The sequence below is a fragment of the Passer domesticus genome, chromosome 5 (assembly GCF_036417665.1).
Source record: "Passer domesticus isolate bPasDom1 chromosome 5, bPasDom1.hap1, whole genome shotgun sequence".
NCBI lineage: Eukaryota > Metazoa > Chordata > Aves > Passeriformes > Passeridae > Passer > Passer domesticus.
The window spans coordinates 38,528,368-38,672,546 of NC_087478.1; the positions used below are offsets into that span (position 1 = coordinate 38,528,368).

At 38.2% G+C, this 144,179-nt stretch overlaps 3 protein-coding genes and 1 long non-coding RNA gene across 9 annotated transcripts in view; 2 read left to right on the forward strand and 2 right to left on the reverse strand.

Moving 5' to 3' along the window:
• Positions 1–24,796: 24,796 nt before the first annotated feature.
• Positions 24,797–30,254, reverse strand: CCDC59 (coiled-coil domain containing 59). The gene is made up of 4 exons (XM_064419637.1): positions 30,097–30,254; positions 28,675–28,897; positions 27,807–27,906; positions 24,797–25,168 (listed from the first exon to the last, which is right to left on the reverse strand). Exons 1-4 carry the CDS (start codon positions 30,206–30,208, stop codon positions 25,007–25,009), a joined length of 597 nt encoding a protein of 198 aa, XP_064275707.1. The 5' UTR covers positions 30,209–30,254; the 3' UTR covers positions 24,797–25,006.
• A 13-nt stretch (positions 30,255–30,267) lies between these two features.
• Positions 30,268–99,504, forward strand: METTL25 (methyltransferase like 25). Of its 3 annotated transcripts, XM_064419634.1 has the most exons (12): positions 30,268–30,535; positions 34,480–34,644; positions 39,181–39,281; positions 44,937–45,569; positions 47,830–47,974; positions 57,572–57,666; positions 60,116–60,145; positions 61,239–61,312; positions 63,446–63,539; positions 74,139–74,213; positions 74,836–74,907; positions 76,450–76,714. In XM_064419634.1, the coding sequence occupies exons 1-12, from the start codon at positions 30,283–30,285 to the stop codon at positions 76,537–76,539; spliced, it is 1,827 nt and encodes a 608-aa protein (XP_064275704.1). In that variant the 5' UTR covers positions 30,268–30,282; the 3' UTR covers positions 76,540–76,714. The 3 variants fall into 3 exon arrangements, with proteins under 3 accessions (XP_064275704.1, XP_064275705.1, XP_064275706.1); XM_064419635.1 differs by lacking the exons at positions 74,139–74,213; positions 74,836–74,907; positions 76,450–76,714 and adding an exon at positions 99,451–99,504; XM_064419636.1 differs by lacking the exons at positions 74,139–74,213; positions 74,836–74,907; positions 76,450–76,714 and adding an exon at positions 63,835–63,957.
• Positions 83,415–92,555, reverse strand: LOC135300302 (uncharacterized). 2 transcript variants are annotated; one of them, XR_010362156.1, is made up of 4 exons: positions 92,467–92,555; positions 87,130–90,091; positions 86,894–87,015; positions 83,415–85,771 (listed from the first exon to the last, which is right to left on the reverse strand). It is a non-coding gene; the product is annotated as an uncharacterized LOC135300302 (long non-coding RNA). The 2 variants fall into 2 exon arrangements; XR_010362155.1 differs by lacking the exon at positions 92,467–92,555 and having other exon boundaries at positions 87,130–90,860.
• A 38,603-nt stretch (positions 99,505–138,107) lies between the features above and the next one.
• Positions 138,108–144,179, forward strand: part of TMTC2 (transmembrane O-mannosyltransferase targeting cadherins 2) — a 234,089-nt gene continuing 228,017 nt past the window's right edge. Inside the window, exon 1 of one of the 3 annotated variants that reach the window (XM_064419624.1) lies at positions 138,108–138,587. In XM_064419624.1, coding sequence (XP_064275694.1) covers positions 138,505–138,587 — 83 coding nt within the window. In that variant the 5' untranslated portion in view covers positions 138,108–138,504. The remainder of the gene's footprint in view (positions 138,588–144,179) is intronic. The other 2 variants (XM_064419632.1, XM_064419623.1) reach the window with 2 other exon arrangements.

A 144,179-nucleotide genomic window follows, 5' to 3' on the forward strand; every position in this document is an offset into this window, starting at 1 on the left:
ATCCAAGCAGAATGAAAATAACACATTGAAGCTGTTGTTCATCAGATGTAAATTTTTTTTTTGAGTCCTGGGCGTATAAATTTGTGGGACTGTGTTCCAATGTAATGGTCTTAGTGGCTTGCATTAGGAAGAAGAAAGCAGTATGATCTCTCTTCAGAGGTGAAACTGGCTAGAATGAGTGATCTCAGGTGGATTAAAATCAGGTTCCAAGGGCTAAATTCTATGTCAAAACATAAGGCAGAGACCTGTGCTCTGTACTCAAAAGCAGAATGAGCCATGTCTATTAGCTGTACATAATGTTCATAGCAAAAGACCTCCTACAGCAATAATAAAGAGAAAAAATTAAAAATTATATTAAGTCCTGTAGAAAAACAACCCCTTCAATGGAATATAAATTATTATTGAGGAGCCAATTTTCATTTCAGTTCTTGCTCTAGAGATAAAGAATTATAACAAGACATTAGCCTTCAGCCTTAAAATTATGATTTTGAATATTTAATTTAGACAAATGTATCTTTGCAATCTCTTCAGCTTACACATACCTAAGTGCACAATGAATTTTGTGTCTTCTGAGTTTAGAAAAATGAAAAACCAAGGTTCTCAAGACAATTAGGTCTCTCCTTCTTTCAAGATACCTCCACATGAAATTCTATACTAAATGTAGCTATTGTCTACAAGAGAGTGCTAAGCACAAAGTCCCAGGAATTTCTGGTTCTTTCACTGTTAAACTAAAGAAATATTACCTCAAAAAATTGATTGTGATTGCAGTGGCAAATTATGGATACCAAAAGACCAGTGGTAAAAAAAAATCACAATGCACAAATATTAAAAGTTGTTTAATGCACTTGCTTTGTGAATTTTCAATGACGGCATTACTTTCAAAATTAATTGTGTATTCTGAGACATTGCAGCTTGGACGAACACACAAAAATTGCCTATTTGAAAACAGCTAAAATAATCTAGCCTTTTCTTTCCCTTTTACAAGTTACACTAAAATATTTTAGTATATCTACTTCAAGTTCTCCAGTTAGGATGTTTTAGCAAATATTATCAGAGCTGAGTACTTCAAGGGGTTGATCAGCTTCTATCTTTGTCAGTATAACTTTTAAGAGCCAGTGCGTGTACTTTAAGAACCAGATAATTCAAAAAGCATGAAAGGCTTTAAACCAAATGCCAGATGCAATCATTAGAACAGCTCCTTCCAGATAACTTGTGCTTAGTAGCAATGTAACCAGGGCTTTGTGTCTTAGAGAGCATGTTGATTTTTGATTTCTGAAGCAATATGTTCTCAAGATAAGTCATCAGTACAACCTTTTATTTCTTGTTAATTATGTATTTATCTGTGAGAGCCAGGTTTCCACATAGACAATATAATTTGGATTGTCTCTATTGTTCAACAGGAACATTTCTGTCTCTTATAAAGCAGTGTTTAGGTGCACAAATTTCTGGGGCTTTCCCTGTGGACCAATGTCTATCACAGAGCAACATCTGCTAAGGAATATGTTGCAAAGCTGGTTTTATATTTTTCCTCTCTTCCTCAAGATATATTTGTCCACTTCTGGGAAATGAGTCCAACAGTTACACATTCAGTGTTACACACAAAATAAACAGTTGAAAATATTATGTTGCAAACAGGCAACTGGCAGGCATTTTGTACAATGCTCTTACTCAAATAATAGAAATGGAGGCAGTACTGAGTAATTTAATATTAATAATTTAATATAATTTATACTTATTTTTTATTTGTAAGTACATATTTTAGCAGATTTTTGCAAGTACAGATAAGGAAGGCTCTTAAAAGTTCTAGTACTACCAAATACAACATTGAATGTTCAAGTATTAACAACTTGGTGAAAAGTCTTTAGTACCTAGAAAATGTCATTAATTTGTAAAATATGGAAAATCAGATTTAAAACCAAACAACAAAAAGAAATATCCTTCAACAGTGTAATTAATTTAATCTAGTTTATTGACTTGTTTTGTTTTTTCATATTGAGCAGCCCTCAACACAGTTACAATAGTGGATGTTACCCTTTTATCTTCCTTAAATATGGCTGGTATCTCATATCTTGAATGTTCAGCATAGATTTACTCCTCAGAACTCAGTCTCTTTCTCCTGTGCACCAGTTGCTTAATTCCAGTTTCCTCAAGGGAATTTTTTGTGATATACATACATTTATTGGAGCAAAAAGAGTTCTGATTTCAGAGTGCTTGCTATTAAAAGACAGATTTGTTTCTAATTGTTTCTGAAATCCAAAGAAACACTCCTCTCCACATGCTGAAAACTCATTGTAGACCAGAAAATCATTAGTTTGGGTTTGGCATTTAAAATAAACACTTCAGAATTTTGAACCTTTCAGTCATCCACAAGTATAAAAGTGATTACATGAGTTGCATGTGACACAGGGAGCTAATTGTTTTACTGTGATATCTGCTGCTTGAATTGATACAGTTACAAATGTATACATGGGCTTTTGACTATCAAAACAGAATTAAGTTGACAGTGCGGTCTTTCTACCTCAAATGAGTCGATTTTGTCTGTGGCCACATTCAAGATTCAGCTTAGTGCACAAGAATAGGACTTTGTATTCTTGCATAAAGAAACAACCCACTATTAAACCGGTTTACATCCCCTTAAGGCAGCTCCGGAAAGAATTCTACCTCCGGCAGTTATCTGCTCAAAAATGACTGTCATCTACCCCTTCCTGTATGGCATGTACATTCCAGGCACAGCATGTCTCATCATCCTGTTTAAGGAAGTTATAGAACTAACACATGATAAAATGTGTAGTAAAAATGTACAGAGCTGTGAGCAAGCTTAAAGCAAGAAAAATACAACATCCCCCCCACCCTATCCCCCACCCTGTAATATAGATTGATCCACTTCATCAGTAACTTATTCATTATTTTCCTGGAATTTCATTCATTTTTAAAAAATATGTTTGTGTAAAAGCTAATAATCAAGAATCAGTAACTAAAATTCTAAAAAATCTTCACTGGAGAATATTAAACACTGAAATACTTTAGTAAACTCTTAACTGTTTTATTGTGAAAGACCAATATTAAAATTTCTAATGACTATAAAGCAGTCACCAGCAGCAACAGCCAAGAAAGAAAATCAAAGCAGAATAATTCTTTTGAGAGCTAAATATTTTCAAGGAACCACTCAAAATATAAATGGAAAGAAAACAGTGTCAGTATGCAATACATGTTTGCTACCAAGGTAAATGGAATAAAAATCATATGAGACGATCATCCAGAAAGTGACAGGACTAATTCCATCGAAAAGACTGCAGTGTGATCCTTCAGCTGTTAAGGAATGCTTTGATTACAGCTTTATGTAGAAGCTGTTACATTTCATTGCACCATATGGCACTAAGGTGGATACAACATATGGAAATCCAGTCAGGCAAAGAGAAACGTTAAAGAAGGAATAATAAGTGTACAGTGGCACTATGAGTACTTCTTTGTAAGGAATCATTTTGAGTCTCTTGCTGTCCATGCCAATGAGTATACTGATATTTTAGCACTGCTTTTATATTTAATGGATTTTTTTGTACATCTGTCAAGTCCCAGGTTCTTGTGGTACTCTCCTCAGGCCATTCAATATCACTGCTCTGAGGACACTGATGGAAAGTTGCTTGATGGGGATATTTTGTCTTCCTTTCCTTCTACCCTATTTTTTCTCTTTCTTCTCTTTCCTTCCACTGGTAGCAGCTGCCTTTCCTGCAATATCCTTTATCTAGTCCCTACCCCCACACTCACATGTGCACTAAAGATTTGAAGCATTTTGAGCAAACAGGTTTTAATGAGCATATTGTACATGTGATAATGCTCAATACATGTAATGTTATACTTAAAAAAAAATTATCTTTCAAAGTGAACTGGTTAGATATTCTGCAGGTCTTCACTATGCAATCGCTGTACAACTAAAATTGGGGTTTATTTTAAAATTACATCTGCAGATATTGAAATCCTCACAAAGATTGGTTTGTTGTTTTAATACCATGAATACCTGTTGTTTTAATACATGTTGTTTTAATACCATGAATATGAATTTTATTGATGAAAATTGCAGCATTTAAACTGACAGTATTAAGAATGGCTAATACTGTCAGATTGGAGATATTGGGTAGAATATGTGATGTATATTTGTGTACAGTCCTTGCAGCTATCTTATTGCAATGAAACATCATACAGCTGGAAAAATCCCAGTTAGTAGGATAGGGAACCTGTGGAAGGTAAAAGTTCTTTTCCTGTGGAGCAGGAAAAGAAAACTGCCTTCTGTTGAAGGCAGTGTAATGAATAAACACATTCTTTATATTACAATAGCATCCAAAAGCCAAAAGTCCATCCACAATCAACAAAGCTTCAGCTCCTGCTGAAGAATTTAATCATGCTCACTCAGATGAAGGATGAAATAAGGAAAAATGACATAACATACAAGCAAAGTGTCAGTAGTGTCAAATAGGATGTATTTGCTCAATTCTCATAATTGTCAAATTCTTTTAAATGCAGTTTGAAAAAGAAAACAAAGAAAAATAGGAAGAATTAGGAAATAAGGAAAAAATATGTTGAAAAAGAACAAGTTTGATAAAACTCAGAAAATTGTAGCATAAAATAATTAGATCATATTTATCCTAATAAATCAAGAAAGTATGTTACTGGGCTTATTTTGGCACTAGAATTATGCCCCTGATTCTTTTGAACATGTAAACATTTAAGCAGCAGAAATGGGTGATAAAATAGAGAAATGAGAGGAGAGGAGAGGAGAGGAGAGGAGAGGAGAGGAGAGGAGAGGAGAGGAGAGGAGAGGAGAGGAGAGGAGAGGAGAGGAGAGGAGAGGAGAGGAGAGGAGAGGAGAGGAGAGGAGAGGAGAGGAGAGGAGAGGAGAGGAGAGGAGAGGAGAGGAGAGGAGAGGAGAGGAGAGGAGAGGAGAGGAGAGGAGAGGAGAGGAGAGGAGAGGAGAGGAGAGGAGAGGAGAGGAGAGGAGAGGAGAGGAGAGGAGAGGAGAGGAGAGGATGGCAAGAACTGACAACAGGGAGGGAGGGAAACAGCCAATTATGGATCATTGGTGCTGATAAATATTGCTTTTTGTTTTGTCTTCTTTAAAAGCAAAACATTTACATGGGGCAATTCGTGCCCAGATTTTTAATCATAAAACTATCCATAGGTGGCAGAGTTCATATTTTTCCTGTGCAAGATTTACAGGAACAAGATTTCAAAGCCTATTTCAGCAGCCCAACCTAGTAGTTTTTACAGTTTGGAGATTAGCCAGTTTCTAAAACTGAGGACTATATGCAGGGATTACCTCACCCATGTTGACATGCAGCCAGCACTGTTGGTAAGAAGCCACTTCATGACTGCAAAATATTTTCAAGATGGGGAAGTAGAATAAATCTTTTTGCCAGCTCCATATTAAAACAATGAGAGGGGAAAATATCTAGGATTTATCAATAATTTTAACACCTACAGTTTCCACAAGCATTCAGAGAGCTTTTTCAGGACCAGGGGAAAATGTGTACATACAGTATAACTGCCACACAAGTATATAGGAAAACTTCTTTTGAATAGAGGAAGCAAGAGCACTGATAGTGAGGACTTTACCATATCTCAAATTGCAAAACAAGAACTTGAGTTCCATGATGGCTTTTTATTGTTCTATCTTCAGATTCCTCATCTTTCTTTTCTTTTAGTGTACAAATTAATTAGATCAAAAGCAGTCCAGTTATATCAAACTCAGGTTACAATTATAATTCCCATGTCTATGAAAAGATTTGAGCTTCTCACTGACAATTATTTAAAAAAAAGCAGTTAGTTCATGGAGTGTTAGTAACTGGGGAATGGAAAGAAGTGACACAGCTACAGCCCAAGAGAATGTTTATTTGCTCTCAGATCTCTGATGAGTTGCATTAGTCTGGAGGTAACCCCCAAAGAGTGATTGCTCCTGGCTTTCCAAAGCTGGTGTGTTAGCTTCGCCTGGCTGCGTTCTGGCCAACCATCTGTCAACAGAGCATGCCTTGTTTAGCCTAGCAAAACAAAAGCTGAGAGAGATATAGCCACTCTCTATAAACACTTTGGGGATAAACAAGGGAGAGTAATAAGAGCTATTTAATCTAAGAGATGATGTTGTGCTGTTGGCATAAAAACAAGTAGGAACAAACTGACCATGAATAAATTTGGGTTGGAATTTAGATAGCCTTTCAGCAGAAGTACAGTTGTGAATAGCCTTTCTACAGCTGTAATTTGAGTTATACAGCTTCAGGATTTTCAAACTTGGAGTCTTTTCTGTTTACAAAGAGAATTTTATTATATTGTCTCCAAAACCTAAGTAAAATTATGTCTGCTCTGTAGCAAAATATTCTCCACTGATCATTACTCCCATTTATACTGCCACAAAACAGTTGGCTTTGCAAATATCTAAATATTTCTTTCATAAGACCATTAAATGGATGCCCTTCTGAACATACAGCTTAGAATATCTCATAATCTATTTTTTAGCACAAATTCTGGGGAGCAGCTTAGGCAAACTAAAATGACTTTTGTTACAAGTATGGACTGTGTCAGGTAAGTGGCACTGCAGCTCTACCTGCATAATTGGTGATGTCCTCACAAGTTAAATACCACATTTTATACAAATCCTATAGTGATTTAAAGGACCTTCCTGCAACCAGGAGATATATGGAATTAAATAAAAAATAATGACCATGAGGGACTGGAGAGAAGATATACATCCCATTAATTTTTAGGGAAATCCAAATTCAACTAAATAAAACCTTGATCTAACACAACAGGTAAATTCATGATTGAATACATCTGCAAATAAGATAAAAAGCCAGAGCTTAATTTCCTAAACTGTTTTATAACATACTTGGAATCTCTACATTCAATTATCAGCCTCATTGAGAAGATATTCTGGTTGTGCTTTCTTCATCTCAGAGAAAATTATAAAAGATGCAGACCTAAATCTTGCCTGTTCTTGGCTCTGGACTAGAAGAGGGGGAAGGAAGTTTTATAATAAGCATGAAAGTCTGAAACAGTTCAAATATTTGGGGTGATCTGATATATCCAAATAAAACATGTTTGTGTCAAGAGAGGCTGAGAAATTCAGATGTACAATAATGAATAATTATTTGTTATAAGTTTCTGTGACTTTTTATATAGAAATAATTTCCATGCATGAACTGTATACGAAAATTCATATCTTTTTTTATTTACTCAGTATGGAGGCAGTATGGAAGAACAGAAGACTTGTAGGTTTCCTGAAATTGAAAAATAAGGGTTCTTCATTTGTTTAAACATGGATTTTCACATATTCTTTGCAATTTTTTGCTATGATCCTGAAAAGGCATTTTCATAGAAAACTTCGCAGCTCACTAAACTTCTCTTACTTAACTTATTGTGACAATCCTCCTGTAACATTCCCTCTCCTGTACACATTATGCTGTTTTTGAAAGAGACAGCAAACACCAGTTTGGCACTGATGTAGACAGCCCTGAATGCAGAGAGGAAATGATGGCCAGCATTTCCTGGGATGACCTTTACAGTGGAAATCTGTAATTGCTCTTCAGAACTTCAGATTCAGGCAATGTTTCCTTCTAGTTATCAAATCAGATGTCTTCTAGAAAATTCTCCACCTGCTCTACTACTACTGGTTACTTTTTCAGTTTGGCAGGCAAAACTTACCTTGCTGACAGGAGTTAAAATTCCAGTTAGAACTGCTAGAGAAAACGTAAGAGTTAGAGTAGGACCAAAGCACCTTCAGATATGAGTAACTCAATCCCGTGTTACTGTTGCTTACCTCACTTAACATTTACTGTTGGTCTTTATCAGTGGGTCCAAAAAAGGTTCTAATTAAGTACTGTTGACCTCATAGGAACATAGGAAACATAGGAGAATATTTGGAAACTGAGTTCAGTGATGACTTCATACTTGAAAATAAATGAACTTGAACTTACCTATACATTTTCTATTTGGAAATGCAATGGAAATCACTTATATTTGTGTTAATTAACATGCAGCTATTTGAACTCATTATTAAAATTTAAAATATCAGATAGAAAACAGGTTCTTAATGGAGCTAAAGGTGTTCTGTGGAGTCAGTTGAAAATATCTGACATTTCAAAGTGACTGATGAAAAGGTCGAAGTAATCTTTAGCACTGTTATGTGAATCCCACTTTTGCCTATCTTTGGATCTCACAAAGATGCTCCCATTTTCCATGATGGTGAGATGCTGCTGACAGTCCAAGCTTTGGAGAACATGCTCTTTGCTAATGAATACTTTTTACTTTTTTGTTTGCACAGTTATAATGGAATGGAAAAAAAAAATGCAGTCATGTCATAAAATGTAGTAAAAGGTCTTTACTTTTTTTTTTCCCAGAAATTATGTACTATAAAATAACCCAGACACAGCAGTGGGAACGTGTCAGTTCCCACAAGAAATGTTAGCCAACACTACTGTCAGGTCCTGGGGGGCTGAGCTTGGCTCAAAGCCCTGCTTGTCCAGCACTGGATCCCCTGGGATTCCCACTCCCTGCACCTGCTCTGGCTGCTCCTGGCAGCTGTGTCCTCCCTCCTACCCAAACTGCATAGGAAAACCAGGAAAATTTACTGCTTGGCAGGTCTTTTTAAATGGAGGAGATATTTTATAAGGTTGCTAAATAGTTAAGGTAGTTTTTGTTCCACATCCCATTTAATCCATATGTACAAGCTATAGACAGGCAGGAAACTGGAAGGGACGAATGCTGTTGCTCAGCAACAAGAAACTGGCAGAAGCTCAAATACTCCACGTTTCCAGCAGACAATGGCTCTCTGAGCTCACAATCAATAGCATTTGATGCAAAGGAAATGCCCAGTTTATCACATTTGCTATCTAATAACACCTCAAGTGTATTTGTGGCTGGCATACATAAAAACATATCTGAACTCCAGCTGTTTGAATAATGTATTGAAAATTCACCATTTTTTTGCTTGAAAGCCAGTTACAACAAATGAGTTTGTTATTTGTAGGTATTCAGTAAATAATTTATGGAAACAAATGTCACACTATAGGTTATTCAAGAGACTCAGTTTAACTATTCATGAGCCAGGCTGTTCAAAGACAACTCAAGTCCATCATAAAATCTGAATTATGCTTCTTCATTTGTTCAACAGCCCCTTCCTTTGTGGTTCCTTATATATCACCTTGGTTTTATGCATACGCAAATAAGTCTCACATTTTGTTTCTTCTGCTACACCTATCCTTTTCCTGTTTCTTTACTTCCCTTTAGTCTTTTTTGTCCCTCAAGTTTTCTCTTGACCTTTCCATAATTTCTCCTCCCCTCTTTGGAGCTACTACTATCTGCTTAGAAGATTAATTTTTTTAGCCCACCCCTCTGTGCAGCAAGTTGCTCCTTTGAGGCAGTGAGTTTCTGTCTTGGCACCAGGCAGAGGCAGGTGTGGCCCCACAAGCCACCACAAAGGTGGAGCTGGCAGCAGCACCAGCAGACAGGAGCTGTGGAGCTCAGTAAAGCTCTGATGCTAGTGCTGCGGTAAGAACACAAAGAGACTGTCAAGAATCTTCATTTCCTGGTGTTGAAAAACTGTGCTGATGAGCACTTCATCACAAAATGAGTTTTACTGTCCTTCATTTTATTAATAGAAATTTAGGCATCATGTTCTTAATTCTTCTCATTGAGCTATGACCACATTGTCTCTCCTGCCTTAGGCATCTGTCTAAAAGCAGGATGACTCCATCTCTAGTACTATTGCTTTTCTTTATGGGATATAGATGATTCCTAAACAATTAACTTAAACAAGGTACCTAAACTTAAGAAGTTCAAAGGTTCATGAGATTAATCCTCTCCAATTTTCAGAATGGCACCAGCAGTGCACCGGAATTAATTTATTCCTTCATGTCTCATACTAGTACTGGGGTGAGAGCATACATTTTAGAAAAGAAAAACAACCTTGAATTCAAAATATTAATTAGTGATTACTCAGAATCACAGGTATTGAAAAATATATTAGATATATATAAGATAGATATATGAATTCTGTAAAATTCTCCTGGAAACTTACAGTGGTGGAGAATGAGCTTTTGTAAAACCTTCCAGTGGTTAAATTTTGCTTCCTTATCATATCTGAGATATGCTGAGATTGACAAAATATATTTATGTATATATGTTTAATTTCATTTCATTCCAGAATAGTGGAAACATTAATGTCAATGAAAGAAGAAACACAGGAGAGTAGAAGCAGCCTAGCCTTGTGGGAATTATATTTTAAAGCTGTGCATGAAATTGCAAATGTGTTAATGTTTAAAAACCCCTTTGGTCCTTTTATCTCTAAAAAATACAAGATTTCCATGCCATTCAACTTTTGGTTATTAAATTATCAATATTGGCATTATTACTATCCTGTAAAAAAATATCTATATCTGGTCATACATCAAACACATTTTAGTTTGTGGATACAAAGATTGCCTAAGGTAAAAGAATATCTTTTACAATTTGCTACCTTCATAAACAGTCTGAAAAATGCAAATTATATAAAGGATGTAAAACTAAGATAGCACTTCTCAGTCTTCGTTCATCGTAAGGTAAAACAAAACCTTGTTTCCTTGCTTTTATAATGAAAAAAACCACATTCATATGCAAGACTAGAGGATATACTTGTTTCCTTTCACTGAAACAAAAATATATGTCTTGAAAAATGACATTGTTTGCTACAAGTGCCTTGGAATTTTGATCCTGTATCACTGAAGATATAACCTCAAAGACACTAGGTTACAAAAACAGCTATAAAAAGAATCCTGTAATTTTTTATTTGTTTTCTGGAATGTGTGCCCTTACAGGCTTTTGAAGTCCTATTTTCTGGTTGTTATCCATTTCTATAAAGACAAAATGCTTAATAGACAAGACAAACAGAAAACTTGCATCTGAAGCTCTTACTTACCTACAAACATCCAAGATAATGTTGTGGAAAAGCAATGTGATTGAATGAGAAGAATTTAAAAGGCATTATTTAGGGGAAGCAGGTTGGGAACGTTCAGTATTTGTTTGCACTGACACCAATAAAACACAATAATTACTTGCAAAATCAATAAGAAAAGATAAACCAGAGTTAGGATTTGAGTTGATGCCCAGCATTTCAGGTGCAAACTGGCTCTGATTTGGCTGCTTCCCTGATGATATAAAATATTAGCTTCTTAATAGAGGTTGATCTAGTTGATTAGTGAAGTAATGTGCCCATGTTAATGAACCTTGAGGGCTCAGGATTTTTCTCAGAAGCCAATAATAAATATAATGGAGACCATAAATATAAACTGGTTTTATATTGACCCAGAGGCTTTTACAGGACTTATGCCACAAGATAGTTCTTTTCAACAAAATACTTGCTTGATTTTGTTCAGGTAATTAATGTTGTAGGAGACTGTATTTTTTGTTTTGGTTTTGGGAATTTTTTTGTGTTTGTGGTTTTGTTTTAAAGATTCTTGTGCACTACTAACCTTGTGGAAATAACAGTTGAAAAATATTCTGGTCCTGGAATACCTGTCATTAACCTTTAGAAAGCATTCATTCCCAAAGGTGGAAATTCCCAAGAATATAGAACAATAATTCCTGGTCATTTGGATCAAATTCTGTTCCTACTGCTTTTACAGTAAAGTTGGTCTAACTTTACTGGGATTCTGACATTTTAATATTCATCCGCAGTCTATTAACAAGCATTAGCATGCTGCAGCTATGCCCATAAATATTCAGATACTCTTCACTAAAACTCCACATTGTCCATGATTTGTTTCAAAGTATTTACAAATAATTACCTGTGTTAAGGAACATTAGCAACTCCAGGAGTTACAGAAAAATTACAGGAGGCATCGTCAGCTTCTTTCATTCAATTTTTCATAACTTTGGTTTCCATGACAACAAAGGAGGCAATTCCACAAATCCAGTAGCTCATTATCTGAGACCGTTTGCTGTTTTCTCTGGAGAGGAGAGACACTTTTTTTTTTTGTAAACTCTCTTGTATGAAATTCATAATTCGGTGGATGAAATCTGAAGGAAAAAGTAATTGAAGCGAAGCCTCTCTTTGGGTACCTGGTATATCTTGTGAAGAGCACTTACTGAGACTTATATTGCTTCTACCTCCACTCCCAACTCACTTATTTGAGTTATGACTTATGTTACCAATATAACAATATAACTCTCTTGGTTTTCTGAGACAAAATTTGACATAATTTGAACTCTCACTAAGGAAAAAACACTTGTTAGGTGAGGAAGAGGTTGTTTTCCTTTTTTTTTCACGCTAAAGTACAGCATCCAGAACTCTGCAGTCCCCCAGTAAGTAGAAGAAAGTATTGTTGATCTTAGCCATGTATGAACCCTCATTGTGCTAGGAAATACTTACTGAAAATGCAAGTAGGCAAGATCCCAGGTTCTGCTACTAATTTTTTAAGACTTGTTTATTTTTATATGTTACATTTGGGAAATCCACATATGGAAAAGCAATTTGCTGAAGAAGGCACAAATCAGGCTTCTTACAAATGTACAGGCAGCATAAAAAGGTTTCTTTACCAATGACCTAGCTCTATCACTAGAAAAATATCCTTTTAGAAAGGGTACTGCTGTAGGGAAGAATATGGTAGGCATATTTTTCACTAGTTCTCTAAATGTTCCACATGCAGGCAAGGCAAGAGGAAATACAAACCAACATGAACATTTGAATCATGAAATGTAAGCAGAAAATCCTTTAAGAAGAAGTATTTCTTGCTATTATCCCCATTTAAAATACAATACCATAATATATGAATATCCAGTTTCAGGATTTGGTTCCAAATTCTTCCATGGATTTTAAAAGGTCACACTAGCAGTGGTCCTGATGGAACCAGATATTGTAGGAAATTGTAATTTTCTTCACAGTCTCAGCATATCATTACTGAGCACTGTTTTATGGCATGAAGTCAGGTTTATTCTGACAACTTTAGAAATACTGAAAGCCAGACACTGTTGTAAAACAGTAAACATGTTGTTTGCAAAGTTGTCTGCATTTTCTAGCTTAGCATCAAACCAGATTAGCTGCATAGAATTTCAGGTCTGTATTCCAACCTGTATTCATTCACATCCATCTTGTGTTTCCTGATACTACACAGGGTTCTTAGAACCCAGAAGTTTTAACTAGACAGCAGAATAAAAGAATTCAAAAGCTTCACCACAGAGAAAGTATCTCAAGTATCTTATAGTGGTACAGCAAAGTCTTTCAACAACAACCAAACCACCAGAACCAAACCAACAAACCAAACAAAAAACCTCCAAAAATTTATTGAAGTGAAATGGTGCCTGCAAATGGCAGAAGGGTCATAAGTAAAGCAGTGGCAAAGGAATGCATGAGGGAATTATCTTACCCTTCACCAAAAAACAAAGTCCCAAAACTGTAATATTTGCATGTAAGCAATCCCTAACTACCCAGCTTATTTATTTTATATAGTAAAGGACTCCAGTTCTGCTTCTATGGAATCACTACATTAAGCAAAGGCCGATTTAAAAGGGATCCGTCAGGAAGAAAGACTTCTGTTCTGTTTGCCTCTTTTGGGATTCTTTTCCAAACTGTTCAATGCCATCATTGGAAAATTTCTTGCAGTCCACAACTGGACACAGTGGCACAGGCCTCACACTCCAGCATAATGCAACTGTAGGCTGTAGCAGGATTGTGGGCAGTAAAAACAGATTACATTACAGGGTATAAATAACCTAGACATATCATTTTTGACTGTACTTACACTTCATTTTACACTAGCATGAAATCCACTGCTGAATTTAAATACATGAATTAGTAAAATCAGTAACTACAGAAGGACTGAGCGTCCTTTGTGGAAGTGTGCAGTTTGTTTTTAGAACTGAGTTTTGTAAATGTTTTATTGACCTAGTGGTTGAATGGAGAAACACATGTTTATTTAGACTGCACATTTGTTAACACTGCTTTGAAATGACAGTTTGGCTTTCTCTCAAGAAAATGTTGTTTGGGATACACAAAGGAAATCTTGAATGATATGATTTCTGTTAAGATTGTTCCTTTTCTCTTGTAAAGGATACAGAAAGTTTAATTCATGTGCCTTTAAAGTGAACTGTGGGCATCAAAACTAGGAGTTTCTGAAATGCCCTGAAATGGCCTTTCTGTGCTTCATGAAAGTTGCAGGTGCTACAGAATGTTTTCCTGAGCCATTTTCAAATCACAAAACAGCTTTGCCTTTCAAAGACATGACTCTAGGTGCACATCTGAGGTGATGTATTTGTTTCTTGACACCAGAGGGAAGGTGACTTATGCTTGTTACAGGATGAAATACTCACTGCGATTTGTTACATGGTATTTTCAATCAGAAGTCTCTAGCTGTAGCTATTTTAAAAGCAGGGGTGTAGTGTGAAATCAGTGGTTCACCGTTAATTAACTGCATTTTTCTTTGAGTTCATAAAAATCTGTGTGTCCCCTATTACAGAGACAGCCAGGTCTTGAGGCACTGTGTTTGTGTTACCATCTTCATACGCTAGCAGAAAGAAATAAAACATGTTCATCTGAAGGTCTAGCAAGCTTGCTTTTACAGCTTAAAAGTTACTGACACATCAAATAAATGGCTATGGTCCCCAAGATCTATCAAGTGTTGCAATCAGATCTTTGAACTCCATCATTTCAAGAAATGAAAGACTAGAATGGGAGCAAAAAAGGTTAACAAAAGAAACAGAGGTTGAAAACACAAGGTGAAAATCTGACTGCCTTCAAAAGATCAAAATTGTACTTCAAGAATCAATTAAATAACGAAGATAATACAATCTGCTTCATTTATGACTAATCATCACACTTAAATGCATGTCTCCTTTTTAAATATTAAAGTACCTGGATAATTTTACTAGTACTGTTACAGCTATTACTTCTATGGCTTTATGACAGAAATTTTATTCTTTTAATGAATCAAATTTTTAAAATATCTGATGTTTTCTTATTAAAATAGATTTAATGAGTTTAAAAACAATGGAATTATTGGTTGCTACTTTACTTTCTGGGAGATGTAGTTGCTATGGTGTGTTAACATACAGTGTGATAAACAAGAAGCTGAGTCCACAGGGCATTGCTACCCAGTGTGAGTTTTACTTTCTTTGTGATCTACCTATTTTGAGTAATGGCCTCATCCAACTGAGATTTGCCTTACACACTCTTCTTTTGATTCATGCAACTGCAAGGAGGAGCTCTGGCAGAAGATCCAGCAGTGGAGATTGGATCCAGGGAGCTGGGGATTTTCTGTGTTTTGGTTTTTTATTTGTTTTTGGTTGGTTTGTTGGTTTTGGGTTATTTTAGGGCTTAGGCTGCGCACCAGTAAATTGCAAAGCTAAAACTGTAATAGAGATCAGCTTCAAATGTGTTTGCTTTATTCATTTTTTCCACATTGAAGAAAGACAGAGGCCAAGAAAGCAAGCTTTGCTGACTTGAGGAACCAAAAAGACAGCTGTCCAATCCAGAAGAGGTGCTTTGTTTTAAGGCTCTCTGGAGAAAATATTGTTGTGAAGCTCTATGGCAAAGGGCTATTAATAAGAAAAGTGGTGGGAAAATGCTCATGTTCATTCTTTTTTACTTGGGAAGACAGTAAAACCCTAAAACAAGAAGCATAATCAAGAAAGTGGCTTGGAATGTATACTCTATTCACTCCAGAGAGGTACCAGAAACATCCCACAAAATTATTCATCTTGTGTTCCCCAGGAGCTAGACTTCATTTGACAGTTACTTTTGCTCTGAGACAGGGTAAGGAAAGCTCTTCATATGATGAGTGTAAAAAAGTAGCATCTTCAGACTTGAACATCAGTTTTCCTGACTTCCAGCAGAAGGAAGGTCTGACAAATCCAAATGAAGAAATTTTACTTCAATTTTCAGATACTGAAATAATATAACCAGAGTAGATGAAAAGTATCTAGATCTTACTAGCATCAAGTACTGCAAGAAAAATAACAACTGCCTTCAAAATAGATGGGCAAAAAAGGATATAATGTACTTTTGAAGTGTGGCTCCAACTGTACCATGGTTTCTTGATATCTGTTTAAAAACTGTATTTTATGCCTTTGTGTAAAGAATGTGATTACTTCCCAGGAACTGATCACTTTTAAAACAAACTGGTTTATGGACCCAGTGTAAAAACCAGACAGTGGAAAGTATGCAGCAATGCTGAGTCTGTAAAATCTTGACATTTTAAGCACGTACACACATGTGTATGTATATACACATATATAAGTGTGGGCATGGACACACAAAACCAGTGTTTCTATTAGTCTCACTCTGCAGGCCAAAACTGCAGAGGTGTTGAAGACTGTGGAAGAGATAATGTTACAGATAATACTAAAATATTCATATTCTTTTTATGAAGGTACAGAATGAAGAATAAAAAAATCATTACTACCTACTACTTATCAATCATCCTGCTATTTAAAACTTTCATAGAAGAATCAGAATGTAAATACATTGTATCAGATTCTATTGCACCATAAGTGGAAGAAAATGGGCATAATGTGCAGGCTGAATTGTATTTCCATAAAGTATTTCCATAAAGTACTGGAGAAACAGTGATGCATAAATGATATAAAGCAGCCCAGTCACTTATCTGCCCCACTCGCTCCTGATGCCCACTCGTGCACTGGCTCTGCTGGATATTGTTCAAAGAGAAAAGGATTCTCTGTGCCACACAGGAGAGTGGTTCCCAGCCAGCATCATTGCTGTTACATTCACACCTTAATATTCACAGATGTTTAGCAGGGAGTGATTTACAGAAAGGAGCTGAGATGTCAGCCACCTGTCCCCTGTTCTGACTGACATGACCCTTGAAACTGTCACTTCACGTGACAGACGCTACCCTGGCTGGCTGGATGTGCCCTTCTCACCCTGCTTCACTCCAGCTCTGCATGAATTGATGCTTTACTGCCTCAGGTATGGCTTTCGCCTACAGATTCCAGCCATAATTATTAGCCAGCACACTTCTCCTGGGCAGGCATCAAATAAATCTCAATCTGCAGAATTCAAACTCAATGTCTATCAGGACTGTGTTTCCAAAAGCCATCTGGAACAAAACCTAACATTTAACAAACACTTGTCATTACATAAAACATCCCCTGTTGTACATACACTGTTTTGTTAGAATACTTCTAGAGCTCCAGCAAACAAAGTAATCCCTTCAGTTATGCTTTTCCCCAGGAATATTTTCACAGTATGTGAGTAATTGTACTGAGGTGGTTGTCAATCATATTATGTAAACAAGCTCTCAGTGATTATTTCACTTGGAAAACATCCATTTACCCATAAAACTCACAAGAAAAATCAAATTTGTAAGTTGCCACAACTTGTATATATTACACATTTAGTCTCAGGAGAATGTCAGGATAAAATCTGCATAAATGCACAAGGGTACTTTCTGCTGTAAATTTTTTGATTGGTTTAGTTCCTCATAAATCTACAAGATAAAAGTATCCAAAGTCATAAAGAAGCTGTCTAGGTATTTTACAACCTTATAGTGTAATAACATTGTATTATTTGCTAGAATAAAAAGATGCCTGAATTGAAGTGTACACCAGGGTCAGTAGTTTTTTTCAAGTATTATTCCCCATTATATAATTTGTAAGTAACAACTATAACTGAAATATAATTGAGACATGGTCACTGGAACTGAGCTACAAAAATTTATAATTCTGTGAGATAATTCATAATCTGTCAGGGTGAAGGATATGACCAAATATTACTGATCTGAATGAAGTTATTTTCAAAACAATTATATAAGACTTTTAGAATAATCTTGGTGCAGCTGATAACTTTGGGTTTAAAATCTTCAGTGGAAAGGCTTCTTTTTTTCCCCTTAGAAGCTATACACACAAGATGATATAGATTATTTTAGAAAACAGGATAAAATACTTGTGAAAATATTCTTGTACTTCAGGAATGTTAGGCATTACAAATATAACAGCTATTGCTATTTTTGTATGGAGTATCTCTGCCTCTTTATGATGCTCATTTTTTGAATAATACTAAATGAGCTGAATTCATGCACATAAATTAATACTTCTACATTTTCATTTTTATTACATACATCACAGGGTTGCACAGATTAATAAAAAATCCTTTTTATGTTCAACAGAGCAGAAAAAAAAGAAGGATAGTGAAATGAATATGAACAAGAAGTTGTAGAAAATCAATAGAGGAAATTAAAGGATAACAAGGGAAGTCTATAGCTGACAGTAAGGAAAATAAAACTAATTTAAGCTCTATTTAGGACAGAAGGAATCCTATCAATTCTATTTCGGCAAAAACTGATTAAAAATCATAAATGGCCTAAATTTTCAAGACATATTTCTACTTGCTACTTGGGGATAAAGGAAAATGTAATACAAATTTTGTATTTACCATTTAAAAAACATATTATTTAACAGGTTACAGGATGGCTAAGAGCTTACTGGGTGACTGTACTCAGAGGGTCATGGGCTGCTACTTGGAGCCAGTGACAAGTGGAGTAATACAAGGGTCTGTCCTGTCTTGTCTGATATATTTATGAGTGACCTGGGCACAAAACTGGGGGTACCAATTGCCATGTTCAAATGAAGAGGCAGGACTTGGATTCATACCTAGGCAGGCCAGAGGACAGGCAAATAGAGGCAAGGACAAATGGGAGTCCTGGACCTGGGTTAGAAGGACGTGGCACCACGTCACACGATCCACTCCTGAACTTGGGGGCATCCTGACCTGGATGAAAACATTGCTTCCATGATCAAGTGATTTTGTACTTTACACTGTGTTGTGAAAAGCAACAGAACCAGTAATGCTGGAATTCAATTCTCCAGAGGAAGGAACTCCTGCCCATCTGTCCTTGGGTCAGTGCATGGCCTAAACCTTCATTCTATAACCCCACCTGAAGGCTGCCTTCACTCTACTCCCATGGACTGGTCATCCAAGGCTCAGGTGTCATGTGACACAGTAGAATAACCTGGGCTCAGACTGCCACTAAAGTGCTGTGAGAAGGTCTGTAAAGTGACAGAAGAAACAAAAGTCTCAGGAAGGGGTAATACTATTGATAGAGTATCAAAAGTAGCTCAAAGATATGAGAGAAAATACCAGGATGAAAATATTATGGGGATGATACAGGAAAATAGAAGGCCTGATAGGAAAACAGGGAGATTAGTTGGAAGGTCTCTTTAGTTTGGAACGAGTTGTGAAGCATTGGGTCCAATTGGCAGTGCTGTCAGTGTTGATGCTGCTGGTGGCAGACAGCACACTGAAGCGGTGAGGATATATGGTGGTGTCCAACCCTTCCTCCCTTTGAATGATCCCAGACATTTCACACCAGAGGTGGTGGGCACACTTTTGTTTAGACTAACAGCTCATTCCTAGCTATCTCTTTTATGTTAAACAATAAATTTTTGCTGTTTTACTTTAAAGGTGCATCTATCCTGACTTCAGGCTGTCATCATGCCTAGCTGAAGATGACCAAGTGAACCAGCCCAAAAGGGAGTATAGCAGCATTGCTGCAGCACAGCAGTCACATGGGTTGACCTTGGGGCACTGACTTGTCTCACAGAGGGGTCAATATGTGCCAAGACTCCACTTAGTAATTGCAATTCCTCTGGAGACTCTCGACAAGCATTTCCCAGGCACAAGGAGCACAGAATAGGCATCTATAGACAAAATGACAAAGCCTGACCTTGTGGTACTTGTGCCTCCACTAACTAGAACAGACTATGTGGATATTTGTCAAAACTCTAACTAGATCTCATTTCACTTTGTTTATTCTTCCCACATAGCTCTGCAGACAAGACCTTATACAAAGTTGCTTTGAGAGACATCAGCAGAAGAATGGTCAATGACAGATGTCACCACCATTACAGCTGACAGATAGAGGTCCTGGGCTGAAACTGTGTCCAAGGCCCAGAAAAGCAGATTAGGCAGAGATTATTAAATCCCAGCACCTCACAGTGCTCCATTAACAATCCCTGTGTACATATATAATGTATGTCAATGAACAGCTTTTGGCCCTTTACTCCTGCAAGGTCACTGACCCTGCTGAAGCAACTCCTCCAGCAGAATCACTGTAGGGGGATGCAGGCACATCCCCTGTGGCATTTTGGATTGGTCCCCTAAAGCAGGGGCTCATGTGGCTAAAAGTATTTGAGCTGCCTGTGACATTGGGGCCACTGCAATGCTCAGCCACAACTGTTAGCAGCTGCAGGAGGAGGCTGAGCCCAGGGAAGCTGTGGAATTGTGATTAGTTTCTGCTGCAAGGAGGGTTTTTTGCTGATACTATTACCGGGGCAGCAAGTGGGAAGTGAGGGATTGTGGCAAGGACCCTTTCATAGCACTGGATAGGAATACAATGTGGTAGAAAACAAGGTGTTGTGCAATGCACAATGGCTTGTAGAACAGTTAGCCTTGCTCAGCTTTCGTGCCCCTATTAAGAGAAAAATGTTGATAAACTGGAAATTAGCTCTCAGAAGAGTCAAAAAATTACTGAAGCAGATTCTATACTGCAAGACTTCCAGGTTCCTTTTAAGTAGTTCAGGAAGGATAGATACAGATGGAACTGTTACAATATTGTTTGTGTAACTGGCAGGATATGGCCAAAATTTTAAGAGAACAGCAAAAAATTAAAAGGGATACATCTGAGCAATTCAAGAAAGTTTTCCATTGATTCTATAATGCAGACATAATTCTAAATTATAATCAGGAAGTTTTAAGGAAGATGTGCACAACTTCAAATAGCTAGCAAGTCTTAAAGACTTCATTAAACAGGGCTGCTGCATTTTGTTCTTAATGTCCCTTCCTTTTTTTACATTTTTTAATCTACAAATTAACATCTGTCTCCTGATGAAATTTAGCTCTATGCCTCCACCCAGTGGGCTTTTCTTAACCAACAAGAAGAGACCCTAAAAAGTGCATGCACACACACAGTACCAGTAGCAATTGGTGGTGTGAATTATTTCTTTCCATCTTTTCTGTAGAGTAGCTCAGCTGAAATGTAGACAGGTATTTGATATTACCTTCTGCAGCTAAATAACCACAAATATGAGATTTTAAAAATGTTTTAATATTGCTTCCATCATATGTTTGCCATTGCTATAGAAACAGTAATTGGGAAGCATCCAAATCCAGCTGTCACCAGATGAAAAATTAAATTTCAGAGTGGAGGTTTTTTAATCTAAAAATCTGAAATTAGTTTTAATTTTAAAAATAAATGAGAAGCAGATTACAACACCGGCTTGTAATTATAAATAACCCTTTACTTCATAGTACTTCTTTTCCATATGTAAACTAAGGAAAAGTATTTTTTACATTTTTTTTCTTTCCAATTGAGATTATTTATTGACTTGCAATGGCACCCCTGCTTTAAACTCGAAGAACTATCCTGGATATATGTCCTAAAGAGCTTATAACAAAATGAGTTCTGTAGATGTCAATTGTCTATTAAATTACATGGGGTATTTTAGATATATGCACTGGTTTTGTAAAACTGTGCTTCATATAAACTGAATATTGTTTACACTAAGAAATACATGGTTGTTACCAGTTCTCCAATTGTCTTTTCTTTCCATTCCTTTCTTTTCTGTCAGGCCTCCAACTAAACTGTGGTGTGTCACTATACATTAAAAAACATAAACTTACAAGGAAGTGAACATTTAATATATCAAAGAAGAAAACACTGTTTAGGGAAATGCTTTTATGCCAAGTCAGGAAGAACAAAATCCCTTCCTTCATTCCAGACTGAGAAAAAACCAATACACTTTTATGATCCCTCACCACTTTAATGACGTCTTCCTTATTTCTAATAGCAAAACCACTCCAGAATAAACCTCTTTCCCATACAATAGCTCTGCTACTTTCTTCAAAGATCTGTTTACAATTTACTAATACTACCATAGAACTGAAACTAAAAGACAATGATATTAAAGGATAATGAAAAGCTTTTCAGCCTATAATTAATCTGCAGCTGTTAACAGATAAGAAAATCTGCAGTCTTCAGTACAAATTAGATTTTGTTGGAGTAGGAATAATAGCCCAAACACATTAGATAATAATTCAAACTGCAAAGAAGTCATACACTAATCTTCTGTTCTTACATTTCTTATACCACAGGTCAAAGAATCATTTCTATATCAAGTACAAAATTTTCTAGGAGACTGCACTGATTTGAGAGATACCTAATACAAACTGACAGACAAAGATGCTTCAAGCTATTCCTGCTTTTTGGAGGGGGGAAGTGTATTGGGGGTTTTTTGTTTGTTTGTTTCATAATGTTGTGGATTTTTTGCAGCTGGTAGAGGTCTGAGAAAGTTTCATTTCAAATTTGCCAAATGACATTCTAGGAAAACGGAAAGAGCCTTACCTACACATTACAGTTACAGGTTAAGCTCACTTCTGATCTGTGTTTTTCTCTATCCTTGGTTTTCAGTTACAAGCTATTCCTTAAATAGTAAATATCCAAATTTCACCTTACCAATGTTTTTGGTTTGTGAATCCAAATCCAAGGAATTTACCTATTTTAAAAGAGTTTACAATACAACCCAAGAATCTTCAGAAAGTTTAAAATATTTAAAAATTGTCTTAGTGTCAAAGTTATGACTATATATTACTTTTGTAGAATACCTGTACCTTTCAGAATCAAGGAATTTGGCAAGCACTATTCATTTGCATTTTATACTGAGAATTAAATGTAGCTCCATCTTCTAATCAAAATACTTAGGCTTACTTCAGTTGTGAATGCTGAAGGTATGAACAATATTCAGGATTTTCTTGGAGTTTAAAACTTTTGTGAAAAATTTATTTTGGTGCAGAAATGTCTCCTACTATCCAGTCTAAACCTGTGTGGTGCAACTCGAGATATGATTTCCTCTTGTGCTGTCACTTGTTACCCAGGAGAAGAGGCTGATCTCCATCTGGCTACAGCCTCCTTTCAGGCAGTCTTAGAGCACAAGGCCCCACCTGAAAGTGTGAAAGGTCTTGCTAAAGTTGAGGTACTTAACATCCACACTTTTTCCCTTATCCACTAAGCACATCACCTTAACAGAGTGAGATTAGGCTGGTCAAGCAGCACCTGCTTCTCATACTCCCATGCTGGCTGGGCCTTATCTCTTGGTTGTTCTGCACCTGATGTGTGACAGCAGTCAGGGTGATCTGCTCCATGACCTTCCCTGGCATCGAGGCCAAACTGTGAAACCTGTAGTTCCTCAGATCCTCTTCTGGTTCTTCTTGTAAAAAAAGAAAAAGAAAAGGAAGGAAAAAAAAGAAAAAAAGAAAACTGCTCTGCCAGAAATTAAGCCTTAGGTTACATCAGAAGAACAATGAGGTAGCTTTTTATTTTTCCTTTTTGTTTCTCTTTATGTGATTAACATCAAAAATGTGCTTAAGTTCCATTGACTCAAGGTGCAGCCCATTCCTAGGAGTGCTTCTTCTGAACAGATACAGCAAGTGGGGGTGTGGGCTGGAAGAGCTGCCTGCCCCCACTCATGCAGTGAAAATTGGACAACTTGCTCTAATACAAAGTATGATGCAGAAGTGGAAGGTTTTCCTGTGTATGTTGTAACTGCTTTTTGTACCCTTTTTGCACTCCCAAAGAAAATATTTGTTAAATACAAAACGTTTGTAAGTTTTGGCATGATTTATTGCTCCTAGTGCAAAGGCAATTTATCAGCCTACCTCCAGTGCCTTCAGAGCAGATTACTGTATGGATCGAGGAGCAGCAGCTCATACACTTGAACATTCAGCAGGTGAAATTACCACAATATTTTATCTATATATATAAGATTGGTTTTAAAATAACATTGACAACAGTAATCATTACCACCTGGACAAGAAGAAACAATTTTAAAATAAAAAGTGATAATCCTAAGATATTATCTGAAAATCAGACCAGTGTTTACAGAATCACAGAATTTCTAGGTTGGAAGGGACCTTTAAGATCATCGAGTCCAACCCATGTTCTAACACCACAACTAGGTCAAGGCACCAAGTGCCACATCCAGTCTTTTTTTAAACACATTCAGAGATGGTGACTCTACCACCTCCCTGGGCAGATGATTCCAGTATTTGACCACTCTTTCTGTGAAAAACTTCCTCCTTAAGTCTAGCCTGTATCTCCCTTGGCGCAGCTTGACTGTGTCCTCTTGTTCTCTCTGTTGTCTGTCTGTTACAGGTAAGTATGTGAAGATATGGGTGTGCAAATTATATCTACAAAGTAGGATCCTCAACTATAGTTTCTCAACTGACAAATGTTGTGTTTGCTCAACTGGGTTGATGGCAAGATATTAAAAAAGACACAAATGTAGGGACCTCTCTTTTCGGGAAAATACATAAATCCAGACTTGAAAATATTGATCCAAATTGCTATTAATTAAAAGCTACATAGAAGAAAACAAATTTCATGACAAAGCTATACACAAAAGGTAGAGCAAGTCACATGTTACAAGTTACAAAAGCAGCTTTACGGATGGGACAACACTTATTTTACCAAGGTCTTTACATCTGAACCACTTCTGGACCTTGTCAAGTCTTATTCTTTGTGGAGAATGAGAAATAATAGCCATCCAAGTATAGTGTATGTACTTTGTTTTCATATGCCCAACCTATCCGAGAGCACAAAGCATGCTCCTAGAACTGGCAGTTCTTGAGATATCAAACACGTCGCATACATAATTTTAATCCTCCCAAGTGAGTGCAATTTTAGTAGTCACAGCTGCAGGAAGTATTACATTCGTGGTCAGATGGTGCTACAGCCAATAATTTTGAATTCAAGATGTCACACAGGTAATAGAATTTAAGTTTAGAAATACAGACCATTTATTTTCAAGGTACCAAATCCCTTTCACTCTCAGCATAGCGTACATATTTTCAGGATGAATTTGTCATTACTGGACTGACAAGATAAATAAAGGCAATAACAAAAGTAATATGGAAGCGAAAAGACATTATTTATTAAACATAATTTAATAAAATATCCACAGCTAACTTAAATATATGCAGGGGTTATGTATTTTGCTGTATTTTCTGAAGAAGAAATTCTACTTGTAAATTTAGATTTGGCTGTCCTTTCTTTGTCTTCTTACTCAGTATTTTAAAAGCTTCCATTTTCTTTTTCTTGTACAAACGTTGAGCTTCTTCTCTTTGTTGTTTTCTTTTTTCTGCTTCCTGAAATTAAATACAAATGTAAGATTATGAAACAATTACAAACCCTCTGTGACTGTGAAGCTATTTATAAGCAATAAAGTTCATTTTTGTATAGGTACTGGCAATTAGGTATTGTACTGCCAATAGAAACACCATTTCTCTAAAGCTGAATCAGGATGTTCTTTCAGCACATACTGCAATCAGAACAAATTATACAGCCTCAAGCTTCAAGAGAGGAACCAAGCTTTCTTCAGCAGAGCATCCTACAATAAGGCTTGCTGCTGCAATGTATACTACTTCCTCTCTGTGAAATGTGCTCCTTGACTACTCTGCTTAAATGACAAACTGGCAAAAAATTCCCCACTTTCTCCTCTTGAGTGCAAGAAAGAAAAAGGTGATGCAGCAGTTCCCACGTGAATATCTTGCCAATCCAGATGTGCTATGATACTGGACACCTCTGCATGGGACAGGCTGTCAGGATATGGGATGTATCTGGACCATGTATTGGGCAGGTTTGTGACACTAGAACAGCATTACCTAGGGGGAATTAATCCAGACCAAACTACTAGTGACCTGTTCTCTTTAAAGCAACACAGACTCCGTCTTTACTTCTAAGAGAGATGGGATGAAACCACAAACCCTAATCGAATATTTACCTGTAAAACTAACCACAAAACACACATGCAACCAGACTACTAATGGAGCATGAACTATATATGGATGGACTATAAACACTTTATAGATAATCACCACAATGTTACATTCAGATTTTATCCAACATCTCATACCCCCTTCTCCAGTGTTGTAATTTTACTCAGTAATTTGGGCAAACATCCACAAGCCAGATAACCACGCTTACTTCAATTATATCACAAAATATGCAAGACATCATAAATCAGACTGAAAGACTGCTTCAGTTCATTTCTTCTCTTAGTTTATTCTTTGAAATGCAGTGCCATGCTGATCACATAGGCAAGCATTTCTGCAGAATGCCTGATGAGATGATAATATATGGATCATATTTTTATTTTTTACAGCATAGATGGCTTCAGTGATGTACAAAAACTAGTAAGAATTGCTCTCAGATATAAAATTTACAGGATATAATTCAAGGAAAGATTTCTAAACAGAAATCTAAGAGGCCTCAGGAAAAAAAAACCTCAAACAATCAAATAAACATGCATATGCAAAAATAGGCAGAGATAACCTCTCTCCATTCAGAATCCTTGACTTCTTTTACCATAATGACTCAAACAATTTATTCCTCCTTTTTTAAAAAACAGACCAGCATCAGCTTTAACTTACCTGTAATTCACTTTGTATCTAATAATTTTTCTGTTGTTCAGCATATTCTTGTACACAAAATCTAGTTAAGCTACCAACCAAACACTTACTTCAAAGCAAGAACATTCATCTTACTTAGACAGTTGCTACTTACATTCATATTTTTTCTTATCTTTACTAAATACTAGCTTTTTTTAGGCCAAAAAAGGCCATTGAGGAGGCCAAAATTGTGTCTTTAGGCTAATCTCTCTTCCCAAGACAAATAATAGCAAATCCAGTGTTTGCTAAAACACATGACAATGAAGTACATACTTTTTCATCATGCTCCACCTAAGTGATTACCGTTATTGGGGCACTTAGCTCCTGTTTTGCCTAATTGTCTTTAAGAAAACTAAAAATGCCAACATCTGCACTCAGGCAACTCCTATGTGCTACTCAAAGAGAAGTCCCTGCAGTCTTGCTGGGGTTCTGCTTGTTCCCATCTTCTCTACATAAGCTGGTTATAACATTAATTTCTTTTGATACAATCTGTAGCTGATACGTGAACAAAACAGCCATCAGCTGAATAACCATGTAACTCACCAAAATCACAGATCAGCTTGTGTAAAACTAAATATAGCTGAACAGAAAAAATAGTATGTTTTATACAGCTATATGTTTAATATTTATACAGTAGCTACTGAAATTTAGTATGCCACCAGGAAGTTACACATCATCTACAAGGCTACACTGCGTGCCATTCTATAGTACAAGGAACAATGTCCTGGGAGAGAAAAAAACTACTTAAATAAGGACCTCTCAAATTAATAATTCAAGTGAGCTGATCGACAACGATGATATTACAATATGTCCTGTAATAATTCCAATAAAATAATTAAAATTAAACTCAAATGAAGGGAATGACAAAAAATTTTGACTGTGGATACTATTAAATTTAATTGTTTCATTGTTGGTCAAAGTACATAAGAAAGTAAAATGAAGACTGCATTATGATAATGCCATAAGAAACAGGATGGGTATTTAATTTTTCATCACAAGATGATTATATTGCTATTACTTCCCCTTCTACAAAATTTAAGAGGTCTAATATAATCCACTGGGGTATGCAGATCAAGCTCTAAGCTTTTCTTCATGTACCAACTGACATAATGAAATCCTGCTATGGGCAACAGCAAGATAAAAATATTAAGAACAAAGAGAATGATCTTCTGAATGCCTGGGTGCCTGAATACCACTGTCGAGTTAAAAAGACTGAAAGAGGGAGTTCCAATACGTCCTATGGTCTTCCCCGGGTTCAGATGGAGGACTGAGAGGTGGAAATTGTATTAATCTAGATTTTGTTTAAAATCAAGAGAGAACTGTGTTTAAGATTTACCTCTTTCTTTCTAGCATGCTCAGCCTTTATTTTCTCATACTCTTCTTTTGCCTTCTGATTGGATGTTTTATTTTTAAACTTCTCTCGAGTCCCAGCTGACCTGGAGGAAAAGTACACGTTTTTGAGGCACTGAGTATCATCAAGCAGACACGAACATAGACACCACAGCCACTGCAGAATCACAGCAGTCTTCCACTGCTTCTGTCAGTGAAGTCAACTACAAACACAGGTTTCAGAACACTCATCCTTCTACACTGAATGGATTGTGTGAACCACTCTTACCTGATACCAACACCATGCCAGGCCATACAGGAGCAGTCAGCAAGAAAACATTAACAAACTAAACTTCTTCAATGCCAAATGTACCAAAGACCAGAATGCACACAACTGTAAGTAATGCATAGACCTTATCTGCTGTATCTTCACATGGATGATGTTTCCCTACGCTTAAAGACTGCCTAAAAGAGTTTTCCCCATAATTCAAGCTGCTCAGAGTTAGAAAGCCTGAACATGCTAGTTTAGAGCTGCATTTTCTTTTTCTAGTTCCAACACATGGAAGTAACTGCAGAGAGATGAGAATGTTCATTTAGAAATACCACTCTCTTATGGAAAAAAAACCAGAAAATTTTTCCTTTATTCTCATCTCCATCTGGTGGCAATACTGTGCAGTGACACCTCACTGTCTCAAGTACAAAACCATTATACTGCCATTTATTTTTCTAGCAAGCAAGAAAAAATATTTAAGACATAGGAGCATTTTTAGTAAAGGAAATCACCACACTAAAGTTCATGCAAGCTGTTAAGACATAAAATATTTCTTTAGTGATGGAAAGAACTACTTTTTTTAAAGACATGCTGTAAAACTTACTCTGCTGCTTGAGGAAGTTTTTCTTCTGCTGACACCGAATCATCTGGAGTCCTGCGCCTCTTCTTGAGCTTCTCTTCCTCTGCAAGGTAAAGATGTTTCAAGTGCTCTGGGTAGGTATCTGTAAACTGATCCTCCTGTTGGGAATGCACTTGGCTTCTCCTTTTCAGTAATTTCCTGTACTGCCGTTCAATCTTTTGTTTCCTCCGAAAGGCAAATCCTCGTCCTGAAAGCACAAGAAGAAGGCAGCTCAGCACACCTGCACTACAACAGCACCAAACCACTCAACTCTTGTCAGGACCCCTTCATCTGTTTTCTTCCCAAACTGAAAAAAGCCACTACGTGTGGCAATTTCAACAGGGACAGCCATAAGTTCAAGGAAAGAACCACTATGATTAGGTTGTTCCCTACTGCAGCTTGCACAGATTGACTGGAAATTGCTGCCCAAACCCCCAGGAGAGCACTGCAAACACTTAATGCCCACTCACCACTGCCAGTGTTTTTTGAATCCCGTGAAAAGATGTGTTACCATTTCACTTCACTCCTACTTTTGACAGCTTCTACAGCAACATGAAAATAGATTCTAAAATCAGCTCCTAAAGGCAGTCTCAAGAAACACTGCTAATAACTCTGGCAGCAGAAGTGTGCAGCAGCTGGGACAGGGAAAAGTCACTAAAACATCCTATCAGTCTCCATTAATGATCCACTATGTCTTTTCACCTAAACAGTATTTATTGCTACTACTTTTTCCTTACACATGTCCAGGAAGAGCTTTTCCACAGCTACATCATAGAATCATTTCTGCTTAAAGGAAAGCTCAGACATTGGATGTTTCAGCCTCGACCATTAAAGAAAACTTATCAAAGTCGAAGATGCTTTTTTCCAAAAGCCTTATTTTTTTAGCTGCATTAGTCTTAAGATCTACTGACTTTAATAATATTCACTAACAAAACAGTTTCAAAACAGAAGTCAAATTAGTTCAAACTTTTCCTTTTATTCTTCCTCCAAAGCTGCCACTTCAGCTGAAGCCCATGCTTTTTTCCCTATTCATTTTTACATCTGTATAACTGCCTATCAATAATCTAAACCTCTCCTCAAACATGCTGCTTTTTAAATGGACGCTTTTCTACGGATGAAACTCAAAGCGAGTCCTAAACCCGAAAACCATCGCCACGCGGCCCAGGGGCTGCAATCCCGAGTCCCGGGGAGCTCCAGGTCACACAGGCCACCCCCGCAGCCCCCAGCCCCGAGTCCACGGCCACGAGCAGCGGGGGCGAGGCGGGGCTCGCTGCGGGCTCCGCCAGCCCAAACCCCGCGCCGGGCCCGGCCCCAGCCAGGACGCTCGGGTCGGGCCGGCTCGCAGCTGGGCCGGGGAGTCGGGCCTCCTTCGGCGCCCCGTCAGGCCCAGCGGCGGCCCCGACTCACCCTCCTGGACGCTGCCGACAACGCTGCGCAGCAGGACGGGCCTCCACCGCCGCTTTCGGCCGGGCCCGCGGGCCGCCGCCGGCCCGGGCCCATCGCGCCTCGCAGCCGCCATCGCGCTTCCGACGCCGCGCACAGAGATGACGTAACCGAGGTGCGCCGCGGCGCCGACGGGCCGCGCGCGGGGCCATGTCGCGGCCGCCGCGCGCGCTCCCGGCGCAGACGCCCCCGGCGGCGGCGGCGCGGGCGCTGGGGCGCGCGGCGCGGTTCGTGCGGCGCGCGCTGCCGCTGTGCCGCGCGCACACGGTGGAGTTCTTCACGCGCGGGCTCTGGCAGCGGCTCGTGGCGCCGCGCCCCGACGCCGTGCTCGAGGCGCTGCGCGCGGCCGGGCCGCTGGCGCGCCCCCTGGCGGCGGGCTCGGGCGCGGCGGCGGCGCCGTGCGGTGAGTGGGGCCGGGGGGCGCGGGGCCGGGCCGGGACGGGACAGCGGGACAGGACAGGACAGGACAGCGGGACAGGACAGGACGGGACAGCGGGACAGGATAGGACGGGACAGCGGGACGCGTTCGGACCCGCCCCGCTTCGCAGGGAGCGCGGCCGGGTGGGAGTGCCTTCCGCCGCCGGGGTCGCGGTAGTGCGGTGCTCTCCCGCCGTCTGTTTCATCCTGTCCGTTTGGAAGCGAAACTCCGAACTGTCAGATTCCTTCACTCTCACTGACCCCTGAAGAACACAATTAAAATGACAAAAAAACCCAAATCAAACAAAACATACAAGAAACCTCCACGAGTGGAAAGATGTCAAAGAGTGTGGAACTGGAGATGCGGAGGGCAGCTGGAAGAGGCTGAAACACCGCTTTCCGCTGTGTCTGTAAGAGTCAGCGTGTCTGGCGCTGCTGGGAAAGCAGCTGCTTTATTTCTGACGAGATCTGTTTAAGAAACACTTCATATTTTTAGTAATTTTCACGTATCTAAGAGGAAGCCAGCGGGGCTGCTGTGTTGCTGAAAGTGCTGCAGTCCAAGTAGGAGGGAAGCGTACCAGTAATGCTCCTTCAGGCAGGGCACAGAAATGAAGATAAAGCATCTGAAAGCTGTGGTGTTTGGGGGGACTGAGCCCAAGTAGAGAGATCATTTTCAAATCCAAGGTGAAATCTCTGACAAAGCACTTAGCTGAGAAAAGGCAGTGTCGTGCCAAAGCATATGGAGTGTAGATAGCTGTCACATTGCATTAGCTCTGAAATCCTACGTTAAATGGCACTCGAGGCAGGAAAGTGTGTGGAGTGTAAGAGAAGGCTCCACAGAAAGTAGCATGTGCTTTTTGGCGTAGAAGACAAGCTAAGATAATGATTTGGACTCAGAAAGAGATTGAAGAGCTGTGAATTGCTACATCACTAGCAACGTGTCTCTCTTGGATCTGAGGACCTCAAAATATTAACTGTAAGACTAATTTTTGAAGGGTTGAGTTGTTTGGGAAAGATCCCTCAGAGTTTATTTGTGCATGGAAAAGACACTGGATTATGAATTACCTTTGAGAGCCAGATGGAAACAAGACAGTGGTCTGGTCAGCCAGCAAAAGTGTTGGGAAGCAGCGAGGACAGGCTTAATGCTCTTGACAGGTAATGTCAGAGTCAGAACTGATTTAGAGCAGCAGGACATAAAATTGAATGTAATTAGAGGCTGGAACAAAACTAATTATCAGATGCAATCAGTAAAGGAAAATTATTCTGATCTAACCTGTTTCTATGGGAAAGTCCATGATTCAAACACCGAAGTGATGGCCTGTGGAGTAGCATGAGAATCAGGAGGGCATAGTATTGTTTTGTAGAATTCAAAATCAGATAATAATTTAATAATCTGCATTCAACATGCATGTTACAGAATCTGATGGAGAAATTACTGTAACAAAAAGACAATTTATGTCTAAAATTAAGCACGTCTTTTGAAGAGTATGAAGCCTTCATGCTGTGGCTAAAATACAATATTTCTTCTTTGGTTTCTGCAGAAATTGTTTCTGCTAATGAAAATTTAAAAAGGAAGAATTGCCCCTTTTTTCTGACTTTCAAATTCTGGTATGCTGTTTAACAGAATGCTCTGTAGTGGAGTGGGCATTGGTTTGTTGGTTCATGGCTTACTCATTTGACTGTATGGTATCAGTCCATCCAGTTATATGATGAAAAATACTTTGTAGTAGAATATGACTTTTTCAGTGAAGATACCTGCAAACATCTGCTTACATTTACAAATTAATGCACTGCTAGCCTGTATTAAAATTAGGAGAGACAGAGAGAGAAATGTAGTATCACAGCTTATCTGAATGCATTAGTGCAACTCAATAACATTAGGGATCAGAAAATGACCATTAAAGATCTTGAAACCCAACATAAACAGAAATTACTCTTCCTTGTTCAAAGTAATTTTCTTATAATGACCATGTGAAGGATGGAACCCTTGCTTTCACTTGTACCCTGCAGAAAAATGTAAGATCCCTTTGTAGGTTCAGAAACTGGTTTGAATACATGAAAAAGCTGACAGTATTGCATTTTGTTTATCACATCATTGCTGTAAATTGGACACAGGTACAGACAAATCTGTGTTTAAGTATTTTCATATTTTACTGTAAATTGCTGTTTGTACTGTGATTCCAACTTTGGGGCATACCTTTCTTTCCTCTCAAGGTTTGTTTGCAAATACATAGATTGACTGGTTTAAAGACAAGCTAGATTTCCTCTTGTGGGCATCCAGAGTAGAAACGTGTCCAAAAATCTAACATTTTTAATATTCATAAATAATGTAAAGTTCACCAACTGTCTTTCTGTAACTTGAAGTTAGGCTTCAGATGCCTTAATGCAGTTAGTTCCTGTTTTTTAATTGTCAAGCTGGGACAACGATTTAAGTTTGGTGGGAGTGTTACTAAGGGTGATCTTGTATGAGGTTCTACTAGTTTTATCATGTTCTTCCACCAAATAACCAAGTTAAGGAATATTATAGAATATGGGCATTGCTGCACTGGATTTCATTAAAGTGAGATTTGTAAGAACAGTAATTATATTTTATATCAGCTGCTGAAAAAGTGAAAGCACATCTGTTTGCTTACCTTTCTGTAATAAATCTTACAGAAGAGGCATTGCAAAGCACAGTTACCCCTTCTTCCTGAAAGCTTCAGTCTTTATTTCTCCTCTCTAATACCCTGTTACAATCTTACCCTTCATGACTATGCTAACTAAAATGTTGTTAAGACAAGGAAGTTGTTTATGGAGCAATGTGGCTTTTTTTAGGTATTGTAGCAGAGAGGAGTAAGAAGTGCTGTGCAGACAATGAAAATATGTTAATGCTAGTCATAGCTTAGACAATATTTATGCTTTCTTAGATGCAAAATTTGTTTGCTGTGCTTGTGCCTTTGTAGTGTCATATCATGAAAATTAACATGGTTTGGGACTGTTTTCAATGGACTGTAATATATGCATGACCTTTAATTGAGGTCTTGCAAGGAAATTAAGAACATTAGAACTGTATCCATTGTCATGCCAGATTCAGGAAAGCCACTGTGCTGGGTATGTACTTCCTCAAAACCTACCTAAGACACAAAAGACAAACCAGGAGACTTTTTCCAAATTTATGTAGCGGTCTGATTGCTGGACTGGTTGCCTATTGTATATTGAAAATAATTACAAATATATAAAAATTATTAGCAAACTATGTAGAATTCACAAATAGTTTTTGGTAAAATAGAGAGGAATTAGACAATTCAAAACAATCTTGGAATTAATAAATTATTCATACTAATATGTTTCACTTAAAAATAGATGTACATTGATGAAACTCAGTACTAAGCAATATCAAAATGAAGTATTTCATCGTGACTCTAACAAAATACACATTGGAATCTAACTTTGGCCTACACCTGATTGGAAATAAAAATGAATTTAATTCTCCCAGTATTCATCAGTCACAAAGCAGCTTGGAAAGTACGTGAATTGAGTGACTGTGAATCCAAACATTTAATATACTGAGCAGCTGCATTCCTTTACAAAAATGTAGCAGCATATATTGGCGGGTTGGGCTGACTGGGACATGTGTAATGAGCAAGGCTGTAAACAGAAGAGAGGTGATAATGTTGACTGAATTAGCTTGTCAATTATACTGAAGTAGGTCTGCTGAAACAACATATTTTGTCACATTTACACTGGTTCAACTAAGAGCAAAATTTGACCTCGGTTCTGGAGGGGGAATACAGCTGAAGAAAAATAATGAGTTTTCCCACTTAGGGAAGCAAGATAAACGGCCAGTTGTATGTGATACTAAGTATTTATTACCTGTAGTTCTCTGTCAGCAGTATTAGAGAGCTGTTAAGCACCGCTTACGATAATATTTTCCTTTTCTTTTGTGTGCAGATGATGACATCTTTTCCAGTGCATTTTGTGAAAACTCTGAGAAGCTTATCAATGTACATTTGTTTGCCCTGGCTGCTAAGTATTATTCTTTGTCCAACCTTGGAGTGTGCACCCCATTAGAAGATGTGCTTGAAGCACTGAAAGGAGACAGTGAAGGAGTGACAGGTATATTTACATTTGTATTTTACTGTTTACTTATTCACTATAGGACTATAAAAGAGTTTTGGTTTTGGAGAGTAGTTTGTTGTTTGAGGATTTTTTCTTATATGATCCTCACTTCCATTTTCATTTATTCTTGGATAGTTTCTTTATTGCCTTTGCTTATGAAATGGATTGTCTTGCTAAAATTTGAGCATTTGTTGTCTATAGACCCATCATGGGATTCAGTTTTAAAGGGGATGGGACACAGAAGGGGGTGCATCACTATGAGATACCTTGTTAATTCTGTTTGTCTGTCTTGTGCCCAAGTGGCAAGAATCATAGTTGCTATTCACGCTTTTCTTAGAAGTATCACCCTAAAATATTGCAAATATATGATGTCTTAGAAAAAAAAGATTTTATTAATTCTGCATTTTTGGGACTAATACCAATTATATGTGATAAAAGAAGAGTAATTTAATTTTCTGTAGTTAAAGAAATTGAATTAAAACAGTCTTAAAGTGGCATCAAGTTGGACACTGGGAATCTTAGCCCGATTATAATTTTTGAATCAGATGATAAACTGACATTTATCCTTACTTGGACTGCTGTCATTTTCACTGCAAATGTACTATTCATGGAGTCCTCAGCCTCGCTATATTTTGAAATTTCTCATTAGTTTTTAAGAGACACTCTGAGCAGCTGTCTGCCTTTGCCTTCTAGTGCCTTTTATCTCTGGGGTGCATCCTGACATTTCTTATCCTAAGTGGTAGCACCATTATACAAATGTTGTGCATCTCTCCCATTTTCTACAGTGATCTCTTTCCAATTTTGCCATTTTTCATGGTTGGCTCCTCAGGTACTAGAATGCCATTGCTGCGATACTCCTAATGATTTGTAGTGCACTCCTCTTGCTTTCTGGCTTCTTTCCTTATGCCCTTAGTGCATCAGAAATCCTTTTTTCTTCCTTGACAACTGTATGCTGCTTTTCTTTCCCACTAGCTTTTTAGCTATTTTCATTTTTACTATATCTCATTCCCCATGTTCCTCTTAATTTTCTATATTTCTCTAGTTCTTCTTATACTTCTTGTACTTGAGTTCATACCTGGATTAACTTTCTTAGCCAAAACTTTGAGGATTCTTTCATCTTCTTGTCATGCAGAATGGAGCATCAGGAATAAGGCAATTGCTGAATATTTTGTTTTCTGTGTGGCAGGAGTGATGCTTGGTTGGGTAACTGCGGCCTGGGTTTGTATTTTTGCAGTATTTCTGAGTTGTACTTCTTGGGAAAAATAAAATGCGTTCCAAATGTGTACAATAGAATTATAATTCAGAACCTTTGTGCTGAATTGGCAGTAAATATCAGTTAAATTAACTTAATTGAAGTTACTGCACATCATTTGGCAGAGGCAAAATACCAATTTATGGATTCATAATGTGCAAGTTGCCAAATGAAAGTTGTGATCTTTGACCTGTTTTAGATATTTTGAACTAATTTTTATATTTCAGAAGATATGTTTGTTCCCTGACATGCTGAAACTTGCAGTTGAAAGAAATGTAAATCTGAGAAAACTGGCAACTTTATGATGGTGTTGCTTATATTCTGAGAAATATGCATCAGGATAATTCCATTTATGTTTCAGATGTTTTTAGTATGTTTTCTTCTTCTAAGACAATCAGACTTTTGAGCCTATTCCCACAGTTTACATACTTACATAGTTCTTCAGCTTCTTTGCAATTTTAATGTAGATATATTGCTGTCCTTCCTGGGAATAACTAGGAAGCACAAACGTTTTAAGCATGTTGTGGACCCAGCTAGTCAGAATGGAGTTCTGAGTCTGAAGTGTGTTCCCTTTGCTTTGTAACCACCCAGAAGTGAGAGTTGCATTGAGAGTACTCCACCTTTGCAGTGTGTTTATGGCCAAGGTAATAATCATGCCATGCAGTGAATACTAATGAATCCGTCTCTAAATTCCATGTGCTAGAATATCACTCTCCTCAGAAGGGTTTTTTTGAGTATATGGTCAGTCCAGTTCCTGACTCTGGATCATGGAGTTAAATCACCCTAGGAAACTTCTGTATAGATGGTGTTGTGTGATGTGGACTATGGATTTGTACTTCTTTATCTGGTGTATCTGAATTTCCACATGTCTCTGGGATATAAAACCCCTGCACCTTGCCGTAGGAGATCTTAAAAACATCTGTGTTAGCTGTATATAAAAACCAGTCTCTCCTCAATTTGCTCAGCTTCACAACTAAAGATGCAGCTGTAAACAGCACTACAGAGTTAAAGCAGCTCTTCAAATGGAATACAGGTACTCATGCTAGGGATTCCCAATGGAAATAAGCAGCATTTCATTACCAACTAAAACTAGTAACATGAAGCTTTCTGTTACTCATATCCAAGCTGCTTCTGTAAAGTATTTGAAACCACACTATCTTTTTTTCATCACAAAGGGAAATGATTCTCTAAATTTCTGATGTTTCTTGAAATTAGTATTTGTTCTGCCTGCATCAGTTGTACATAATAAGGAAATGTACATGTGTAATTATTTGTTTCAAGAAAGTAATTTTGTGATAGCAGAAAGAATTTACACAGTTTGAGTCAAACTACTATTTTTTTTTTAATTCAAATTTTCAGTTGTCCGGGACAGTCACAGATACATTTGTTTGCATTAGTTTGTAATGTCTGCTTGTTTTTCAGAATAATATAAAAACTTATCAGAATTTTGCATAAAAAGCAGGAAAAATAAAATTTATTTTAAAAACCGTAATTTTCTCTAAAAAGTTTTGTTTTCCCTGAGCTGAAATATAAACAGTGTGTAATCCTGCAGAAAGCAGGGAAAGAAGTAAAAAAATGCTTAAGAAGCTTTTGTAGCTATGGTGATAAATAAACCATATCTATAGCTATAAACAAATTATGCCTTTTCTATCTGGAACCTCAGCTCTTGTAAGTTAGGTAATTGTTCTGGATTTCTACCATGTTTGAAATGCTTAATTTGGATTAAGTACTCTGTGACATAGTACTTACCTAGCATTACCCCATTCAGTCTTTTGACTTCATAATAGAGAACAGAATAAAGGTGCAGTATGTGGTCATCGTCCAAAGTGACAGTGTTGCTTTGGAGAAAAAACAACTTTTATTTCTGTTGAAAAGTTAAATGTCTGTTTCTTCTCCTTCCAATTCTGCTGCTTTTTGTGATGAGCCTATCCAGACACAAAAATGTTCAAACATAAACAAAAAGAGAGACTTCTTTTCTTTTTACATTTTTTTTTCCTGTCTGTTTTTCTTTAACCTGATATGCTTACAAATTAAGAGCTTTTTAGGATGCTATATAGACCTTAACAATTTTAAATTAAGGAAATTCTTCAATGAGATGACAAACACTTGTTTCTGCTATTTGTATTAAGTCTTTTAGTCTGTTTTTCCTTTTGTCAGTTCATAGAGTCTATATTAGATTTTAAGTATTGTCATAACAGTTTATTATCAAAACCCCACATGTTTAAGAAGTAGACAGATCCCTTGGGGTTTGGGAAAAATAGAGAAAATGCTGGGTTTCTTATGAGCTCAGTTCAATTCCCCACTCTCTTTTAAAGAAGTAACACACTTGGCTCTGCTCCCAGCATGATCTGATCACGAAATGAACATGGTTTTTGCCTAATGATCAGTTTCTGGACAGATGAATACATACTGTGCATGAAGCAGAAAATGGGAAAGTATATTAATCTGCCTAGTCATGTAGAAAAGTCCTGTTTTGTAGGAGCATGCTCATCAGTAATGATCCAGTTTCTTCTACCATCACTCAGACTTACCATCAATTTAACTAGATCCAAGTGTACTGCAGCATTGGATCCCTAAGAGAAATGTGGGTTTTTCCCAGGGGAGTGATTTCTGAGCTCCTGCTTTGGCTGGGTGGCACAGAGGTTAGCAAGTGAGTGCTTGGTGTTCTCCACAAGCAGTTAACCCATGGTGGAGGTTGACTCCATCTCATTAACACATTCTCCAGCAACACTGAAATGAGTGATTTTCTGCCATAAAGGTGTAACACTTCTGTAACCAATCCATAGGGTAAATAAAGAACAGGAAAGTGAATCTTCCTCTGAATTTTCCCAGGATCGCTCGTAGCTTTTAGCAGAGGTATCTCCCTCTTGATACTCTCAGCAAATCTGCAGCATTAACAAGCTGTACAATGTGATTCTTTATTGTCCCTGCCCTTATATTTCATTCATGGAAATGTAAATGTGATAAATGAGACAAAAATAAATATTTTTCAATAAAAAGGAAGAAATAGTACAGTGTAGCCATTGTCTAATATCTGGTCAGGTATTAAATATGCTACATCTTAAAGAAACTGAGTTTTACAGGGTGTTTAATGTTGCTAACTCATCCATAGTTCAGAAGTTTACTCTTGTAATCATTTAGTGAGTTTTTAATTAAAAATTACTACCCTGAAAATATATAAACAGTGAAGTACATGTTAGCTTTTTTTTTTCCTGATTGATCACAAATCCATATTATTACAGGTTGTGGTAATGTGTATTAATTTTCCTAATCTGATACAGGTATCAAACCAGATGAGTTTATGAATAATAAGAAATCACATGAAGTGCAGGTGATGTCAGAGCTGGTACACAGCATAGCAGATTATTGTGGGATAAAGCAGGTAAGAAAGCATTTCTTACTTTGTGTTACCAGGTACCTTCTGAGTTATTCTCTTTGTTGTGTGCAAATACATCACTTTGATATTCTGTCACTGCTGTTCTTATTTTTCCTGTACATAACTGGAGCTAAAGAAGAGCTGTCGGGACCAAACTGAAGGACAATTTTGTTTACAAATGTATTGTTCCAAAGGAACTGCCTTTCAGTGACTCATAATCACTCATGAGTAATTTTAAAAAGTTACGATCATCCTCTGTGTGTTGAGCAGCTACAAACTGTTCTGCTTTTTCGACCAGTACTGTCTTGTTTGTCAGTATTATATTGCTGGCAGTTTTGCACATGTGTCAGTAGGAGAGCTGCCTTGTGTCATGCGCAAGAGACCAAGGCAGAATATCTTGAGGGACTTTGAAAGCTCTTCTTATTCTGATGCAAGATTTAAATAATTTCCTGTTATTTAATGCTATTCACCTTTGTTTAACATGGACTGAGATCTATACATTGGAAATCTAGTTATGATGTTTTCAGTTTGAAGAGAGACCAAATTAAGCAGAGATTTATGTAAGAGTATATGTGAAATACATTTGGTAGAACATGTATGAGGCCTGGACACCCAACACCATTATCACCAAGCAATTACTGTCTGAGTTGGCTCTTTTATACATCAGATTCTAGGTTTGTCTTTGGGCGGTGAAAAATTGCAGGATTACTTTCTCAAATTTGATTGTAATTTAAAACTTTTTTTTGTATACACGTTATCCTGATTGCGTAGTGCACTAGATCACTGTTTCAGTAAAACCTTGTAGAAGTTTATTTATGTATCTGTGGACAAAAGACAAGCACCCCTTCAATACTTGACATTTTTGAGTAGTACGTTTCACATTTTGTTAGACAAAATGCACCATTACCATTTCCTCAGTTTACATACACATGTTTTTTTGTAAGCTTTTTCAGTGTTAAACCTTACGTTAGGTTCCATACCTTAGGCCTGTGTTGTGGTAAGGCTAAATTTTTCAGGTGAGTTGAGTTTGTTTATTCGTTTAAATCTCTCTTATGCTGGTAACTGGCCAATGTAGCTTCATCCTTGCTTTAAACTGGAGGTAACATGGGGCTCTCAACAGACATTTGATTCCTTTCTACATCTGAGTTGCACTTGCTTTCCATGCAAAGGGCTGTAACTAAATGGAGACATTTCCTTCAGGTTAATATTCATTCCCACAAAGATTTGTGGAGAACAAACTATATTTGTTTAAAACCAAAGGTTAATAAGGTGCTTGCCTAGATTTTATGGTGAGGGTATTTTCTCTGAGTAGTCTTTTTTGTAAGTAAATATGTATAAGTGTAGTTTAAAATTAAGGTACCTGCAGCATCCCAAGTTGCTGTTGCTCCTATCACAGGGAAAACACCAAAACTTGGATTCAGCTCTGAATTGCTGAAGCTGAACTTTGGTTAGAGGTTATTTGGCTCAGACTGAGTTTAATTTAGATAAGTAAATGATGCTGTATTCTTGCTAGATTTGGGTCAGGCCTTTGTGGCATCCTTGGAAACAGAGATCAAAATTCTCAGTCCTGACCATCTGTTTCGTGAGGAACAGCTGATGAAGACAAAGTTTTAGGCAGTGTTCTTACAACTGGGATTGTCAAGTAAACAGAGAGCTTTAATTAAGGCCAAACATTGCTGGGTGAGGCACAATCAGTTTGTGAGCATCTGCGATCCCTTACAGCCGTGGGCAGCGGGCTCCAGCAGCCCTGGGAGAGCCAGCCACAGTGACAAGCGTGGTGCCCTCCACAGCCCCAACGTGGGTGTGCTCTGTAGAGACAGAAATACACCAGCAGCACATTTGTGAATGTCTTGTATTCTCTCATGAGCATGGGTTTTTTGCCTTGTTTACCTTTTGTTTCAGGCAAATATTAGTTGTTAAGTCCTTTCATGTACTGAAAAAGCGGTAGGAGGGTGTAGTTTGCTCACAGTGCAATGGTAAGTGGTCTCTGCATTTGCTGGAAAGTGGTGTTTCATATAGCATTTTCATTTAGATTTAAATAGTCCCTGTGAGATTCAGGAATGAAAGGAAAGCAAAAACCCTGTTCAGAAAGTAAAAAAGTAAAGCCATCTAAATAACTTAACCGAAGTTTTGATGTAGCTGGTTACTAATAAAATCACAATCCACTCCTTACTAAGTATCTATCAATATGCTGCAATTTCATCCAGGGATTAATACTTTTACCAGGTACCTTGGAGTATCTCTATATCTGGGATTATTTTCGGTTTACTTTTTAAAAAAAATTATAACATTAAATGAAAGATATTATTGCGGTGTATCACTAAATATGAAATGCTGACTGCTCTATAATAACTTTTTTCCATTTTAGTCATACACTATAACAGCATTTGTGCAAAGTTACAAATCCCTAATATACGAAAAGAGCTTTCCTGTTACTTTGGAAAATAAAAAAAAGAAAAACTCCTTCTCAGTCTTTAAAAAGGAGCTCCTTTTGTTTTTGTTTTCTTTCAACTTAAAAAAAGTAGCAATTATAACTTTTTAGGAGTTTTTCTTTATTGATTTTTTTTACCATCCTTCTTGCAAACAAAATATATGTAGCATTTAATTAAAAAATCTAGAGCCATGAAAACACAGCACATGTTTTACAACAGCACATGTCCTCAGGGTGTTTCTTTCAGATATTACAGATCACTGACAGCTTGAAAAATGCCCTCCATTTCACCTCTATACCCACATTGTATAATGGGTGGTAGAGGATATTGCTCTCTGTTGGTATTTTATAATGTACAATAGTAAATAGTTAAATAAGAATAAAAGCAAAAATTTTATTAGCACTATAATCACTTCTAGGTTTATGATTTTAATTTAAACATTAAAGCAAAATAACTAAAGGGCTTTTTTTTCCAGTAGTTTGCTGACCATTTTTTAAGCACTGTTGCTTAAGTGGAACTTTTTTTTAAAGAAGTTGTTGATTAAACTCTGAAAAGAAGCCAGTGTTGACTCCTCTTTGCTTAAGTGCACATTTGTTTTATTTAATGTATTGGTCAAAGTTTTCCTTGGAAATTGCAGCATGTGCAGCAAGACTTGGAGTGTATAATGTAAGGATGATATAATTCTGCATTCAGCATCCATTACATTTGTGATTTGGTGCTGGGAAATGTTGGAATGCTTGATTGTGCCAGAAACTGTGTTTAAACATAGGACCCAACTCACTGTGGACAAGACCTTTGGAATATATTATATAATGGAAATTTCATTTTAAAAGTTCATGCTTGACAGATATGCTATGGATTGCATATTACCTTTCCCTATGTAATCAATGGAAGGTAAAGCAGGGAATAATTTAATTCAGTTTATTTGTTTAGCGGAAGATCATTGCTTGCTATTTTTAGTCACCTTTTCCTTTTGTTTCTAAATACCAGTGCTAATTTAACAATGTGTTACTATTTTCTATTTACTTGAGAAACTTTCCCCAGGCTGCAGCTGGTCTCTACAGCCATTAGGGGTCACACTTAGGAACTATTCACTCCCCCTCTTAGGTAACCAAAAGCTGCTTTTTACTGAAAAAATTCAGAACTTGAAGTGGAGGTGTGCATATTCTACATTATGTACATTACATATATGTAATGTCTGTTAAATAAAAGGGTGGGTAAAATTATTCTTTCAATACTTCTCTTTTATTTTAAATTACAGAAACGCAAAATGGGTCAGGTTGCAAGGAACCACAGTGGGTTACCTGGTCCAACCTCTATGTTCAAGCAGGGTCATCCTAGAGCACATGGAACAGGACAGTGTCCAGATTATTCCTTAATATCTTAATATTCGAGTGCTCAGTCACCTGCACAGTAGAGTTCTTCCTAATATTCAGGTGGAACTTCTTGTGCACCTGTTTCCACCCATTGCCTCTTGTCCTATTGCTTGGCACCACTGGGAAGAGCCTGGAAACCTCCTCTTAACACCCTCCCTTGACATACTTATACTGTCAGTTGTCATCTCAAGGCTGCACAGGCCCAGCTCCCTCAGCCTTTCCTCATAAGAGAGGTGCTTCAGTCCCCTCATGACCTTTTGTTGCCCACTGCTTGACATGCTCCAGGATCTCCATGTCTCTCCTGTGCTGAGGTGCCCAGAACCAGGCACAGCACTCCAGGTGTGGCCTCAGTATGGCTCAGTAGATCACAATATTGGTGATAAATGTGACAAATAAATGACTTTTCAAAAAGTGTGCTTAAGTTATATAAATTCCGTTTCACTAAATTAATTCCTGTACAGAATTATTTCAAAAATTGTTTTGGTTGTAGCTTGCCTAGGTTGCAAATATTCATCAATATCACATGATGACTACCCATGAAATGCCATGTGCTACCTGAGTAAACAATTTGTACCTAATAGTATTCTGCACTGTTTTCCATAGTCCTTAGTGACACTGGCTTGACTTTTTCTTTCTAGTTCCATGGCTGTCCAAATCTTTTTTTATCAAGATAATGAATAAATCATTCTTTCTCATTAAGTAAGAATATTGCTGTATTAAATATTTTTATCTGGTAAAAATCTATGCAGTTGAACTTAAGATGCATCAATGTAGTGTATGCTGTAATTTAGGTTTAGCAGTATCAGTTTAAGCTTTCTTATGAACATGTGACAGACCAAGAACAAAACATAGATGTTCTTGAATAAATCACTTCCAGGAACTTCTACAAAGAAGTCATTGTATCTAGTCAATATTATTTTTGGTAGATAACTGGACAGAAGTGAACATTATAATTTTCTTTCCTCTGAGAAGTCTCACTCTGCCAATTCTTGTCAAATACTGTGTTATGTGTTTATTACATATTAAAACATACATTATATAAAGCTGTGATTATGTACTGAAAGGTCTCAGGTTACTCTTGTTTCTGCTAATACTTTGTAAGGATATTTCCTTCCTGAGTTACATCAGTCACTGAACTAGCACATGGTATCAGCTATGACACAAATTAAACTGGTACCTGTCACTCCTTCCTCTAGAATGGGCAGTGGAAAGTACATGTGGCTTATGAGCTCCTGTGTTTATAAGAAAAGCATCCTCATGTTAAATAAAGCTGTATGGATTGTTTTCACAGAATGGGAAAGCAGAATAAACAAGCATCCTGACCTAAAAGAGTATCAATATCACCCATCTTTAGGTCAGATCTGAAGGGATTAAATTAAGCACTGAAACCGAAGATGCTTTTTGCTGTACACCAACTGGTTGTAGGCTCCTCAGTGTGGGAATTAGGTGCCTAAAGCTGAATACTGTGAACTGCTTATTTGCTAACTCTGACCCAGTTTAGCAAGGGCAGGTGGAATTGCTGGTGGTTTATGGGTTTGGGCTTTTTTGGCAGAAGAAAGGTCTGTGTCAAAAAATGTACCGAAAGTCTTTACAAGAAGCAGGGCATGTGAATTGCATAAACATTGCAGTGTCTGTGTTCTGGAGCACATCAGTTAAAACTTAATTCTGTGTTTTAAAGTCAAAAGGTGGACCAACAAAACAAAAGAACTAAGTGCTTTGAGAAGTATGATGCTAATAAGGTACCCACTCAACCTATGCTTAAATTTTTAGGGAATAATTTTGCACTTAAAATGTGCCTTGTTGCTCATTAATATAGCAATTTTATTTTCCTTTATTTTTTCTCCATTATCTAGGTGATTGATATAGGTTCTGGGAAAGGCTACCTGAGTTCGTTTTTGTCCATGCAATATAACTTAAAAGTTTATGGCATTGACTCCTCAAGCTCCAACACAAATGGTGCTCATGAAAGAAATAGAAAATTGAAGAAACACTGGAGAGCATATCAGAGTCGAGGAAAAGAAAGCCTCAAAAGACAGAGTTTGGAAATGGCAAATGATAAGCCAGTGGAAAATGAAACTAATTGTAAAACAATCAATAAAGAGCTCTTAAATAATGCCAGTAGTCTTCCAAATCAGAGCCAAGTGATTATTCAAGATTTAGTTCCTTCTTGTGGTTTCACAGAAACGGCTACACTCAAAACCAACACAGAAACTGAAGCTGATTTAGTGACTGGGACACAATCTCATGAGACCAAACTTTCTGAAGAGGTTCTTGCTATTCTAAATGTTCTTCCTGTTGATGCTGTGGAAGATTTTTCTTCATCTCATTGTAACTGTGGGGAACTCTGTGAAGAGGAAAAAGTACAAAGAAAAACGACATCTCTCAAGACTAAAGCAAGAAAGTCAAGTGAATCGAACCTGTATTTTCCATTGACCTCTTGCATCACTGCAGAAACAGAACTCACTGACATCATAACAGATCTGGAGGTTATTTTACTCTAAATATTTACTATATTTATTTACTATATTGTCTTTTGTCTTTATATTGCCATTTTAATATGTACATGTTTGCTGAGTTTACATAGAGTACTATCTCTGGTGTAAATGAATATTCTGGCCCAATAATGGTTTTCAACCATGTAGCAGAAGTATGTCTATGAGATAAAGATTGTATTTCTATTTTGATATATGTGTTGGGATTTTTTAATCAGTTTTTAGAATTTATGAGGTAGATAATAATCAGCTGTCAGAGTTAACAGCATATTCAGTTATTTTACAACTGTCATTATAGATAAAATCTAATTATTTTGAATTTATTATTTACCAGGTAAATGCATATATTAGGCACTGGAGATTCAATTTTCCTAAAAGTTCTTACTTTTTCAAGTTAGCTATTTTTATACTTTCAGTCATACTGGGGAGGCATAGGAGAATATATTGTATATAGTACTCAATATGAAGATTTTGTAAAGAATTATTTTATTTTGGCTTTGCAGAATTACTTTAAGTTAATTTAGTAATTTACTAGCTGGTAGGGTTTGTGTCTACACAAACAAGCCCAAGTTCAGCTGCCAGTGGCACAAGTCTAGAAACTCTGAGGTAGTATGTTTAGTTTTTATGCCTGATCTAACATACATTGATTGAGTAGATGCATTCAGTCTTGTATGGAATGATAAAAACTTCTCTGTGTTCAGTAGTAACCAAGCTATTTTATTCCAGGGTGTAATAATCTCTGATTTAATACCATAGGTTTGTGCTGATGGCCCTGTAACTTGAGCTATAAATGCAGCTGAGTATCTGAGAACATGTGGGGCAAGCTCATGTCTGTTTGCAAAAGACACCCTGAGCAGCAGGGTTTGTTGATGAAGCATATGCCTATACATTTTCACAGCTGGATTTTGTATCCTCTTAGTGTATAATTTGTAAAATGTTAAAGGTGGAGGAAATCCTATATCACTGCCTTTCTTGAAATAAAAAAAATACTGTCAGGGAGCATGAAAGAGGAAAGCAGAAGTTTTACTGTTTCAGACATGAATGCACTATGTAATACTGGTGGGTGAGATAATCAGATAAAATCAGAACAATTATAGAAAGGTATCTCAATTGAGTGACCCTGGCCTAATTTCTTGTTGGTAACCTGGAAAAGTGAAGGCTCTGGGGATACTTTATAGCACCTTCCAGTACCTAAATGGGACCTTACAAGAAGGCTGGAGAGAGAATTTTTAAGAGGGCATGTAATGATATAACAAGGGGGAATGTACTTAAGTTGAAGGAGGGTAGATTTAGATTAGGTAGATATTAAAAGGAAATGGAAATTTTTTACTGTAGGGGTGATGAGACATCAGAAAAAAATGCCCAAAGAAGTTGTAGATGCCACTAGGTTGGATGAGGCTTTGAGGAACATGGTCTAGTGGGGCAGGAGGTTGGAACTAGGTGATCTCTAAGGTCCTTTCCAACCCTAATGACTTTGATTCTATGAGTAATGAGTAACATATGTCTGGAATTCAAAGCAACACTGTGTTTGCCATGTGGATCCCAACTAGTAATATCAGAAGGGAAATATCTTGTTATGAATGCTGAGAAGAGAGAGAATTTTCATGGAGAAATGGAGGCAAAAGTAAAGTTGCAGAAAAAAGGAAAGTAGGAAATAGAATGGACAGAAGAGCAGAGCATCTGAAGCTGAAGTTCTTCCTTTGTGCTGTGAAGGAGAGTGCCCATTTGTTGTTGAATAGTAGTGGGCATACTGTGAAAGTGTCAGTGCTGCTGTTTGGGAAATAAAAAAGCTGCTCTTCACCTTACACCTGTATTTAGGAAGTTGGTTTGATTTCAACAACTTAAACTAGCAGAAATGCCTTAGATAGGTCCAGTCAGATTTACAGCACGGAATCTTTACTAAGAAAAGTAGCAGTGGTACTAATAACAAGAACAGGAAACCTAGGAAAGACTGGAGAAAATGGTCTGTGCCCAGTAAACATGTAGATATTCCCTTCCATGCAGCTGTGTTACTCATAGTCTTGAACTTCTGCATCATGGCCAGTTTTCACCACATTTTCTTAGCACGGAAGAGCTTTGATTAGTATTGAAAAATTCTAGAATAGAACAGCAGGAGTCCTCATGGAGTTGGGTGTTTCTACCTTAGCTCACTATTTGCACCACAGTTGGGTTTTGGACTTTGTTTTTATTTGTGTTCTATCAGTTGATGAAGGAGTTGATTTATTGTTGTCTTTTTTTTTCTTTTTCTTCTTAGGACTGTATGATGGTGGGTCTGCATACATGTGGAGATCTTGCTGCAAATACACTCCGAATTTTTACTGCCAAGCCTGAAATCAAAGCTGTTTGCAGTGTGGGCTGCTGCTACCATCTGTTGTCAGAACAGTTTGAAAACCAAGAAGGTAATTCTTCTGAGCTTAACTTGTAGCTGCCACTTTGCATGTTAAGAGTATTATACCTTTTAATTAATAACCTCCTTGTGTTTGTTCCTTTCCAGTGGCTTATTTAGTGCTGGTTTTATTTACTTTATGAGGGTCATTCAGTCCCAGATGCATTGTTGCTTTTCCGTTATGCCAACGTTGCTAATATTTTTACTGAGATTAGGGACAGAAGTGCATAGTGTGTTTATATGGTTATAACTACAGCTGGTTTTATTTCATGAACTCACTTATACATGTATAGACTCTTATAGTCCAGTATGACTAAATAGTCCATACTGACTCTTTTAGTCCAGTATGTTTCCATCCTTTTGAAATATTTTGTACCAGATTTTGTCCTTCACTGTCTGCATGCAACATCCACTTAAGTTAAGTTGTACATATACAACAATAAGCAGAATTAAGATTTTGTAATGTAAGGTAATGCTCAAAAAAACATTTATCTAGGCGTTGTGCCAGTCTTTGCCCATCATGAAACAGTACAGGGTTTTTCTTGGGAAGATAACAGGAAAATTATTTGTAGATTCAAAATATAGGCAAATTTTCCTACAAATGGGAAGGAGGGGGCTTCATTTTTGAGAGAAAGTTGGTATTTTTACTTGAAATTGGATATAATGAAAAATATTTAAGGAACTGGCTTTCCTGTGACAAATGGTACATAGCTGATGTCTAAATGACCATCTGCTGACATGCTACACCTGATCATCATATCAGTAAATCTGAAAAAGGTGTGGTTTGGCAGGGTTTACTTCAGCTCTTTCAGGGAACTTCACAGACACGGAGGCACGTGGGACCCAGGTATTGCCCTTTAAGAGTTAGCTGCTTAAGTAGTCACAGCACAGCTCCATGCTGACCATGACACATGCTAGCTCTTGCTTGCTTTAATAATCTTTTCATGTTGTTTTTAACTAACTCTGCAACTATTTTAAGAGTTTTTTCAGTGTATTAGTCTTAGTAATTTCAAAATACTTAACCTCACTCCAAAACAAAGAAAAAGAAAGTACAATTGAAATTTCTGTGCAACAGAAATGCAGTTAGAGAAAAAATATACAATTACTTTTACATCAGAGTTTTAAGAAACTAAAAACTTTTCAGGTACTTCTCATTAAGTCTGAGTATCTGAAACATTTGGTTGTTTCTTATTATTGCAAAGAGGACATGGCTTCCTGTGCTAGCTATATAGGATTACTTTTTGCAGACCATTGCATAAACTCAGACACCACCAAAGGACCAGGCATGATAACCTTTTCAAAGTTCAAACAAACAGATATATGTACATGGGTAGAAGAGATACTGCGATTTCATAACAGTATGAGAATGAAGTCAAATTGCATATTGAATTGATTTTACTCTGCTTGAAGGACAAAATTATTCTCAAAGGAGGGCAATTTTGGACAGAACAAAAGGAAATTACAGTATACTTTTTTGGGGAAAGAATATATATATTGTCCTAGTAATGCTCAAAATAATTTTTAACTATTACTATGAGAGTGCATATTCTAAAATGTATAATGCTGTTGTATTCCCCTACTAAGTCATCTGCCATATGGCTTGTTCTTAAATGTGCAACGAAGGGCTAAGGGAACAAAAAAGGTAAGATTTCTTCAAATGGAAAATGGGAAAGAATTCAGACTGTATCTTGTGTCTGCATTTCCTATGCATGGACTTCAAACTGACAAAGCATTCTGGAGGATGCTAGGGGACTCTGTCACTAATCAGATGGCATTGGTCCAACAATTCAAACAGTAAACAAACTCCTCTGCAGCTGTTGGAAGTTCTTGGATTTTAATACTGCTTCCAGAATGGACCAAATCATAGCATTTAAGTAGCAAGTAACTTCTGAAGGTCAATCTGGACCAGATCATGGCACAAAGCAGGGCCAACTTAGATAATTTCAGTCAGGGTCTTGTCCATTCATGTTTTGAATATCTCCAAGGACAGCGATTCAGTAGCCCGTTTCAATGTTTGTCCTCACCATTTATTTCTTTTCTTCATATCCATTCAGAGTTTGCAGCTTTTGTGCATTATCTGTTGTCTTTTTTATTTTGCACTGCCAAGAATAGTTCAGCTTAATCCTTTTTGTTGTCTTTACTTTAGGAAAACAGCAGTTAGATCCCTTCCTGACCTTCTCTGCAGCCTTTGAGTGCTTTTGCCACCAATAAATTCATTTCAGTCATTATGGTGGGCTGAAGAGACCAAAAAAGCACTCCAGATACTCTCACAAGTGCTAAAAAGGGAGAATAATCACATCCTTTAATCTGCAGGCTTCACTGTCAAGCTTCAGATTACTATCGATTTTCTACCTATTTTAGAATGCACCTGTCTGAGTCATATCTTTCCATTTTGTCTATAAATGTCTATAAACCTTGCTGAAAGACATCATAAAATCAAGATACACTATGACTGCTGTCCCCTAGTTCATGGAGCCAGTCACTGCCTCACAGAAGGCAGTAGTTTGTCAGTGCCTCATGAATTCCTGCCAGCTACTGTCAACCTTCTTCTTACTCTTCGTGGGCCTGGGTATGGTTTCCAGGAAAATGTGCTCCATAAACTTGTTGAGACTATCTGAGCTTATTGAGGTGAAGATGAGTGTGGTTTTCACCTGTTTCCTGTAATCAGGATGGACATCACCTGTCAAAGATGATAGAGTATGGTCATCATGGGGCACCGGTGAGTTATGTGGTCCTGAAATGCATCCCATCTGGCCACATGCAGCTGTGTATTTCTGTTTGGCCTGTGTGGTACTTCAGCAAGTATTATCTCTGCTGTAGATAGTCCTTTGCTTGCCCAGGCACTGACACTGAAATCAGCAAAGCTCTAGACCATCAGTCAGAGATGGCAGAGACATGTAGATGCTTTGTGTGGAGAGACTAGTTTGATTATTAGGAAGCAGGTTTAGAGCTAAATCTCTGCAGTGACAGATCTTCCTAAGATGCAGAGAGAATTGGGCAGAATTTGCTGCAACACAGAAAATGACTTACTCATTTGAAATCAGTCCAGTAAGCAAGGGCTTGCCTGCGAGGACACAGTGGGAAGTTCTGTTATAAAGCATTCTACAGTTATTTTATCTTGACTGAGCAGCCTCAAAGTTTTTCAAAATCTGTTTTTAAAATGTCATTTGTTCTCTTTAAAAACTTTTTTTATTTTCTGGAGGTGTACACCTTTAGAGTCAAGGTTATAGCAAGTCCACCTCAAAGTTCTTGCCCCCAAAGTAGCACATTTTCCATCTTGGTGTTTCTTTAATGTAAACTCAGAAGGTTTTTCTCATAAGCACAGTTGAAGCAGAGGAGCTGCAATGGACTTCTGGTTGCTATAAATTCATGTGGCTGGACACTATGTTCTTTGGCACTTAAGATTTAATACCAAGATCAATCTTGAGGCCAATGAAAAATTCCTTTTTCACTTCATATTAACTGGAATTAACTTGTATTCATAGGAATAAAATTTACCTGCTATAATGCCTAACATAGTGTTTATAAGTCTGAGGTGTTGAGCTGACAAAATATCAACAAAATGTTACTCTGGTGTTTTTGTTGGACTACTGAATTACCTTGGTTATCACAAGTTTGGGATCTTTTTTTGTTTCTGAGATGACTTCAGGGAATAATGCATTATATTTCTCACATACTCTAAAAAAAGTACAGATACTGCAAGATTGGCTGATTTAGTTTACTGTTGGACCTGGTGTGAATACTTTGTGAGCATTTCTGATGAAAGTAGGTGCCAGCAGTCACAGTCTTGAATAATAATGCAATCAGTATACAGTGTCCTTCTGTGTCTCTAAATAAGCTGAATTCATCTGGAAATTTTTGTAACGGGACCACCTTTCCAATTGTGCTGGGAATAATCTTGAATTGTTCAGATAATGAAAGCCTTTGCTTTGATTTATTAGTGGCTAAAACAACCAAGAGATGCTGTGTAACATCAAATTTCAACTCAATTTTAAAAAGTTGAAGCCAATTCTTTTAACACCTGTCTTCAAATTTCACTGCTGTTACAAGCAGTATGAAATTCTAAGTTTCAGTTAATAAGGAATAATATGACAGCTCTTGGAAAATTCTAAGTAGTTTTACTTTGGCTCTCTCTAAGGAGAATTGTCTTGTTTATATAGAGATTCTTGTATGGATAAAATATATGTAGCCATTAGTATAATTGATTCCTTTGGGGGTTTTCTTCTCTGTTACTGCATTGGGTAGTCAATTACATCAGAGTAGAAAGGATTTTACTATTTATCAGAGACATTTTACATAAACCTATTTACATAGTGAGCCATTATGTCAGTTTTTCTGGGAAAAAAAATCAGTTTGCTAATGATTTTTAGGTTAAAATGAACTCTGTGTCTCTGTTCAGGAGTTATTCTTAGGATTTTTGGGAGCTTCTTTTACATTCAGCTAATACATTTTTGGGGCAATGTACCAGCTGGTCTGTGATTTTCCCTAAACAGAGAAGAATTGAAAATTAAACATATTTTGAAAAAGATTTTACTTTCCTTGTAAAGGGGTTTGGGTTTCTGTGTTCTGATTCTCTTCTTTCCATCCTCCATACCACCAAATACATCAGTACCAGTCTAGAAACTGGTGAAGTTATTCAGTATTACATCCTCTGTTTTGAGGAAAAAACACATGAATGTTGCTCTTGCTCTGGAGCTACTGTTAAGACCCACCACAGAGATGGGGTAACTGAGATTCTTTTTAATATATCCCTTGGGGCAAAACAAAAGATATCTATAAGTGTGTGTGTGTGGATGTGGAGGTATATATATATATTAGAACAATTTGGTTGCAACAGAAATGCAGCCATTCCAGTTAGTATCTATAGTAATATGACATTATAAAAGCATGAAAATACCATTGAAGAAAATACATGAGTAAGAGACAGGAATGATTAGAGAAGCTAGCAGAGAGGAAAGATATCACCACCCATTGTTTTTGCACTTTGGGAGCACTTTGCACTTCAGATGTCCATTGGTTGAAGTGATGGTCACAGTCTTGATCCATCAGGGGTGGGGGAAGCCATGAAACAAACACTTCAAGGGTTAATAAAGGCTCAGGTTCAGGTGGAAATGTCCTGTGGGGGGAAGTTTTAACTCTTCAGATCATGTGCAGACCTCAGCACACATGGTCACAGCACCAAACCTGACAGAGTTCAAGAAGTGATTGGGGCACATGCTGTGATCCTTGGGGATGGTGCTGTGCAGGGCTAAGAGGTGATCTTGATGATCCTTTGGGTCCCTTCCAACTCAGTATATTCTTTGATTCTGCAATTTGAAATAGGAGACAGGTGTGGTTGTACAGCTACTTTCAGTTATACCTATCTGATAGAAGCTCTTTTTGAGGTTGCCTTAAGTATGACAAAACATAAATTCCAGATTGTGTAAGGATTTACAAAGTCAGGTCACTGCTGGGTAGAGGAGTTCTAAAGCCCTCCAGGAAGCTGAGGAAAGCAGCTTCTTAATAAGGCACTCTGGAAGAAGTCAGCAAAGCTTTTGCAAAACTTTGACTATTAAAAGCTATTGAACATAATTAAGGGAACCAAAAGAGTTGCAAAGGGTAGTCAAAATTCACATACCAAATTTTATCAGACTTGTGAAACATGGGAAAGCCTTGATTCAGAGGACAAATACTACAAAACTGAATTATCTAAAGGATTACTTACACAAATATATTGGCTTTGTATCAATCTGTTTCACTCAAATATAAAAGATTACTCACCGATTCAGGGTATTAGAGTACAGATGATTTATGTGTAGCCTAGGTATATTTTCAAAGATATTCCACAGCCAATGTCTTAAAATAGCTACCACTGATACCATGGCAACACAGGAAAACACTTCCAAGCAACAGATCAAAAAGCTTAATTTCCTTCCTAAGGCATCTTTACATATTGCTGCATAGGGAACCTTTCCATGTATTTGTGACATGGCTAACTAGTCACTAAACCCCAGATGTTTTCTATAAAAATTAGTTCTGAAAAAAAAATATGAAACTTGAAAAAAATACTAACAAGGTAAACTTTACAGATGTTAAATGGAAGTATTACCTATTGAAGTTATTATGGTATTTTTCATTAATTAATGTAGCAAGAATATATTAAAACCTGAAACAATCTTACATTTGCATTTTTCTCAGTGCAAAGTATGAGGTTAGAATTGAGAATGCCAAATTTTTAATGCTCATAATTAAAACATACTCGAGGTTTGGGTTTTGAAAATTATTTTGGTGACAGCTGATTCTGTTTCCTGGAATTAGAGAGCATTTTTCTTCCCCACTGGCCTCTGCTTCCCCCAGCAAAATCCTCCTTAGTCAGGGGACTGAAATACAAATTCAAGGAACAGTGAATTGTATGGCCAAAGAAGATTTAGTCTTTTCCATGAAGGAAAAAGGCAGTTTAGTAGTTATCTGGGTTTTTTTGTCTATTTTATATAAGTCTATAATATATTATATATATTATATATATATATATATGTGTCTATTTATATATCTATTTTTTAATAATTTTTTTTCTACTTCTATAGAAGTAGACTGAAAATCTGCAATGTTGTGAAAGATAGAGGCTATGGAGGATCTGAAAAAGGTTATTTGTGTTTTAGGACTACTTTGATGAAGTTGACAATATATACAAGGAAACAAAGTAGGGTGTATGTGAAAAAAAATTAGGAGGGTAATAAAGATTAATTTCCACTGAAAAATCTCAGAAGAAAAAATGCCATTTCAATCCATTGAATTGATAATCAACCAAAAGCAGCCATTGGGTTTAGGGTTGCGATTCAGAGATTCTGCCAAAGCCTACAGCTCCAGGGACACCAGGTGTGGAAAAGGCATGCCAAGGGGAACACAATGCTACACCAAAATTGCTGTCCCCACACCTTTCTCATCTGGCTCATCCCATAGAACTTAAGTCAGGCTTTTTTTTCCCAATAGCATTAAAGCTTGTTGGTCCTGTTGTTTTATAATGACCATATTTTACTGTAAAGCTTTGTGAAGTAAAATTTAAATATTAGCCCACTGAAAATTGTAGTATTATTCTTAGAGATGAAAATCTATGGATGGCCTAATATTAAAGGTATTGGAGAAGCTTGTCCCATTCTATTGAACTTCCTTGTCATCATTTATGCACATCCAGAGTTGGCAACCATGAAAAGGATTTTACCTTTATCTTACTTGTATTGCCTTATATTTTTATAGTAAATATAATATCAATAAAAAATATGCTGTTGTTTTGTTGTGGTATTTGCAGCATTTTAATAAATTTGTGATTCAGTCTTCTTTAGAGGTAAAGTCCTTGCTATTTAATTAATATCTTCTAATATTAAACACCAGTATAGCTTCAGTTCAGCTCATCAAATGATTACCTACAATTCTCCATTTTATTAACTGTTCATAAAAGAAATTCTGTCTGATTGGCTACTCTGTACTGAATTATAACGTGGTTGCTTCATGCACTCTTGGACACTTGAGTTGTTTCCTGTGAAATGTTCTATGGAATGCTTAAATATACTTAAAATGTTTCTTGAATATTTTTTGAGATTTATACAGTTTAGAACAGCTATTGTGTTTTTAGATAGAAGCACAATAAGGTATTTAGTTAGCTGTGTAATATTAAGTATATCTGAAATGGTTGTAGACATTAAAAAAATTCTTGTTTTTTAAAATGTAGCTTGTAAATATATGAACTTTATAGCAATCTGTTAATCCTAAAAATTTTAGATGTGCTTGAGGCCATACTTGATGTGAAAAAATAAATAGAACTTAAAGCAATGTTGTAGATGCGTGGTCAACTTTTGATATATACAAAAAATTTCTTTCTAACTTAAAGCATTAGTTTCCCTCTCTTTTTCTCCTACTTTACAGTTTCAATAATTTAAATGAAGATGATGCTTTGACTGGTAATCTTTTCCAAAGATTATTTGAATTATGCATGAATACAGTGCACTGATATTGAGATTGTATCTGACAGGGTAGTAAGTTTAACTTGAATGAATGATTAGTTTGCCTGGAGGCCAGGGTATAAATTGGAAGAGATTTGCTTGAAAATATCAAGGATTTAATCTTTCAAACTCAGTTTGCAAATTTTTATTTTGAAATATTTTAACAATGATATTAGAAAGACATATTAGTGAGAATCATACAATAGGAACCATGTCAGTCATTGTTTTATTGCACTCAATAAATTCTTACTGCCATCCCTGCAGCAGAAATATCCATGTATTCCATGTACTCCATAATTAGACTTGAAGTTAATTAATATTTTAGAGCTTGTCATGAGGCACTTACAAATTCTTAGTGCATTCCTAGTGCTGAAACCACTTGCAATCTGTTTGGCCAAATTTCATCTTTATTTCTAAAAAATCTTTTTTCTCCTTCTGCTAATAATGCTAATAATTAAAATCCTATCTTAAATCATAGTTCTCAAAACAGTATTCAGCCCCTAAGAGCCTCTGGCTTTCCTCAGGGTTGAAAGGAGAGCAAAGTGTGAGGTTGCCTGCTGAGGTTCTTGCCTGCTTGTTGTTACTCTCTAGTGGTCAGCTGAGACTGGGCACTTCTGCCAGAAAGCCAAAGGCTTTCCCTCCCTCCCATGACTTGTGGGGAGGGTTCTTTATTGTTTTTTTTTTTCCTTGCTTAACTTTTATGGAGTGAATTCTACTTATATGTATATATCTCCGATTGTTGGTAAATTTTCTGCTGTCCCCTCTTTTTAACCCCATTACATGATTTTTTCTGAAATATGCCCCAGTCACCTTCCTGTGCTAAAAAGCCAGGATCTCGGCCAATTTGTGGTTGTTTTTTTTTTTTTTTTTTAAGAAAGCAGTAAATCTTATTCACTATTTTAAAAATCAGCTGACAATGTGTTAATGAAAACTCTAAACATTTAGAGTTTGTGTACATTTAGACGTGACTATTAAGAACATCTATAAAGTAATCTCTGTACCAGTTTTGCCACATTTGCATTAGTGCTAAACATGAATAATTGTCTTGTTATTCAAAATACAAATGATACTGAAACTGAGCACACATTGTGATGCAAATGCTTCTTGGTGTTTTGAAGAAACAGCAAGAGCCTTTGCAGCTGCTCTTTTCTGGAAAACAAACATTCTGCCTTAGAGCAGAATGTTGTTTCAGAACTAGAATAAACAAATACATATTGTTCTGTGTGATGTTTGAAAGATGTTTGGGATAGAATAAGAAGACAATGAGAAGTGGTACTGAAGCCCTGCTGCATGGAATTACTGCTTGGCCTGCATCCTGTGATTCATGGCATGGTGTAGGTTGCCATGAGTATCTGCAAACTTTTCTCTTTTCCCTTTGACTGTTTTTTCAGTGGATTTTTGTAAAGGACAGTCACTTAAAATTGTTTTGGAAAATGTGAAATTACCAGAAATTCAGCATAAACCAAAAACATCTGTTACAGGGAAAACATGTTTTTTGTAGCACCACCACAAGTTTTGGTACTGCATGAGAACAGTTAAGTATTTCTACTACATTACCTACTGTTCATCTTGCTCAATCCATTGTGTATTCTGTAAGAGGAAAAGCTGTGCCTTTTTTTCCCTCCATATTGCAGAATGCCACGATCAAGTCTGGGGATTTCCCATGTGTCAGTACTTGAAGGACAAAGGCTGGTGCTGTGGCCGCAATGCTAGGATGTCAGCATGCTTGGTATGATTCCCCTTCCTTTCTTTTTCTACTGAGAGCGTTGTCCAGATGTTACAGGATTCGTTGTTTTTGGCTTCTGATTCTGAAGCCATGACTTTAATCCAAGAATATACAGGATAACATCATTAATGTTGCAAGCATGATGAATTCTATCTAAAAAAAATAGTATTGACCTTCCAACTTTATATATTTTATACTTGCTGAAGGCATGAAAAAATGAGTATTGATAGAAATATATTTTGAGAGTGGATAGAAAGGCCAAAACTTTGCTGAAACCTAAACAAGGTAACCCCTCAGGATAATAGTTCTTGGCCAAGGACTTAGGGAGAAACAAGGTAATTGTAGAAGGATTGCAATCAGTAACTCCCTGAATACCTTCATGATTCATAGTATTGAATGTTCTAGTTGTTTAAAACTTGAATAACCCTGCCTAATCTAAAAACTAGAGGAGCTTTTAAAATCCATGTAGTTTCAGAGTCTGGAAATGTCTTTTTAAGATTGCACCAAGAGATGAAGTACTTTTAAAGACTTAACCTCAGCAAGATATGATGATGAGCTGTTGTCTATTTTGGAAAAAACAGATAGGTACTGAAAATTTTGACCACTGTTTCAGTTAGAAGACCATTATTCCTTCCATCTATTAATTTTTAATTTATGGTATCCAGATAAATCACATTAGGTTCTGGCTAGGCTCTACTGCTAGCTCTGTACCTTCATTACAGAGAAGAGTATAGACTAAAGACTCAGTGTGGACTAATGTATTGAGGTTATGTAAACTTGAACTACCATGATAATTAAATGCTGTCAGGAGAAAATATAGGAGGACAGTTGTTTAGGATCCATAAGGTTTAAATGTGTTACCTTTGGCAAAGTAAAGGAAAAGAATTGTTCATTTCAGAGATGTAGCTGTAAAACTCAGCAGAAGTACTTTCTAAAGGGATTTGCCTTTTCTCTTTTTCTTGTCAGTGTCATACAATACCAGTCCTTCCTCAGCTGACACATTAACTGTTTCCTATTTCATTTCTTTTGGAAAAAAAAAGGTTGGGCTGTTTTTCAGCAGTGGTAGGAAGATAAATTTTAAAAGCAAATGACCCCCAAGAGAGTACTGATCTTGCTACATATATCTATTTTAGATTTCTCACAAATCACAGAAATTTGGCAATTAAAAACTTTTTGTCTAGGTATTCACAAAAGGCAAAGAGTTCTCCTGTGTAACTAGATACTTCTCCTGTTATGTTTGTAATTGTCTATATGCATTTGTCATGACTAGGATTTTCCTTGCCATGTAGGATGTACAAGGGAGCCAGCACAGAGTCACTAAGTACCCACATTTCTTGGGCTGCTGGCTGGTTAGTGGAAAGTCTGCTGAGTAATGACACTCAGAGTTCAAATTGGTTGAATTGCCAAGGGCCAGAGGTGTTGGGCAAGAATTCCAGCTTCAGAGCTTTACAATAAGTCTTGAAACCCATATCCCTCTCCTTGGCAGCAGCAGATAGATGCTGCTGTGAGAGCCTATGCAGCAAAAGGCAAACCCGATAGCTGGCCAAAGCCATGAAGGGAGGAACTGCAGCTATGTGGACTGTGTTTGAAGAACAGTGTGAAATACAAGATCACTTCTACAACAAGGAGAAGGAGGAGGAGGAACAGGCAGTCTCATTTACAGTAGTGAAGTTTGGGGCTAAAGGTGATAATAATCTGTAAATGATGAGGCATTTTTTGTTTGCTGCCTAATTTGGTGTAGTATCAGATAATCAGATACTGAGGTTTTGTCTTCATTTCTGCTATGATCTGTAAAACTCTGTTGAAATTTTTGTGGGCACACTATTTTTTCAACTGTGAAAGAGTATTACATGCTTCTAAATATTTGTTGTTCTTTGTTACTATGCATGATAAAAATCAAGTAGTCTCACATCTACATCAGCATTTATAGTATGAAGACTAGTGAAAAATAATGCACAGTATTTTAAACTGCAGTCTCTCTGAAGTTACTTTATTTGCCTGTGTATCAGCATTTCAATTCATCTGAGTACTAGTGATTAAAACTAATATTGTCCACTGAACTAGTATTTACTTTTAAATAATTAGATATGCAAAGTGAATTATTTGTACTTCAGTAGAAATAGATTCAAGAAAAATGCATTTGCTTTTAGCACTTTCACAGAAAGTAATCCTCTGAAATTCTTGTACGATAGAAAGAAAAGCAAACAAATTTTCCATGTATATATTTCCTCACAGTTGGATGTCATTGCTTCTCCTATAAATAAACGAAAATAACAGGAGTAGCTGCTTATGAGTGCCTAAAGGTATTAACACTTTAAAGTGTGCAAGCTCATGTTGTGTCACACCATTAATCTTTTAAAATGTCATCTCCTCTGACTTTTATACAATGTGTTTATAAAATGTTATGATAAAGAATAAACATATCAGCAATTTAATTCCTTGACTCTTAAAGGCTTTGGAGAGAGTTGCAGTTGGCCAAATGGTAAGTAATACTGTTTATTTTAGCCATTCTAAGATAAAATGTGTTTTTCCCCCTTGAATGTTCTTAATCCATGGCCTTTTATTGAACTTCTGCATATCTGGAGTCTGAAATACTGGCCTATGCTGTGTCTAATCCTGATAGATTGCATGTGTCATCACGAAATCACATTTTTATTGCTCTGCTTGTACTTTGTGAATCTGTTTTCTTTTTACAATTAAGAGTCTGAGAAAAAAAAGCACAGCTTAAAATTTAAGGCATTAAACTACCCTTCCTAACTTCCTTTGCTATCTTTCAGTTAATGCATAAATTCAGGGCAAATGTCCTTCTGATATCCCTGGTTTAGATCACTCTATCCGAGTGTTTTATCAACGAATGTAAAAATAGACGTTGTTATGACAAAAGCTTGAACCTGTTAGAAACATTGTCATTCTCATTTTTAATCCCTGTATATTTTTTCCCTGTGAGTATTTTGGTTTCTTATTGTGCAAGTTATCCTTAAGGGATGGTGGGCACCAACTATGCAAGTATTTGAAAGGCGAGGCTGACTTTTTTCCATATTCAATAAGCCCATTGACCCCAACAGTCTTTTTCTGTGTATTTTTAATTGGCCATCATTAACTGGTTTTATGTAAACATATTTTCCATAGAAAAATGATATATGAAATTCTTAGGTTTTTTTTTTAGCATAGTACTTTCAACATGGTTCAGGCTACAGTCTGACCGCAGATGATTCAGCTAGGTAATTACTCCTTTTGTCTTCAAAACAACTTAGATAATTGTTGTTTATTTTGCATATTAGAATTCAGATCATGAACAGTGCATTTTCCTCTGTTTTCTTTCTTTCCATCCCGAGAGTCTGAGTTCGGTGGTTTTTTTCTTCTTTCTTGCATTTATGGTTATGTTAAAATCTAACTTAAAAACATAATTTTAACTGCATGCAAGAACATTAGCAAATTGTCCTCTTAAATCTGGTATGACTGATTGTAAAGTATATAACTCAATAAATAGTTAGGGAAGCCAGTACTGGTTTTGTTACTCTGATCTTAATTTCAGTGCCAATTTTAAATCCTAGCTGTTGTAAAATTTTTTGCAGCTGCCTACAGAATCGTTGTTTTATCGAGCTGTTCTTCAGGTTATTATAGAAGAAATTTATGGTGTCACCAAAAGGTAGGAAGCTCTGAATTCACAGAATACCAGCCAAAGATGGATCTGATTCTCTTCCACCTCTGTGATGTAGAGAAACTATGTTTTGTAAAGCAGAAGGACGTAGGAATCAGTCTCATCACATTGTATATACACATCAGTATTAAAATGCAAGATAGATTGGTTCATCCTCAATCCACATTACAAATGTATTGCCCTTCCTTTACCTGTAGCTGAAATAGGTCCTCTTTGGTACTGGGTACATGGGTAAAGCACATCTTCACCTGAGAACACTCAGCAAATGCACTGGAAAGTCAGAGCAGCACTGGAATACCCTGTCATGCAGAAGTCCTGGCAGCTTTGATAGTGCAGATGGAAAAAGTATTTCTGTTTGTCCTGAGAAAAGCTGCTGACAGCCTGATGGCCATCATGCTCTCAAGAGCTACTCACTGCCTGTGCCTTCATTGGCAAATTCTGCTTCCTTGTAGGAATGGGATTTGGAGAGCTGCTGATGAGGACCTGACATCTACATTATACTCTTCTGTGGTTGCAGTTGGATTAGATTTTATCTTATTCCGTGGGATGTATGCCTGTTAGCACTTGGAGCACACTCAGAAGCACACCTTCCAGTTTAATTCAGTTTGAAAATAACCCATTTTTTGAGCTCTGATACTATTTCACGGTGTGAGCCAAGGCATGAGAGGAAAAACCAGAAAATTCACTTCAGAAGTATACTCCTGATCTAAAATAAGTGATAATGGAAATATCCTTAAAACTTTTGCTGGATATAGAGTCAGACAGCTTACCCTTCAGAAGGTCAAATTCCTGAAAGAAGAAATGCTTCTTTATTTTAAAATTACATAAAATATCACACAAAAAGTCATGGCTGCTAAATTGCAAAGAAAAGAGACTGTGAGGTATATTTTTAAAGTTTTGAAGGAAGTACAATTTGGAGGAAGTAATTAAGATTATATGTCTATAATGAACACAATGGCTACCTTGGAAAGACCTGTCTCTCCCCCCACCCCTTTTTTTTTTTTTTTTGTGAGCAAGATGTTAAATGCCCGTGCTCCTGCGAATGACGTAACAACACTACTGATTAACTGATTCCCAGTCTACATCAGCCTAAATGTTTAGGTGCATTTGAATATTAAATATGACAGTAGAAATTATTCTCAATGAGTGAGGGTCCTTGAGAGCTAAACAGCATTAGAACTGCCACTGAGTGAAATATTTTGAAATCTTTCTGTTGACTTCAGATGTTCATTCTGGGGTTTAGATAAGGAGATAGGTTTTACTAAGAATAAAGAGGGAGAAAAGCTTTAAACTAAGATACTTCTATTCAGTTTTTCAATGGGAGGATGTGGGGAGAGTGTGTTTCTTGTTAAGTAATTCAGTAGCTAAAAATTCTGTACCTGAATATTTAACTCCTACTTTAGAAGAGAAATAATGTTAGACTCAGTCAAGAAAGTGAATTCAGACTTTAAAAAAAAACTTTCTGTGTTGTTTCTCCAAGATATTTTAAGCACAGAGAAGAGAGCAAATATGAGTGGTCTGCCAGGATTCATTCTTTCTATATGTTTTTTATGTTTTTGTACATTATTTTTTAGCATATTTTTTGAAACAACACACATTTTCATCTGTCTTGAAATGCAAGCTGTTTAGTTGTGAACGGGACAGAATTCTGGCATCATTAAGTGCAATAAAAATTGAAAGGATAAGAACACCAGGTAACCAGCAAAAGTGGCATTTGTTCAGTCCAGTGATTGCTGTTAAGTAAATTACAGCAGCATCATGGTAGATTATGGAAGTAATATAGAAGTGTAGAAGGAAATGTCTGTTATTGGAAATAATAATTTTGTCATTCATATAAGGAAATAAAAATGGTAGTGAAGAAATAAAAAAGAAACTTCAACTATCTCTCAAAATTTCAGGTAAAATAATAACTGAATTATAACCATAATACAATTACACAGTTGCTGTGTCTAGAAGCTACTTCAAGTATTAGCTAGATTGTTTTAAGTGGAAGGGGGAAAAAGGAAAGTTGTTACTAATTTGGCAGTAGTAGCCATCCAACTGATTTATTTCTCCTGTTAAAAATATCTGAATTTTGTTGTCGGATGTATAAAAGCCTACACCTCAATACTGTATTTGCAGTGATCGACATGTTGGGAAAATCTTCTCCAAATCATCCTCCTTCATAGATTATGTCAGACGGTCTCTGAAAAAGCTGGAACTGGATGATTCAAAGGTGAGTCACTAATTAGTGACTATTTGAAATTGTTATATCCATATAATTTCTTAAATCAGCACCACAATGCGATGTTTAAGCCACTGAGTTGATGCATGTCATATATTGCTGTATGAATATTATATTTGAAGACTTAATACCTTTAAATTAGTAAATGTTAAGGAAACAGATGATGATTTTAAATCACCTTGTTAGAGATAAAGAAATAGAAATTTAAAACAATTTTGAGCTTTTATTTATGTTCTTGAGTATCTTGTCTTAGTCTTAATCCTACAACTGCTCAATTGGTCAACAGATGGCAACATAGCATTAGGCATGGAATATGACTGTGTGAAGATCACAACCATGTTGTGAGAGCAAGTTGTGCAAAGGAGACACTAGAGAGTACTAGCCAGATTGTTAACAAATGAAGTGCAATCAAAGGAAAAGTGGGAGTGGCAAGCATGTTAAATATTTAAGGTAAATGTTGTTGCAGTCTTTGGTAATGTTTAAAACCTGTAGTCAAAATGTCAAATCACTTCAAATTTGCCAGACACATCAATGCATGAGCTAGGAGAAACAGGCAAAACCAAATAAGCAAGTAAATTCAAATGACATTGGAATCATCCTGACAGCATTAAGAAAAGGCCTGAAGTGTGCTGTATTTTAAAAGGATTATATTTAATTCTGTAATTAGCAAATCACATCTAGAGAATGAGTTACCTGTTTGCTTTTCTGTATGAATAGGCGCTAACAAGATGCGTTCCCCCAGCTAGAAATAAAATGATGTCTTTCTTCATGTGTGTATAGTCACCCAAAAGCAATAGTGGACTGGTTGTGTAATAATCAGTTCACAGATCATTGAATGAATTCTGCTAGTGCAGATTTTTTCACTGTTTTCTTTAAAACCGGTAAGCATAGAAAGTTTGTGTCAAGAGGTCTGATTTTAGATATGTTGCCTTTTGCTAAGAAGGATCTTTACAAATGCAGGTTGCCCTGAGAAAAAGATGTCTGTCAACACTACTTCAAGCTGCACATTTATGTGGTTGCTAAAGACCTGATTCAAATAAATGCTTACTTTTGCTCATGTTTCTCCTCATTTTATGTGCAGCTGGCTGCATACTGAAGACTGGATTTTATGCTGATGTAAACAATATTATTTTTTATTTCCCAGCTATATTGAAATCTGCAGCAGCACAAAACCAGTGCTATTTTGATACTACTGAGAGGAAAGTTGTTTCTGCTCCCTTAACAGTGGTTCTGACCCTGCAGTTTTCATGGTGGAGTCAGCACTGTATCTACACAACATTGGAGAGTGTGTTAAATGGTTCTCTTCAGAAAAAAAAATACTTACATAGCTAGAAATGTGATGAAGCCTAAACATTTGCTCTGAAAGACAACAAAATCAAAGAGAAATTTATATGGAATTTGGGTTTTTAGCTCTATTTAGAAATGAACAAAAGCACAGCTGTACTGCATAGACCAGATCTCTACTTTGTCTCTGGCAGTGGACAAAAACTGATGCATTGGGAAGAATGGTGGGAGCAAACATATGTGAAGCGCACTTCCAAATTAATCAAAAATGTCCTTGTCATTCACAAAAAAAAAAAAAAAAAAGAAGAGGCAATCATTTTCTTAATGCATAAATATATTTAGATTATATTTTAAAAGCAGCTGAAACTTAGTGACATTGTGTAATACAACCAGAGAACTATGAGAAAAAATTGTTTCCATATGGGTCTCTGTTTCACATGTGCAAAGATATTTTCTAAAATACAGAAGTTGAGAAACTGTGAGTCTCCAGTCTTTCACTAGGCTTATCAGAATATTAAAAAGAATTTCATCTCTGGATGATAATAAAAATACTGGAAAATAGAAGTGTAGAGGCACTGTTACTAGGAGTCCCTGCCAGGGTTTGGTAGCTTGTCATGTATGGTAAAATCTTGAATGGTTTTTATCACTGAAGCTGAATCTGTACTGTGGGATGTAAACACTCTTCCAAGCTTAATGGTTCATGATAAGCCTCACAGCTGCTTCCTTTATACACGCACCAATACCTCTGTTTCTGATCAAAAGGTAGCCCTGGGGCAATCCAATCAATTGTGGAGGCAGGATAAAGAGTACAGGTATATAAAACAGCTAATCTGCCTTGATCCTAATTTTTGTGAGTGTGTGCTTTTTGCTAAATATTACACTGATGAAGACTTATCAGGTATAATTCAAATACTAAGGCTTTTTTTGGCTGTTGATTTTAAGTAAAGATAAGTTCTTAAATCCTGCCAATAATGCATGTGAAGAATGGTGTCTTTCCTTTGTGAAACAGGTATGAAGTTTTTACTTATGTGAAGCAAGAATTAGACTCTTTATGAAAAGAGTCTCAGTCAGAAATGAGTTAGAGTGAGACAATGTACTAAAACAGTTTCTCTAAAAAAAAAAAAAGGGGGGCATTTATCAATAACCTGGCACCACTCATTGTTAAGAATTACTGTTCAAGGACTGAAGTTTCATATTAAGTAAGCCAAAATAATTTCCTCCATTCATGGTGTTTCTTTTTAGTGTGGGAGAGCCTGTCAATTAAACACCTAGATGCAAATGAAATCCTTTTTTCTGCCTTGGTACAGGACCATTCCCTTAACACTTCTCTTCACCTCAGTAGTAAAAATAAGGTATAAATGATGACTACTGAATTTCTGACAAAACTTTCTCATTCTGTGAGGGCAGGGAAAGGTCTTTTAGTGTGAGCATGCTGCTTCACAGGTATGGTTATATTGCTTATAGTTTCAGAATTAATGGAATTGCTCTCTGGGCCATGGATCATAAAATCATAGAAGGGATGTTAATGATCATCCAATTCCAACCCCCCTGCTGTGGGCAGGGACACCTTTCACTAGGCCAGGTTGCTGAAAGCTCCATCCAGCCTTGCTTTGAAGATTGCCAGGGATGAGGCATCCACAGCTTCTCTGCACAGCCTGTACCATGTCTCACCACCCCTATAGTGAAGAATTCCTTCCGTATGTAATCTAAACCTATCATTCATTTTAAAGGCATTTCCCCTTGTCCTGTCACTACATGCCTTTGTGAAAAGTCCCTTTCCACCTCTCTTGTAGGTCCCCTTTAGGTACTGGAAGGTTCTTGAAGGTCTCCTTAGAGCCTTCATTTCTCCAGGCTGCACAGCCCCAACACTCTTAACCTGCTGGCCACAACTCTTTTAGTGTGGTGATTCAGCAAATTCTTTATCCACTAAGTGGTCTCCAGTTTAGAGACGAGGATGTCATGTGGGATAATGTGAAATGTTTTGCACAAGTCCAGGTAATGATGTCAGGTGCTCTTTCCTTATTGACCAGTACTGTAGCCCCTTCATAGAAGGCCACCAGATTTGCAGGCACAGTGTACCTGAATGACCATGTTGGCTGTCACCAGTCACCTCTTTATTTTCTCTGTGTCTTAGCATAGTTTTCAGGAGGATCTGATGCATGATCTTAGGCATCGAGATGAGACTGACTGACCTGTAGTTCCCCAGGCCTTCAGATTTTTTTCCCTTTTGAAAATGAGTTATGGATTATGTTCCCTGTTTTCCATGGGAACTTTACTAGGCTGACATGACTTCTCAAATATGCTGGATAGTGTCTTAGCAACTTCATCTGCCAGTTCCTTCAGGACCTACAGATGTATCTCATCAGATCCTATAGATTTGTGCATCTTCAGGCTCCTAGGATGTTCTTGAGCCTGATCTTCTCCTACAGTGAGTAGTTCTTCATTTAGTCAGTCCCTGCCTTTGTCTTCTGCAGTTCAGGTAGTGCGACTGAAGCACTTGCTGGTGAAGACTCAGTCAAAAAAAGTTGTTGAGTATCTCAGCATTCTTTGTAACCATTCTGTGTAACCAGTCTTCTGTTCTGGAGAGTGGGCACATGCACCTATAGAAGCTTTTCTTGTTGCTCAGTCAGGTTTAATTCTATGAGAGCTTTGTCTTTCCTAACCTGATCCCTGGGCGCTTTGACAATATCTCTGTATTCCTCCCTAGCTACCTGTCCTTGCTTCCACTCTTGCTAGCCTTCCTTTTTGTTGTTTAGTTTGGCCAGAAGGTCATTGCTCCTCCGTGCTGACCTCATGGTATTTTTGCCTGACTTCCTCATTAAGCTTGGAGTATTAACCAGCTGTCATGGGCCTCTTTTCCCTCCAGGGCTTTATGCCATGGTACTCTGTCAAGCTGGTCTCCTGAAGTCCAGGAGAATGAGTGGTCTTCTCGCTGCCCCAAGGACCTTGAATTCCACCATTTCATGGTCACTGCAGACAGGGCTTCCCCTTGAGCTTCACATTCCCCACCAGGCATTCCTTATTGGTGAGATTTGAGAGCTTTGGCTCTCCTATCTCATGGGAAGGAAATACTCATCAGTGCATTCCAGGGTTGCTTATGCCCTGCTGTGTTGTCCCTCCAACAGATACTGGTGTGGTTGAAGTGCCCCATGAGGACAAGGGCTTGTGAACGTGAGGCTGCTCCATTGTGATTGTAGAGGGCCATACCTAGAGATGCCTGCACAGCACTGCAGTAATTGGCCTGGATACATACCAAAGCAGTATTTTGTTCCTGATTGTTTTCTTTGTCATAGTTCACTTTGTTCCTATAGACTCTGTGTTGTACAGACAGAACATTAAGAGTCACATTGATTTTGGAGAAATTCTTTCTATCACAAGATTTCTTTTTCCTTTTTTTCAGCGTTTTACCTGATTAACGTGAATAGGGAACTCTCTTTTGGGAGAATGGAGCATTCATCCCTGTCCTCTCTCACAGAGTAGCTGGCCCCTCTGATACTTGTTAGCCTTTTTGCTTTCAAGCAGCAAGAGCAATTCCTTCCTTTTCGGCTCAGAACATGCTTCAGCTGTTTGTAGCTGCTTTGCAAATGCATTTCAAATGAAGCCTCTTTATTAACAGATCTGATTGCTGCTTAAGGCAATAAGTGCTACAAATAGCATTGCCAAGGCAAAAAGTCCTCGTATAAGTATATATGTATTTCTAGAGTTTTTAAGAAACAAAACTCAAAACTTTTTAGGTTTCCTGGTGTCCTGTTCTACTGGGGTAGATTAACAAAAGATCTTTTGTAGGGGCTGGCTTATGGTGATTAAATGGAGAAAGTGCTTACAAAGCCAGGGCCTGGATATGTGTCTAACAGCATTTGGGATTTGTTGACTTGATGTTTTTGCAAACTCCAGACTATTTAGTTTTAAGTGTTAAAGCTGGTAGACAATACTGAAATCAGAATTTGTGCAAAAATACTTTTTTTTCACTAATTGTTTCGTTTTTATCAGACAAGTTTGGGGTTTTTTTACATTTAATAAGTGGAGATGGGTTACTCTTAGCTTACTGTAGACTGTCCTTGACTTGTAAATTCTCCTCAGCAGTGACTAGTGGAATACCATAAAATGCAGTTTGCAAGTGAAGGGAGATAACATGAAGCTTACTGTGTGGCTTAATTTTCTCATGCTTTAAAAAGTGTTGGAAAGCTACTCACTTAAGACTGGGAAACTGTCAGTAGTGGAATTATGTAATACATTAAGACATTAACTAACCTGAATATATGCAGCTGTACTGGGAACTAACAAGAATTTTTGCAAAAAAATGGGGAAGACAGGGACTTTTAGCCTGAGACTTCTTACGATCTTAATGTCTACCCCACAGCCAATGTCTGTGGATTATCTTGAAAGGACAGTGAATATCTGAAACTGGTTGGTCATTGCTAAGAATATTTGTAATTTGGTATGTTTTATTGTGTTCAGCCATTGGGCAAAGACAGAGCCAAAGCCAAAACAATGCTCTCCACTTTCCCCTGAATCCTGAAACAGCAATTAACTGAGACAGTGAAAGCAGTCAAAAAATGAAGGTATTACATGGATTTACACACTTAATGCATTTTACAATTGCTGAAGAGTTGACTTTCTTCATTGTTTTCTTGGACAGAAGGCATTTCATCTCACAGACTTCCTGTTTCCTCTTTTAGTTAGGGAAGGACTAAATGATGACTCAGGTAACACTTGCATAGCACTCTATAAAGTGTAAGCACATAATGCTGGTTTTAAGCATAACTGTTTTTCACATAGACAAAATACTACCCCAGTTATGGTACTGGGGTAGCATTCTACTCTGACAAGGACTCCTAAGAGATGTGACTTGTATCTCAGTTAGGTATAATTATAAATAATATAGATTCCATTCATTTGAAATGCATGTTAAAAAAAGTTCTAAATAAACTTAAGTCTCTCAGTAATTTCATTATCTGTTTTACGTTATTTTACAGTATATAACATTACATTATTTTTAACTACCTTAGTCATGGAAAAGTTGTAAAATTTCCTGTTAGGTATGTTCTCCCAAATGTTTTGAACTGATCTAAGACACTGCCCTGCTACAAGGATTGCCTTACAGTTTTCTTGTACTCTCATTAGTGTTCCTGATAGTGCTGGTACAAGTAGAGAGAGGAAACATGGAATTGTGCAGTAGGAAGCAGTGTGTGCAGGAAGAAGCAGTCCCTTTGAGGTAGCAAAGAGGAATTGCATCTAACAGACTGTGGAATAGCATCCTTAGGCTGTCTCCTCTCTGGAAGACATGTGCAGCATTGGGCAGTAAAAGAGACTTTGATTCAGTGAAAATACTCTTAGTCTAGGAAAGGATACAGTGCTGAAAAAATTCTCTCTGAAGAAACGTGAAGTGTGGTATCAGTAACTGTCCCACAACTTGTGCCTGAATATTTTCTTTTCAGCCTGTGCTCTATCAGTGTGCCTGTGGGACTGCAGTCCAAGGTGGGTGTGCTCAGGTGTGTGGTATCTCACATGCTCTCAGAGCTCTGTGACAGTCTCACCATGTTCACAACAGATCAGTCAGCCCTATGGCTCATGTTTAGTGCCATCTCTGCCATATGGTATTTATGGTATATATGGTATACCTGTATGGTATTGTTACAGCTAGGTGGCTGGAGACCTTGTCAGGTTGTCTTGCTTGTTCTGGCTGTTTGAGTGACCACATCAATCCACAAAGAAATTAGTTCCAAATAAAGCTTACACCACCATCACAATACAAAGAGATGAGGTCCTTTTGTTGGTTACCTGATAAAGACCAGGAGACATTGTAGCTGTATCAGGGAGGAAATACTGGCCAAAATGAAATTAAGGTCACTTCAGTGTCAGTAACATAAGCTAGATCTTTGAGTGCAGAGCCATTATTAAGAGAAATGTATATATTTGAGTTTTTTCATGTTCATAATATCAATATCAAAATGTAAGAAAAATGTTCAGTGCATATATATATGAAGAATTTTTTTTTGGATACACAGGTGAGTGACAACACAGAGAACAGTTACTTGGACGGCTTCAGTGGCTGAATGGGGCTTGCTTTGCATGTGGAAGTACAATTCTTCAAAAATGCCAGGAGTAAACTACTCCTTCACCTTGGAAGGAGAGCTGAAGTTTGTGTTAGGTACTGAAGGCAGGTGGAAAGCTATTGCAGTTTCAGACAAAGCCAATGTTATCTGGATTGTAGTTGTTTTCCAATAAATTTGCCACATGGCTAACTACCAGTTACCCTTTTCACGCCCTTCTCTACCAGTGCTTTTCAATGGACACTTCCTCTCTTTTCCAGCTGAGCTGTTGCATTGAGTTGGTTTGCTCACCAAACTGTTATCTGAGGCACAGTTTGGAATAGTACCTAGTCTGTCACAACAGGATGTGTTCAGTCAGAATGCATAATAGGCAGGGAAGGAATGGAAAAGCACATAGTTGAGTATGGCAGTGTGCAAGAGACATTTTTGACCCACTTTGTATTTGCCAAACATTTGACAGCTTGTTTTCTTTTAATTTGAATGCTTCGTCTTGAAAAATGGAGAACATAAAGGAAGCAAAAGCAGAAAGGTTTAAGATCACATTTTTCCAAATATAGATCTTTGTATTTTAATTCCAAATAGCCTGTAATTTCAAAAATCCATTATACTAAAACCCTATTAATACTCAGTTGAAATGAAAAGCTTATAGGCCAGAGGTTAAATAAACTATTTTGTTTATTTCACGACAAGTATATTTTAGTTGGTTTGACTGTTTAGAGGAGAAGGGAAAAACAAAAAGAACTCTTAAATATTTGCACAGCTTCACAGGAAATAAAATAGCAATAAGACCAAAAAAATTATTGTTAGTCCACATTAGTACTGCAGGATAAGCTACTCAGCCTTGCCTTTGCAATTGGGAAAATATACTTTCTAAATTAAAAAAAATATAAATGAAATACTACAAAAGTTTTTTCTGATCTCTTGTTTTAAAGCAGGGTTAAAATTATGCATCATTCCTGAAAATAGTATTTGTCAGATCTTCTAAAAGCTTCCTATGCTGGAGACTGACAACCTTGCCAGTCCTTAATTAACCTCTAAGAGAAAATGTTTCTTCAAGTTTTTGGCTGACTGTTTTGGTTTTTGGGGGTTTTTTTTGCTGCAATTCAAGCCCATTAGTTCTTGCCCTATCCACTACAGACACAGTGAACAAACTGTTCTCTACTTCTTGGTGATAGCCTTGTAAAAACTGTCATTATCCCCACTCTCAATTTTGTCTCATTTAGCCTGATCAGTTCCAGTTCTCTGAGTCTTTCTTCATAGGTCATGTTTTCTAGATCTCTGATCTATTTTCCCTCTCAGGCCTTTTTCAGACAGTTAATTTCTTTCTTTGAAATCTGATGCCCAAAAATGGATGCAGTATTCCAGCTAGAGCTTTTCCACTGCCAGAGTTGAAGGATTACTTCCTGCACTTTGCAGGCTGCTCTCCCATACATGTCACAGAATGGTGATTGGTTTTGGGGTTTTTTTTGCAGTAGCACAACTGTGACTCTCGCTCAGCTTATGATCTGTTCTGTCTTCCAGACTGTCATTTGGTGCTCCCCATCCTGAACAGCTGATTATTTCTGCCTGAGCATAGTCCCTTCTGCTTTTCTGCACAGCATTTCAAACTTCTTCTCTAAGCAATGCTCCAGTTTCTGAAAGTTATTTTAAGTTCTGGCAATGCCTTCCTGTTGCACATTTGCAGACTTAGCTAATGTGGTTTCTGTTCTATTGTCTGAATTCTTAATGAAAATACTGCATTCCATAATGGACCTCCAGTTAGCAGGTTATTCCAATTGCTCAGAGACCCATTAGGAACCACTCTGTGGTTATGGTTGTTCAAACAGTTTTCACTGACTTTTTAGTACTTTAATCTGAAATTTGTTTCCTAAATTTGCTTATAAAATTATTATGGGAAATGTTATCAAAAATATTTTTGAAATCAAATTATATGAGAACCAGTTGTTTTTCTCTGTCATAAATCTTTTTACCCTCCTTACAAGTGAAGTAGACTGACTTGTGATTTATCCTTGATGGATTTGTGTTGATTATTACTTATTTGCTCATCTTTCAGTGGTTTTAAATTCTTTATTTGTTCAGTTTTTTCACTGCATTGGATCTGAACTGTCTGTTCTGTAATAAAAGACATATATCTGCTATCTGTCTGACATCTTATCTTTGAGAACTTCTCAGTGACAATGAGTAAAAAGTTCTGAGGTCACTTCAGTCCCTTTTTGGCTGTCCCAGGATAAAGTTTGTAATATTCACCTGATTTGAAAACTTACATATTTTTTGAATGAATCCTGGTTTGTTTCCCTATTTTAGACAAAGATTTTACTTCTTTGCAACTGTATTAGCCACATGCTCTCAGATTATTCTTCTAATAAAATGTGCAAAAATTTAGTAAGCACTTCAGCTTTCCTAGTCTTGAGTCATAGAATCATAGAATCATTTAGGCTGAAAAATACTTTTAAGAGCAGCAATTCCAACTGTTAACTCAGCACTGCAAGTCCTCCACTAAGCCATGTCCCTCAGTGCCACATCTACATGTCTGTCAGAGCTGTTACTTTTCTGCTAAGTTTGGACTCCCTTGTTCCATAGCCATGACAGAACAGCCATACTGCAAAACTCCCAGTACTGCAGAAGTGCATCAGGCTTTTCCAGCTCTGCTCTTCCCAGCAGTCTCCATCAGCAATAATGCTGCAATCCTACTTCCCACTTTTTTGGCCATCTCAAGTGTGTTGTTCAGTGTCCAGGACTGTGGTCAGCAGAGCAGACGCGTCATGACCTTCAAAAGCCAGGAGATGTGGTGGTCTGGCTGCCCTATAGAGAACATGCTTTGTGAAGAGCAGTCATGGCCACAGCTGCAGCATCTGCTCTGCTGCACTGGCCAGCAAGGGCTGAGAAGGATTGGTCAAGTTCCTGGACTGTCTGTGCATGAAATTCAACCCCAAATTGCAGAGTTTGCAGTCACAGAGGCAGTACTGGCCACTCTCCACTTCACTGTGTAATTCTCATTTAAGAATGACTGGAGTTTTCTGAATAATAGATATATCTCAGTATTTCATGTCAGTGGGAAATGCTGTGTGAAGAACAGTTACTCTAAATAAGAACTGAGGAACTGCTATTGGAAAATTATTACAAATATTAGCAAAGTGCTAATTTCAAAAATGAAACACAGATTTCATTTTGTAGTGTGTCAATATTTAATTGTAAAGTTCCCTTGAAAAAGTAACTACAATAACTCTGATATCTCTTTTTTAATCCCTTGCAGCTCCCAGACAGCTGTATAATGGATTACTATGAAAAGTACAAGCACAGAATGAATGAGCTTGAAGCATTTAATATGGTAAAAGTTATGGGATTAATACTACTACCTTGCATATATATGTGCTAGTCTAGAACAAAGCCCTATTAAGTTTTATGTGGAGGTGGACTGTCTTACACTGTGGTATGCAATCTCAAAAAACAAAGCAGTTCCCCCTTCCATACTTTGGAGCGTGTCCTATTCCAGAACTATATTAGGTGTAAGTAAAGTAATAAAGTGAACACATGGTAGATTCTTTTTCAAGAGGGACTATTGCACTGGAAAATGGAATGTCAGTCTCCTTTTAAATCTAGACTGGTCTCCATGCAGTTATTTCATAAAAAACTCTTTTTATTGAAATTCATTATTTCCCTCTTTAAATTGTTCTGCTACATTTAATATTATTTTCTTGTTGGACAGTGTCTGAAAAACAACTAAATAACATAGTTCCCTGACTTTATGGCATTCCATATATTTTTGATATTTAATATAATCTGTTTTGAAGATGTCCATCCCATAGGGAAAACTAGCAAGGTGATATTTATACAACAGAACCCCTAAAAAATAATTGACCTTCCTGGAATTGTTGTGAGGAAATGTAGCCATTTGGAAGTGTATTGCCTGTCTTTCCCAAAAGGATTATAGCATCTAATCTTTCTTTCAGTTGAAGGTTGTTCTGGCTCCTTGCATAGAGGTTTTGATACTCCTGGATCGTCTTTGCTACCTCAAGGAGCAGGTATTTTTGCATTCTCTTTTATGATACCTAAAGGCTACATCACTGAAATGAGACTATTTCAGTCAATTTATTACTGTGCAGACAAAAAGTCTCTGTTGCAGAATTATTATTCTCATCATATTTGCAAAGTATAAGCATTCATTCCATTTAGTATAAACATATGCCCAGCAGATGTTTTTATTTTCAACAAAGCAGCAACAGTAAAGTTTATGGTCTCTTAATTGTATGGTAATTACTAGTCAATAGATAGTAAAAATAAATTAATCAAATATGCATCAAAGCTCATTTTATACACTATAATGAGTTATTTAATAATTTAAAATTTTTGGAAATGCTAAGCAAATATTGTGCTGTTAATACTTGAACTTTCAATTAATGTGCTTTGGAACATAGAATTCAAAAAATTTTGAATTAGATCCAAAATGTTTATGACTTCCTTTTACTGTTTCTTAATTAAGATCGATAATGAGAGAGGGTGCACTTTTTCTAACTGTATGGGTCAGCTGAGGTACATTTGACTAACATACAGCCTGGATATATTTTACAAGTATAGATCTGGGATGTAATAAGCAAATGCTACTACATTTACTCCATGATGACTTCCATTATTACACTATTTCTTCTAACATTGATTTGAAGCTTGGCCTGGTTAACTTGAAAGCACTGGTAATACTTTTTCTGCACCAGTAAACATTTTTCACACAACTAATAATTTCCTAGGAGGAAATGGTAGCATCTTCCAGCTTCTGTTCTGGGCCATGCTCAAAATAAAATTTTGAAATAAAGTTTAAACTCATTCATATGAATAGCTGTGGTTTTTCCCTATAAACCTTTCATTTTAAACAGCTCCATTTTATCATAAGTGAAAACTCACTTTATTCTCTGCCATGGTACACTTGGAACAACTGAATTGTAGTAAATGCATGCCTTTGTTCTAACTGGTATTTTTACAGAGAGGCAATTTGAAATAGCTAAATAATGATGTATTTTCCCAAATGGCAACCAGTTAAAAATTGCTTAGAAATCTGTGTAATTTCCAAGATGGGAAATCAAACTTGCTGCATATAGCACTAATTCACCTTTTCTAAATGTAATATATGCATGGGTTTCATCTTGTACTGATTGATTCACAAAATGTGTTTAGGAAGAAAAATAAAACTTAAAAAAGCCAAATGCAGCATGATGACCTGATCCAGCCAGCCTGAATAATTTGAAAAGTCATTTAATTAGCTTCAGTAGTAGAATGTGCAACATAAAATGAGCATGACATGATCCTTAATTTCTTTTCTCCAGTTCAACCAAAAAGTAAAGCTTTGTTGATGAAGGAGGTGGGAAGATATCACTTGATAGCACCAAAAATAATTAAATGTCCTTTTTTCACAACAAACTTTCCCCCCATTTCCTTATAAGTGGTTTTCCTGCTTTGCATTAACATAATTCTATTTATTTTCAATTTTGTATTTCAAAATGTGGATTTATTACAATATTTTAGCTTATAAGTCAAACAAATTTTTATGCACTACAATCATATGTCATTTTCAGGAAAACATTGCCTGGTCTGGACTTGTGAAGTTATTTGATCCTGTGAAGTCCCCAAGATGCTATGCAGTTATTGCTCTGAAGAACCAGTAATGTTCTTAAGTGGAAACAAATTGGAAATTGATTCTGAACTGATAATGCTGTTTCCTCCCTTTTACCCTTTTATTTTTAATTGATTCCTCAAGTACAATGTTTGCTTTTCAGATGCAAAAGAAAAAAGTGCAATGTCTCTTTGAATCTTCAGAAATAAATATCTCCTTTATAAATACGATTGCTTCCTTATGTCAGTTATTAATGTTGAACATCTGACTTAGTTATAAATGCGATTATTACTTAAAATAACATTTCTATTTCTTCTTTTTAAGGTATTATGCTTGTGTTTCCTTCCTCTTGATACTTCTAATCTCAAGATAACCTCAATTTTTATCCATGGCTGGTATCAGCAGTCTCAGACTAGGCTCACTTTTTTCTTTTCTGGATTAAGGTGGTGCAGAGTATAACTAGAAAAAAAAACATGCACTGTAAACAAGAGGTTTGTAGGTACACAGTTTGTGGTAATTGGGAGTGGGGCTGCGGCCAAGCCTCACCCCCAACGGGTACAGCTGTGCAGGGCAGGTGAGCAGCACTGACAGCAATGAGCCATGGAGTGCCCAGGGGCACTGAGCAACCACCAAAGGGAGCAGAGGGCACCCAGGTGCAATGCATCAACACGAGGGGTGTAAAAGGTTGGGCTAAAGAACAAGAAGGGCAGATGCCTGCAGCCTTCTGGAGTGATTTGATGTTTCTCTGTGTGAGCAGATGCCTGAAGCCTTCTGATGGGATATGGTGTTACTCTCTATGGGTGAGTGCTTAAAGCTTTCTCAAATTGTATGAGGACACTCTGTGTATCATGGCCATCTCTGCTGTGGCACGTGCTGTGCTATATGCTGTGGCAGAGGCACATCGGCTAAATAGGATCTTTGTACTGCCTCTTCTTCAGGTCATCAGGACCTGAGATTATAGAGCAGCCTAGAAGAGCCTAAGTACTGACTACCTGCAAAGGACACTTTTATATCAACGCCTTCTTCACTCAGGCATTTTCCTGGCAAGCACTTGCTTGCCTGTCACTCTGAAAGAAAAATATGTGTGCTCTAATACAGAGGGAGATTTCCCAGTGCTTAAGAATCAGCTGCCCTGCTGGGGTTTAGTCTGTAATCTTGTGTTTTTATTGGAAAGCTATTATCTGGCCCAAATCTGTTGGGCATAAATACTTTGATACCCAAATAAATTAAAACTTCCTAGGCAGTTTCTTGTTAGCTGTGCTGCATTCATGAGTGGGAAATTCATTTGTTGACGCATTTATCTCCATGGGTTGCCTAATTAAACTTGTAGATTTTCCATCAATTATAAAAGAGAAAAGTTTATTTTCTAAATCCTAGTGCTTTTATTAGAATTTTCCAGTATATGTAAAACATAATTAACTACTAGTGCACAGAAGAAAAGGACAACAAATAAATAATAAGATATAGCACTAAAGAAGAAAAAGGGGAGAAAAAAGAAAAGAGGAGGATACACATGGAAGATAAGAATAACAAAAAATATTTTTATATAAATTGTATAATGACAGTGATTAGACTGAGATGTGCTTTTACTCTGTTGCACTTTACAAAATATAATGAGGGCCTGTGGACGTGACCACTCAAGAAAAGAGAAATAAGGTATTTTTCTAATAAGTCACATCTTTCCTGATGCATTCATTCACTTGGAAGAAATATTTTAATAATTTTATTTATTTTTATTTAATAATAAAATCACTGCTATCTAGAACTCCAGTCCTTATTAAGTCCATTGTTCCAGTATGAGAGTCTGATATTTGTTTGGTCTGACTATATTCAATCCTTAGAGCTGCTGAACATCTTCAGTGCCCAAGGAGACTAATAGAAGCTGCAGGTCTGGAGCAGTAGAGCTAAGAGAAAAATGAGGGCTTCCATGTATGCTGCCTTTTATTATACAGAGAGCACTGAGGAAACTAACAAGCTGCTGAATTTTTTTCCCAGGAGAGGAATCCAAAGAAAGAAAATTGTTTCCTAACCTCTAAGCATCTGGAAGGAAAAAACCAATAATATCTGATCTAAAAAGGCATTGTAAAGTACGTGCTGTTAAAAAGAAAAAATGTGAACAAAAATCCTAGAAAAATAGGTTTTATTATATTATGTTCTGCTAAGACGTGATGACTAATTGTTACTGAAGTGTTACAGTGTTGGCATCCCTATCTTCCGTGCTGTTCTTCACCATCACCTTGGGGAAGAAATTGCCTTTTTTTCTGTTATGAGTGTTCTTCTGCTTTCTCAGACCAAATTCTAAATCTGGGCATATATGATGTTTAAACAAAGCAAGCACAGTTTCCCACTGAAAACAAGGGCTTAAAAGTACCTTTTTATGGTCCAAAAATATTCATTTGAGCAAGCCCTGTCTGGTTTAATCTGAGCACAGTCAAAATTGCGAAGGGTGTACAGACTAGTATTAATTTTATGTGATATGTGTGTAATGCTAGGTAAATTCAAAGTTAGATTTTTATTATGATCTTAAGAGAACATTTGCAACAGTTTAGAAAAATAAGCACATCTCTAGGATTAGCACAAGTGCTTGTCTACTGTTTTAAAAGGGTCTGAATAAATTTGCATTCCCTCCCCCAGCAACTTCTCAAGCTCTTTCAGTACTTTTCATGCACTTTGTAGTCTATGCAGGCAAAAACAGGCAATGTGCTTCTTAGAATAATAACTATCAAGAGGTTTATATGATGAGTTTGGATTCAAGTGAAGTCAGTTGCTGTCTTCCCTCAAAGCTGTTTCAAAGCTTTGGGTGCCTGAATACCTGTGAGTTATTGTTTACACAGTGGAAAAATCCCTGACAGTAATCAAGATGAATAAAACCACTTTTCTTCATGGTTATTGCCAAAAGTTCTCCCATAAAGTAAACTGTATCCTAAATATGATTTAGCCTTTTGATAGGAAAGAATCTCCATTTTCTTTCAGTGTGACAGACCTTTATCTATCTTGCTGTGCTCCCTAAGGAACAGAGAATATATCTGCTTTCCATCAGGTGTTTTCCTGATTCTGTTTGCAGCACAGTTATGCATTGTCTAACAAATTCAGAGTGTTTTGTTTATCTTTCTTAGGGTTGAAACCTGTTCCTCGATGGAGGAACAAGAGTATCTGTAGGGTATGTGTGCAATGTTAATATTCAAGAGATCAGTGTAGCCCCAAAATCTGCAAGCCTGCTTTTGTGACAAGCTGTAATTCTGCAGGTGGAGTGGGGTTCCTCAGGGGCTGGTGTTGGGGCTGGTGCTGTTTATTGTCCTTGTTGGAGACATGGACAGTGGGATTGCGTGCATCTCGGCAAGTTTGCAGATGACAGCAAGCTGTGTGGTGTGGTCAGTGTGCTGGAGGGAAGGGATGCCATCCAGAGGGACCTGGACAGGCTTGAGAGATGGGCCCACAAGAACTTCATGAGGTTCAGCAAGGCCAAGTGGAAGGTCCTGTACCTGGTTTGGGGCAATCCCAAGCACAAACACAGGCTGGGCAGAGAATGAATTGAGATGAGCCCTGGGGAGAAGGACAAGGGGGAGTGGTCTCAAGCTGAAGGAGGGTAGGTTTAGATTAGATGTTAGGGAAAAATTGTGAGGCACTGGAACAGGTTGCCAGAGAGATTATGGGCTCTTCATCCAAGGGAGTGTTCAAGCTCAAGTTGGATAGGACTCTAAGACCTGGTCTAGTGGACGGTGTCCCTGCCCCTGGCAGGGGGGTTGGAAGTAGGTGATCTTCATGGTCCCTTCTAACTCACACCATACAGTGATTCTATGATTCTATGTCTGATTCCTCACACATAACATTATACCACAAAAAAAAAATTGTGCTAGTTTAGTTTCAAGGGCTTTTTTTCTGACTAAGTATTAGGTATATTTTATGGTAAATTATTCATTACTATTAAAGTGCTTAATGTCTGCTCAGAGTTAACATGCTTTTGCTGTCTCTTGATGGACTTAAAATCTTGAGACTGTCTTGTGATGGCATAAAATCTGCACAGGGGAAGCATGCTCAATATATTTGACTTTGTAGCAGCAATATGTCTTTTAAATGACTGGAGTACTCATTGGCTTATATTTACTTCTTTCCTAAAAACTATCCTAAATGTGGCATTATATTGCGAAATATCACTGGTACTAAGGGCAAGTGGTAAAACAGGACCAGCACCAAGAAAGTCCTCCCTGCTTATGTGTGAACTAGCCAACTTAGTGTGGTGCTTTCCTAGGGAAGTAACTGAATACTCATCATTGTTAGCATCTTTAAATCTCTTTATCCCATCTTATCCCATGCATCTTGGCATTCTCACTGATACCTGTTCTCCTTCTTCCTGATGTATAGGCTAGTGCACTGAAAAGAGGGGAATTTGTGCTAGGCTGTGGGCCTAGAAGAATTTTGAGTATTTGTTAGCAAATCAGAACAGAGGTGCAGTTGTCCATACACTTAAATCAGCCACCTAACCCTTGGAACTGTGACTTTAGCTCCCTGAGTTTCTGAAATCCATTAAAATTTTGAATTCCAAAATCCTGCCAGATGGGTGCATGACCTGATTCTCTGGGAATCCAGCTGCAGTTCTCTCCCTTCTAGAATAACCAACTCAGATTGGTGGGTCTGTATCCTGCATCTCCAGGCAACTGCTGAATAAGATGGTTTCTTTGAATTTGCTTATCCCTGCTTGTTATCTCTGTCAATGTTGTATTTTAGTGTACTTGGGAGATAGAGTAAAATCCCTCTGAGATTTAGGATGCCTCAGAGAAGCTACACTACAGTTATGCTTCTTGTTGCTTTCTGCCTTAAATTAATTCTTGATGATCAGAAAGATTAGTAAGCACCAGACACCCTGAGAGGCACAGGCTATTAAAAATTACTGTGCCCACTATCTTCTCTTCACAAGTCTTTCTCAATTCAAGAGCTCCAAAGCATTTTCTTCACAGGAATCCCAGAGCACATTATCATGAAACTCAGACATCTAAGGAAACCCACCAACATAATGAAGATTGGCCTCAAACTGTTAAAACATGCTCTTGTTCACCAATCTTCGCAGTGTAAACCTACATTCTCTTCAAGGCTGTTTGCAATGTCTGTATTAAACTGGAAACAAATAGACACTCGTCTCACATTCCCAGTGATGCTGTTCATGAAATCAGCAAGAGAATGACATTCTAGTCTCTGCTTTGTGCCAGAAAGCAACAGAATCCTTAGAATAGGTATGCCATTCAAAGACATTCTTCTGACATTCAAAGATTTCTTTTGATACCCTTATTGAAATCTTTTGAACAGATGTTTTCAGTCAGTTCAGTCTGTTACTTATTTCAGTCACTACTGACTGCCATCAACAGGTTGACAATGTCCTGTGGTTCAAGGTCCACCTGTGGACCATTCTCAGAATACACTTGTCCAAACAGTAAATTACTTCATTTAATTGCTGAAAGTGGTACTCCTAGGTTTATTTATGGATTTTATAGTAAATTTGTTTTATCCAAGTGGAACACTGCTATATACCATAATTTTCTCAGAAATGTGCATTTGAAGTACACCAGAAAATAGTTTTGATATTACCAATTAAATGTAGAAGAAGTTGAAGTGGTATTGTGTGTGTTCTTGGATAGGAAAGCACAGTATATGACAGGTTATATCATGAGGTGCACTGGCCAGAATTTGATAATTCACAAATATAAAACACATAGGTGGGATTACATGGAGAAAATATCTCAGATTTGCAGTTACTATAAAGTGCATTGCTGGTCTTTATGAACCATAGGAAGAAATGTAATTATCTTATTTAACTGGAATACAGGAAAACTGGATCTTTCAGTAAGTAAACAGAGTCACATTTTAAATTGCCTTATGATTTAGGAACTTTTTGCAAAAGTGACAATTTTCTGGGGAGCAACCATCTGATATACTGTTCACCCCAGGAAATCAAGCTGTTTTCTACACATTTATTTTATACCTGTTCTATAATCCATGTGTATACTTGTTTTGGATTTGTGGTTTTGTTTTGTTTTGTTTTTTCTGTTGTAGTTGATTATTAAATTATCTCTCTTCAGTGTTTTGCATTTACAGTCACAGTGGTTATAAGGACTTTTTTCTTCTTGTAGCAAGCACATACTAACAGTATACAACTATTTAATATCTTTGCTTAAGATTAACAAAGACTGTCCAAAAGCAAAATATCACTTCTGAATTTAGCTGAAGTTTATCTGTGGATTAAAAACTTCTGCATATGAAACCTGTTAAACTTTTACATTTTCATTACAAAATTCTCAGATTTACACAAGTCTTTCTTTTTGCATCTTGACCAGTATGAGCTTACTGATGTAGATAAAGATGTTGTCAGGGTAGCTGGTATTGGGTTTCACATGGAATTTTTCAGGAAAATCAAGATGCACTAAATCTACTGAGCCAACAAATCAGATTGTTAGACTGAAGCTGAGATGGCCTTAACACACTGTCAACTCTTTCATGAGTCACTGAAGAAAGGAGCAAAGCTGTCTGCTTACTGAATAACTGAGTAGTGTCTGGCACTGAAGGAGAAAATTCCAAAGCAAAAAGGAGCAGTGGTCACCTCTCTGTATTATACAGACCTTCAGAAACAATAATTAAAATGTACAGTTGTAAATCTATGCGGTTTATTACACCTTCTATTATTGAAGTAATGAATAAAGACTGACAGCAGAAGCAACCATGCTGTTTCTCAACTATAAATCCTAAATTCACTTGTTAGTATTAGAAAGGCTAAAGTCATCAAGAGGACACACAGATGTTAAAAACTGCAAAAAGAGCTGTGCATTGCTTGAATAAATGTGCCATTTGCTAAGGTTTTTATATACTGAGGCATGGGCATCAATTCAAAGAACACAATTCACAAAATACTCAATGAGCAGCATATAAAACAAGTTATATCAATTTTAACGTCTCCAGTGTTTATTGACAGATTATCATTAGCTAATACAAAAATGCTTTCATTTCACAGAAATTTTAATTTGAGAATACAAATAATGGTAGAGAGTCACATAGTAAAAATGCATATCATTAAGGTCAAGGTCTAGACAAATTCTTGATTTAAGTAAAAGATGTCTGTCCAACAGTGTAGTGAAGAACTGCATTGTCTTTTGAGTCAGTGGCTAATTTCTGTTGATTACCATGGGAGCAGGCTTGGATACAAAAGCATCTGCTGAAGACAAACAGTGTGGATGATCAAATACCTTTTGTACAAGGACAGTTCCAAATTTACATTTCTGAAGGTGAAGAGATCTTGTGCGCTTCCTTTATTCAGACATATTGAAGTTGAACAGTATAGAAATTATTGTGAATACTGGTCCATCATTGAAATCTTCCTGACATATACTAAGAGAAGGTTTAAATGGCTTTTTGTTGGTTTTTTTTTAAATTTCAGATAATGTTTCAATGCATCAAAACTCTCAGGATTTTCTCTTCTCTCACTAGTCCTTAACAATGAGGGCACTGACTACAGTAACAGAGTTAAATAGCACTTTTTGTTCCTAAGAACAACTGAAGTGTCACAGCCTGTACTTTGATTGAATCCAATGGTATAATTCTCATGAACACCATTTAACTGATCCTATGAACAAGAAAAGTAAGATTTAGCCTTAATTCTTAAAAAAGGCAACACTTGTCACAGTACTTTAACAGAATATTTTCATAGCAAGATTTTACTTTGTATTCACTTTTCATTTTCCCCTGTGTTTCCCTTCTGTCTATGCAGAAATTCTATAAAATATTGTAAAACAAGAAATTGAATTTATCTGAGCGGTGGGTTTCACTAGTTAGCCACGTCTACCAGCCCTTTGTAGGCAGCACATCCCTCATTCATGAACCATGTGTTAAAGATAGGAATGTTAATTAATAACACTTTTTGCACAGCCCAGGCATTCAATAGAACCTATAAATGTTGACTGTCAGACAAAAATTTTGATTTGTTTTTATAATTCCATTTAGGATGTGTTTTAAGCATGGTTTTCTATAGAAAACATTTTTAAAGGTGATTTTATGAAAATATTTTACAGCAGGACTTGAAAATTATGTAATTGGAGGTAGAATCTAAGTGGAAAATTAAAATACTATTTCATGTTGTCTGTCTTCAGGGATAATTTAATAAACATCCTGTTTGTTATGATTTAGCAACAACAGAAATTAATAAAGTGTGAAAGGTATCACAATTATTCGTTTACTTCTGGTTTACTGAAATATTACAGCCTCATACGTTGCTAATTTACTTGTCTTTGGTGAACTGTGCCTAAGATTTTGGAAGAGTAAACCTGGGAACATCCACGTTTTTGTGCATTAGTGTTTTACAGTTCTTTGAATGAAACAGAAGTGTATGATATGGTAAGCAATGTCATGTTTCCCCATAAAAAACAGATGTCAAAACAAATCTGAATACATGCAAGAGAATATTACAGTTCACAGTAAGCATTCAGTTTCTTTATCAGTTTGTAATCAAAAGTTCATGTCAGCTTAATTCAGTGCTTTTTAGCCAGTTAAGATTTGAGACCAGCTTCACATTTTGAGTCTCCATCTCAGGAGAGTGAAGACAGATTCACTTTACATCAGGTAGAGCTGCTATCTTATTACCTTGTGTCCCAGAGGCCACATAAGCCTGTTAGTCTGGGATATCCCCAAATTCATTCTATGCTCTGCAGCATCACCAGTCTGTGGTGCAGTGCTGCCCTGATATGGTTCCACTCCTCTGTAGCCCAGGGGAGAAGCACGTGTGTGCTCTGAGCATTATCTGGGGTTTCTTGACAGGATAAACAAGGAAGAAGGAAAAAGTTTTATTACTCCTCCCACCCACTGCTTGTGTTATGCCTTCAAGCACTTTGGGCTGGGTTTTCCCTTGCTGTCTAAGGGTAGCAGTGAATAGCTCACACAGTTCTTGAGGGTCAAGCATTGCTCCTGCATATCTCTTCTGTGTAATTGGTGCCTGGGACATGCTGCCACCAAAGGCTGGGTAATTCTCTTTGTGGAAGTCAGCCTGATTTGTACCTGGTATGTCCAGTCCTGACAGAGAGCAGCCTTGTTAATGCAATGGTGTGGTCACTTAGGGAACTGCTTTCTGCAGGAAATGGGTGCAGGATTTCCTTTCTCTTTTAGAAGTGTCACTGTGCTTTGCAGTATGGTGGGGCTGTGCTGTTCCAGGTTGTTCTGAACCTTTTTTTATTGAACTGGAGTTCTTCTGTTGAACAGTGAAATCACAGGCTTGTCATTGAGCATTGCAATACATCTTATTCCCAGGTTGCCTAGAGGACATTATTAAAGAGAAACAAAAGAAAACCAGTTTTGTTTCAGACAGGTATTTTTATGTGCAATAAATCATAAATATCACTCTTTGTTGGCAGAAGAGCGCATACACTACATGCATTATCACTACATTTGCATTCTGACAATCCTCTTAACAACAAAATGCTCTTCAAAGTGCTTTTCAAGAGCTGACCTTCAATCTCAAAACATCTCTTCAGGACAACTATCATTTGTATTATAAATATAGTTTTTATCTCTAATTTTCCTGGACTTCTTACCTGTTCTTTTTTGTTTTTTCCTTCAGTTGAGAGGTAATGGAGTGTTAGACAGAAGTACCATTGTCCAGTTGAAGCAAAAGTTTGTAACAAATATTTTGGCATAACTGAAATAAGATTTTGTACAGATAAGAAATCTGAATTTTTTTTTTGTAAATGCTGAAATGGTTGGTTCCCCTTGCAGTTTTAAACTTATACAGTTCTAATGTCAATATGCACAGTCAATATATGCAGTGTATGGCTTTCAAAATAGCGATGTGCTGAGCAACGTGAATTCCAGTGCTCTGTTTTCCCAAAAACCTAAGCAAATTATTTTAGACAGAGAGTTTTATGTAACAAAAAATCCCTAATGTTTGTTATGAAAGCCAGCTATAGAAATATTATTTTCATGTTCTTTTTATTTTTCTTCTTTTTGTATCTAACCACTGTATCTTCTGTTGAAAGTGACCTTAGAAGTGTTTACACTCAGTTGCTGAAAAATTGTGTGTTTGTTGGCTTAAAGTGTCAGGGATTTACCTCTGCAATTTGTTCCTAAGTTGCCCTAAAAAGCAGACAGGTAATAAATTACTTCCCATACAAAATAAGGATGCTTTAGTAAACCCTTCCAGAAGAATACTACAAAGTATTTTCATTTTTTAGCTGAATGTCACCTTTCCTTGTAAAAAATATTTTTCATCAAGTGTCTATTTCCTGCACAGAAGAACAGGAAAACATTTCAACAGACTGATTAATTTAATTTTTCACTTCATTTATGTGAATTCTGATCCTAGGTATAAAATACATTACCTACTTATATCTATTTAAACCCTATTTGAAGAGCTAAAAAGCAGCCTGCAGGATTCCTACCTGATCCTGTCTCTTTCTTCACTGTGATTCCTCCCTGATGTGAATTGTACTAACAGATCCTATTTATCACTCATACTTGTTGTCTTGAAGGATACACTAATTTCTTCAGGGAATAACTTGACCTGCAGATGGTTCACAAATGGTATGTAACAATTTTCAACTGCTTTGCTTTATGACTGGATAATTTTTGCAGTAAAGCAAGATCTGTTTGTGCAGATATTGGTTCATCTGCTTACCCTTATGACTTTGATCCAGTCTAGGTCACAAGGCACTGCATTGTGGTACACATAAGTGGAAGATATCCTCCAGGATCATAAGCTAGCAACAGTGGCAAATTAAGTGTGGATTAATGATGGCATATGAATGATGAACTATATTTCCTGCTACTAAAAGAGCATCTAATCAAAATTAGCAGTTGTAACTACTCAGTTAAGAGCATTACAAAAGTATTTATGGAACATGTACACCAAATAGGTACAAACAAAGCCAAAGAAATGCATTTTTTAAATAAATTAGGTAGTTAAAGAAAGTAAACATTTCTGAAACATATTTATCCCAGACTTTTCTGCAAGCTTAATATGGTATGTGTAATATACACATTTAATATTAATGTTTGTCTCATGATCAAAATAAGTATGCTGTGAACCAATACCAGAGAATCTAGGAAGGAAATTCAGACATTTGATGCCAGAAAGAACACTGCATGCTAACAGACTGAACACTGACAGAAAGTGCACGAAAAATAGCCAAATATGTAGCAAATTGGACATACCACAGGATGTTTTGGAAACACAGCAACAGCAACAATGGAAACTTTTCAGACTTTGTTTAGTTAAAACAGAAAACAAAAGCAAGACTGATTGAATTAATTAATGAAAAAAAATGTTGACCATTTGGAGCATAGCAAATGTAAACCAAAAGAATTGAACAGAATAAAAATTAGAATTGTTTCCAGTTAGTGTATCTATTTTTATACATTGTATGCTCAACAGACAAAATTTTATAATTATCTCTAATGGGAATACTCAAAGCCATCTTGGTGAGCATTAAAGATGTGAGGCTACATGTTTGACTCAAATATGCTTAAATGTAACTGATTTAGAAAAATTATCATGTGTGTACTGTCATGGTATATAAATACACCCCTTGCAGCATCATGCTTGAATGGCACAGATTGATGAATTTCTGTAATTGATTTTACTGTGTCTTGATCTGTCTTTCACAGTTTTAACAAATATTTCAGGATTTGATGAAAGTTGCAAATTAGACAAAGCCATAACCATGTTTCCATTAAGTTTTATCTTGTTTCTTTACTTTCATTTTCACTTTTCTGTTTTCAGTTCTGGACAAGAAAGTCACCTTACCTTTTTGTATTGTTTTAGTAAGTATTCTCACTGCTGTCTGTTGAATATGAAATGAGGTAATACTGCCATGAAAGGAACATCTTCCCAATTTCAATCTGTTCTGTCAATCATTAAAACAAATCTAAACATTACATAGTAACCCCAGGAGCTTTTAAATTCTCATTTCCAAGTGCAAGCCTGTTTTAATGCTGCAGTGCTCAGGGAAGAAGCAGTGTTGAAAATCCTTGTTGGCTTTTCTTGGAATGTATTTCCTGCCTGCTTTTTTTCCTAACCATTCCTGTGACAAATCCACTGTCTGAGCATGGGGGTTTTTGTGTGTTTATTTGGCATGAGTGAGTCTTTTTGCATTGTTCTCCTGTACTAACAGTGTGAAATAGTTCAGGAGTAGCAGTTTCTGCTCAGATGTGAACAAAGACTGCTTTATGGTGTCCTATCAGGCATTCAGAAGCCAGTATTACTGGTGAGAGCAAAAAGTGTTATTTATTTGTTTACTTTAATGCATTTCCTGCTTTCTTAACTGCATGGTTCACCTCCAACACTTCCCACTGTTTGAGTGGGATAATACTTGTTAAATTGAAGAGATCCTTTGTAGCCACTTGACTCCAAGCATTTCAAGGAAAGCTGCCAAATGTGATTTCTCAGGGCTGTACCTTAATGCAAAAAACACTGGCAAGAGGAAGGAAGGGTTGGAGTTCACAAGCAACTTCCATGTACCAGGAAAGTCAGCTTTGCCTTCTGAAGATTATAGATGAAGTGTTGCATGTTAGCAAGTTGTGGACAAAGGCATTTGTGGCAATATTTTATAACTGCCTTTACCAAGGCTGCAAGGATACAAGATTTGACTAGTTGCACAGATTTCTGTTATTTCGGGGGGGAAACAGAGATAAATGGTTAAATTCCTCAGATCATATCCTTCCTCCAGTAATGTGGCTACTGAAAGGAGATTTTTTGAACCTTATTAAAGAGATTTGTTATATGTAGTTCTTCTACATTAGTAGTAGTTCTGTGCATGTTCTTCTTCAAGAATTTGTTTTCTTGAAATGTTTTTAGATTTTCCTTTATTAGTGTGATAGTTAATCACCAGCAAAATATTCAGCATTCATACCTGTATTCCTACCAGGCCCGGATTTCTTGTATGGCCTATGAAAAAGGGAATTGATGGGGACAGTTCTCTGTATGATCTGTATAATCAAAACTTCCTTTACTCAGTGAAAAATATAAGGAATTTTCCTGATCTTTGTACCATTTTTATGGCATATAGCAAGGATATCAGTACATTTTTCTCTTACAAACTAGTATCAACAATCCAGACTAGTTCTCCTACTTTTTTTCCCCCCATAAAGTTAAATTTAGGATTTTTTTATTAATAAAAATGTGCTTTTTATTGTAGCAGGAGGAAAAAAAAGGAGAAAATCAACCAATTTACACAATATATTTTTCACTGTATAAACCAAATTATGAATGTCAATGCCAAGCCTTCAATGCATGAACCCTTAAAGCCACCACCCCACATTAACTAAGGAATGTTATAGTTATCTTAAAAGTAAAATGCCTACATTTGCCAAGAAAATAAGCTTAAATTTTGTCTGCTAGGTTTCTCTTCTTTCAGATTTCACTCTTGGGTCTATGTAGACATAAACATGTGTCATATGCTTCTATATTTTTAAAGACCTACCTGGACTTTACAAGTCTTACTGGAAAAGAAAACTGTGAATTCCAAGTGTTGAACTATAGGTTGCTTTTGGTCGACTGGAATTGGTTCATGTATGGTTTTGTGTTCCATAAGCCCCACTGTTAACCTTTGACTTCAAAGCATTGTCTACACTGTGGATTCCTGAAAATGGAAGTGCTTGACAGAGGCTTATTGCACAAACTCAGTATGGATTGTTTTTTCCTCAAGAAAACTTAGGTTGTGTTATATCACAGTAATTGCAGAAGGATGACTATGTCACCTTGCCAGGCTTCTGGCAATTTTTCAGTCTTCTAAGCTTGCAGACCTCAGAAATTCATTTAACTGCCCACAGAATACAAATTTTAGTATTTGCATGTGGATTTAGCTCACAACAGAATGTTTCTGGTTCTAAATTTTTTTTCTTCCAAACAGAGGCAGAATACCTGTGAAGGTACAGAGAAAATCTGCAGATTTCTCTTCTGAGACTAAGGAAGAGAGATGCCTACAGGGCCATGTAACAAGGGATGGGAAAAGTGGTTTTTATACTGATGTCCGCTGTAAATCACTGACTGTCACAGATAATCAGTTTTTCTCTGCTACCACCCCAGGCCTCCTATGTTTCTTTATATGACTGGCTCCAAAGGCACAGGGTTCCACATCTCCCATCCCATCTTTTGTAAGGTTATCTTTCAGCCCTGTTCACTGTAACTCACAGCCTTTCAATGCACACAGTGATGAGTGCAAAGCTGGCAGGAAGATGAGCATTAATATGGGATGAATGCTCACTTCAGCCTTTCCAGTTCAGCGTTGTGTCTGTATCCTGCTTGCCACTTCACGTCCACTCATCTGCATCCTCATCTCTCACTGAGTCCATTCCTTATGCATCCAAGGGCACTCAGGCTTCACTGCATTAGGATGTTTTTATGTAAAAATGATGACAGCGAAGATGTTGAGGTGGCACAGAGCCAGCTCAGCTCTGGCAAAGCTTGATACCCAATCTAATTCATAGGTGACCTCCACTCAGTAGAATTAAAAGAGCTACATGATCCCTAGAGACCCCTTCCAGAGCCATGTCTTTACATCTTTATCCCAGTGTATCACCTTCCACATGTTTTACTTTCCTCATCAAAGCTAGAAATAGCAATTTACAAAATGTCAGGTTTCAAATCTTCCCAATCCTCCAGTCAGCCACTGAAGCCTTTTGTGAATTATAAAACAAGGTTAGTACTGGCACTCATAGCAACATAAAGAACATGTTCACAGGTGCTTCTTCCTAGCTTTGATCCAAAGAATATTGAAATACTTTTCCATGCCTGTTTTGCAAATGAGTGAATGAAGACAAATATAATAAACTGTGTTCTGCAAAAGAGACAAAGTGAAAATAGATGCTCTCCTTCTACATGTCAGCTTGCTCACTTTTAGGACAATTACATTCATGACTTTTCATGACTGGGCTTCTGCAGTAAAGTTGGTTAACCTGAAACTTTCTCCCTGTCTACTGTAGAGACTTCATAGAATAAAACTACAATATAAGGTAAAGGCATATCCCACAGGAATAAAAAAAATCAGTAGTATTTAAAGAGCACTTCAATACTTGAGTTTGAAAATCAATTAAATATATATACTGACATCCATGAAATGTATATTTAAATTTGTGTTCATACTCAAAGCTATTGTGATGATGTGATTCTGGACTCTGAAATACATAGGCAGGGAAAAAAATTACAGATTAATGGCAAATTTATTAGAAAAAGGAAAAAAAAGTTTTTATTAAATATCAAGAAGTCGTATATCACTGTGTATCAAGAAAAAGACACTGTTACACATCTTCACCTTTGAGGTTCCTTTGTGTAAGTTGCTAAACTAGCAGGGAGCTACAGATTTTGCAAACCCTTCAAAAGCTGCGTTGTGCTCTGCTCAGGCTCACTCTCTCTGTGTGCTGCCAGCTCTGACAGCACACTCGAGTCAGGTTTAGAGTCTACAGTGCAAGACCAAAAATCACACAGTGTAAAGGCTGCATTAACACCCTGTTGAGTGCTCTTAATTTTACAGAACAGTGCTTGTATGACTACACCTGATCTCGATCAAAAATACATTAGCAGTGATCTGGAAATGCATCAGTCCAGTGTTAATGACTGGGAGATTACAACCTAAAGCAGACATTTGTCAAGCACTTTGATACTTATGCTTCCTCATGGATCTAGGATGCCAGAAAGGAAACTAAAAAACACAAACAGCAGGACAGACAGAAAAGGCACACTGAAACTCACAGAAGTGAAGGAATGCTCTGCTTCATGTTGCATGAAATGGTAGAGAGCTGTTATAGATGGATAATGAGATGATTGGCTCTTGCAATTAAGAGATAACTATTGTGTGAATATTAAGAAAATCTTTAGTGATGTAAAGTTATGTTATTGTAGTTTAGATGTCCCCTGTTCTCCCCATAGTTTCCTTCCCCCCCGCCCCGTATTGCGATCATCAGACAGCCTGGGTTGTCTAGGACAGGTAGAGAGAAGGCATGCACATGTGTCCCTTACCTGGGGCAGTTAGGAATGGAAAAGCTTGGTGCTTAGGGGGTGCAGCACCACAACATCTGATCTCCAAGTTACAAGAAAGCAGTCTCCACTGATAAATGGCAGAGAAGAGCTGACTGACAGACTTTGGGAGGGGCCAGGGCTGGCTGATGCAACCCCCAGGGGTATAAAAGACTGAGCATCCATCTTGAAGATGAACTGGCCACGTGGTATCCACAAGGGCAGTTCCCAGTGCTGCAGCTTTTTCCTTATGTAGTCCTTTGTTGTATTTTTGTTAAGGTTTAATAAACCTTTTTAAATTTTGAAAGCAAGCAGTTGTTTCTCAGACGTATTCTTAATCACAGAATGAAAAGAGGGGATACAAGACTTTCCGAGTTACAGAGGGTTGAAACGCCTCAAATTATGGAGGCTAAGTTTCTGTATAGCAAATCACATTGGAAATCTGAAACAGAAGATACTAATGAATAGGGGATCCAGCTTCTAATCTTTAAAAATTTACTTGGATTTTTATGTTGAAGAAGTGAAAGCAATTTTGACCCAGAAGATGCAAAAGAAGATTAACTATTTCAATAAGGAAGAAATAAAGCGTGTGGAGATGAAAATCAGCATACATGGAACAGTTCCATGCATTGCAATAAACAATACAATTCCTGGCCTTCAGAAGAGAATGCAGGCACTGTAACTAATTACACCACATTGTAAGAGTTTACTGGTGCCAGGAGAGAATGAAGAAACAGGAATTTTTAGACGTCATTGCATCAGAAGATGAATTAACCACCAGTCCAAAACAAATGAAACATTTATCTGTTTTAAGTTGGACACAGGTACACAAGCCTGTGCAGCCAGAAACCACAATATTATCACTGAAGAAAGGCCAGAGTTAGTAGAAGGTAACAGTTGGAGTCAGGGTTAAATGGGCGTGATCTTTTACCTATTAAGAAAGGAAAAAGTTATGTGGGTAAAAATTATTTGGAAATCTCACAATTTCTGAACCCTCCTTTGCCCTCCTCCCCCCCACCCCCCCAAAAAAAAAAAAGCGTTAATTTTTATAAATTATCTTCTCAAGGATCATTGTTGAAAGAAACAAAATACTGAGGAAGAGTTTAAGGATGCTTTCCAGCAGATAACATATTTCTCAAAGGAGTACTTCCCAGGTCTGACAGAACTGACAGTTCACACTTCCAGCAAAGTTCTGCTTACTGTTAGGGGTCCACACAGGATCTCTTAGCTGGCAGAAATAAGCCTGTGAGCAAGACCAGAAGCTTTGTGTTGTGCCAGACATTACCAAAGATATAGATCTAAAACCTCACAATTTAATTTAGCATAAGGAACAGAAGCAAGGGATGAACATGGTAAAGCACACGGGCAGCCCGCCCCTTGCAAGGGAATGTCAGTCTCCTGTAATTCCCAGAAGCATGTGGAGGAGGAGGAGGAGTCCATGGAGATCAGAGGAGAAGCTTATGCCCACACAGCCACAGCCAGAGGGTGCCCCTTTGCCCCACCAACCAAGAGCTCAAGCTTAAAAATGTGGTGTTTGAGGTGGCTCTGCAAGAGGCACATCTGAGAAATGAGTTAGAAATACATAAAGACCTAGGCCTAAGGTGTCAGGATCCTGAGGGCAAAACCTTTTGGATTGCCCATGGATACTGAAGAGAAGATGATTCATGTGGATGAGAGCAGAAACTTACAACAGCTGTTGTCACAGGACATTTCCAGGATATCTCAAACTACATCTGTTCATTGGCCATTCTAGTGAAAAGGGAGAGCTCAGACCTGGGGAGAAGAAGGTCTGCAGAGCTTGTAGCCATATGTCTACTTACAGCTCTTCAAAAGATGGCCTCATCCATCCTTTCCTATTTGGAATAGGAACATTTGGAATGTTCCATGGCACCACACTCTTCAGGATCCTGATGCCCCCACCCTGCCCATGGCCTGTGAGCCCCGAGCCACCAGCATGTGCCACCAGCAGCATCACTGCCCAGCTGCCCACACTCCTGCCAGCAGGCCCATGGCTCAGCCCCAGCTCCAGGGTGGGATCAGCACCCTGGGACAGGCTGTCCTTGGCTGGAACAGTGGGATGGGGCCCTGCTGCACCCCAGCACACCAAACAGCATCCAAAACCAGGATAGATGACACAGCCCAGCACCTCTCCAGGGCTGCTTAGTAGGAGTTTATCTTGAACCTGTGTCCTCTAATTTCTGCCTATGAATAGAGATATGATCTCTAATCTAGTTGTGCTCTGCTGGTATCTTATAGATAGGTGGGACAATATTCTGAAATATTTTGCTGCATTAACGTGATTTTCAGTTATTGATTTATTGTTTACTTTCAACTGTGTAAAAATAGTGGTAAGCAATTAAAACTTTAAGAAGCACTTTTATAACCAGAGCCATAATCTGTAGGCATGAGGACTTGTTACATGGCTTGCTGCTCAGCTCGAAATGTTGCAGGAGTGAAAAGAGCTCTCTGCCAGGCCTCTTCAGTGCAAAACCAGAAAAGGAGTTGCTGAATAAAGGATCTCGTTGAGAAACCGAAATACATTTTAGCTTGTATCTGAGTGGCTGGAGTTGAAGTTCCTTTTCCCCAGAGGCAATCCTGTTGGTATCACATCTGAATTTTAGTGACTGAAACTTTAGGCACCCAGGAGATCTGGGTACTACTAAGTAGTGCCATTAAGGGATGGCAGAATCAAGCATCCATATGCATAGTAAACCATCTCCATCTCACCAGTGTAAAAAACTCCACAGACAGGATTTACTTTCCTTAGACTTTCGTATTATTTATACCTACCCCCTTATTCATTGTAGAATTCCCAAAAAAAAGGTCTAGAGTTTTTCTTGCAGAAAATTAGCAAGGACTACTGCTGGCTTATTTTAAAATGAGTCGCAGGTGTTATTGTGTTATAATCACAGAATAATTTTGGCTGGAAGAGACCTCTGAGGGTCAGCCCCAAAGCAGGGCTAACTCCAAAGTCAGCCAAAAGCTAACGTGAAGAAGATGTAGCAGTTTCCATTTGTCATGTGAGTGGCCAGAACACAGCAGGTGGTGGGGATACAGTCTAGCCTTCCTCACATCTCTTGGGCTGCTGAGATCACAACTGTAGCAAAAAGAGAAGGAAAAAGGGAGACAATTAAGCACCTGTTTCTCCTGGCCATATTCTGAAGGGATTGCTTGCTTCACCTGTGTGCTGTGTGGACTGCAGGCATTTCAGATGTCCTCTGAGAACGCCTCCCAGACCAGTGCAAGAGCCTTGGGCAGGGGCTCCCAATTCCATCCCTCTAGTCCTAAATTAGATGTAGCACCAAGCACAGACAGCACGGCTTAGCCCCGCCAACAAGAAATACATGTGCACATGCCAAGAATAGGAGCTACAGATATCAATGGAAAGTCTGTGATGAAAACAAGAGTGCCTACAGAGTTTAAGCAAATCCAAGCTCTGTTAGCAGCTGTGCAGATTTCACAGGATTATATTTTTATACATTGTCACTTACATGTGACCTAAATTTCACCTGTCCTTTTCCGGTGTCTGCAGTGCCATATTTTTACTGGTTGTAAGAGCACAGCCCTGTGTTTATGCAGGTTTGTCTCTGCAGGTCATTAGCAACACTTGATCACTGTGTGTTTCCTTCCAAATTCTATTATCAAATTATAATTTACAGAATAAGTTCCTGACCTAATATATGTGGAATCGCTTTTGTGAATGACAAAAAAGACTGTTTTTTCTTATAATTGTTAAGTTGCTTGAGATTATGTTCTTCGCTTCTCTTAATTATTTTATCGTTGCAAAAAGAAAAAGGAAAAAAAAAAAGAAAATAAAGTCAGTTTCTGGAAAATCACTAGTTAAAGTTTTTTAAATTGCTTCTGCAAAGGAATTGTGTACTGCTTTCTATACCTCTAGCACCTGATTTGTGTGCCCAGAACACATGCTTCATTAGCCCCTTTCACAAGCTAAGCATCTGCTGCTCCAAATGTAATGCAAATCACTTTTTAATGGTCACATTGACTAGATAGGAAATGCTTTTGTTGGAGCTATGACTTGTAGTTAATTAAGCCAATTAGTATGTGATATAAGCACTTCTGAGAAGACAAAGCTCAAGAATAGCTCTCGAAAAAAGGTGGAAGACTTTCATGCAGATAGAAATGCTACAGAAGAGAAAGGGAATGAAGCAAGAGGAAGTTTAAAAATAAATTCTAAATGTATTCACTACTTTATCTAGTTTACAGCAGTCTCATCTGATCTACTATGAGAAACATATTTGTGGGCCTGAGAATCTACTTACTATCTCCGTGAAAGGAGATAAAAACCAGACTTTTTACTGTGCAGAGATGATGGGCAATAACATTTCTGCTGAGATCTTGCTCATATCATGAAATTATCTGCTATATCAACTACACTTTTGACTACCTTCCAGAAAAAGACTTTTCTGCTTAACACCAGAAGGGAGTCTCAGAGTCTGGCTGTGAGGGTAAGGACTGTCCTTTCTTCAAAGTAACAACGAAAAAGACTCCTGAGCCTTTAAAATGGAAATGTATCCCATTCCTTCTAAAACTGTTTTGCAAAGTGATGGGTAACAGTGATATATTTTATAATTTAACCACTCTAGAAATATGCAAGTCTATACATGAAGTCTTAGGAATAAGTTGTATTGGTCTCTCAGATATTCTACTAAATTGGGTCCATGTATGATTTGAAACATGCAACGACCAAGAGGTGTAAGTTATGATACATTCTTTTCAGTGTGCGTGATACCTGGGTTTCATTTGCTGGGAATTTTCAATGCTTTTGAGAAACCTGCTTTTGTTCAATGTAAAATAACAAATCTTTTGCAGTCTTTCCTAAAAGAGTTTGAACCTTGTTATTGTTTTGCCAGTTGCTTCTTCTTTTATATCTGAAAAGAAACATGATTCTCACACATAGAAAAATCTGATTCTGTCAGATAAAGTAGAAGTTCATTAGGATGCTAAACTACTTAATTTCTATTAGTAGTTAATTTTTTTGCTCTTCTAATTAAATTAATAATAGAAAAATGTCAAATCAACTGGCAGGATTTTGAGCAAAAGAAATGAGCTTTTATGCCTACATTGCATTCTTATGCTTGCATTGAAAATTTGCTAACTTCTTTTGCAAAATTTCAAACTAGAAAATTGATGACTATCCAGTGTTCCCCTCCCACGTTGCATCCTTCCTCTTTTTTTTTCCCTTTTTCTTCTTTCCACCCTGAATATTGTTCAGCTTAATTAATAATAAGCTCGTAATTGGCTTTATGAGACTGGACCTGACAGTCCCCAGCTGATGTAGAATTTCATACAAATCCAAATGATTAATTGTGTAACAGATATCTTTTCAAGAGGAAAGCTTGGACAATTGTAGTTGTTCAGTCTTCATCTAAAAATGAAATAGACTCTGCTCTAGTTCTGTCACATACATAAAGGTGCCTTGCAAAGGCACTCCTCTATCAACTAGGTTCCATACTTGCTCCACACCTTCCTTTCTGTTTTTTCTTATGAAGATGTTAGAATGGTCATCATCATTTGATCCATAATTTTACAGTGCTCAGTAGCAATGGCTAAAAGAGTTTCTGTTCCTCACCCATTTGGTTTAGGAATGTGGTGTTTTGATTTCTCTAAAAGTAAATAAAGAGTTTTTTGTTGGTTTATTTTTTTTTTAGGAACATGTCCTAATCAAAGAGGAATAGTGAAGATGCAAGTCCTCTTGAAAACTCCTATATGGTTTTAATAAAACAGTTAATTTTCTTTCCTCATAGAATTATCCTTGATCTTATCATTCAGTTCTGCAAATGAGCACAATACTCTTGACTTATATTGATTTGAATAAAATGGAGAGAACTCACTGCACTACAGAATTGTGACCAGTAGTTAGTAAATCACTGTTGGTCTCTCAAACCTTGCCTATAGACACAGTTAAATTGTATTTAAATGTGTTAAATTCAGTAGCTGACAAGATTCTGTTCATCAGTGTAATTTATTGGCATTCTAAGGTACTTTCTATTACCAAGCCATCTACTAGATAAAGACTTTTCATTTTCAGAAAGTCTACAAAATACTAAACTGAACCTCTGTTCTCCATTGAAGGGTCACACAGTGCAAATTAGTTTGGATATTTTACTCATGCTGTAATGCTGCTTGCAAATCAGGATTCTAAAAAATACAGTACTTGTTATGTTACCTATTGACAATGCTACTGTACAAGAAAAAATGTTTGAGCATTCTAATGTAATACAGGAAATTACATTAGGAAAAATAATTATTTAATTTTAATATCAGCTTCAATTAGAAACAGACTTACATGATTAAGGAGAAAGACAGTCTGGAAGAAAATATTTCAACCTGCTGAGTAGGAAATTAAAATCAGCGCAATGTAAAAATCACCAGCAAAACAGTTCATCATATTCAAAGCTAGTAACTTTTTATAACACTCTTGCTTGTCCACACTTGAATTTTTGTGCCAGCTATTCCCATAGTACAGCAGCTGCACATCCAGCTGAGACATGCCCTAGGATTTGTGATGGGCACCAGTAGGGAGTAGATGTGGACCATCCCTATGAAGTCACTGCTGCTGCTGGTTTCCTCCCTGCACTTCTCTGACCCTGCTTTAGTGCAACAGGCTGAGCAAAAAGGGGCTCATGGAGGTGGCAAAGGTCATCAGCCAGTCAGGAGGGGTTCAGAGATTACGTGAGTCATGCCATGTATTTATGCTCAGGAACTGGGTGCTCTGATAGTTCAGCACACCCAGCACCTGCTGGTTTTGCAAAAAATTGGATGACTCTTTTGCACAGCAGACCTTACATAAACAACTGTGTGCTGTTAAATTGTTGGCTTTCCTTCCATATTGACTGGCTTTAGAGACTAAAGGTTGAATTAAATAAATGTTTTATTCCACTGTGGCTTACACCACTATGATATCTTTACTTCCAGATGTCCGTGTTTTCTAAAGCTGCCTATTTGCCATTAATCTTTCTCTTACAGGTTTTCCAGAAGAGAAAGTTTGAGTCAATCTGAAATGTGGACATAATAGCATAACTGAAGCCATTTGACTGTTCATACCAGCAAAGAATCTGTATTTTGTACGTAGCAGCACTTAAGGAGTGGGAAAGTATCTAATATTCCACTCAAGCCTACCTATCTTATCTATCCAGAGGCTGAGATGGACTGGAATCATGCTGATTGAGAAGTCTGAATGTGACAATTACTCAGTTAAGATTTAGGAATATGACAGAGGAAATTGTAATGGCATTTTTCAGCACACTGGCAACAGCTCTCATCCCAGAAGAGAAATGCTTCAGATCCAATTAAAGATTAGTGCTTAATAAAGAATTCTCTTTCCAAAGGAACTGGATAGACCATTGGATGTGATGACTGCAGAATCACAGAATGGATCACAATAACACACAGCATTTTGGTTTAAAAAAAATCAAACAAAACAATCACAGGAAGACTGCTTTTCATTTGGACATGCATTTGCAGTAAAAGTTTAAAGTTCCTTATAGAAGCCTTTTGGTGTATCACAGACTATATTTCATTCTAAACTGTCAAGTGATAAAAATGGTTTCACTATTCTGCAATTCTGTGCCTTCTGTCAAGAGTATTTTATAACTTTGTTCATTTCAGTTTCCATGAATCCTGAATTTGTGAGTTCTCTCTCACTTCTGAGTCAGGAAGGACTGCCAGCTGTGACTGATGTGTAATTACCAACTCCATGTTAGCGACTGGACTGCTAAAAGTCAATAGACAAATTACAGCCGCTTTCTAAGTGCACAGTAACCTACAAGTAAAGAATTCTGTACAGGGTAGGAGCCTGGGACTGGGGAAGAGAAAAATTTGGAAGTGGTAAGTTGGAGGAAAATAATTATCAAAATTATTTATACTCTTACATGCAAACAGTGCAGAGAAACCAAATGACCAGAAGGTAAGAAAATGTGTTGAAGCCACTGAGCAAGATGCTGTTCTGCTGTTCAAGAAAGGTAGCTCTAGATAATTCATGAGCAGAGGAGATGTTCAGATATGTACATGCACACACAAGTTTGGTAATGATATTATCTAGCTAATAAATCTTTGTAAGAGGTTTAGCTGTGACTAGATGCCCAGAAAGATAGTGTGATCAGGTCACAAATGGTTGTTTTCTTAGTCTTTATTAGTGTTCATCACTGAGCACACCTCACACCAGGAAGTGTGATATCACCCTTCCTAACTGTTATTAACTAATTGGTTTAGATTAGATTTCTACCTTGAGGAACTTTCCACTTAGATAAATTCTTAATTTAACTGAAAATGCACATTAAAACCTGTGGGACCAGGCACAAAATGGTAGACATTTATTTTGAATGGTCATTTAAGTTCACGATTTTGAGTTAATTTAAAAATAACAAAAACAATGAGTGGGAATCTGAAATAACAGTCTTTACACAGTTGCAAGTAATTGTTAAAGGATGAATGGTTGAGGAAATTAGTGACTTTCTCATGTGCCGCGCCACCTCACCTAACTTAAGTGGGATAGTAAAGAAATGCCATGGAGTAGGGGAATTTTTACTCAGAAGATGGAATTTTTACATACTGACAAACCCAGATGCAGTCTACTTGTGTTTTGGTGTTTTTTTTTTTTTCAGAAGATAGGCTGTAAAATGGTTTCACAAATTAAACTTATTTTTTGTTTTCTGGCAGGGTAGAAAGGTTTGGCTGTGGTCTGAGAAACTCTCTGCTTCTATTTCTGCTCCTGCAAAGTCATCTGATAGACATTAGAATATTTTTTAAGGCCAGACTGGAGTGTGAAATCATCTCTGGAGAAGATCACGAGGGAAACTTTCTCTTTTTGTATAAATGTATGTACCCTAAACAAAGGAGTGTGAATGCCTTGCTAACATTCTACCACTGGTATACAGATGTTACAAATCATGTTTATATTCATGAATATTCATTGCCTAAACAGTAGCAGGCATGAGAAAGTCTGAATGGGAAGCTTGATAGGAACAGTCTTGCTTATTATTATTATTTATTATTTTTAAAGTAATTTAATTTTAAAAGTGACTTAAAATTCTCTTTAAAAAATCTTTGATAACTATGAACACTTGTATTATGAGGTATTTTGTTATTGGATATTACTGGGATTTTTTCCTGATCTAAGTGAAGACTATCAATCTAAAGTAACTGCAGTGTGTTAGAGCAGTGTTTTTGCACGAACTTCTACAGTGTTTCATGGAAAGCCCTGAAGGACCTTAACTCATATCCTAAAAGAAAGAGGCAATAACAATCTGTCTTGGTTTAAGACAATTTAAAGTGGTGGACACTCTAAAACAAGTCCCTTATTTCCAACCAATCCTCTTCCACCAACAAAGAGCAGATACCAGCAGATAAAAGTGAAAAAAAGAGAAAACCCACAACCAACTAGTTTACTAACAAGCAAAACTGCAACAGGCAAAAGTTGAAAGTAAATAATATCTTGATACAAAATTGCTAAATCTCAGGAACTCCCTGAGACACCCAAATAGTTGGGTACTGTGCCCTCCCAAGATGGCGGGTCCCGCTGCCGGCCGCACGCACAGAGACAAAGGGAAAATGGCGGCTGGCCCTACCCACAAAATGGCGGCTGGCCCTACCCACAAAATGGCAGTCCCCACAGGCGACTGCATGGTTAGAAAGGCAGAGGGAAAATGGTAGCAGCTCTCTACCCCAGGACGGCGGCTGTCACAGGCAATTACCTCCTTTCCCTGTATCTCTCCCATGCCCTGGGTATGCCCAGACTGCGGGCAGGAAAGTGTGCTGCAGAAACGCTCTTTTTTCCACTGAGGCCTCCTTCTAGGTTCTTTAAAGGAAATGTTCCTTACCTTTTCCCTGCAGTGATTGCTTTCTTTTTTCAGAAAACAAAACCAAGCCAAACAAACTCCCAAATCCACAAGGATACTTTGGGTGCAGCATGGAATCATCTCAGGGTTGTAGTTCTGCCCCAGGTGCAATTTACTAGCTCTTTAGAGATGTTGCATATTTGAAATCTCCTTTGGCATCCTACAATAATCTTCAAGTGCCCTTGTAATCTTTGAGGATTATTTTATACTGCATGAAACAGGGTGGAGTTGATGCACAGATGAAGAACTAACTTGCAATTAAGTTATAGAATCATTCATGAACCTTAATCTCTTAGCCATGAGAGAGTTTCAGGATTTAGAAACAAATTGGTTTTTCTCTCTTCTTTCCTGTCCCTTGATTTTTGTTTTTATCAAATAAAAAGGGAATATGAACACGTAGAAGAATAAAGCCGTGAAATAGGAATGTAAAGGTGACATTAATTCTTTAAAATATTTTGTGTTGAACAAAATGTTATTAAGTTTATTTTATTTAATGGGGCTCTACTAATGCCAAATGACTTTGTTCAGGCTTTGCATAAAATGTGCCTGGAAGAGATGTGGCATGCCAGATGTTTTAATCTTGAATCTATCGAGGTGTCCTAGACAAATATCACAGTCCCAGCTGCTGAATCTTGCCCAGCAATGGGTGCTGTCATACCTTCTGGGAAAGGATATAAATAACCTTACTAACTGGACAAAGGAAAAGAAAGGTAGCCTGGAAAAGTTTTCTGTTCCAGAAAGAGAGTGAAATTGTAGCACGGTTTATATTGACTAAGATATTCCCATCTTCCAAACAATCTGTCGTTTCAGATTTTGAAAAGAGTCTGAAAGTTGCAACAAAACATATCTGGGTGGAAGTCATGGATCTTGTCTTCGGTGTCATAATTTTGTACTGATACAACTTTCTTTCTGTGATAATATTGGGAAGTGAGGATGAGAGTTGTATGGAGAATCTATGAGTTGCTGATAAGAAGTTGATAGCATTTTGTACAGAGAAAATATTTGCTAGCATGCTTCCATATCTTACTGCATGCTAAATCTTAGAATTTATAATTTAGAAATTAATAATGAAGGGGTTTTTTCACAAAATGAAATTACAGATAGTATGTTTTATTCAATATGCACAATTTTTGTCTGGGTAAATAAGACATGTGGCCAAACACCTGGAGTTACACTGGACAGCTGAAATGTTCCAACGCTATTATAAATCTGGGAAAGAGGCACACCCTCTTTGATAGACAGTGTTTTTTCTAGACTCAAGTGGTTTATTGTGCAGCTGGTTATCTGAAACCTTCCCAAAGCAGTCCAAGCTAACATTGCAGAAAATGTATTCTATGTTTTCTCCATGAAATACTTACATTTGTTTTAGTGCTGTGCTTTTGCTACACCTTGTATGACTATAGCAGTGCACAGGAAGCAGAGGTCACCACACATCAAGCTTCACCTGCCTCCAAACTTCATCTGGGAAGTGGGCTGGGCACCAATTCACGTAACATTGGCTTGAATTGATCTAAAACTCTGAAAGAGTACTAGTCAGCAAATGGCTGCATATGGTGGGAGGAACACTGTAAATGCTGCAGCAAAAATTGACTTCTGGGAAAAGAATACAAACATTAAAGTGTTTGTAATTAATAACCATTTCAAGATGCTTGCCATGAATTGGAAACCATTTTGCAAACTGTCCTGCTTGACTAATCATCATATACTAGTCCCTGTAATTTGTCCAGTGCCTTTGAGAGAAATCACAAAATGTCTGATCCATGCCCTTTAAAAGACATTAATAATAAAGTGAAATCCAAATGTGTTCATTTTAGCTCTGAAGTAAAGCTCAAGCTCCATGCTGAGCACAATTACAAATAATGTATGAACTACCATGATGCTAACTACAGATGTCCAGCTGGTGAAAAAGAGGATAAACTATGTTTGCGAGCACATATGCTTACAAAGTTTAAAACGTATGACTTATCTTAATGTATTTTGCCTTCAGCACAACTTTTTGCTGATACCACAGTGTACTCAGCTATAATTGGGTGTTTTTATGGATAGTCTGTAGAAGGAATGTTCTCAGACTAAGGACAACAATATTCATAGGACTGTAATATATCTAAAAACTATAGGGTAAACTGATTTTGTTTAAAAGGGGGAAGTCAGTAATTCAAATGCAATAACCATGAAAATGTTGCTAACACAAAGCTATCTAAGTGTTAAGTTTTCTGAAAATACTGCAGTGAAGCATTTTGTATGTAGTCTTTTGTAATTCTTTGATTGAAGAGGCTTCTCCATTTGTTTTTTAAATTAGCATAAGATGAAAGAGGAGGGAGTTTTAAGCAAAAGTCAAGGTGGTGCTTCATCTCATAAAGATGACAAAATTGCAAATGCAGCTGAAATTTTATCCATAGGTTATGTTGTGTTCTGAGACTGGTGCAGAAGCACAGCAGTCAGGCTGAAGAAGAGGGAGAGACCAAGCATGTGTCAGTGAGGAGCCTTGAGGGAGCAGTTGCAGAGAAACAGATTAAATCTGAGATGTGAAGCCACAGCTAATTTACGAAAGATATTTTAAAAATGGCATATGAGTGAAGTGTTTTATCAAAGACAGTGCCTGTTTTTTATCTATTTTATGGCTGAGAATGGAGGGTGCAAAACCTAATGACTGATAAAGTTTTGTTCCACTCTCTCTGAACTTCTGTTTTCAGTGGCCTTTTTTTGGCCATTTCAGTAACCCCAAATTGTACCTCACTGGAACATTCCTTTAAATGAAGGTAAAGCTGGATCAGCACAGTCCGTTAACCATCAGTTTAGACTTGTAGAAATAGCTGGTGGTGTGTCACCTAAAATAGGAAGGGTATGTCTGTTTTTCCACTGAAATACCTGGACTGGCTACCTACTGTGTGCACATGGCATCTCCACTCAGATGTTCTGTACGTAGTGGGTTGTACTACACACTCATTTGCTGACAGGATAGACAGGAGGGGACATAATTCCTGGATGGGAATTAAAGCAAAAACTGGACAGGCTAAAGGAGAAGTGAATGGGACGGGGCTTAGGGATATGGCAAACCTCCATTCTAGCCGCAAGTGCTTTAGGGTCCTGGTATTATTATTTCTTCTCTGCCTCTTTGGGGTTTTATTAGGGTCAGGCGGAGCCAGAGGAAACCCCATGCAGTGCAGGTACAATACAGCAACTTTGCCAATAAGCCAGAAGTCTTGCCTGAGGCCAAAGCAAGCAGGAATAGACATAGACATCTGCTTAACAATTTGAAAAAATTAATAGTTCAGTGCATTTTCTGACTGAAGGAAACTGGGGCTCTTTTTTGACTGAAGAAAACTGGAGTCTTCATTTCTCTCCAAAGAAGTCCTCACAAAGTTGTCTTCTGAAACTCTTTTGAGGATTGTAGCACTGAAGGGGATGGTGTGGTCCAGCTGTTGTAAACAATAATTAAAAAACATAATGATAATTAATCCAGTGGGATAAATGCAGTAGAATGCCACAGAAATTAAATTACTCAGTCTGATAAAATTAGTATTGTAAAATATTATAGAACTCATTTCCAAAGATATCTAAATTCAGTCTAAATAACTTAATGGAGAAATATGTCCATTCTGTTAAAGGTGTATGCTAGTTCTACACTGATTGTAGCAAGATTTCTCTCTAAAGAGAGAAAAAGATTAATTCACATTTAAAATGATCTTTCATCCTTATGACAGTTCTTGTAACTGCTTAAAATTGCCTGTAGTTTCACCCTTTCTCCCCAAACTAGACACTATTGATGTATTTTGCATTCATTTACTATACATTCCCTCTGGTCCATATATATATTATAATATTTGCAGGCAGAACATTCTATTTAACTAGTAATCTAAAGTTTCACAGCTCGCCAAGAAAACTAAAGGGGTCTGAGTGGTGGAGATTAAAATGAAGAAGAAATTCCAGCACTGTAAATTGTAAAACTTTACACCTTACAGCTGCCAGCTGTAATCCACAAGGAGACAGTATTCTTAAGCTCCCAGGAACTTAGACTGGGCCATTTTTTAGCAAATACTTTTGCTGTTCCTTCAGAATGGGAAGAAAAGAACCCCTGAAGAACCCTTACATACAGAGTACATAGCATTCATGAGGAGTTATTTTGTCCTTGAGTGTGGAAGTATTGTGGTTATTTGATAAGATCTGTTAAGATTACACTTTTCTTGTTATTGCAGTTGAAATATAACAGCTGAAATGTTACACAGGCTAAGTCATGCTAAGCCTGAGAGGATTTTCACAATGTAACATTTACATAAGATAAGGACATGGTGGTTTCTAGTTCTTTTCAACTGAAATACCTTCATCTTACTATTACCACGTTATTTCTATCTTAAAACAGCTTTTACCATAAGATTAAATGTATTTTTTGAAATCCATAACAAGGCTTATTTTAATAATCCATTTTCTTAAATAAGTGTAATAAATTAGCATCAGACAAAATTCATGATGTAGTTAAGATTCCTGAAGTTACAGCTAACTTGCAGGAGTAAAGCAATACATTCAGCACTAAGGGGTGCTGGGCAGCATATTGCTGTGCTGAGACCTTCAAAAAGGAAAACCTTATTTTCTTCTGAGTAAATGAGAGGCCAAACAATTGCCTCTTTTTTCCTCTAACAAAAGAAGGAGCATTGGAAAGCTATTTTGTGCAGGTCCAGGGAAGCCTGAATTTAAGGTGTGGCAAGGCAAGGGAAAGAAGGAAAAGACACAGGACAACTCTATATTACCATATTTTGTCTGTCTGTGTCTTTGTGGTGAGAGAGAGAAAAAGAGAAGAAAGAGGCATAAGAAATACCAAAGAATCAGTCAAAGGTCAAGTCTCAAGATGAAATAGTCACAAATGCAGAGCTCAGAGGGAATGCTGGAAGACAAGACAGAAAAAACACCTTCTGAGCAAAACTAAGTGATAGAGTGTTCCTTGCTAGTAGCTATAGCTTATAAAGAAATATCTGGATCCAGAATGTATTTGTTTTCCTGGTCAAATATCCTAGAGAAGTCTCAATAACATCTAGATACCCAAGGCAAGCAAAATAACTTAGTGCTGTAATCCTTACAGTTCATTAGTTATGGGGAAAAAAATGTAATCTTGACAACACTAAATAAGTACATTAGAGAAGAAAGGGACTTAGTAATCTCTGTGTTCACTAATTTTAAATAGTGGTTATTTTTTCAAGTACTTCTTGATTGTTCCTTTAAATTGCACCTTTATTGTCAAGTGATCTTGATTTTGTATGAGGTTTCTTTCTTGTCCATTTCTATGAAATATACTTTTTGACTGGTACTATAAAGCACTTCTGCAAAATGAAATAGAAAACAAATACCTTGTGTTATGGAAGAGCTCCGTGAAGTCCCTGGACTTAGTTTGCTTTAATTCAGATTCACATGGATAGGTTTAGTGCTAGTCTGTGAGCAGAACTAGAGATACTTCCTTAAACCATACTTAAAAGATTATCATCTCTTCCTCTGTGATTTTCAATGCTGTTGTCACTTTATCACTTCTCTTACAGTTAGAAAAGGATGGCAAGATTCATATGGAAATCTACTGCTATTCTTTTGGTCTGAAAGAAGCCACAGGAAAATGGAAGTAGTAAACACAAGAGAAAATGGTGTCCTATGCTTTTGTTAAGCTGCATTTACTTGGTTTGACCCAGCAATAAACACATGAAATCTAACATCCAAAGGAAACTTGTCTGTATAATTCTGAATTTTTCTTTCTGGTCCTGAAATCCTATGAATCTAAGTCCCTCCCTTGGAGATGGGTCATTAAAAAGAAAAACCCTTTTCACTGGGTGTGGAAGTAGCCTTTTCCCTCTTAGCAGTCCATATGGTGTGCCTATAAAAAAGGTGACTCCACCACCAGGAAGTCTGACTGTCCAAAGAGCCAGCATTTAGTAAAAACATTTTCCTTGTAGGCAGTGGATGAACCTGCAAGAAATGTTCTAATGCTGGAATTCAATTCTTTCCAGAAGTCAGATTTTTACACAAATTTCCCATCACTATCACTCTAAGAGAAGGCATGCTGCATTTAGTGTGAGCCCTAAAAAGCATGAATCAAAGTATAATTTGAATCTCATGTCAAAACCAGCTACTCAGTGAGGAATTATCTCCTGGCAGTAGTAAAGAGAAATGTAAAAGAGACACAGATTTCAAAAGACTTCAGGAGAGCTATGCTTTTCACATTTTAATCTTTTCTGACACAACAGAGCTACCTTCCCTGCCATCACTTTTCATCATTGAGTTTCTATGTCAGGAAAACTGCATACAGAAGAGCTCTTATCCTTTAGCTGAAATCATAGATAAAGGGGCTTAAGTTGGAATATCTTAGACTATAAGTATTTTTCTACTTAAATATTGAGAAAAACTTCAGAGAATGCATCACTTTGAAATAATTTTGATAAGGAACAATAGATGTTTTGTAGAAAACATTTTAACATTTTTAACAAATTTCTGAGGGTTTGGGAATATATGCTTTTTCTTAAAGTTTGCCAGTCTTACTAGTTCAGCAAGACCTGTTGAAAGTGTTGCTTTAATAAGTGATCACTTCTACTCAGCTCAGTAAAGTCATTATTTCTCCATTTATCTTTTCTCTGTCAAATGCAAAATCCTCTCCAAGTTTAAGAGGTTGATTTATTTATAGTTATTATTAATATTACTCTTGCTTGTTTTGGCTATTATTTACAGTGGCTACATAGAGAACTTTTACACTATTGAGATTTGTAGTGTGCTAAACTTATGTCAGTTGAGATACCTACAGTACTTTGAGTGATGAAGAGCTAGAAGAGGTGTGGTCAAGTAAAGAGACTGATACACTCTGCTTTATTCACCCGATACAATTTAAGGGATAATTTGCTCATGTAACGGGTTCTGTATATTTTTCAAATACAGCCTTATTCAAAATATTTTCAATTTGTCAGTAACTATTGCATTTCAGAACTGACCCTCTTAATAATTTTTCATCTTTTCATAGAAGGATGTAAAAATTGCTCTATATATACATTCTGAAGAAGTTCAGAGTGACATGCTGGAAAGCTAGGTGACTGGAAAGAATAGTTTCACAGTTGGCCCACTTTTATTAGCTTTTCCAGTATGCGAATATCTCATCTTTTATTCAAATGACGCATGTTGTAGTGCTAATTGCTTTTAATTTTCATTGCTAATGTTTAATTCTCACTGTTAATGTTTCCTCAATAAATTTTTCCGGGGTCTTTCATTTTCTCTTTTTCTACAGCTTGTGTCAGTCACCAGATAAACTTGCAGGTTACCACAATATCCTGGACATGAAAAAACCCTTAGTGCATTACTTTTTTCCAATGGTGCTGGTTAGCATCATTGGAAAACCTGGCATGGATAGTTTAAGAGTATATATTTGAAAAAAAAAAAATTATTCTTTCTCTGACTTCTTTTCCTTTTCTCAACACCACAGTGATCTGTCAGGTTTATAACCATATTGCACATGGATACCTCTCCCTCCTTGCTGTTTCATCATGTATCATTTCCAAATGCTCTGCAAGTGCTCAGTAAAGCTGAACAATATCCCTTTTTTGAAGACTTATTGCATGTGAGTTCTAAAGCTGCACATATTTTCTATGAATGCTTGAGCGCTTTATCACATCCCCCTCTTTTTTTCTTCTTTTAGTTCACCTGTGGCCCAAGATATCTTATTCATTTTTGTTGGGGCTCATTACACTGACCTTTGTATTTTTATGGAAGTTTTCCTTTGATGTTGACTGTGAGGTGAGTAGATTTCCTAATGAAATGTACATCAAAGAGTTTGTTCACTCTTTCATAGATGTTATTTGGAGAGAAGTGAGGGAGAGACCTCTTGAAAATTAAATTTAAATTACTCCTGAAAATGCATAAGCTGCAAACTGCTCATCTCAGTAAAAGTTCTAGCCAATGGAAAAGGCCAGCTGGAAGAGAAAGCCAGGTTCAGCCCATGTGAGTGGGAAGATGGAAGGGGTTAGTCAGGCCCTTTCAGAGCCAAGAGTTTTAAGAGATTTTCTCACCCACTGTCATCACTCTTCCCTCTCCCCACTCCCTCCAGCTATCCTTGAGCTTGTTTTCCTTGACCTCTTTTCAACCACTGCCACTTTTTTTTCTGGAGCAGCAGAAGCCAGCAAGCCTTAGCTGCTTTGCCCCTTCTGGTCATGCCTTGGCCCACCATCATGCACCATCCCCTCCGTGCAGCACTGACCCCTCACAGCTCTCCTGTGCTTCCAGCTGCCTTTCTTCAGTCTCCCCTTGCTCCCATTCTCTTTGCCCTGCGCTGCATTTTCACCCAGAATTGTATTCTCATTGACACAAATTCTTCTTTACGTTTCCCCTGGTAAAATAAAGGATTCACTGAGTGAATAATAATTATACCTGAATGCATGACCATGAGAGACAGTGAGAGGATAAAGTAAAGAACAAAGAAAAGCTACAACAAGGCCTGATAGAAACAAAGGGACCCACTAAATCCTTTTCAGACTTCACTACACTAGTGTGCAAGGGAAAAGGAGACATGGAAATTCAAAGTGGGAAACCATAGGAGAAGAACCTTAACATGAGAGGAAAAATTCAGCATTCATTGTCTGAAGCTGGTTATAATACTACATGGAGGACTGAATCAGGAATTTACATTGAAGGAACATAAATTTAAAGGAGTATTATTAAGGGCCTATGAATATGGGAAAAGGGAACATGATAAGGTCATTATTCACCTGGAAGAATAATGTCTTCAATATTTTGCTATTAGACTCTGACCTAATATGTAACACATTACAGAAAAAAAATTATTCATCTTATAATAATTCTAGATAAAGAAATTCAATAGCATTTTTTGCAGGGATGTAAATATTATAGGTGAAATATAAAAGGAAAGTAGAGAAATGGGCAGATGATTTAGATCCAGTTTTTGCTTTATAGATAATTGTATTGATTACTCAATTGCAAGTGACATGCCTGATTATTTTTACATTAAACAATAAGTGCTTCATAAATCTAGGGAGTGAATCATGGTAATGACACACTTCCAAAATCATAGACTGGGAGACTTGCTAAATACTTGTAAAAGTTCCTTTTTTGTGTATCTGTATTGAGTACTAAAAACCACTTATATCACACCTTGCAGCAAGTAACTTCAGTCAGTGAAGAACTAGAAACACCTTTACAGTAGGAAATAGAAATACCTTTCTAGTATGGAAACTTTCACACATGGAAATTAAAGCTCTTCCATTTTAAATCTGCTTAAATTAATGTGGGCAGTTCTGTATAAAAAGTTGGACAGTCTGAGTGTTTGTGGAGAGCATCTATAATAGGGAGGTCCAAATCTTGTGCCATATTGATAATTGTGTTCAGTTTGATTTGCAGAAAGTTGCCCTGGTAGTGATAATTACTTATCTTGGTTAAGTTATGCAACTGCTCTACTCTGTTCAGCTCTCTTTTGGATCATATCTGACTGGAGGCACTTAGTCCCCTGACTTCCATGTGGACCTGGAGAGCCATTAGGAGATAAAGCTTTTGCTGAGGAAGGGGACCAAGCTGACACAGGCTGAGCTGTGGTTTTAAAACAAAGAGGTTTTGTTGCTTTGGGGTACTGACATATGATAAAAGCACTATTTGTAGTGACAGTAGCATCAGAACAAAGAAAGAAATAATGGAAACCTCAGGTCATATGCTCATCCATCCTAACACCTGTAAAGGAATAGCCTTCTCTGAAATGCAGGTGGTCCACAAAGAGAGGCACATAAAATGCCTAAATCAAAATGCAAGCTTCAGATAATGGCTGAAATAGGTCTCCAGAGGATCTCCTTTCCTCAAACCAACTCTGTACATGACAGCCTGTAAAAGAGAGGAAAGAAACACAGATAATTTTACAATACTAGTTGTGAGAGCTGAGTGTCGCCAGCAGATGAGACTGCTTCAGACCTACTGTTGTTTTAGGAGAATCCAACACTAAACGATGCTAGCAATGGCACAGATGAATCTTATAAAACACATTTAACTATTAAAGGTCTTGACACAAAGGTGAAGTAATTCCAGCTGTCCTGCTGGACCACATAAAAGTGATGTATGATGTCTAACTAAGATATTCATACCAGGTGCAAGTGACAGATGCAACCAGCATGCTGGCAGATCAAGAGTTCTTGTAAATCTCATCAGGAGAGGCCATTTATTTAGGGCTTCAGCATCTCCAGCTGTTTCACGTCAGCAGATCTGACTGAATTTCTCTGTTAATGGACCTTACAAAGTTTCTGTGATTATTCTAGTCCTTTTTCTAAATTTTTGGTTGTGGATGATGAGCTGCAGGAAAGATAGTTGAAAAGTTCCTTGACACACAGACCTTATTTCCACCCCCATTTTGGTTTCTATCTGGCTGTATTCAGACATTTCCTGAGGCAAGCCTTTTCCAGCTGAGGAGCACAGATATTTTGAACAACAACACAGCACAGATATTTTGAACAAGGGCAGGCAAGTATATATGGAACTGCTTTTTATGTCACTTTTCACATGCAATAGTGATCCCGAGAGCAAGAAGCTGAACTTAAATAATCTGCATGAATCATCCTTTTCTGAACATGTGGAGAAGAGACTGAGGCATTAATTCACATCTCCCCCAGTGAAGTTATAGTCCAATCTGTGAAAGCCATGGGTTGCATTAGTTGCCCTGTGTGACTCTGCAGTGACTTTCTCACAGTCCCTAGAGAATGAATTCCCTCTGAACTGGGGCTGACTTAGATATCCACTCCAGTGTCATTGCAGACATCTTAAGACATTACAAATTAATTGTAATCCTGGCCAAATTAAGTAAAGCAACTGAGCTAGTATAAATTGCACAGCTGGAGTCAAAAATTGGTTTCTCAAATTATATTCATGTTATTGTTATACCCATTATCTGATTATTACAGATGACACTATTTATATATAATGAAACAAATGTGCTTTTTCTCAGTGTTCATGCTTGTTCTGTGTTTTCAGTTAAAATCCCTAGTTATGGGAGTATCCATGAAGTGACAAGGGCTGACCTGGGGTCAGTACAGGCTGGGGGATGAGCAGATAGAGAACAGCCTGCACCACAGAAGGACTTGGGATGCTGGTGGATGAGAGGTTGGACATGAGCCAGCAGGGTGTACTGGCAATGCAGAAATCAAACATATCCTAGGTTGCATCCAAAATGGTGTGGGCAGCAGGGCCAGGGAGAGAATTCTGCCCCTCTGCTGTGCTGTGCTCTGCTCTGCTGTGCTCTGGTGAGACCCCACCTGCAGGGCTGCATCCACCTCTGGGGTCCCAGCACAGGAAGGACATGGAGCTGTTGGAGTGGATCCAGAGGAATCTACCAAGATGGTTAGAGGGATGAAGCACCTCTCCTACAAGAGAAGGCTGACACAACTAGGATAGTTCAGGCTGGAGAAGAGAAGGCTTTGGTGTGGCTTAATTGCAGCCTCCTATTACCAGAAGGGAGTCCACAGGAAATATGGAGAGAGAATTTTTACATGAGCCTGTAGTGACAGGACAAGGGGAAATGGCTTCAGACTGAAAGGGAGTAGCTTTAGATTAGATGTTAGGAAGAAATTCTCGAAGGTGAGGGTGATGAGGCACTGGAACAGGTTGCCCAGAGAAGCTGTGGATGTCCCATCCCTGGCAGTGTTCAAAGCCATGTGGCATGGAGCCCATGGTAGAAGAATTGGAATGAGATGATCTTTAAGATCGTTTCCAGCCCAAGCTGTTACATGATTCAATGGGTCTATGATTCTGTGCCTCTGCCCTGGACAGTGCAGACTGTCTGATGTGAGCGGCACAACTTGATACTGCAGTGACTCTGGCATGCCAGTACCAGCCATGGATAGATTATGCCAGCTGCAGACCACAAGATGAGGCACAGGCCTGATATAGTAACTCTATGAGACTATAGTGAACAATTTCAAGGGTCCAGTGAAAATTACATAGCAAAGAATCAGAAAATGGGGCTTTGAAGGCAGAAAGGATAGACTCATTGGACCCCCTGAAAATCAGTTCTTTGGTGACAGGGAAGTAGCTCACTGCTGAAAAATAAAGGTTATAAAACTAAGTTGCATCTCTAAGGAATACAAATTGGTAATCTTATTTATTTGGAGTTTTTGAAGAAGAGCGGGCATGTTTTTTAATATACGTAAGGCTGCAACATGAAAAAATAATAAAGAAAATCAACGGAGGTGCAAAATGGGTCCATTATCCAATGCTGTTCTAACCTCCTGGAGATTCATGGTTCCTGACTAAGGATTTGTTTATAAGCTTTATAATACTTTGCTCTCAATGCTACTTCAGTATCTGATCTATTTAAATTGAAGTTAGCTTGCCTATCTCAACATTGTATTGCAGTCTGATACATTATGCCAGTGTAGATGTATACACCTCAGATCTCCAACATTCAGGTCAGTTATGGTTTGTCAAGAAACTGTTAGAAGAGAATTCACAGGGAAAGAACTGTCTTAAAAATTTCTTCTTTCCTTTCTGTTTTTTCTTGCACAAAGGGCAGTCTTGTATTTTCAGTCTGCATAGCCTCAGGCAATTCACACTGTACAGAATAATACTATTCTATTGAGAAATGAATTACAGTGAGAGGTACTGGAGAGCTCTGTAACCTCAGAGAACACCAGAAAGTCAGTGTTTCACAGAGGTGTTGCAAGACTCCCCTTCAGCCAGGTATTACAAAGTCAGGAAACCTACCTATTACTCACTGAATTCCTGCCCTGGATGTTTAGAAAGGACACGGACTCGGAATTATATCTACTGAAACCTTGAGAATGGATGCATGGAAAGCATGTCCAGATCAATTACCTGGATGTTTTCTAGCCATATTGGTAGCTGTCCTGCTTATGCACTAGCTTAAAGTCTCTTTGCTCTTGAGACACTTTGCCCTCCTTCTCTTTTCAGGGGCTTGAACATCTTTACCTGGGGGAAAAGGAGAGGAGAGGTGTCTTACTGCACTGCTGTTAAGCAGTGGATTTGTGAATCTACAGACTTGGCCCAATTAGGAACAGCATCCTCAGGAAAGCAAATATGTGCTGAAAGCCTAACAGGAATGTGTAGACCTGTTAAGGAAACTACCCAGTCTGATCATTCACAAGACTCTCTGGCAGTCTGGGACCAAAGCCCCTCCACAGCCTCAGTGAGCCCACAGATGCCCTGCACACCCCACTTGCAGCCAGACCAGGTTTCCAGAGCAGTTTAACCCCAGGTTTCCCATAGCAAAGTCTGAGATATCTCATTCCAAAGAGCCTGGGCTGGTGCCTCCAAGGAGAAACCCCCAGCAATGGAACCCCTGAGCTTTTATACCTTCACAGTCTACCCAGGCAAAAGTCTTGATTTCTCAGCTCCTTCTGTGTCTCCCAGTGTCCATCCACCTGGCTGACACCACCTTCCTTGTGCCATTTGGTAACCAAAGGGTTGGCACTTCATGGCCTCTTGTTTTGGGCTTCCTCTGAGAGTTCAACCTGCATGTTAATCTGCAGCTTGCAAATAGAGCTGCCTGCACCAGAGGTATTCCTCAACAGAACACTCCTTCAGGCTGACAACTAGGGTGCTGCCACCAAACTTAGCTCAAAATCAGCTTCAACAAAACATCATTATGTGATCATCTGTGACTGCTGCAGACCCTGTGCAGCTTAGTGGGGAGCTGTTTCAGCCAGTTTCATTCTAGGAAGGTAGATAACTTTGTCTAGCTCTCTTCTAGATGACTTGCAGCATTTCACTATTTCTGTCCAGTGAAACAGTGCCAGTACACCTTACCCTTGATAGATCTCTCTTAGATGCTTTTTTATGTCCTATAACTAGTCTCTAGGGCACACCATAAATTTGCAGAGAATTATTCTATCTCGTTTTATTTCTATTTTCTTCCTTGTCCCTGCTTCCCAAAGCCTTGTGATTGGCATTTTGAATGTATTCTTTATACACCTTAGTTTGCACATTACTGGCTTCAGCCTGCATTTCTTACTTGCAACCTTCTGAAGTCACACCAATGACAACTAATTCATTATATAATGAAATATAATAAATGAATAATGTTCTTGTTTAATTGACAATCATTTTGGTTAGCATCATATAAAGGCTTAATCTGGCTATAAACTACTTCTGATTAATTCATTGTCCTTATCCCTGATCCCCACCTTTAATTTTAGAGGGACTTCTACTGTAGAGACTTTATGGAGAACTTCTTCGGACAAGTGTACAAATTGAGGTGTCTTGCAGTGATGAGGCCTTATTCTCATTTTTGCTCAGTCATTACTTTCCTCCCCTCTCTCTGTGGTCACCTGAGCTGGATTTATATTCTAAGCAATTATTTTTATGTATTGGATGCAAAATATCTGCCTAGTAATCACCTGCAGATGAAACTGGAATATTTCTGACCCCTTAGATTATTGTCTGTCATCACCTACAGCCATTCCCTCTGTCAGAACTGCTAGATTCATTCCCTTTCCCAGCTCTCTGAGAATGCCACTGGGAGAACCAGTGACACTCTTCTCTCAACAGTCAGATTTGTCAGTATAGGAATACTTGGTAAAGTTTTTGTTTTATTTTAATTTGTTTAAAGTATATTTTTAGAACTATCTCTGATCGAATCACCATAGTGTTCCTTGTCTTCAAAACTCAAGTTTGTCTCTTACTGTCTGTGCTAGTGCCACGTCAGAGTGGCTGCAGTGGATAACAGAAGGGATGTGTTCAAGCAGCAGCTCACAAGCTTTTCATAATGCAACCCTTAGTAGTCCTGTGCTCTGTCATCAACTTTAACATTACTTGGGCCTGCAGGTGTCCATCCTCAAGCCCCAGAACAGACACTCATACTTGTCTGCCTGCTTATTTCCTTCACAGACTTATCCTGACTGGCATCTTCTCTGTCTCTTAGTGCACAGGAAGGTTGCTCGCATGGGAGAATAGTGCACAGACTCTAGCACCTCCTGTGAGAAGCTTGCAGTCCATCTGGGGACAAAGTCCTGACAAGGGGCTCTCTGAAACAGACATGGAGAGCCCTTATTGAATGTATAAATACCCTGAAATGTCAGTTCACATTGCTCCATGCCAAAGACAGAAGGATCCTTTTTCTCCACCCTCTATTACAGGGCTCAGGAGCCAAATACCCTCATTGAACAGACTGTCTCTCACTCTCCAGATGTTCGCCCACTCCTGGGCAGTGATATAGGAAAATGTTTCATGTAGCAGGAAGTTTAGCAGTTCCTGCACATTCCTGAAAGCTTTTAATGAGGCTGAAGCTCATTAAAACACACCCAGCTCTCACACCATGGGAGCTGAAGGGCACAAAATACCAGATTAGTGTTACTGCAAGTGAGAGGATACACCAAGCCTGGTCTGGAAAACTGGGAAAATCATTCTGGCACTACAACATTTAAGAAGTCTTCTGAAGCCCCAGTTGGCTGCACAATCTGAGGAGAGAGAAGTGTGATGGAGGCCATAAGTAGGCAGTAATATGTCAATGAGACAGCCTGGCTGTCTGTCTCCTTCTTAAGCACAAAGTCTCATATTTCTTTATTCTCCCTCTTCCATCAAGTCACTGCCACACCTTCAGCAGATGACCACTAAAGTCTGTAAATCATTCACTGTGATTCTGAGTCCATGCCCATTCTTATCTGATCACTCTCCTTTTCTTGTCTAGTCAACACATGCACAGAGAAGCATGGAAATCAAAGGGTTCTTTCAGATGCTGCTTCCCGGATGAAAGTGTTCAGAATAGGGAAATCAGTTCACAGATCTTGTTCAGAGGATGGACTTCAAGAGAAGTGGATAAGCAGACTAAATTCTATATTGACTAGGAGGTTCAAAGAGTCTACAAATGTAGACTTGTTATTTATAATCTGTTCCACATGGGATTGCCTCTTAGGTTTGCCCTGGACCTATCCCCATGACTCAGACAGAGGACCATGAAAAAGAACAGAAGATACTGAGTTCTGCAATAAGGGAGAAATCTGAGAACTTTCACAGTGGCACATGATCTCTGTGATGAAAGGGCCAGGTTGGTGTCCTGTACATTTCACTGAGAATGATCAGGTGTTCCCAGCACAAGAAGTTAATGATCAACTAAAACAGAAAATATTTGTACTTTATAACCACCTTTTCCCATCCTTCCTACAGTGCCTGCAATACCTCCTCCATGTGCTGATGGAGTACACCTCAGCTGTCTGCTTGTCTCCCTAGATTCTCACCATCCTGCCCCTACAAGAGCAGCTGCACATTGCTGCAAGCCTGTCCAAACCAGGGGGCCATGCTGCACTGATGGGGTGTGAAATCATCCATTGCTTGAAGATCTCAAGCTGAAGCCCGAGATTTTATTAGGATTTAAAAGTTAAATTTTACAGGTTGTGCATCCTTCATTCCTACATTTTTCTTCCTTCCCTGAAGCAGGATGAAAAGCCACTTATTAAGTCTTATTTTCTTTCCAAACAAATCCCAGAGCTTTAAGCACACTTTTTAGTTGTCATATTACTTTAAATAGTAAGATTAAAGGGGCTGTCTTTATGTTCCCTGTATGTCTTTCTACAATTTGCCTAGCCCAAGCAGGAGTGCTAGTGTTTATATCCTCTATATTTCACATAGTACTCCCTCTGTGGCCAGAGGGTCTATGTATTATTGTTATTTTTGGTTCAGCTTTCGGGGCTTGCATATTGCAAACAGCTTTTTTTTTTTCTTTTTTTTTTTTTTTTTTTTTGGTAAAGAGACAGTAAAAAACTTTGCATTTGTCAATGTCTGTGTCTCTTGACTCAGTGCACTTTTGGAAAGCCATCTCCTCTGGTATTCACACTATATCATCCTCCACCACAGGACAATTTAAAATAAGATATTCTCAGTCCTGCCAGCTTTCTCTAAACAAAGCCTGTGAGTTGAGAATGAGCTCAGTACATGGCATAGACACACCAATGGGAGAGGAGCAGTTAGGGTAATTTGGGATATCCTAAGAGACTTTGGGGAGAACTGTGGACCTCTCACTGGTCTTCCTCCAGGGATCTTAATTTTCATTCATTTCAATAATGCACTTTCACCCTCAGACCATCAGCATTCACAGACACTAAATAAAGTACTGAAACAGAATGTCTGGGCAGCAGGCTTCCCGATTCTGCAGCTGCCACAGAGAAGTGGGATGAGAAGGCAAAAGCAAAGATTTATTCTCCATGAGGTGGTGGTTTGAGATGCATCTTCCTCTGTAACAGCCAATGCATGTCCTCTAGCAAAGGTACAGCAGGGGTTCTGACGAAGGAGAGCGCTGCTGTTTTTTTTATACACAAAACTGGCCCTGAACCAGATAAGGAGAAATATGGAATACTTATATCTTTATCATGGCTAAAATATCTATTTGTTGTTGATATGAGTCAGTTAATGTACTGAAATGTACGTCAGAATACACACCTTGGAAAAAAAGACTAATTAGACACTGTTTTAAAAAGTGCCTAAAAGAATAAAAGAGAAAAAAATTTCTTATTTGGAAGTATTCATATAATTTAAATGCCATGTAAATATCACTAATGGTTTGAATCTTGTACAATGTTTCAGAAGCATTCACCTGCCTAATTGTCTTTAACATCAGAGCCTATAAGGCATACAAATATATTTGCAATAGTTTTCAAAGGTCTCAAATGCATATTAGCACTGAAAACAGAACACTGGTTTGTGGTTTTGTTGTTGTGAACTTTTATTTACAAGCTGCCTGTCTTTACCAAAAGTTTGTCCAGTCGTTGCTGGCTTTTTTTTAAATGTTCAAGCACTTTGAATTGTTTTGTTTGTCCTCAGTGTAACTAATCTCACAGACGGATTATTAGGCTTGCAGAATTTGTTTACATTTATAAATATTTTCTCTCATGGCTGAAACAGCTTGAGAGAGAAGTTTCTACTGAAACACTCCCTTTCTTCATAGAAAATGTACTTGTGTTTTGTTTTAAGGAGGCTATGTGCCCTGGCTATGCTACCAGGAACTGGTGTATGGCTGCAGATACAGTACACAGTGTACTTTTTTTTGTAATTTTCTTCATCTCTCCCAGTCTCTGCTTCTTTTAGTCCCACAAACTTTAATAAACTGAAAGAGAAATCCTATGAAGGCTGGAGCTTTCAAACCAAAAAGTGCAGCACTTGAAATTATATAGTATGATCTCATCCATCCTTAATTTTTAGTGCCTTTTCTATGCCCAGTAGACAACTTTACTTTTATAAAACTTGAGTCCTTGTCAGCCTTGAAAATACTATTTATTGACTTTGTCACTTGTATTTACCATAAGCTATTGCCTCTTGTATATGGCCATACAAAATGAGTTTCCAAAAAAATATAAAGTATTTTTAATGTTGATCAACAGGTCTAATTCCAAAGTCAAACTATTCTCCAACTGTGTGCAAGTGAAGGAAAAGCTTTTCAATGTACTGTGGTACAGTTTTTACTCGTATACATCTGACACAAGAATAATGTGCACTGGGCTTGATCCAGACGAGAGTGGCTTTTGTGTCTGTTGATCCTGGGCATTTCCAGAGCCCCCCAGGATCTCTAGTCAAAAAGTCTATTTTTGATTCAAATGGAAGAAAAGTGCTTCCTTCTATAGCTGCAGACTGCCAAATTATGCATCCCATGCCGGCTTTTCCTGACTGGCACTGCAATAATAGCTGTAGTAAAGATTTTAGTCTTTACCTCTAAAGCCAGTTTGGCATGAAAGATTGATAAGCTGATGACTCAAAACTGAATGTAGTATTTCATAAGAGAGCATAGGCAGAAAGAGCTGCTGATTGTTTTCCCTTTTTGCACAGTAAATGAACTAACTAGCCAAATCCATTGTTAGGTATCTGTTAAAGGGCTTTTGTTTTCCCATAAAAAACCCCTGCATGTTTTGAAAATGAAATCAGCCATCACAAACAGGCTTTTGAACATGCCATCAGGGATGAATGCAGTCAGCATGCTCAAGAAATCATTTGTCATGATTCAATCAGTGGGCCAGAGCAAAAATCTAAACGTAAAGAAAGGCTGAAGCAGAATAAAACAGCATCAGGTTCCATGCATACAGCCACTTCAGAGAATGATTAATCCAGCAACAATTACCTACTTATAGTATCCTGCATATTAAAGAAAAAAATACTGAAATGGGAAGAGCAATTTATTTATCAAAGTAAGCTGATAATAATATCGTAGCTGCAGCCAGAGATGTAGGCAACAACAGGAAATTGCTGGACTGCCTCTGTTGATACCTTCCAGTACTGTGGATCCAAAGCTGGAATAGATCCCTGGTTCACTGAAGTATTTAAGCATGTGTTTCATTCTCAGTGAGTTCAAAGAGACTTAATCTTGTCCTTAAAGTACGCATCTGCTTAAATATTTAAACTGAATGAGGACCTATCTTGATCCCATTTTTATTGGAAACATCCACTGACTTCTATAACTGCAGAATTAGACTCCTAAATAGGACTTGCAGAACTGTGGATCTGGGCTTCAGTCATTCACCTATTTTGCTCTGGGCATGTGTCCTGTGTAGAGGATATATGTTCCATGAGGGGTATGCATTTATCTATACAGGGGTATATATTTATCTTGGGATAGCTAATGGATCTCTTCTCTCTAGTGATTGTTGACAGCCTGAAGTTGTGCTGGGGGGCTTTAGGTTGGATATTAGAAAAATGTTCTTCACTTGTTGGGCACTGGAACAGGCTCTTCAGGGCAGCTGCCACAGCACCAAGCCTGACAGAATTCAAGAACAGTTTGGACAATACTCTCAGGCACATGGTGTGACTTTTGGGAATGTCCTATGCAGGGCCAGGAGTTGGACTTGATGATCTTTGTGGGTGCCTTCCAACTCAGCTTATTTTGTGAGTATTCTTACTAGAAACCTGAGCTGATTAGGATGGTAGAGCCTGACTCAGCAAAATACTTGAACATGACTGCACAAGCTGGATAATAAGATGATAGTTGGTGTGGGTCTAGGAATGCTCTGAATAAATACCACAGTTCCCACTTGCTCCCAGTACATCTTCCCAAAGGCCAGATACAGCTGTGAGGACACAGTTGGTGGAACAAGGCCATAAGGCTCATGGAGTTGCAGAGCAAAGGGGGCTCTGACGTTTTACAAAGGTTCAGAGCAGAGGCCCTGCAGCAGGGGTGGGCAAGGTGGAAGCAGCAGTGAAAGTGTCATGCTCAGCACACAAGGTTTGATGGGTCTTCATGTAACCCCATTAAAGTCAATGAGAACGAAACACACACTTTGCTCTGCAGAGATGGGATTACTCATGCGCCTAAAATTAAACATGTGGTTAAGTGCTCTGCTGAACCAGGGCCAGAGAGATGGAAAATGAGCACTGCCAGTACTGATTCTCCCCCACCGTCTTTTCCACACAGCTGCCTCCTGACGCCTGCTGACTCTTTCGTAAATATGGACTGTAGCTATAGTACTGTATTAATTACTAAAAGAAACTGGGACATATCCAAAGCCCTGGCCTCACTGAGGTCTTGGACAAAACTTCCATTAACACCAAGTTAGGATCATAAAAATGGGATTCTGTAGCATAAGAATGGAGTTGTTCTTAACACAATGGATGGAGATGAGGTTTCCTGTGACAGAACCAAATCCATGGGAAAGTACAGCTACCAGATAAGTCTAGAGGAAAGGTAAATTTTCTGTTGAGAAACGTACATTAAAGAGCTTCTTCTGCAGTTTTCTTTTTGTGTGAACTTAATCAGTTAACTTGTCAACTCTTTGAGCATAAATAACTCTTACAGTACCAGAGAAAATTGCATATGTTTGTGTACAGCACATTTATTATTAACCCATTTGCTTATTTTACAGTTGTGTTAGTAATTGTTAATTTGATTCAACATACAAAAGAATTGTGATTGCATCAAATTGTTTCTTTAGATTTAAAACTAAAAATGCAAGCTAGAATGGAATCTCTGTTTGAAACAGGGAAAATGTCCTATGTGCATGTTTGACATAAATGATTATTCATTTGACAAGCATCTGGAATTTATGTTACATAAACTGGGTAAGTCACCATATTATTACATCTCCTCACCACTTTCAGAATGACATTCCAAGAGTTACATTCAATTTTCTTTTAGAATAGGCTATACTTCCTCTATCCATGTATGCATCCCATAAGAAAACAATTGAGGTAAAACATATCATACAAGAATATAAGTGATACTAAAGATATTATACCTTAATAAACTATGTGTTTTATTTCTGTATCAGTTATAAAGCTGTGGATTTTCTTATAAACATTAATGATAAGGCTTTGATGTGCATTTTATTATCTTTGGAAATGTGGGCATTTCTGATTGAAATAAGCACTCAAAAGTAGACACGATGCAGAATTTTAGAAAATGTTGTCTTCCCCTCTGACAGTGAAAAAAATTTCAGAAGATTTTTGAAACTGCTTACCATGTGGTTTGTTCTGTTAAATTAAATCAATATCAGAGTAAAGACCCAGAAATTCCAAGAATTTTTGCACAGGTCATTTAATTTATCTGTTCCTCCACTTGTTATTGTGCTATCAGTGTTTTACTGATAACTGCCTTTGAACCAATAAAGTAAAAGAGAATTAGAACTGTAAAAAGCTTGATGATATTAGATAAAAACTGTTAAGTAAGAATATTATGTCAAATATGTACTAAATATAATATGTAGTAGACACTACATCATAGTTAACAATAAATAATAATAATAATAATAATAATAATAATAATAATAATAATAATAATAATAATAATGCCATGCACAACCATCCTTTAAAAACCTGGTGTCTTTCATTGCTGCCAGTAGATCTGGGTGTACAAGAGAAGATACTCCAGCTACTTGCTTTTTAATGGAAGTGTGTTCCCAGGCTGGACACTTATCAGTGAGGCTTTAGATAGCCTCACTGATAAGAGGCTTTAGATAGTTAGATACAGACTAACTCCAGAAAATGTAGAACAGGGTCTGCTATGCTCCAGAAGACCATAAAGCATCTACAACTATGCTTCAGTATTTAACTTCTACTTTCTTAGTTCTTGCCTTGATAATCATCTTGGAAAACGCAAGCCAAGTTGGTTTGTGTTGCTTTTTGTCAATCCTCATATATTAATAGCATAGAGGTTTGGTCTGTGGTGTTTTAGGTGTAAGGGGGCAAATACAAATGTCATATAAATAAAAAAATAATGAATGTCCCTTCCCAAAATGAAAATAACTCAGCCTCCATAATGTCCATATCTTGCAAGAGCCACTTTTCTTTAGTCATTGTTTCATATTTACACTTATCCAGTTGAAATCTGAAGACTGAGGGAATCAGATCCATGTTAAACTTGCCTGTAACAGCCAGCTGAAGAACACAGTGGCTAAAACTCAAAAAGGCTGTTGTCTGTCAGACTTCCCTGTTGAACAGCAGACCTGGGAGATGGTGTTTGCTTTTTTTGTCTGTAAAATAAATCACCTTAAGTTGAGCTCAAGTAAAATGCATTAAAAAAAAAAATATATGTTCCCCCCCCCCCAGCATTACTGTTTATAAAGGGAATGAAGAGTGTTTAGGGAATGCAATCCAGGAAAGATGGCAGAGGCTTTTTTGTGTCTGTGGCTAGATTAATATTAGAGTGGCTGTAACTCTTACATGACCAGCTTTCTTTAAGAGATAGTGCTATTTGGATGAATAAGCTAAAAGGCCTGGAAAGAGATAAAAGTGAATAATGCTGCACTGTGGTGAGCATCAACAGATGCCCAGGCATATCCTAGGGGAAGTACTGACCTGTGCCTGTTTGCTCCTGGCACTGAGGTATGTCATTTTTCTCTGCTTTCATCACAGTCATCTTCTTCCCCACTTCCCCTAACCATTTTACCATGCATAATTTTATTATTTCCTCATATATTTTTAATACGTATTTTTGGTGACTATCTGAGTGTTGCAGAAAAATCTACTGTACAGAACCCAGGATTAAGAAGCCTGTATGATTTACCCATCCCACAAATAAAGACTAGAAACTGGAATACCTCTGTCTATCAGTTTTTAGAGTGGCTTCAAGAAGATAAGGACCCTCTGTATAATGCAGCTGAAGAAGCCATTTAGCCTGCAAGGCAGACAGGACGTGTCAATTAAGAATGACCTAGTTTCACTGGACTGGTGCAGATTATGGGTACTCTCTGAACTATGCTGGAAAGCAACCACAAATCATATATCTCTGCTCGGGAAAACTACCCATGAGAAGTGGGATTAATTTTGGCCTGAAAAACAAAGTTTTGTCAGTTTGGACAGCTATCTCATAGAGACGGGCCGGTCTGTGCCTGTGGTACCCCCAGCTTACCAAGCAGCAGGTGCTGAGCTGAGGGGTCACAAAGCTAGATTCAAGTAATAGAATTAAAGAGTGGCTGGTCATTTTATCTTCCTGACTGAGGGAGAGCAATACAAGAGCAGGAAGTATGAGGTAAGAACCACAAACAAAGCCTGGAGGAATGATTTGTTATGGTTTAGGATCATATGAGAAGTCTTGAAAGAGTGTCAACAAAATCTGGGTGTGGTAAAAGTGTGTCCTAGCAGAAGGTCTTAAAGCAGGCAACAAAACAATAGCAGGAGTTCATGTGGTCTAGACCAATGGCCAAATACAGGAAACCACAAAGTGTGCTTGCTGGCAGAGAGGAAGAAGTGCCTGAGAGTGGAAAATCACTGTTACAGCCAAGCAATATCCAGGAGGGACCCAGACACTTCCTCATAGAGCACCAGGAATTATGTGGGCGACCCTGGCTCCGTGTTCTCAAGGATGGATCAGGACAGATGCCAGCAGTGAAAGCAGCATCCCAGGGGGAGTGTATACAAGAGGGGAAAAGCAGAGCAGCAGGGGGGAAAGTTGAAGCTAGACAGAAATACCCATTCCACAGATACCCATCACACAAAACGGTCTGTAAGATCAATTGGGGTTTGAAAGCAGTTTGTCCTGCAAATGACCTTATGGAGGAGAGCAGCTGGCTAAGGGCTCTCTGTCAGTTAAGGAAAACAGAAGTCTTTGGGATTATGTCAGAAAGTGATTGGTGTCTGTAGATGCTCACCCCTGGATCACCATCACCCAGTGATGAAGAAGAAAATCTAAGGGTCACACTGGCTATCAGCTGCAGTGGTCCAGCTGCACAAGACTGCAAGTGAGCCTGATGACCCTGGGTCTGGGGAAAGAGTAACACTCACAGGCGTGTCAATGGGACTGAACAGAAAGAATCACTAGGTGGACTAGCACAAGATAAACTTGCAGCATATGTGAGTGTCACATTATTTTTTTGGTAAAAACTAACATACTGCAAAATCGGGTAAAACACAAAACATGTAACCTTGGTTTACAAGACTTAGGTAACTGTGCTGTTCTCAGTACGCGCAGTTAACCTAATGGTATAACTTCTAGTTGACTTCTCTGATAGGGCTGAGGGGCCAGAAAGCTACAGCGTGGGATCTGCCAGAACATCCCTACAGAAAAGCATTGTTTTTTTTTGATTGCTGCTAGCAACTTAGTGTTGTCTGAAGCCATGCACAGCAGAAGCATTTGGTATTTTGCCAAAACAAAAAGGAACGGGTGTTTTACCCAAACTGCTTGGAAGGATTCAACTCTCTTTGTGTTTCATGCATACCTCTACAATGTACCCAGAGCACCATGGAGGCGAAGCAAAATCTGTATGTGAGTCAGAGAGGAGACTGACACTGAGAAGTGATGGAAGTTGGCTGGATTTGACTGAAAAAGGGTGGAAGCAGGGACTAGTATCCAGGCCTTTGCCATCCAGCAGTGATAAGGAAGGAGTTGCCACCAAGGGGCAGCATTTTCTTAATAGTTTTGTCATGTTGGTTATCAGATCTTGTGCCCTACTATCCCTATGACACCACAGAGATATCTGAAATAAATAGATAGATAGATAGATAGATAGATAGATAGATAAAGTAGTGATTGAGAAAATGGCCTTGTGAGCATGTAAATGACAGTCAACAAGAGAGTGCCTAGCACTGGCCTCTTTTTGGAGGTACAGAGCAGAGAAGTCACAGAATCTGGAGAAGATTTGTAAAATGATCTGACTTATGTGAAAGGTACCATTGATCGATATTTTACACTTTAATGTCACAGAGTGCAAAAGTGTGATTAATGGAACAATTAAATTCCCTTGCTTCCAGCAGAGACCTGAACCTTCATTTTGGTGGGTTTTTTCAGTACCATAATGTTTAGCTAGCTTAAACATATTCTTTAATTTCTTTTTGAGCTCATATCAAAATTTTACAGAGATACAGTGAAAAATTATGTCACATTGTCAGCAAAAACAATTAGATTATGATCCTTTAATCACTCATATTAAGCATGAAGTCCCTGATTCAGCAATGCATTTAAGTGTGCTTTGACTTTTAATTATGTGTGGCAATCATTGTTATTCAGAAAGGTGTTTAGGCATATGCTTGTATGTTTTGCTGAACTGAAGCTTGAGAGCAATAAGAAGGCATCTGGCACTTACCTAAGAGCAATCAAAGGTGAGTCATGGTAGTGAAACTGAAGTTGTGGCCACAGAGAGCTGCTGCATAGAGCAGTTTCCTAACTCTGTACTATAATAACCAAGAAAGAAAAGATCTGCTTATCTCAGTCTTCAGATTCCTGAAGTGTCTTTTTTTCTGGTTGAAACTGCATTATTTTACCACAGTCCTTTCATTTCTTGTCAAGCAAGGATGATGAATATGGGAATGTTTGTTTGTTTAATCACACTTTCCACTGGACAAATAATTCCCAGCAGGCAGGGGTGGCTGTTGAACAAACTCCTGCTGTAAAACCAGTTGAAAGGCTCCCATTGATTCTGAGGAAAGCGGCTTCGGGCCCTGGGTGAGTCGCTGCATGGGCAGCCCTGGTCTCAGCACTTCTTGTGTTGTCTCTGTAATACAGCAGCAGGTCAAGGTCTCCCAGCCAGAGACCTTGTGACTAACAAATGCTGAGACTGGAGAATCACTTCCCAATCCTGAAGTCTTCTGACAGCAGGCTGCTGCATCTTTCTAGCTGCTTCTTTCTTTCTAGATGTCTCAGCCATCAGTGCAAGTGACCCTAGGACAGCAGTCTGTGTCTAACAGCACCTGGCAGGGCTCTGGCAAACACTGTACTTGGATGCAAGGCACCTCTGCTCCACTTGCCTCATCATGATACTAAGGGAAGAATTTAAGCCCCTGTCAACTCAGCATAATAAATGAGAGAACTCCCCAGCTGATTATCAGCTCTTTTACCTGCAATGTCCCGAATCATTTAAATCTTACTATGACTGATTAAAAAACATAATGGAAAATTGATTTTTTTTCTGTGTTATAGGGGGAAAAATCAATGCAGATTAAGAACAAGAGAAACAGAGAAAGGGAAGAAATACAACTGCAAATTCCACTGGACTCAAACCCAAAACCAAGAGTATATATTCTAAACTGCAGGAACACACACTTTCTAAAGCCTCCTAAGTCTCTGCACTGGTAAAATAATCTCAAACAAACTTGAAAGCAGATTGAAAATAGATGGGGTGTCTCTAAGTGAAAAGAGACAGTTATCCTCTCCACCTGCTAACAAACACAGCTCTTTTTTTGTTATGAAATGTCTCTAACTTAAAATACTGCCTGAAAGTAAACTCCTTCATCAATTCATGATGAATTCTTCAAAGGCATTTTGGAAGACACTCTAAACCACTGGCTTTATTATAGCTTTATTTAGGATTTGAGGAGAGAGAATACTGCAATCAGAAAGGAAGAAAGACAGACAGAGGAAATTATTACCTTTCAACCCCTGTGATTTAGAAAGAATAACATGCTTCTTTCTTGATCTGTTATATCATGTACTTACAGAGTAAAATTTGACAATGTGGCACTGAACTGTAACTGCCTGCTGAAGTGATATCATCCTCTACTGTATACCAGGAACTTCTGGACCTGGAAATTCTGTGCCCTTTCTAGAATGTATTCTCCCACTGCTTTTGGATTAATCACTGTATGCTCCCCTCTGTACTTTCCAGCAGAAGTGATTAATGGAAAGGGTGGGTAGCCATGCCCTCACTGCTGTGTAATCACTTCTCTTCATTTAGAATAAAGGTCAATTTTGACAGCAATACTATTTTTTTTAATTATTGTTTTTCTAAGTTCCTCAAACTCTTTTGACAAACCCAGGTAAGTTTTCCTCCTTTCTGAAGTTGTGCAGCCACACATATTTATTCCCCATGTAAAAGAGAAAAAAGTTGTTGCTGCAGTGCTCTGGGCATTTAAGACCAGCTGAAAGTACAGCACCAAGTAGGTACTTTTAACCCTGGTGGTGATGAGTGCATATCTGTCAGAGGACATAGAGCTGAGCTTGCTGTTCACTTTTGGAGGCCTTCCCAAACATTTCACCATTCCACCCGATAAGCAAAGTAGGCTGGGAAAAATGCTACACATTAATTGTGGCAAAGACTGTCCTGTCTCCATTTTGACAACAGGATTAAGAAAACATGATTTCTAATGGCTACACTGAGAATTAGGGATGTTTGACATCTGTTTCTGTAATTCTGCGCTCCCTAATGCTCTAAAAAGCATCCGAAGGCACCAGATTCTGTGATAGGAACACCAGTAGAAATGCCTTGAGGAACATAACTGGGAAAATGGGCACTGCATGTAATGAGTACTGGCCTCCAGAACTGCCTGCAGCAGGACCCTGAGCTCAGCATTGCAACCCAGTTCTCCCTTTTTTTCCATCACATACTCTGCTATGTGAGTGTTTTTTTCTAGCCACTGCCAAACTTTAAACATCAGAAAACTTATAAACTCAAACTAAACCATTTGGCTTAAAAAGCTGCAATAAAAGTGAACATCGGAGAATATGAATCAGATAAATGTGTCCCTGTGACAAGAGTTTGGTTTTTCTACTGAAAAATAATTTGTTATTCCATGTGTTTTGCCACTGAAGGTTTGCTTCTAGAAAGCATGTTATAGAGACTATCAGAAATTTTCTCTGAAGCCGAGTTCAAACATGTGTAAAAATTATACACTTCCCTTTTTTGGCATGTGTATAAATAACATTATAGCATTCTCCCCATAGAGTGTATGGCAAGGATGGAGACACATTTACAGACAACCTATGTAAGCCACACCAGCTTTGGTGTCTTTGTACCAAAGCAATGATGATGTAAATTAGCTAAGGATTTGCTCGTCCTTCACAAAGTCGGCTCGTGGCTCAGTTCCTTTTTGCTGGTAAAGCTCTTGGGTTACCAGCAGCAGTTTTGGAGTCTTGTTTGGTAATCCTTCTGCCTGGCTGGTGCTGCTTCATGGCCCTGGGGCAACACTTATCTGGCAGTATTCATAACTAACTTGTCAGAACCCTTTCAAAGTTGAATTCTTATTGAAGGTGGGTAGGAATTGCAATTAAAGAACCTTTTTTCTTATATTTTTTTATTTATGGCCAGGGGAAAAAGTACTTAGTGGGTTATTTGTACACACAGAGGATTGTGTCACAGGATCCTTTCAGCCAACTACCATCTGCTGCTGCTAATGGAAACTGTCTAAACCGGCCCAAATTAGGCAAGTCTCTGAGATCAAACTATAAGAAGAATGAAGAATTTGCAGTCAGTTTAATTTTCAAAATGGTATTCTAAAATGTGTGGGTTTCTTCCAAGTCCCTAGCTAAAACATGCTGCAGTGCACAACAGTGCAGTGCCGAGGGTGCACTCGGCAGGGAAAGAGGGGATAACTCTGAGGTAATGGAAAAGACAGTTTCTTCTAAACAGTTGGAATGCATCTGGCGATTTGGATGGGTCTATATGTAGTGGGTGTTGGGACTCGGCTGGAGAGGCAGGAATCACCCGGGGAAAATGTATTTCAGCAATGGACTTTAATAGCAAAAGACAATGGAGCAGACCTACCTTGCATGTTTGTGTGATTAATAGCTGTGGTGAAGGGTTAGTGAGTAACAGCCTGATGCCAAATGGATATCAATGGGATCAAACCATGCATTTGGCAGATATAGGAAGGAGCATTCATTGTTGCACACAGAATAAAGGAGAGTGAGGCAGCAGCTCCCCGAACCCCCGGTAGAGCTCTGGCATGTGAACAAGAATCTGGCTGTAACCCTGCACAATAAGGACCACGCATGTACACATGTGCACGCAATTACATGGCATGAATGTAACAAGAGAAAATTGAATATAAAATATCACAGAAAGCCAATAATTCTGGTTTATATCCTTCTTTCTCCTTGATGCATAAGAGAACCTGGCTATTTTAAAATCTGGGTTCTATTTACATAGCCAAATTTAATGCTGTTTCTTGTGCAAAATATGGTAGGAAGGAATTTAAAATGTCAACATTCTCTAGACCTGTTTATCTCTTTTCATGCCTTACTCTGTATTAAGGAATAGACACTAGATGATTGAAACTGCAATGGTTCTGCTGAAGATATGACAAGTTATACCAGCTGCAAACATGATCCAAAATCTCTGACAATGTACCTGCCCTACAAAATAAGGATTTAATCACATGGTAGCCAGCATATGGGAAAATGCTTTTGTTGATCATGGAGTTTGCATCTCTTACTTATTAGCAGATTGAGGAAACCAAATTAAGGCCTTAACACAGGAAGTAATATTTTCCATGAGATGTATTCAGTAGGACATTGTTGTTTTCCAAAAATTCCTAATGGAATTAGAAAGGAATAGCATTCTTTTTACCAACTTTATCTAAAAATCATAACAAAAACAATCTTATTATGGTAAATTTTCCTCAAGGTTGCTAGAGATTGATAAAAGTCTAAATTTTCGATTACTAGTGTGGAAACACCTTGGTATAGACAGGCCAGTTTGGTGATGGTAAGTTTCATGGGAGATAGAGCTAGGTGTATTTTCCAAGGTATACTTTCCCAAGCAAAGAAAGTAAGCAAATATTACTAGAATAAAAAATAAGAAGATATTAAATAAATTAGAAAGTTGCTACTTTGCAAAAGACAGGGAATTCTCTCCTCTCTGCCAATGTACATGGGAGGGAAAAGTACTGGAAGAGTCTCCAAAGAATTTTATTTCTGGTGTGCTCACTGGAGATTATAACCTTCATTTCATTGCATCCTATGGCACATCAAAGTAACTGGAATCGAGCATGTATATGAAATAGCCAGTAGCCAAGCAATCAACTCCTTGTTCACAGAAAGTATAAAATTCTGTATTTATCTGTTTGTGTGACACAGCAGGGGAGAAATCTGGGTCACCTGCATTTCCTGAGTCACTGCATCACTTAAAAGCTGCAAATGCACTGGATTGATTAAACTTCTGCTACAAATCTTGTGTATAAAAAAACCCTCACATGTTTCATATTTTGCATTTTACCATATTTGAAAATAAAAGAAGAAATTGCCTTATCTCCAACATAGAAATGTCCTTAAACCACTAAAAATGCAGTAATGTGTTTATTTCATTAAAAATTAAATTTAATGTGACTTTATTGCTAGCATGTGCTAATTATATTTTGAAGTATGGAGACAGAGGCCATCCAAGATTTCATGTCTACAGAGAAGGTTTCCTCAAATTGAGCAAGCAGATGAGAAAAAACATTAATTCCTGCTAATTTAGTTGCTGTTTCTGCTATATTGTTAATTAAGAACCTAGAACTACTTGAATTATCCTCTCTGGGCTTGTCTACATTGCAGTAAAAAATGTCATTTAGTTCCAATATTATTATGAAAAATCAAACGGACTCTGTTTAGAGGGGTTCAAAGGTTTACTCCCTATAATAATTTCCCCTTGTTTATTTAACTCTTGAGAATTGTGCTTGTGATGGTGTTAGATATGTTTTGGTAATGTTGACATATTCTTTCTAAATTAAGAGTAATCATGGTTTTCCTGGCTTCACTTCATGCTAATACAGCAGGAAGCCAGGATTGTACTGAGGTAAAGGAGTAAATTAGGTTATTCTACAGAAAATCTGCAGGGATTGAGGTGGAAATTACACTTGCATCTTTGGCTGCTTTTGCTCTGCTGTGGGATGAAGATCTGATCTTGCTGCCATAGAGATGTATTATTTTTTGTCCAATGTTCACAGCCAATATCCCAGGTTATACATTTGAAAGACAAATAATGTAGAAGTAGACAGATCTAGAGTAAAAACTGTCTTTCAACATCTGCATCACAAGGGAAGTGTCAATAGCCTGAAAAGTAGAGGACTTATGGACAGCACCATGATTCACTTCTTTCTGTGGGAAGGAAGATGACAAGGAACAGATTTTCAGCTGCTGATGAAACTTTTCCATCTACTGAGCAATACAGCTGCCAAGAAATGATGAGAGGCAGGATATGATACACAACTCATACTCCCTATCCTCCACCTGCACAAAATCCAGGCTGCACACCACAGACCTCTTGGTTATGTCGCAGGCATCCATCTGTCAAGTAGAACTTTTCTCAGAATTAGTGTCCTAGGCCAAATTAATCCCTGAGATAATTCCATTGTGTTTTGTCTAAGGAAATATCAATTACTGTGAATGGAAGGATGATCTCATGATGAAAGCAAATGAATGACTTGGAATCAGGGCTGGGACCTTGGATAGATTCCTCTTCTGCTGTAGAGTTCTCATATGATTTGGATAAACTGAAACAAATGCCAGTTGCCTTGATTTCTACCTGTATAATATGAGTCTAATTCTAAATTACTTCCAGAGCCATCTTTTAAGAATCTGTATTTCTTTGAGCTGTTTTGACAAAAAGAACTACAAAAAAGCCCAACCTAACAAAACCAAACTAAATCAAACCAAATCAAACAAATTCCAAAAACCAAAACTGGCATATTGCTATTTTTATAAAGCATGAGAAAAGCAGTAAGAGCATCATGTTCTAGGAGATGACAAATAGACATCTCTGCATTTAGTAAGTTTATGCTGTCAACTTACTCTGAACAAGAAGGATTAAAAACTCTTTTTGATCTTTCTTCGAGCTATCTCAAAGGACATGGGAGATAAATATGCAAAGCAGATTAGGATTAGTCTAGAATGGACTAATATTAAGAAAATAATCCTTGAAAATTCAAAAAAGACTAAAAAGTACTTTTTTCTCTGCCACTGAGATGTGCTCACCTATGAGTCATACAAATGCTTCTGCATGTTTTGTGTGTACAAGAAACTTCCCTTGAACTATCTTTTTTTTTCTCTCTGTAGAGAGAGTCTGCATAATTAGATTAGGTCAAGTTAAAAATGCATCGCTTTTCTCTCTCCCTTTCTCTCCCCCTCTCTCTCTCTCCAGCTCTGCAGCAATACTCTAGCTCCACTGACTGATCTAAAGTAGGAACTGGTGCCTCCCAGAAATGTACATCCTTAAGAAATGTGTTAAGTTAAAATCTCTTCCAAGTACTGATGGAAGTCCTGTGTGTGCTTCTTTTTCTTGCAGCTGTTTAATTTTTATTGTCATATCTACAATATTTCATACAGATTTCCATGAAATTTTACAGTTTTGGAGTTGCAACTTAGTTTTCCTTTGGCTGTCGTTGCTGATATTATTATTACCATAACACTAGCAAAAAGTCCACAAAAAACAAAAAAAACCCAAACAAAACAACAACAAAAATCCAACAAAACCCCAAAACCCAAAAAAACCCAAAAGCAATTTCTTAGAGAAAGCAGAAGCACTGGTGTCTTTGAAGATTAACGTGATCTTGTTAGCATGAAAGTAAAACAACAGCTTGGATTCTAGTCCACAGAATCCAACATTACTTCTATGGATCAGTGACTAATTGTGAAAGCAGCACTTGGCTAAAGCATTCTCCTCTACTCCTCTTTCTGCACTTTTAATCAAATCAAATAATTTTTTTCTTTCTTAGATAACACCAGTTTATTCTTGACTGCATGGGTGTTTCAAAATGGACCAAAGTTTACATTTCTGAAGTTCCTTAAGCTACATCTTTGGGTGTCATTTGTATTGTTCAAAATTAGGCACAGTATGTTACGACATTTCTTTGATGGTATCTGAGCATAAGAACTGGCAAAAAAAAATCCACTTAATTATTTCTATAGTTACATTTAATATCCAGTTACCTCATTCTAATCAAAAACCCCAGCAGCTTTCAAGGGGTTAGCCTTTCTCTTCTCAGATGCTTCAAGGAAGTTGGCACAAATATTTTTTACAAGCTCCAGTAAATGAACCCAGTGAATAGAAATTGAAGTGTCTAATCTAATCTGTTGAGGGATCTGTAGCACATGCATTACCCTGACATTTAAGGTCTCATAGTCAGTGACCGGTTAACCAAATCTGTCACTGTGACAGACATGTATTTCTACATGCTGTGCCACAACTTAATCTCTCAGGCACCATTTAGGTGAAATGTCTTGTAGCATGGTGACTCAGAGTCCATTATGTCTTTAATGAAGAAATTTCCCAACTGCTATTAAAACAGATAACTTTGATTGTCATATTTGCAATAAAGCAAAACAAAGTGAATTAGTCTACTAGGCTCTACACAGTAGATCAGCTGTTAGATCCTGTAACTCTAGTTATCTTTACAATTACTGTTATTATTATGTGTAATTACAAGCCTACACCTCTTCCCTGGCACCACAGTCTGTGACTTTCTGGAGGTGAAGACTGTTTTCAAAATATCTGCTTAGTGACAGATCTGAACTTGTAAATTAGCTCTTCTGACACCTTGTGGTTCCTGTACATCACATGTAAATCTGCTATGAGTCAGATATGATATCTCTGATATCTCTCAATGATACAGTGAAAGATAATGTTGTTCATAACTACATGCATTTAATACTTTTAACTAACTCTGAGAAGGAATTATTTTATGATTATTTTGTTTCTACCCTCTCGTTGTCTTTTGTGGCATTGTTTAAAAGGGTCAATAATTTTTATGTTCAATTTGTCTCCAGGCTTCTGCACTGGCTCTTTCTGGCTGCTGCCCTGGTCTAGCCTGGCTTGTGGAGTCCCAGAGCTGACAAGGGGGTGGTGCATGCACATGTTGCCATCTATATTTTTCTACAAAGCAGGTTATCTCCACTGGAGACAGCTCTTGCCACTGGGAGGAAACTTGTCCTTTGTTTCTGCAAGAAACAAGAAATGTGTCTGCAAGATACAGACTTTGTGGATTCTTGTAGTGCAGATAAATCTACTTGGACAGGCTGGTTCCAGCCACCCTGGAGCACTTGGGATGTCCTGGGGAACAAGCACTCTCTACACGGTCTACACATTTCATCCCACCCTTTCTTGACACTTACTTTTATTAGACAGTGCCTGGCTTTGTTAACTTTTTTCCCCTGGAGGATCTATTTTGTTTCTAAAGCTTTTCTGCCAGACCTCATCTACCCCAGTCTGTAGTCCTACCTCTTTGAAGAAAAAATACATATGCTTTTGATGGATAACAAGAGGCCTCTGCCACTATGACTCAGCAGCAATTATACTGCTTTTTATGCAGAGTTTATTAGGATGTTCTACAGAAGGAGCTGTACAATCCTAGTGTGTGAATTCAGCAATTCCACTGCAGCAAGGAGGACTAAGTCGTGATGACTGGGATCTTGGCAGTAGGTCCAGAAGCATATTGAGAACTGGTGTCTGAAAGGAAGGCTCACAGGTCTTCTGATGAAGAATAGCAACTCTTTAAAATCTAGGTTACTATATTCAGTGCTTCGGGCTGAAAAGTGTAATGCCAGATCAATGTGATCTGCTAATGGGTTCAGTAAGGCCCCTCGGAGCTTTAATGTTCTGAAAAAACGTGCACCCTCCCCCCATGTCTGCAATTACTGCCACTGATGGTGATAACACACTCCCTGAATCTAAGTAGAAGCAGCTGAGATGTTTGTGACACTTGGGGCAGACTTCCCAGGAGCACTTTGAGCATTGCTTGAAAAGAGGTCTTAATGCACTTTGTATATTTTGAGGTTGCAAAGAACAGCATTAAATAATCACATAGGGGAGAAAGAAAACTTGTTAAAAGTTCCCCAATTTATTAGACACAGCTTGATGAACAGACTCCCATTCTTCTGGGACAGCATGATGTGCCACTTGATGGAAATAATGAGGAAACATTTACATAAAAGGGCTGGCTAGCAGCGAAAGGAGGCAATGTTTTAAAAACTTGCCATAAAAAAAATAATAATCTTGATAGACCCAAATCCTTTCCATAACTTCATGCCTCTATATCCCATGAATTCTGGAAGATGGTTTCACTTCATTATTTTCCACAGCTGGCTTTCCTTTCCAGTCTATTTATCTGTTCTACTCAAAGTGCACATCTCTGGCTATACCCACCCCTCCTCTCGCGAGCAGCAGGTGTGGGGATGTCCTGAGGGAGCACCAGCTTGCAGCACTCCTTGCCTTGGGGTGTGTTTGTTTCCGACCCTCTCTGCCAAATTTCAGTGATTTTGCTTAACTGTAAGCCAAGCTAAGTGCTCCCTGAGGATGCTCACACTGATAAAAAGCAGGGTGTGGGCAAGTGTGGAGCCCCCTGCTCTGGCATCCATTCCCAGTACAGGTATATTCTCTTTGCTACTAATCTGACCTTTTCAGCGCGGCTGAGTAAAAAGAAAAAAAGGGAGAAAAAGGGAAACAGGAATATAAATAAGGGAAAAGGAAGAAGAGAAAAGGGGAACAGAGAAAAATGGAAAAGAAAGGGTAGAAAAGTCAAAGAGAAAACAGAATGGAACAGGAAAATGGAAAAAGGAGAAAAGGGGGAAGGAAAATAAGCCCTGATCGTGCCCAGCTGGCAGCGGGACACGGCCCAGCCCGAGCCGCCGGGGCCGGGGCGGGCGCGGGGCCGCCTCAGCCGCCGGCGCGCGGGGCGGGGCGGGGCGGGGCGGGCCCGGAGGGGCGGCGCGGGGCGGGCCCGCACGCAGGCGCGGTGGGAGCCCGGGGCGCCCCACGCGGGCGCTCCCAGAGCCTCGGCGGCGGCGCCCGGCTCGGCAGCGAGGGGGGCGCGGGCGGCGAACGGAGCTACGGCAGCGCCGGGGTGCTGCGGGAGGAAAGCGGGAGCCGAAGCCGCACTCCGCTCAGCCCCCCTCCGCTCAGCCCCGTTCCGCTGAGCCCAGCTGCGCCGTCGCCGCCGATCGCCCCGCTGCCATGGGGTAGGGGCGGCGGAGCGGGGGACGCCGTCAGGCTGTGGCCGCCGGCGGAGCGCGGAGCGGCGCCCCGCGGTGCCGGGGGGCGCGAGGGGAAGGCGCGGCGGGGCTGGCGCGGGAGGCCGGGCAGGGCAGGAGGCTGCTCCGGTGCGAGAGGCGGCGGCGGAGGCAGGCGGAGAGATGATCGCGGAGTTGTTGAGCAGCGCCCTGGGGCTCGCCCTGTACCTCAACACCCTGAGCGCCGACTTCTGCTACGATGACAGGTAGGGCGGGGAGCAGCGGGGCTGGGCGGGCGGGGGTTGCTCACCTGTCGGGAGCGGAGCTTGGGCCGCCCCCCTCCTGGTGCCCGGAGCGGCGCCGGAGGGTCCCGGGGCTTTGGCGGCTCGGACTCGGTCCTCTCCAGCCCCAGGCAGCGGGAGGGGACCCGCCGATCTAAGTTGGCATGTCCTGGGCTGGTCCCGCATGCTTGGTGTCAGCGGGGTGCCCGGCCGCCTCCGGTCCCGTTCTCCCGCTCCGCCGGGGCCGAGCGCCCGCGGGAAGTTGCCGTGCGCTGCCGGGCTGCGCTGGGCGGCCGCGGGGAGCGGAGCCCCGCCGGCCGGGAGCGCCGCTGGGCTGGCTGGGACTGCCCACCTGCTCCTCTCCTGGCCGTACCTGCCCGCCGGAGCTGCGGAAAGGCGCTGTTCTTAGTCGGGGGAAATTCCGATTTGTGCCTTTTCCGGTGACTTAATCTGGTCGCATTTAAAACAGATGCATAATTATAATGTATTGTTAGGGAGAACAGCACGCCTGGCTAAATTTATTAACCGTCCTGGGGTGATTCATGCTCCATTGGAATTAAACCATCCAAAAAGTGAGCCGGGATTGACTTTGACAGCGTTTCATCAGCCTCTCTCCTCCGAGCCGGAGACCGTCTGCCCCGGGGCCGGGTGGGAGGGGGCTCGGCCGGGCTCGGCGCGGCTCTCCCGGCCTCGTCCCGTCCCGGCAGCGCGGCTGGAATCCCGCGGGAGCCGGCAGCTGGCCGCGCGTGCGGGGCTGCCTGTGCGGCAGGGAGCGAGGGGAGGGAGCCGGGAGTGCCCCTGGGTGGGTGTGTGAGCCGGGGCTCTTACGGCGTGGCTCAGGTTCACGGTGCCAGCGAGCTCCCTGAGCAGCTGACAGGCAGGGTTGGTGCCTTGGAGCCTTTGGCGTGAGAGGAGGGAACGGGAGGAAGCACGGCGAGGTGGGATGAGGGATGTGCCTGATCAGGATGATGTTTGCCGGATGAGTTGAACTTCCCGGTGCGCTGATGGGATGCGAAAGGGTCAGATGCGTCTTTGATTAGGCATTTGCCTTGGAAAATAACCTGCCTGTCCTAAAGTAATTAGTTACTAAACTTGGAATTTTCCTTCCTTAAGCGGTATTACAGTGCACCTGCCGCGTTTAAGATCTGTCACCGCTTCCAGAATACTCCCCCCTATTTTCAAGGCTTGCTACTATTAAACCTATTATACTGGAAGCAAATGCCAAGTGTTAGTCCTGGTATGGGTCCCTGGCTGAGAACAGAGTTGGCTGCAGAATGTGGCAATTCAGGCTTCAGCCCTCCAGGTCATTTACATGTACTTGAAGCCTTGTGAGCAGTTAAGTGGTTTTAGATTTCTGTGGGTCTTCCAATTTGCTAAGTGATTTTTCTTAAACCTATTTGAAAGTTTTGAAGCTTTATTCATAAACAATAATAGAGAAAAGTCTGCTGTTGCCCTGAGATGTGAGGTCTGAGTTGGATCAATAGGAAGTAGTGAATATTTTGATACAGTGATGCTATTTTAAACCCACTTATTATAGTTAAGAACTGCAGGACTTGTGGAATATTTACATAACCCTACATAGCATATATTCCAATGTTTGGGCAAAAACTGGGTTGTTTAAGCAGAAGCTTAAAAGCCTGTCCTACAGGCCAGTTCAAATGACTAGGCATAGAAAGCAGTATGAAGTACTTTCTGGTGCTGTTGATGTGGAGGTCAAGGTTACTCTTGGTCTTGCCTGAGTGTGCTTTAATGCAGTTAGAAAAAAGTGGTATTTGAGTGTCTGAAAGTGTGGAAAAGATAGTCACACAGAGATTTTGCTAGTACTAATTTCACACTGTTTGAAAGGTGTTCTAAAAGATTGCTTTGTTCATGTGTTTACCTCCTAACTAAATAAAGTACTTCTCATCATTGTAGTTAAGATTTAGGCGTTGACTAGAGTGCTGTAAAAGCCAGTTAATGGCATATCTGTATGTGGGGTCATCTAATTAGGATGTTTTTCAATTGCAGCACTGGAAGGGACAAGGCAGAAAGGGTTGTTTCGTGGTAGTAATTGTTGAACTCGAAAGGGTTATCTATTCAAAGAGGCAGGCTCAGACCCAAAGTATTCTTTTAACTGTAATCACAGAATCTTGCTGCTCTGCAGGAGCTGGCTTGAAATGTAACAGTAGAAAAGGAGGTCGATGCTGGAGCTGCAGGACACAGCCTCCATGTAGGAGATGGATTATGCTACTAACTTGAACTGAACCAAGATTATGCATTTAAAAGCTGGGAACCAGCAATGTCTTGTTTGAGGAGGGCAGCATATTGCCATGGTTTTTATTCTACTTCCTTTGCAATTATATTGAAATTGCATCAACTGTTCTCTTTTTAATATAGTGATCAAACTTACTACATAAAGGGTGTCTGTAATTGCTTTCTGTATTTTTTATGTAGGTTGGGCAAGATTAAGTGGCATCATAAAACTTCTTATAGCAAAATCAATTTTCCAATGGTAAGATGTAATATTTTAGCAGCAGCATGGCACCAAACTAAAGACTCTGTGGACAGTGATATAACAAACTTGCCTGTAGTCTGGGCTTTGATTCTGTTCCAAAAGATTCAATATTTTGTGTCCCACCCTTTACCCACGTAAACTGAAATAGAATGAATTTTAAGCTTGAGGAAGTTGAGCGAGCAAATGTACATGCTCTTACTTTTTGTCATTAACCTGCTTAACTCGTTTCTTTCAGGCTAAGCAGATATATTGCACATAATCAGTGCAATCCCAATATTTTTGAGCAGTTGACATATTGATTACCTTGAATGAATGTGTCACTTGTCAGTTTCTAGTCAGTTTCTATACACAAAGGCCAGTGTTGTTGGATGTTCTGGTTTTTTTTTTTTTTTTTTTTTGTTCTGTAGATGTAGACCTAGAAAACACAAGCTTTTGCCACCCTTGTCCCCGCCACTGTAATTTTTACAGACAGCTGTGATATTTCCTAGTTACGTGTGTAGATTATTACTGAGAGTTTCACCTCCCCAGCTCAAAATCTCCTTGTTCAGCTGGGAGCAAATAGATATATTTTCCCCCTCTTTTTACTTATTTATTTGAAGCTGAATGTGGTATGTAGTATCCCAAAACAAGACATAAATGAAGAAAGAGGGGGGGGGAAATATTTAAGTAGCTCACATTGCTTGTTACTAAAGGTTTATTTATTGTTAAGCAAAATCGTCTTGAAACTGGTAACAGGGTAGAGAGGAATGCAATTTATATTCCTGCAGATGTGTTGAAGATATTACTGCTTGCACTCTGTCAAACCCAGCTTCTTCCCAGGTTAAGGGGGGGGCCCTAATCTCTGCACACACAGTTTGTGTTTCATGCTAGTATCGACCAGTATTGCAGGAGGGAGACCCATTTCTACAATTAGGCTTACACATAGGCGTGACCATTTTTGCCTGCCATTTAAGCCACACCAGCCCACCTGGCAATTTGAGCTGCAGATGCCTGGCACTGAAGCTGTCATCCTTCATGTGTCTTGTGCTGACTAAGACAGGTCACTGTCAGTTTATGGCTGGGGAGGGGAAGATTTAGTGCTCTGTGTATCCAAGGTCATGCATTGTTACAGTGAATGTGGCAAAAGCAGCTCATCTGTTGAGGTGGTCCTTTCTTCTAAATCTCAGAAGAAAGGCATATTTTAGGGGGAGTATGGTAGGAAGCTTTAACCTTGAGTGATGTATTGTCTCAGTGACACATTGTCAAAATCAGTGTTCTGGAAAATGCATACAGATTAGTCTCTGTCTGTGTAGGGCTCTTCCATGAAATCTGGTAGCACAGACCAACTTTCTCTGGCTTACACTGCATTTTATTTAGCAGGCCTGAATGGGGCAGCCTTGCTGATGGTAGAAAATATCCATCAGCCCTGTTTCAAAGTCTCTGGGCAATATTCCAGACTGCGTTGAAAAAATCCTGTTAAATGTTTTCACCCTGTAGTGTCAGACTTGCATCATTTTAAAACAGGCTGAGCCCATACACATTTGACAGTACCTCTGTTGGGTCTGCCACATGAGATTTAATCTAGCAAGTGACCCAAATACGTGCACTAGAAGAACAAGTGTAAGTGCACTGGGGAAAATTACTTGCCATCTGTCTCCTTGTTGTGTGTGTATATTTGATTATTAATTTACATTTGTGATTTTTATTGCCCTTTTTTGTCATCGTCTCAATTTTTCACCTCCAAGTACACCTCTCTAGTAGCTTTTAGTAGCTCCAGTTTACAGGCAGCTGCAGTCTTCTGAATTCCAGGAGCAAGGCTGGTGATGGGGAGACAGGGGCTTGTGTGCTTTCTCTCTAGTGTTTTCTCTTTGTCCCCTCTGTTCTATCTTCTGCATGCTAATTTCAAACCACCATAAAGATAATTTTTATATGAAACAAGAGCTATAACATATTCATAAAGGAGCAAAGGTAACTTGGAGAAGATGCTTGAGTAACTTAGGCTGTGTAGTAAAGGTTTGTAGTTGAGTTTGTGTTGTAGCTGAGTATTAACCAGGTGAACTGGTAACTGATTGTCTAATGGGATAAACTCAACACAATAACATTCTGTTAATACCAGTTCTTTTTAAAGTGCTGAACATAACCTAAATATGTATTTGGCTTTTGATTTAAAAATGGTTTCTGCATAAAAAAATATGTTGAATGAAACACTTTGATCCAAATGTGAAATCTTATTTTCATCAAAATGTCAGTGAGTGGTTTGTTTTGGTTTTTTCCATTTGAGATGCTGTAGTATAGAGATTATAGAGAGCAAAAAAGAAATTATGTCCCCACTGGCTTTATTTTAAGATTCTTGTTGCATATGTAACACTAACATAAAGCATGTCGCTTCTGGTAGCTGGTTCAGAGGATAAATTCATGCCTGTTAGCAGATGGAGAGTCTCCCTGAATCTCTGACGGGATGCGCCTCATGTGCAGGAAGTTCTTCCAGCACACAATGGAGTTACAAATTCAAATGATCAACTTTCTCCAACATCTCCCATATGTATTCCAGCTGCACTTCTGAATCCTTTAAGTTTGCCAGAGCGAAAGTCGCTGAAAGGCTCAGAAGTATCTCATCTCAATTTGTTAACCATCTGATAGCTGCAAGAGTGATGAATTAGAGCTCCTTTGCTTCCCTCATTTGGAAGTTTGCCCTTCCCTTGTTGTTTGCTGCTAGATTTGTTTCTTTCTTTTATTCTCTTTTTTTCTGTGAAGATGACTGAATCAGACTTTGCTGTTTGTTTATGTAGTTTCTTTCTTCAGCTGAAATATTTGATGCTGAAACTGATGCAAGACTGCTGGTAACCTGTGGAGAGAGTGGCTCCAAAAAAAAAAGCTGGAGAAACAGACTAAATCTGAAGGCAGAGATGCTTAGTGTTACTGTTACTTATGTAGAAGTGAATCTGTTCTTTGGGCCAGTGTTTTATGTTTGATTTAAAAAAAAAAAATTATTTCTGGATATTTTATAGTTTTTACTCAGATTTTGGGATAAATGTCTGCTTTTTGGAAAAGAAGCCTTTTGAAAATGCCCATTTCCTCCTCTGTTCTTTTAACCCTAATTTTTG

What these genes read in the sequence shown, in the direction of transcription:
- METTL25 (XM_064419634.1), top strand. Translation starts at nt 30,283, where the DNA reads ATGTCGCGGCCGCCGCGCGCGCTCCCGGCGCAGACGCCCCCGGCGGCG. An exon ending in AGACAGTGAAGGAGTGACAG is followed by an intron (nt 34,645 to 39,180) that starts GTATATTTACAT and finishes AATCTGATACAG; the next exon opens with GTATCAAACCAGATGAGTTT. An exon ending in CTAGGATGTCAGCATGCTTG is followed by an intron (nt 57,667 to 60,115) that starts GTATGATTCCCC and finishes TGACTCTTAAAG; the next exon opens with GCTTTGGAGAGAGTTGCAGT.
- CCDC59 (XM_064419637.1), bottom strand. Translation starts at nt 30,208, where the DNA reads ATGGCGGCTGCGAGGCGCGATGGGCCCGGGCCGGCGGCGGCCCGCGGG. An exon ending in TGTCGGCAGCGTCCAGGAGG is followed by an intron (nt 28,898 to 30,096) that starts GTGAGTCGGGGC and finishes TTGTGCTTTCAG; the next exon opens with GACGAGGATTTGCCTTTCGG. An exon ending in AAACTTCCTCAAGCAGCAGA is followed by an intron (nt 27,907 to 28,674) that starts GTAAGTTTTACA and finishes CTTTTCCTCCAG; the next exon opens with GTCAGCTGGGACTCGAGAGA.